Source organism: Leptodactylus fuscus, chromosome 6 (assembly GCF_031893055.1).
Source record: "Leptodactylus fuscus isolate aLepFus1 chromosome 6, aLepFus1.hap2, whole genome shotgun sequence".
Lineage (NCBI taxonomy): Eukaryota > Metazoa > Chordata > Amphibia > Anura > Leptodactylidae > Leptodactylus > Leptodactylus fuscus.
Genome location: NC_134270.1, coordinates 177,604,447 through 177,748,625, shown reverse-complemented (window position 1 = coordinate 177,748,625; position 144,179 = coordinate 177,604,447). Strand labels below are relative to the sequence as shown.

At 43.4% G+C, this 144,179-nt stretch overlaps 4 protein-coding genes across 4 annotated transcripts; 1 reads left to right on the top strand and 3 right to left on the bottom strand.

The window, feature by feature from the left end:
• The first annotated feature begins 23,248 nt into the window (after window positions 1-23,248).
• On the top strand, window positions 23,249-119,388 carry LOC142209881 (chemerin-like receptor 1). Its single transcript, XM_075278918.1, has 2 exons — window positions 23,249-23,287; window positions 118,377-119,388. The coding sequence occupies exon 2, from the start codon at window positions 118,400-118,402 to the stop codon at window positions 119,321-119,323; it is 924 nt and encodes a 307-aa protein (XP_075135019.1). The 5' UTR covers window positions 23,249-23,287; window positions 118,377-118,399; the 3' UTR covers window positions 119,324-119,388.
• On the bottom strand, window positions 101,341-102,369 carry LOC142209880 (putative G-protein coupled receptor 33). The gene has a single exon (XM_075278917.1). The coding sequence runs from the start codon at window positions 102,367-102,369 to the stop codon at window positions 101,341-101,343; it is 1,029 nt and encodes a 342-aa protein (XP_075135018.1).
• A 3,962-nt stretch (window positions 119,389-123,350) lies between the features above and the next one.
• On the bottom strand, window positions 123,351-124,373 carry LOC142209182 (putative G-protein coupled receptor 33). The gene has a single exon (XM_075278115.1). It carries the CDS (start codon window positions 124,371-124,373, stop codon window positions 123,351-123,353), a length of 1,023 nt encoding a protein of 340 aa, XP_075134216.1.
• A 16,001-nt stretch (window positions 124,374-140,374) lies between these two features.
• Window positions 140,375-141,361, bottom strand: LOC142209181 (putative G-protein coupled receptor 33). Its single transcript, XM_075278114.1, has one exon. It carries the CDS (start codon window positions 141,359-141,361, stop codon window positions 140,375-140,377), a length of 987 nt encoding a protein of 328 aa, XP_075134215.1.
• Window positions 141,362-144,179: the final 2,818 nt, after the last annotated feature.

Below are 144,179 nucleotides of genomic sequence, written 5' to 3'. Positions count from 1 at the left end.
CTTTTGCCAAATTTAATTTTTATCCCGCCATCTCAGGAGCAAAAATTAATCTTCTAACGTAAAAACACAAGAAGAAGAGAAGAAACGTCTCTTTAAGTTCAGGGGGAAGCCGATGAGCCGAGTGCGGTAATACCGAGCCCGAGCACAATGTACCGTCCTCGTACCTCTAAGAACACAGTGTGTGGGGGGGAGGGGGCGGTCAGGCCCGGCACCTGTCCTCTACTCACATATCAGATCTTACAGGTGATTGTGTTACTCGCTGTATCGGTAATCATACTCCATCCATCTGATCTGTGTCTTAATACCAGGGATTAAGAAGTGCAGGGAACAAGGAGAAGAGACAAGCCGGGGATGAATACCTGACCCTCGGAGATTTACGTTCTTAGAGTGATCTGTGTAACTGGATTATATACCCGTATCCCGCTAATCCTAGATCCAGTTACCCATCTCTGCTATATTCAGCCTCTACCACCTAGAGCTCGGATGTTGACATCTTCATAGTCATATCGTAGAGATTCTTAAAGTTTATTATTTAATAACTTGTTTCCAAAAATCTTGTACTTGTGACTGTAAGAAAACCATTGAAGGGCTGCAATTCACAATATAAACACTAGGTGGCCACACTTAGCCCTGCATATAAGATAGATATCTACTGATAGAGTATGGCAAAAATATGTTACATTGAAAAGCTGCTCATCCCGTGGCATACACAGGACAAGTGCAACCAAAGGAAAGGTAAGAAAGAATGACTCTGTTACACATTTTCCAAAAATCTTGGGGTTTTCAGACCAATAATAAGGAGAGACCCAGGGGAGGTGCAGTAAATGATTAAACCCTGACACTCACCTTTCCTGGGACCCCTCACAGTGTCTGAAGCTCCATCACAGTCGTCTTCTGGCCTCCTTGGTTAAGTCAACAGCCCCGGGACAAGTGTTATGAAGTCAATACATCCCATGTGACCACTAATGTCCAATTACAGGTCCCAGGGGTCTCTGGGGTAGTGAGATAACCCAGGAGGCTGTAACACAACCAAAGAGGACTGCAAGATAATGATGGACACTATGAGGAAGCCCAGGAAAGGTGAGTATGTATGGTTATTATTCTACCGCGTCTTTCCTGGATCTGAAGAGACCTGAAGGAACACAAGTGTGAGGTTCACAAGGGGAGGAGGGAGATGAAGCTGCAGAGCCTTTCACACAGTGTGATACTGTATGCTGTGAGAGGGGAGGAGGAGTCATGTAATTGCATCACACATTGGATTGGACATATAGAAGTTCTGGTATCATAAAGATGTGTCCTTCATGGGGCCACACGGTGGCTCAGTGGTTAGCACTGCAGCCTTGCAGCGCTGGAGACCTGGTGTTCAAATCCCACCATGGGCAAAAAACCATCTGCAATATGTTCTCCCCGTGTTTGCATGGATTTCCATCCCATATTCCAAAAAAAAAAGACATAATGATAGGGAAAAATGTACATTGTGAGCTCTATGTGGGGCTCACAATCTACATAAAAAAAAGAAAAGATGTGTCCTTCATTTTCACCTTTTCATGTCCACCTATAAACAGTATGTGATAAGATGATTAATTTATTACAACAATACTGTTTCATGATGTATCTATGTGCTGTCACCTAGTGGTTGTGTCATGTCTTACAGCCTTTTAAGGGTTCTTTGTATGGTCCAATATTGCTGAAATAATGATAACTTTATTTATATAGCACCAACATATTCCACAGCACTGTACAAATCAGAGGACATATGAACAATGGGCAATATGAGACATTACAATGTCACAAAGAAACGAACATATCAAACAATCTCATGAGACATTGGAATCCTAAATAATAATAATAATAATAATAATAATAATAATATTAGTATTTATTTTTGCATATTATTATTTGAATTTCTTAACGTTGCATTTTACAATCCGTCCAGCAGATGGCGCCAATGTACAGTCATTTCCCTTCTTCCAAGCTCCATTAACTTGTTATGTTGAATTTGGAGCCGAGCACAGTATCCCCCTCCCCCGCTCCATTTTCAGATCCAGTGGTGCTGACAATCTCATCTGTCATTATGGGATGCTGCCATAAGACTTTAATTAACCTCCTTCTATGTTTTTGGAGTGGTGAGAACAATTCCATGTCAATTTTGGGGAAAAAAAAATAACTCCAAGCAGATGTTACCCCGGTTGGATGTAAACAGTGATTCTTCCCTTTGGGCCAAAAACTGGTCACTTTCTCCGTATGATATGACTAAAGATATTATTATTGTGGAGCTGAGTTTGATGAATGAAGACTGTATCCAGGGTAGAGATGTAGCAGAGCTGTGTGTGTGCGTAGGCCTGCAGCTATGTCATAAGATGCAAACCTCAAGGGTTATATGACACATTCAGCTCTTCTCCCTCCGCCTTGCATTCTTCATATGGAGAAGTTGTATCTGTCATCACATGGGATACATCGGTGGTGTACAGATATATTTTGCAGTCAGACAAGATAAGATAAGATAAGATAGTCCTTTAATAGTCCCACCATTGGGAAGTTTGTTGTGTTGCAGCAGCATAGTAATACAATAATAATACAGAATACAAATGCAAAAGCCGGGAACCTACACCCAGCTCCAGCATTGAGCCTGACAACTTATGGAGCAAAATCATACTGGCAGGTTCCCTTGAACCATGTTCTTTCTTATTACAGTCACTTATAGGAGGTATTCCTATGTTAGACATTCAGATTAGCTTCCACCCCCATTGGCTATTGTTTCCTTCCCTATAATCAAAGCCAGAAGAATAATGAATAGGATACACTAAGTGTATCTTAGTGTATCTTATTCATTATTCTTCTGGCTGTGACTTATAGATACATATACCTTTTGAATTTCCTCCTTCCCTATAATCAAAGTTCAGTTTGTAAATGAAGCTCTTTCCCCGTCTCACAGCAGGAAGTCCCAGCAAAGTCCTAAAGGTGTTCCACATGACCATAACCATTAACAGTTAAGACATTTTTCCAAACAAATTAAAAATTTAAATATCTTGACAGTTTTTTGTCTTGATCAATTGCCAAAGGATCGGACCAAGAATGCAGCAATGTTCTATGGTCTGGGACTTGTGCAATACCCTGCCATGATTTCTTTACTGTGGACAACGCAACAAAAGCATGGTTGGGTCTCTGACAGGTCCAGACTGTAGAATGTTCTTGGATTTGTGGTCATCGATTGGCAACTGATCAATACAATAAACTGTCACCACTAAAGGATTAAAGAAAATATATTATTATTAGAGATGAGCGAGTAGTATTCGATAGAATAGTACGGTATTCAAAATACTTGTACTCAATTGAATACCACTCGCTATTCGCAGTACAAATTTGATTCAGAACCAGCGTTGATTGGCCAAATGCTTTACAGTGTACAGCATTCGGCCAATCAACGCTGGTTCTGCCGGAGGCTCGTCTGTGACGAGGCGGAGTCTAAGATTGGACCACAATGTAGACTGCTGTGGTCTGATCTTAGACTCCGCCTCCTCACAGATGAGCCTCCGGCAAAATCAGCGTTGATTGGCCAAATGCTGTACACTGGCCAATGAACGCTGGTTAATGCCTTCCTATGAGAAAAAGTCAGCTCCCTCGTAACCGCAAGCTGCCAGCTCTCCCGACTAGCAAGGATGAGCCTGCTGCAGAACCAGCGTTGATTTGCCAAATGCTATACACTGTATAGCATTGCTGGTTCTGTAGGATGAGTAGGCCGATTCACATTAGCGCTTGCCTCCCGTCCAGAAGGAGTCTGCAGGAGGACACCCCCCCCCCCCCGAACGGAATATCAGCGCAACTGCAAGCACTGTGCAGATAAAGTGCACGGACCCCATAGACTATAACAAATTGTGCAGGCAATGCACATAGACCCATTATAGTCTATGGGGTCTGTGCGCTTTACCTGCACTTCGCTCCTCCTAAACTCTCTCCTCCTGCTACTCGTGGACTTGGTGACTCTCATTTAGTCGAATAGTGGTTTCCCCTGAAACGAGCATTTTAATCCCATAGATTATAATGGGATTCAATATTTGATTGAGTAGTCAAATATTGAGGCTCTACTCGAAACGAATATTATTATTATTATTATTATATTTCCAAAAATGTACACAAAGTCATGGAGAGTCACCAGAACCCAAGATATCACCCCAGTCCTGGAGGTAGATTAGGGTTAGGGTCCCCTGAATCAAACAGTGTTTTCCCCGAGTTAGGATGGAGTGAAACCATTCAGATCAAACCCAAATTTTACCAAAGTTTAGGGATGAACCTGAATCCCAAACTTTTGGGGTTTGTCACCCACAAAAATCTACTATTTTACAGATCACCTGAGACCTCAGGCCCGGGGGAGGTGTAATGAAAGGAGCCCTACTTGTAGCTTAGTTACTTTTTGAGAACAACAGCAATATTTTGGGAGTAGAGGCCCCGATTCGCAAGGAGGGGTTGTGTTGATACGTTGAGTTCTGCTGACAGACTCTTTCTCACCATTTTGTATAGGACACATGAATAAAGTATCTGCACATCCCTTATGTGATATTTCATCTCTGTGTCTTCACTGGCTACATTGTAACATAAGGAGCCATATATGCATGGATTTACATCTGCTTAATATATGCAAATATAAAGATGAGATGTGAGAACATTAACACTAATAGGATACATTAAGCTGCATATCTGCGGGATAGTAATAAGGGAACGTAGCAGCCTCCATATCATCTAATAAACACCATAAATAAGAAATCAGGTCTGAATGAAATCAATCAACTGATAAGGCGCGTAATAACACCAGTGTATATGGGGAGCAGGGGGGGGGTATAAAAATATTCATCATTAGAGAACAGGTCATAAGAAAAACAGAATTATCTAACAAATCTCCGGCTCCAGCAAATGGCTGATATTGTGTAATGTCTGAACTGTGCCTGGCGTCAAGAGAAAAAGTCACTGACTGAATGTTACATAGAAATGTAATAGTGTACAGAAAGGAGAAAGTCAGATAGGACTGCTCCTATGTACAAGAATATAACTACTATAATAATGCCTCCTATGTACAAGAATATAACTACTATAATACTACTCCTATGTACAAGAATATAACTACTATAATACTACCTCCTATGTACAAGAATATAACTACTATAATACTGCCTCCTATGTACAAGAATATAACTACTATAATACTGCCTCCTATGTACAAGAATATAACTACTATAATACTACTCCTATGTACAAGAATATAACTACTATAATACTGCCTCCTATGTACAAGAATATAACTACTATAATACTACTCCTATGTAAAAGAATATAACTACTATAATACTGCTCCTATGTACAAAAATATAACTACTATAATACTACTCCTATGTACAGGAATATAACTACTATAATACTACTGCTATGTACAAGAATATAACTACTATAATACTACTCCTATGTACAAGAATATAACTACTATCATACTACTCCTATGTACAAGAATATAACTACTATAATACTACTCCTATGTACAAGAATATAACTACTATCATACTACTCCTATGTACAAGAATATAACTACTATAATACTGCTCCTATGTACAAGAATATAACTACTATAATACTGCCTCCTATGTACAAGAATATAACTACTATAATACTACTCCTATGTACAAGAATATAACTACTATAATACTACTCCTATGTACAAGAATATAACTACTATAATACTACTCCTATGTACAAGAATATAACTACTATAATACTACTCCTATGTACAAGAATATAACTACTATAATACTGCCTCCTATGTACAAGAATATAACTACTTTAATACTACTCCTATGTACAAGAATATAACTACTATAATACTGCCTCCTATGTACAAGAATATAACTACTATAATACTACTCCTATGTACAAGAATAAAACTACTATAATACTACCTCCTATGTACAAGAATATAACTACTATAATACTGCTCCTATGTACAAGAATATAACTACTATAATACTACCTCCTATGTACAAGAATATAACTACTATAATACTACTCCTATGTACAAGAATATAACTACTATAATACTACTCCTATGTACAAGAATATAACTACTATAATACTACTCCTATGTACAAGAATATAACTACTATAATACTACTCCTATGTACAAGAATATAACTACTATAATACTACCTCCTATGTACAAGAATATAACTACTATAATACTGCTCCTATGTACAAGAATATAACTACTATAATACTACCTCCTATGTACAAGAATATAACTACTATAATACTACTCCTATGTACAAGAATATAACTACTATAATACTACCTCCTATGTACAAGAATATAACTACTATAATACTACTACTATGTACAAGAATATAACTACTATAATACTGCTCCTATGTACAAGAATATAACTACTATAATACTACTCCTATGTACAAGAATATAACTACTATAATACTACTCCTATGTACAAGAATATAACTACTATAATACTACTCCTATGTACAAGAATATAACTACTATAATACTACTCCTATGTACAAGAATATAACTACTATAATACTACTCCTATGTACAAGAATATAACTACTATAATACTACTCCTATGTACAAGAAAATAACTACTATAATACTGCTCCTATGTACAAGAATATAACTACTATAATACTACTCCTATGTACAAGAATATAACTACTATAATACTACTCCTATGTACAAGAATATAACTACTATAATACTACTCCTATATACAAGAATATAACTACTATAATACTACCTCCTATGTACAAGAATATAACTACTATAATACTGCTCCTATGTACAAGAATATAACTACTATAATACTACCTCCTATGTACAAGACTATAACTACTATAATACTACCTCCTATGTACAAGAATATAACTACTATAATACTCCCTCCTATATACAAGAATATAACTACTATATTACTACCTCCTATGTACAAGAATATAACTACTATAATACTGCTCCTATGTACAAGAATATAACTACTATAATACTGCTCCTATGTACAAGAATATAACTACTATAATACTACCTCCTATGTACAAGAATATAACTACTATAATACTACTCCTATGTACAAGAATATAACTACTATAATACTACCTCCTATGTACAAGAATATAACTACTATAATACTACTCCTATGTACAAGAATATAACTACTATAATACTACTCCTACGTACAAGAATATAACTACTATAGTACTACTCCTATGTACAAGAAGATAACTACTATAATACTACTCCTATGTACAAGAATATAACTACTATAATACTACTACTATGTACAAGAATATAACTACTATAATACTACCTCCTATGTACAAGAATATAACTACTATAATACTACCTCCTATGTACAAGAATATAACTACTATAATACTACTCCTATGTACAAGAATATAACTACTATAATACTGCTCCTATGTACAAGAATATAACTACTATAATACTACCTCCTATGTACAAGAATATAACTACTATAATACTACTCCTATGTACAAGAATATAACTACTATAATACTACCTCTTATGTACAAGACTATAACTACTATAATACTACCTCCTATGTACAAGAATATAACTACTATAATACTCCCTCCTATATACAAGAATATAACTACTATAATACTGCTCCTATGTACAAGAATATAACTACTATAATACTACCTCCTATGTACAAGAATATAACTACTATAATACTACCTCCTATGTACAAGAATATAACTACTATAATACTACCTCCTATGTACAAGAATATAACTACTATAATACTACTCCTATGTACAAGAATATAACTACTATAATACTACCTCCTATGTACAAGAATATAACTACTATAATACTGCCCCCTATGTACAAGAATATAACTACTATAATACTACTGCTATGTACAAGAATATAACTACTATAATACTACTGCTATGTACAAGAATATAACTACTATAATACTACCTCCTATGTACAAGAATATAACTACTATAATACTACTCCTATGTACAAGGATAAAACTACTATAATACTACCTCCTATGTACAAGAAAATAACTACTATAATACTACCTACTATGTACAAGAATATAACTACTATAATACTGCTCCTATATACAAGAATATAACTACTATAATACTACCTCCTATGTACAAGAATATAACTACTATAATACTACTCCTATGTACAAGTATATAACTACTATAATACTGCTCCTATGTACAAGAATATAACTACTATAATACTGCTCCTATGTACAAGAATATAACTACTATAATACTGCTCCTATGTACAAGAATATAACTACTATAATACTACCTCCTATGTACAAGAATATAACTACTATAATACTGCCCCCTATGTACAAGAATATAACTACTATAATACTGCTCCTACGTACAAGAATATAACTACTATAATACTACTGCTATGTACAAGAATATAACTACTATAATACTACTCCTATGTACAAGAATATACCTACTATAATACTACTGCTATGTACAAGAATATAACTACTATAATACTACCTCCTATGTACAAGAATATAACTACTATAATACTACTCCTATGTACAAGGATATAACTACTATAATACTACCTCCTATGTACAAGAATATAACTACTATAATACTACCTACTATGTACAAGAATATAACTACTATAATACTGCTCCTATATACAAGAATATAACTACTATAATACTACCTCCTATGTACAAGAATATAACTACTATAATACTACTCCTATGTACAAGTATATAACTACTATAATACTGCTCCTATGTACAAGAATATAACTACTATAATACTGCTCCTATGTACAAGAATATAACTACTATAATACTACCTCCTATATACAAGAATATAACTACTATAATACTGCCCCCTATGTACAAGAATATAACTACTATAATACTGCTCCTATGTACAAGAATATAACTACTATAATACTACTGCTATGTACAAGAATATAACTACTATAATACTACCTCCTATGTACAAGAATATAACTACTATAATACTACCTACTATGTACAAGAATATAACTACTATAATACTGCTCCTATATACAAGAATATAACTACTATAATACTAACTCCTATGTACGAGAATATAACTACTATAATACTACTCCTATGTACAAGAATATAACTACTATAATACTACCTCCTATGTACAAGAATATAACTTTTATAATACTGCCCCCTATGTACAAGAATATAACTACTATAATACTGCTCCTATGTACAAGAATATAACTACTATAATACTACTGCTATGTACAAGAATATAACTACTATAATACTACTCCTATGTACAAGAATATACCTACTATAATACTACTGCTATGTACAAGAATATAACTACTATAATACTACCTCCTATGTACAAGAATATAACTACTATAATACTACTCCTATGTACAAGGATATAACTACTATAATACTACCTCCTATGTACAAGAATATAACTACTATAATACTACCTACTATGTACAAGAATATAACTACTATAATACTGCTCCTATATACAAGAATATAACTACTATAATACTACCTCCTATGTACAAGAATATAACTACTATAATACTACTCCTATGTACAAGTATATAACTACTATTATACTGCTCCTATGTACAAGAATATAACTACTATAATACTGCTCCTATGTACAAGAATATAACTACTATAATACTGCTCCTATGTACAAGAATATAACTACTATAATACTACCTCCTATGTACAAGAATATAACTACTATAATACTGCCCCCTATGTACAAGAATATAACTACTATAATACTGCTCCTATGTACAAGAATATAACTACTATAATACTACTGCTATGTACAAGAATATAACTACTATAATACTACCTCCTATGTACAAGAATATAACTACTATAATACTACCTACTATGTACAAGAATATAACTACTATAATACTGCTCCTATATACAAGAATATAACTACTATAATACTACCTACTATGTACAAGAATATAACTACTATAATACTACTCCTATGTACAAGTATATAACTACTATAATACTGCTCTTATGTACAAGAATATAACTACTATAATACTGCTCCTATGTACAAGAATATAACTACTATAATACTGCTCCTATGTACAAGAATATAACTACTATAATACTGCATCCTGTGTACAAGAATATAACTACTATAATACTACCTCCTATGTACAAGAATATAACTACTATAATAGTACTCCTATGTACAAGAATATAACTACTATAATACTGCTCCTATGTACAAGAATATAACTACTATAATACTACCTCCTATGTACAAGAATATAACTATTATAATACTACTCCTATGTACAAGAATATAACTACTATAATACTGCTCCTATGTACAAGAATATAACTACTATAATACTGCTCCTATGTACAAGAATATAACTACTATATTACTACTCCTATGTACAAGAATATGACCACTATAATACTGCTCCTATGTACAAGAATATAACTACTATAATACTGCTCCTATGTACAAGAATATAACTACTATAATACTACCTCCTATGTACAAGAATATAACTACTATAATACTGCTCCTATGTACAAGAATATAACTACTATAATACTGCTCCTATGTACAAGAATATAACTACTATAATACTACCTCCTATGTACAAGAATATAACTACTATAATACTACCTCCTAGAAAAAGAATATAACTACTATAATACTACCTCATATGTACAAGAATATAGCTACTATAATACTACTCCTATGTACAAGAATATGACTACTATAATACTACTCCTATGTACAAGAATATAACTACTATAATACTGCTCCTATGTACAAGAATATAACTACTATAATACTACCTCCTATGTACAAGAATATAACTACTATAATACTACCTCCTATATACAAGAATATAACTACTATAATACTACCTCCTATATACAAGAATATAACTACTATAATACTGCATCCTGTGTACAAGAATATAACTACTATAATACTGCTCCTATGTACAAGAATATAACTACTATAATACTACTCCTATGTACAAGAATATAACTACTATAATACTGCTCCTATGTACAAGAATATAACTACTATAATACTACCTCCTATGTACAAGAATATAACTACTATAATACTACCTCCTATGTACAAGAATATAACTACTATAATACTAATCCTATGTACAAGAATATAACTACTATAATACTACCTCCTATGTACAAGAATATAACTACTATAATACTACCTTCTATGTACAAGAATATAACTACTATAATACTGCCCCCTATGTACAAGAATATAACTACTATAATACTACTCCTATGTACAAGAATATAACTACTATAATACTACTGCTATGTACAAGAATATACCTACTATAATACTACTGCTATGTACAAGAATATAACTACTATAATACTACCTCCTATGTACAAGAATATAACTACTATAATACTACTCCTATGTACAAGGATATAACTACTATAATACTACCTAGATATAACTACTATAATACTACCTCCTATGTACAAGAATATAACTACTATAATACTACCTCCTATGTACAAGAATTTAACTACTATAATACTACTCCTATGTACAAGTATATAACTACTATAATACTGCTCCTATGTACAAGAATATAACTACTATAATACTGCATCCTGTGTACAAGAATATAACTACTATAATACTACCTCCTATTTACAAGAATATAACTACTATAATACTACTCCTATGTACAAGAATATAACTACTATAATACTACCTCCTATGTACAAGAATAAAACTACTATAATACTACTCCTATGTACAAGAATATAACTACTATAATACTGCTCCTATGTACAAGAATATAACTACCATAATACTGCTCCTATGTACAAGAATATAACTACTATAGTACTACTCCTATGTACAAGAATATGACTACTATAATACTGCTCCTATATACAAGAATATAACTACTATAATACTACCTCCTATGTACAAGAATATAACTACTATAATACTACCTCCTATGTACAAGAATATAACTACTATAATACTACTCCTATGTACAAGAATATGACTACTATAATACTACTCCTATGTACAAGAATATAACTACTATAATACTACCTCCTATGTACAAGAATATAACTACTATAATACTACCTTCTATGTACAAGAATATAACTACTATAATACTGTTCCTATGTACAAGAATATAACTACTATAATACTACTCCTATGTACAAGAATATAACTACTATAATACTACCTCCTATGTACAAGAATATAGCTACTATAATACTGCTCCTATGTACAAGAATATAACTACTATAATACTGCTCCTATGTACAAGAATATAACTACTATAATACTACCTCCTATGTACAAGAATATAACTACTATAATACTACCTCCTATATATAAGAATATAACTACTATAATACTACCTCCTATATACAAGAATATAACTACTATAATACTGCATCCTGTGTACAAGAATATAACTACTATAATACTACCTCCTATGTACAAGAATATAACTACTATAATACTGCTCCAATGTACAAGAATATAACTACTATAATACTGCTCCTATGTACAAGAATATAACTACTATAATACTACCTCCTATGTACAAGAATATAACTACTATAATACTACCTCCTATGTACAAGAATATAACTACTATAATACTACTCCTATGTACAAGAATATAACTACTATAATACTGCTCCTATGTACAAGAATATAACTACTATAATACTACCTCCTATGTACAAGAATATAACTACTATAATACTACCTCCTATGTACAAGAATATAACTACTATAATACTAATCCTATGTACAAGAATATAACTACTATAATACTACCTTCTATGTACAAGAATATAACTACTATAATACTGCCCCCTATGTACAAGAATATAACTACTATAATACTACTCCTATGTACAAGAATATAACTACTATAATACTACTCCTATGTACAAGAATATACCTACTATAATACTACTGCTATGTACAAGAATATAACTACTATAATACTACTCCTATGTACAAGAATATACCTACTATAATACTACTGCTATGTACAAGAATATAACTACTATAATACTACCTCCTATGTACAAGAATATAACTACTATAATACTACTCCTATGTACAAGGATATAACTACTATAATACTACCTCCTATGTACAAGAATATAACTACTATAATACTACCTACTATGTACAAGAATATAACTACTATAATACTACCTCCTATGTACAAGAATATAACTACTATAATACTACTCCTATGTACAAGTATATAACTACTATAATACTGCTCCTATGTACAAGAATATAACTACTATAATACTACCTTCTATGTACAAGAATATAACTACTATAATACTACTCCTATGTACAAGAATATAACTACTATAATACTACCTTCTATGTACAAGAATATAACTACTATAATACTGCCCCCTATGTACAAGAATATAACTACTATAATACTACTCCTATGTACAAGAATATAACTACTATAATACTACTGCTATGTACAAGAATATAACTACTATAATACTACTCCTATGTACAAGAATATACCTACTATAATACTACTGCTATGTACAAGAATATAACTACTATAATACTACCTCCTATGTACAAGAATATAACTACTATAATACTACTCCTATGTACAAGGATATAACTACTATAATACTACCTCCTATGTACAAGAATATAACTACTATAATACTACCTCCTATGTACAAGAATATAACTACCATAATACTGCTCCTATGTACAAGAATATAACTACTATAGTACTACTCCTATGTACAAGAATATGACTACTATAATACTGCTCCTTTATACAAGAATATAACTACTATAATACTACCTCCTATGTACAAGAATATAACTACTATAATACTACCTCCTATGTACAAGAATATAACTACTATAATACTACTCCTATGTACAAGAATATGACTACTATAATACTACTCCTATGTACAAGAATATAACTACTATAATACTACCTCCTATGTACAAGAATATAACTACTATAATACTACCTTCTATGTACAAGAATATAACTACTATAATACTGTTCCTATGTACAAGAATATAACTACTATAATACTACTCCTATGTACAAGAATATAACTACTATAATACTACCTCCTATGTACAAGAATATAGCTACTATAATACTGCTCCTATGTACAAGAATATAACTACTATAATACTGCTCCTATGTACAAGAATATAACTACTATAATACTACCTCCTATATACAAGAATATAACTACTATAATACTACCTCCTATATACAAGAATATAACTACTATAATACTGCATCCTGTGTACAAGAATATAACTACTATAATACTACCTCCTATGTACAAGAATATAACTGCTATAATACTGCTCCAATGTACAAGAATATAACTACTATAATACTGCTCCTATGTACAAGAATATAACTACTATAATACTACCTCCTATGTACAAGAATATAACTACTATAATACTACCTCCTATGTACAAGAATATAACTACTATAATACTACTCCTATGTACAAGAATATAACTACTATAATACTGCTCCTATGTACAAGAATATAACTACTATAATACTACCTCCTATGTACAAGAATATAACTACTATAATACTACCTCCTATGTACAAGAATATAACTACTATAATACTAATCCTATGTACAAGAATATAACTACTATAATACTACCTTCTATGTACAAGAATATAACTACTATAATACTGCCCCCTATGTACAAGAATATAACTACTATAATACTACTCCTATGTACAAGAATATAACTACTATAATACTACTGCTATGTACAAGAATATAACTACTATAATACTACTCCTATGTACAAGAATATACCTACTATAATACTACTGCTATGTACAAGAATATAACTACTATAATACTACCTCCTATGTACAAGAATATAACTACTATAATACTACTCCTATGTACAAGGATATAACTACTATAATACTACCTCCTATGTACAAGAATATAACTACTATAATACTACCTACTATGTACAAGAATATAACTACTATAATACTACCTCCTATGTACAAGAATATAACTACTATAATACTACTCCTATGTACAAGTATATAACTACTATAATACTGCTCCTATGTACAAGAATATAACTACTATAATACTACCTTCTATGTACAAGAATATAACTACTATAATACTACTCCTATGTACAAGAATATAACTACTATAATACTACCTTCTATGTACAAGAATATAACTACTATAATACTGCCCCCTATGTACAAGAATATAACTACTATAATACTACTCCTATGTACAAGAATATAACTACTATAATACTACTGCTATGTACAAGAATATAACTACTATAATACTACTCCTATGTACAAGAATATACCTACTATAATACTACTGCTATGTACAAGAATATAACTACTATAATACTACCTCCTATGTACAAGAATATAACTACTATAATACTACTCCTATGTACAAGGATATAACTACTATAATACTACCTCCTATGTACAAGAATGTAACTACTATAATACTACCTCCTATGTACAAGAATATAACTACTATAATACTACCTCCTATGTACAAGAATATAACTACTATAATACTGCTCCTATGTACAAGAATATAACTACTATAATACTGCTCCTATGTACAAGAATATAACTACTATAATACTACCTCCTATGTACAAGAATATAACTACTATAATACTACTCCTATGTACAAGAATATAACTACTATAATACTGCTCCTATGTACAAGAATATAACTACTATAATACTACCTCCTATGTACAAGAATATAACTACTATAATACTACCTCCTATGTACAAGAATATAACTACTATAATACTAATCCTATGTACAAGAATATAACTACTATAATACTACCTTCTATGTACAAGAATATAACTACTATAATACTGCCCCCTATGTACAAGAATATAACTACTATAATACTACTCCTATGTACAAGAATATAACTACTATAATACTACTGCTATGTACAAGAATATAACTACTATAATACTACTCCTATGTTCAAGAATATACCTACTATAATACTACTGCTATGTACAAGAATATAACTACTATAATACTACCTCCTATGTACAAGAATATAACTACTATAATACTACTCCTATGTACAAGGATATAACTACTATAATACTACCTCCTATGTACAAGAATATAACTACTATAATACTACCTCCTATGTACAAGAATATAACTACTATAATACTACTCATATGTACAAGTATATAACTACTATAATACTGCTCCTATGTACAAGAATATAACTACTATAATACTGCTCCTATGTACAAGAATATAACTACTATAATACTGCATCCTGTGTACAAGAATATAACTACTATAATACTACCTCCTATGTACAAGAATATAACTACTATAATACTACTCCTATGTACAAGAATATAACTACTATAATACTACCTCCTATGTACAAGAATATAACTACTATAATACTACTCCTATGTACAAGAATATAACTACTATAATACTGCTCCTATGTACAAGAATATAACTACCATAATACTGCTCCTATGTACAAGAATATAACTACTATAGTACTACTCCTATGTACAAGAATATGACTACTATAATACTGCTCCTATATACAAGAATATAACTACTATAATACTACCTCCTATGTACAAGAATATAACTACTATAATACTACCTCCTATGTACAAGAATATAACTACTATAATACTACTCCTATGTACAAGAATATGACTACTATAATACTACTCCTATGTACAAGAATATAACTACTATAATACTACCTCCTATGTACAAGAATATAACTACTATAATACTACCTTCTATGTACAAGAATATAACTACTATAATACTACCTCCTATATACAAGAATATAACTACTATAATACTACCTCCTATATACAACAATATAACTACTATAATACTGCATCCTGTGTACAAGAATATAACTACTATAATACTACCTCCTATGTACAAGAATATAACTACTATAATACTGCTCCAATGTACAAGAATATAACTACTATAATACTGCTCCAATGTACAAGAATATAACTACTATAATACTGCTCCTATGTACAAGAATATAACTACTATAATACTACCTCCTATGTACAAGAATATAACTACTATAATACTACTCCTATGTACAAGAATATAACTACTATAATACTGCTCCTATGTACAAGAATATAACTACTATAATACTACCTCCTATGTACAAGAATATAACTACTATAATACTACCTCCTATGTACAAGAATATAACTACTATAATACTAATCCTATGTACAAGAATATAACTACTATAATACTGCTCCTATGTACAAGAATATAACTACTATAATACTACTCCTATGTACAAGAATATAACTACTATAATACTACTGCTATGTACAAGAATATAACTACTATAATACTACTGCTATGTACAAGAATATAACTACTATAATACTGCCCCCTATGTACAAGAATATAACTACTATAATACTACTCCTATGTACAAGAATATAACTACTATAATACTACTGCTATGTACAAGAATATAACTACTATAATACTACTCCTATGTACAAGAATATACCTACTATAATACTACTGCTATGTACAAGAATATAACTACTATAATACTACCTCCTATGTACAAGAATATAACTACTATAATACTACTCCTATGTACAAGAATATAACTACTATAATACTACCTCCTATGTACAAGAATATAACTACTATAATACTACCTACTATGTACAAGAATATAACTACTATAATACTGCTCCTATGTACAAGAATATAACTACTATAATACTACTCCTATGTACAAGTATATAACTACTATAATACTGCTCCTATGTACAAGAATATAACTACTATAATACTGCCTCCAATGTACAAGAATATATCTACTATAATACTACTGCTATGCACAAGTATAGACAAGGATAAGTAATGTAGTGTATGTACACAGTGACTGCACCAGCAGAATAGTGAGCGCAGCTCTGGAGTATAATACAGGATAAGTAATGTAATGTATGTACACAGTGACTGCACCAGCAGAATAGTGAGCACAGCTCTGGAGTATAATACAGGATAAGTAATGTAATGTATGTACACAGTGACTGCACCAGCAGAATAGTGAGTGCAGCTCTGGAGTATAATACAGGATAAGTAATGTAATGTATGTACACAGTGACTGCACCAGCAGAATAGTGAGTGCAGCTCTGGAGTATAATACAGGATAAGTAATGTAATGTATGTACACAGTGACTGCACCAGCAGAATAGTGAGCGCAGCTCTGGAGTATAATACAGGATAAGTAATGTAATGTATGTACACAGTGACTGCACCAGCAGAATAGTGAGCGCAGCTCTTGAGTGTAACATTATGAATTCCCCCCAATGTATCAGTTACACTTTCTTTGTCACTATATTACACTATTACAAGCTTTTGCTCCTGTGTTATCTTGCTTGCAGATTGTCAGGTTACATTTATTAGGTATCAGTACAATTGTCAGGTTGTCGGTGACTTGAGTTATTCTCCATTATAATGTAAATGTTGGTAAATTATAAGGATTGAGCATCTTCGTGTATTCAGGATAAGAGCGACCCGAGAACGATTGTGCTGCTGTGAGGATGAGTAATGGGGATGAGTAATGTGTGCGCCCACAATTGAACAAAATAGCCGGAAAATATGGAATACAATCTGCGACCCTTGAAGACTCCATCATGGATATTGTGTCTGTGCAGAGAGGTGACCGGGTTGTGTCTTCTGTACAGAAATTCCAGGGTCATAGACAAACATCTCTGCTTGTTGCAGCCGCTCCAGTCATTGGGCAGTGTCTGGTATTATTGGAGCACAGAGGGGACGGAATGACGAAGCCAAACCCCGCGTACCTGAACTCCACTATGGACCTCCAGTCAGGGGCGCGAGTTCTAGATTATAGGTGGGCGAACCTCTCAAGAATCGAAATGTTTTGAGTTCCGGTTTCTCAAGTCATTGGTTCGTTTCGAGTTGAACAAGAGATTTTGGGGGTTTGTCATGCACAAATGATTATTATATCTTCAGGCTCCAGAATATAATAAGCAGAGGATGAGGGGACAGGCGAAAAACTAATAAATTCCGGTACTCACCTCCCCTCACCTGTCCTGGACTCTCTTGCAACGTCTAGGGCTGTTTTACAGGCAGCTTTGGTCTTCTTCTTACCTCTTCCGGCCTCCTGAGTGACGTTAGTGGCCCTCAGGGAACCTTGTGTTGATGGCTGCATGAAAGACCTTTACAGAATTGGCAAGTGTCCGTCTATTATTAGGCTTAATGGTCAGAGTTAAAATTGCAGCATATAGTACTTTTTAAATATAATAGTGACCAGGAAAATTAAAAATAAAATTATAACCAAATTTCAAATAAAATATGTTTAATGTAACAACTTGGATTATAAACGAGGTCACATCCTGGAGAGACGTCGCCTGTAATATTCGTGTTTCTACCGTCGTCTACCGTCAGGACTGTGACAATGATCCCTTTGTATTCTCCAGGTCGTGTTTCTTTCCAAAATCACCCAAATCCTGGCAGAGGCTCCTCCAGCTGAGCTGCAGACTATAATAGAGCTGTAATTGTAACAATGAGACGGATGGTAATAAATGTGGAGGAGGAGATTATCACATGTGCAAATACCAGGAGCAAATATCTCTCTGTATGCAGAACATTCCGGATCACCTACAGGTGCACAGCGCTCATGTTGTACCAAACCTCGCCTATAGAATACGTATACTCTGTATAGTCAAGGAAGACCACAGTGCACTGGGATTAAGGATGGGGGGGTGAGGATACAGTCACAGATAATCAAATAAGGTTCCAGGACTAGAATATTAATTTTGTTTATTGAGAAACAGCAACATATCCATCAGCGAAAGCCCATGGATCTATCTATCTATCTGTCTATCTATCCATCCATCCATTTCCTATCTATCTATCTATCTATCTATCTATTATCTATCTATCTATCTATCTATCTATCTATCTATCTATCTACAGTGTTGTCCAAAAGTATTGGCCCCCTGCAGTTCTGTCAGATAATCCTCGGTGTCTCCCAGATAATGATTACAAGTACAAACTCTTTGGTAATATCTTCATTTATTTTGCTTGCAAAGAAAAAACACAAAAGAGAATGAAAAAAAAGTCACATCATTGATCATTTTACCCAGAACTGGTGCGGACAGAAGTATTGGCGCCCTCAGCCTAATACTTGGTCGCACAACCTTTAGACACAATAACTGCGCACAACCGCTTCCGCTAACCAGCAATGAGTTTCTTACAAGGCTCTGCTGGAATCTTAGACCATTCTTCTTTGGCTGCTGCTCGCGGTCCCCCCTGAGATGTGAAGGGGCCTTCTCCAAACTGCCACCAAGAGATCTCTCCCCCTCCCCCACAGGTGTTCTATGGGATTCAGGGCTGGACTCATTGCTGCCACTTTACAAGTCTCCAGGGCTTTCTCTCACCACCATTTTCTAGTGCTGACCTGAAGTGTGTTTTTGGTCCTTGTCCTGCTGGAAGAGCCCTGACCTCTGAGGGAGACCCCGCTTTCTCACACTGGGCCCTACATGATGCTGCACAATGTGTTGGTCGTCTTCAGACTTCATAATGCCATGCACACGGTCAAGCAGTCCAGGGCCAGAGGCAGCAAAGCAACCCCAAACCATCAGGGACCTCCGCCATGTCTGACTGTAGGGGGCGTCTTCTTCTCTGTGAAGGCCTCTTTTTTTCCTGTAATCTCTATGTTGAGGCCTTTTCCTACTTTTGTCTCCTCTGACCAGAGAACATTCTTCCAGAACGGTTTTGGCTTTCTCAGGTAAGTTTTGGCAAAATCCAGCCTGGCTTCTGTCTGTGGGTAAGAAGTGGGGTCTTCCTGGGTCTCCTACCATACAGTCCCTTCTCATTCAGACGCTGACACTGGATAGTACGGGGTGACACTGTTGTACCCTCGGACTGCAGGGCAGCTTGGACTTGTTTGGATGTTAGTCGAGGTTCTTTATCCGCCATCCGCACAATCTTGCGGTGAAATCTCTCATCAATGTTTCTTTTCCGTCCACATCTAGGGAGGTTAGCCACAGTGCCATGGGCTTTACACTTCTTGATGACACTGCGCACGGTAGACACAGGAACATTCAGGTCTTTGGAGATGGACTTGTAGCCTTGAGATTGCTCATGCTTCCTCACAATTTTGCTTCTCAAGTCCTCAGACAGTTCTTTGGTCTTCTTTCTTTTCTCCATGCTCAATGTGGTCACACAAGGACACAGGACAGAGGTGGAGTCAACTTTAATCCGTTTCAACTGGCTGCAAGTGTGATTTAGTTATTGCCACCACCTGTTAGGTGCCTCAGGTAAGTAACAGGTGCTGTTAATTACACAAATTAGAGAAGCATCACATGATTTTTCAAACAGTGCCAATACTTTTGTCCACTCCCTTTCTTATGTTTGCTGTGGAATTATATCCAATTTGGCTTTTTGACAATTCTTTTTGTGGTTTTCCATTGAAGACAAATTAAATGAAGATAATAATACCAAAGAATTTGTGATTGCAATCATTATCTGGAAGAAAATTGCAGGGTTGCCAATACTTTTGACCAACACTCTATCATGTATCTATCTATCTATCTATCTATCTATCTATCTATCTATCTATCTATCCATCCATCTCCTATCTATCTATCTATCTATCTATCTATCTATCTATCTATCTATCTCCTATCTATCTATCTATCTATCTCCTATCTATCTATCTATCTATCTATCTATCTATCTATCTATCTATCTCCTATCTATCTATCTCCTATCTATCTATCTATCTCCTATCTATCTATCTATCTATCTATCTATCTATCTATCTATCTATCTATCTCCTATCTATCTATCTATCTATCTATCTCCTATCTATCTATCATCTATCTATCTATCTATCTATCTATCTATCTATCTATCTATATCCTATCTATATATCTATCATCTATCTATCTATCTATCTATCTATCTCCTATCTATCTATCTATCTATCTATCTATCTCCTATCTATCTATCTCCTATCTATCTATCTATCTATCTATCTATCTATCTATCTATCATCTATCTATCTATCTATCTATCTCCTATCTATCTATCTATCTATCTATCTATCTATCTATCTCCTATCTATCTATCTATCTATCTATCTATCTATCTATCTATCTCCTATCTATTTATCTATCTATCTATCTATCTATCTATCTTTCTATAGTGTGCAGCTTTGGTGGGGTTTGGTGTATTATTTCGAGCAGTCCATACCTCCTTGGCTTTCAGTATTTCACCACAGACTGTTCTATTCCAGGACTTGATCAGAACATGACTGACGGCTCGAAGCGGGCGCCGGACATGTATTAGATGTTCTCAGAATGTTCTTTCCACATCTGTTGTATCTTTCATTGTCTGTTCTCTCATTAGTAACAAAGAAACGATAATGATGGCGATACATTAGACGGCAGATACTAATGGTGCCTGGCGTACCCCAATATTGGAGATTCAGGCTGTGCAGAATGAGATGAAATCTGCATTAGATATTCCAGTGCAGGTGTGAACAGTCTAAGAAGTCATGTCTAAGGGTAGGGGGGGCCGTGCATTATAAACTGTATCTCATGGTAGCCCATGAAGATGATATCTGTCAGTACATGAGCCCCACATTACATGGCACTATGCTATATAACATGTCACTATTCATACAGATGTAGCAGAGCTGAGTTTGTGGCTTGGCATAAGGTAAGGTGAGTGGTACAATGATCGTGGTTTTCTATAGGATGGTAGGTTAGTTATTTAGAACCTGCACAATTGAATGACAAACTCAGCTCTGCTGCATCAGGACATCTGACAAGGACTGTATGTGATGGATTTTTTTCATTGCTTTTCACTGATCCAAGTCACTGACAGACTGTTCTTAGTCAGGGCTGATCTGCTGTTGCCATTGCAGACTTCCAGGCAGGAGGGGGTTAAGGGGCCGGGCGTAGTGAATGGGTGACACGGTGGAGCTGAGCTGAGTGCGCCCTGCGCTAGCGCCAGATGTTCATGTCTCACCGCGCTGATCAGACCTGGCTGCTGCTGCTGCACCCTCCTGACCCCAGTGCTGGACACCAGGTAGGAGACCCCCAGGGGGCCACAGTGACTATAAGGGATTATTTATTATTTATTTATGGATTATGGATTTCTAAAGAAATGACAAGGAAGGATCTTGTGGGAGAAATATCCTAAGGAAAGTGAACGGACACTTGTTGTCGTGTATTGAGATATATAGCCCGAATAGCAGAGCTGGGTTGGTTATTTGGCAAATTATTTTATGTATCAATGTGTAGAAACTATCTATTTTATATGGGTATGAGATAGATAGATAGATAGATAGATAGATAGGAGATAGATAGATAGATAGATAGATAGATAGATAGATAGGAGATAGATAGATAGATAGATAGATAGATAGATAGATAGATAGATAGGAGATAGATAGATAGATAGGAGATAGATAGATAGATAGATAGATAGGAGATAGATAGATAGATAGATAGATAGATAGATAGATAGGAGATAGATAGATAGATAAATAGATAGATAGGAGATAGATTGATAGATAGATAGATGATAGATAGATAGATAGATAGATAGATAGATAGATAGATAGATAGATAGATAGGAGATAGATAGATGATAGATAGATAGATAGATAGATAGATAGATAGATAGAGGAGATAGATGATAGATAGATAGATAGATAGATAGATAGATAGATAGAAGATAGATAGATAGGAGATAGATAGATTGATAGATAGGAAATAGATAGGAGATAGATAAATAGATACATAGATAGATAGATAGATAGATAGATAGATAGATAGATAGGAGATAGATAGATGAGATAGATAGATAGATAGATAGATAGATAGATAGATAGATAGATAGATAGAAGATAGATAGATAGATCGGAGATAGATAGATACATAGGAGATAGATAGATAGATAGATAGATAGATAGATAGATAGATGAGATAGATAGATAGATAGATAGATAGATAGATAGATAGATAGATAGATAGATAGGAGATAGATAGATAGATAGATAGATAGATAGATAGATAGATGATAGATAGATAGATAGATAGATAGATAGCAGATAGATAGATAGATAGATAGGAGATAGATAGATAGATAGATAGATAGATAGATAGATAGATAGATAGGAGATAGATAGATAGATAGATAGATAGGAGATAGATAGATAGATAGATAGATAGATAGATAGATTATAATTCTTGTAAATATAGTATCACATCTCACTCTGATTTCTACAACTCTGCTACATCTGTGTGAATGGAGGGAATTACTCCTGAATTAGCAGAGTGGAGTTTGTTATATTTTGCCCCCGGAGACTGCTGAGTCTAGTGTGATACAAGATGTGTGATCTTTGGATTTACATAGGACTGCAGGTAAATCACGGCCATCACCAGGTACAATCCTCATTATCCTCCCTCCAGACATTTCTTCATATCATCTGTGGCTGGGAAAGTTGGGTGACACAATCTCTGCTCACACTTTCTTTGGCAGGGTACCCTGTGATTATAATATCCACCTTTCCTCTACATAACTGGAGGCTCATTGACCCCATGTACAATGTGTAGAAGGGGCACCCCCTACAGGACACCTATAGTTCCCCTATATCCTTCCTTCACTGAACACTTAATGCACTTAAAGAGTTAATTGACTAACTCAGCTCTGCACTGCCTGTCATGGACCTGGCAGACAAGATGTGGAGTCTCTGCATAAACTGTTAATATCTTGAGATGTTTGTGTAGTATGAAGTATGCGGCTTGGATCGGAGCCCTTCTTATTGTTCCTCCGAGACAATAACTCCTCGTGTTTACAAGATGTTACTTAGTGCACAATGTGACACTGCTGGGTGTGAACGACGCACAATGAACGGCTACATGGAATCAATGCATTGTGTAATACCAAGGAGCTGAGGCTGGTGGGAACAAGCACCAAAATAAAAAGTCTCCTAAGAAAGCAAAGAGGGGCACAAAGGTTACCGAACCCACAATCCTAGGAGGAACGGTGCAAAGCCCTGAGAAAATAGAAAGGAGCAAAATCAAAGCACATGTGAGCCTGAGTTACATCCTGTATTATACTCCAGAGCTGCGCTCACTATTCTGCTGGTACAGTCACTGTGTACATACATTACATTACTTATCCTGTATTATACCCCAGAGCTGCGCTCACTATTGTGCTGGTACAGTCACTGTTGTACATACATTACATTACTTATCCTGTATTATACCCCAGAGCTGCGCTCACTAATCTGCTGGTACAGTCACTATGTACATACATTACATTACTTATCCTGTATTATATTCCAGAGCTGCGCTCACTATTCTGCTGGTACAGTCACTGTGTACATACATTACATTACTTATCCTGTATTATACTCCAGAGCTGCGCTCACTATTCTGCTGGTACAGTCACTGTGTATATACATTACATTACTTATCCTGTATTATACTCCAGAGCTGTGCTCACTATTCTGCTGGTACAGTCACTGTGTACATACATTACATTACTTATCCTGTATTATACCCCAGAGCTGCGCTCACTATTCTGCTGGTGCAGTCACTATGTACGTACATTACATTACTTATCCTGTATTATACCCCAGAGCTGCGCTCACTATTCTGCTGGTGCAGTCACTGTGTACATACATTACATTACTTATCCTGTATTATACTCCAGAGCTGCGCTCACTATTCTGCTGGTGCAGTCACTGTGTACATACATTACATTACTTATCCTGTATTATACTCCAGAGCTGCGCTCACTATTCTGCTGGTACAGTCACTGTGTACATACATTACATTACTTATCCTGTATTATACTCCGGAGCTGCGCTCACTATTCTGCTGGTGCAGTCACTGTGTACATACATTACATTACTTATCCTGTATTATACTCCAGAGCTGCGCTCACTATTCTGCTGGTACAGTCACTGTGTACATACATTACATTACTTATCCTGTATTATACTCCGGAACTGCGCTCACTATTCTGCTGGTACAGTCACTGTGTACATACATTACATTACTTATCCTGTATTATACTCCGGAGCTGCGCTCACTATTCTGCTGCTACAGTCACTGTGTACATACATTACATTACTTATCCTGTATTATACTCCAGAGCTGTGCTCACTATTCTGCTGGTATAGTCACTGTGTACATACATTACATTACTTATCCTGTATTATACTCCAGAGCTGCGCTCACTATTCTGCTGCTACAGTTACTGTATACATACATTACATTACTTATCCTGTATTATACTCCGGAGCTGCGCTCACTATTCTGCTGCTACAGTCACTGTGTACATACATTACATTACTTATCCTGTATTATACTCCAGAGCTGTGCTCACTATTCTGCTGGTATAGTCACTGTGTACATACATTACATTACTTATCCTGTATTATACTCCAGAGCTGCGCTCACTATTCTGCTGCTACAGTTACTGTATACATACATTACATTACTTATCCTGTATTATACTCCAGAGCTGCGCTCACTATTCTGCTGGTACAGTCACTGTGTACATACATTACATTACTTATCCTGTATTATACTCCAGAGCTGCGCTCACTATTCTGCTGGTACAGTCACTGTGTACATACATTACATTACTTATCCTGTATTATACCCCAGAGCTGCGCTCACTATTCTGCTGGTACAGTCACTGTGTACATACATTACATTACTTATCCTGTATTATACTCCAGAGCTGCGCTCACTATTCTGCTGGTACAGTCACTGTGTACATACATTACATTACTTATCCTGTATTATACTCCAGAGCTGCGCTCACTATTCTGCTGGTACTGTCACTGTGTACATACATTACATTACTTATCCTGTATTATACTCCAGAGCTGCACTCACTATTCTGCTGGTACAGTCACTGTGTACATACATTACATTACTTATCCTGTATTATACTCCAGAGCTGCGCTCACTATTCTGCTGGTGCAGTCACTGGGTACATACATTACATTACTTATCCTGTATTATACTGCAGAGCTGTGCTCGCTATTCTGCTGGTACAGTCACTGTGTACATACATTACATTACTTATCCTGTATTATACTCCAGAGCTGCGCTCACTATTCTGCTGGTACAATCACTGTGTACATACATTACATTACTTATTCTGTATTATACTCCAGAGCTGCGCTCACTATTCTGCTGGTGCAGTCACTGTGTACATACATTACATTACTTATCCTGTATTATACTGCAGAGCTGCGCTCACTATTCAGCTGGTGCAGTCACTATGTACGTACATTACATTACTTATCCTGTATTATACTCCAGAGCTGCGCTCACTATTCTGCTGGTACAGTCACTGTGTACATACATTACATTACTTATCCTGTATTATACTCCAGAGCTGCGCTCACTATTCTGCTTGTACAGTCACTGTGTACATACATTACATTACTTATCCTGTATTATACTCCAGAGCTGCACTCACCTGCATGTAGACATTATTATAGAGATTGTTGCTCAGTATCAGTAAAATAAATACAATACATTTACAAAGTAACAACTTTCTTTCACTATTTGTCAGTCTTTACTGTTGTCCTGGCATTATATTCATGACTAAGATGCCTCCCTGCTTATTCAGGTTTTTCATCATGTTGTGCTTGTGTTTCCTGCTGTAGTTCGGTGCCTCGGTGGGGTATAATAGTTGTATAATCTCTGCGCTGTCACCTCCTTGCTTGGACTTATCACTTATATTGTTTCTTACCGGTTTATTATTAACCTCCCTGATTCATAGACAGAGCTGTGATGTCTTTGGTGAATGTCCAGTAATGTTTAAGTCAATGGCTTAGCTAACGAGTATAGATTATTAGACTCAGTGTATTAGTGTATGAGCAATTCTTATAAACAGCCTGTAGGGCGGCGCCACATTCAGATTCTCCACCTTTGCTGCAGTAGAATAGGACCAGTAGTATTGGCAGATGGTATTGTGTCTGTAGGGCAGCAGGTACAACATTCACTGTCTGCGTTGTTAAAGTACTGGCATAGAGATATCCATTATTGTGCAAAAGTTTTAGGCATGGTGGGAAAAAGCTGTAAAGTAAAAATACTTTCAGAAATTGAAGGGTTAATAGTTTATTTTTGTGAAAGACCAAAACTGAAACGTAAATCCCATCAATATTTGGTGTGACCTTTGCCCTTCGGAGGTGGAGTCCTGGAAGGGATGATCCGGCCCCCACAGATCTAGCCCTAATCTCACCATCATCCAGTCTGCCTGGGATGACATGAAGAGACAGACTGATTGGAGCAAGCGACATCCACAGAAGATCTGGGCTTAGTTCTCCAAGATGGCGGGAACAACGTACCTGCCGGGCTCTGCCAAAACCTGTCTGCAAGTGCCGAGAAGAACTGATGGAGGGCAAAGGTCACCCCAAATATTGATGGGTTTTACATTTTTCTCATTGACAAAAAAAGAAAAAAAAAATAGACTATTAACCCTTCTATTTCTGGAAACATTCTCACTTTCCAACAATCCCTCCCCTGCTTAAAACATTTGCACTGGCGTAATTATAGGGGTCACATTGGTCCAATCTTCAACAGGGCTGAGAAGCCAGGGGGCGCCACAGGTATCCTTTCTGATCTCCTTTCATGGCTCGCCCTGTGCGGGTCATAAATATGTCTCCCCTGCCCTTTGGTGCACTGGAGTGAGAAGATTTCTGATGCTCAGCCTTCCACTGTCAGAAAGGAGACAATAATAATACTAATGGCAGAATAGTGCAGCTGTTCAGCAGGACACAGTCAGAAAGGGATTCTATGGGTGACGCCTTGGGACAAAGGGGGACAAGTTTACTATGTGTGTGTGGGGGGGGGCTTCCTGTGCTAAACCAAAGCCTCCCATCAAGAATTAAAGGGCAAAAACACATGAAAGATGTGAATATTGCTGTCCCTGGCATTCAGTACCCGGCTATCCCTTATTTATAATGAAGGTTCTGCCGCTCCGCAGGATTTCTAGTTGATACATCGGATTCCAGGCACAAATCTGTCCGGACAAGTCTCTGCTGTGACGGACTTGGCTGTGATACAATGATACGTGAGAGATTTCTAATCACAGATGTAGCAGAGCTGAGAACAACATTCGGAAGCCTATGGAGAGGTTGTCTATAACTGTAGGCTCACACGGATCTGACTATGTAGCAGAGCTGACTTTGTCAACATAAAAAGAGCCAAATCTAAAATGTACTTTATTATAGCGCCTCAAATAACAAACTCAGCTCTGCTATCTCTGTATTCACTATTGTATCTGTCACCGAAGACTCAGCTGTATATGCCAGAGCTGGGAGAAGATTCCTAAAGTCTTCTCACGACCACAGACAGCGATCCCCATGATGGAGTCATTATATCACTGAGAAAATTACATGTAATGGGAAGAGAGAAAGAGAGAAGTGCTGCGATTTATACAGGAAATAACAGAACCCCCCCCCATAGCCACAGACCCCGACCACCACCCCCGGGCTGTGCGGATTCTCCAAGAAACTCAAACATGAATATAATAAAGGGATCTGCCGCTCCAAGATGTCCTAATAAAAATCAGAATTCTAATAGATCACACAGATAATAAATTACTGCCCCCTAGAGGTCAACGGGAGAGGAAGCGATATACTGCAAAATATAGAAAAACTCCAAAAATATCTCACCTGACCTGGATACATTTCACTGATGGCTGATCTCTAGTAACAATCTCTCTCCTTACACACACTTGTCACTTCGCATTATCTGTGACATTACTATGATACATGTTCTATTCTTCCAGAACTTTCTGGCTTCGGTGTTTATTTCTCTTGGATTATGTTTCTTTCTTTTTCACATTCCTCATATAGTAGAAATAACAGGCAGTGTAGACGAGTGCTGGTGTTACATAATATCTAGAACATTCTCACTGATCTTCATGGACTGGAGGAGTCTTTGAGGAGGACAATGTGGTATTAATAAGAACAAATCTGGTTCTCATAATTAGAACCCAGAGGGCAGTTCTAGAATCGTCCAAATCAGGAGCAAGCAAAGGGCAGCGGTATAGAAGAGGAAGCCCAACTACTACCCCCAACATCAGCACCCTCACCTACATGATGACACTTGTGTGACCGTGACATCACGGGATGACTGGCTTAGGAAGGTACTAGAGATGAGCGAACAGTGTTCTATCGAACTCATGTTCGATCGGATATTAGGCTGTTCGGCATGTTCGAATCGAATCGAACACCGCGTGGTAAAGTGCGCCATTATTCGATTCCCCTCCCACCTTCCCTGGCGCCTTTTTTGCTCCAATAACAGCGCAGGGTAGGTGGGACAGGAACTACGACACCGGTGACGTTGAGAAAAGTAGGCAAAACCCATTGGCTGCCGAAAACATGTGACCTCTAATTTAAAAGAACAGCGCCGCCCAGCTTCGCGTCATTCTGAGCTTGCAATTCACCGAGGACGGAGGTTTCCGTCCAGCTAGCTAGGGCTTAGATTCTGGGTAGGCAGGGACAGGCTAGGATAGGAAGGAGAAGACAACCAACAGCTCTTATAAGAGCTAAATTCCAGGGAGAAGCTTGTCAGTGTAACGTGGCACTGACGGGCTCAATCGCCGCAACCCAGCTTTCCCAGGATCCTGAATGGAATACACTGTCAGTGTATTCCCGTATACCCGATATATACCCCGATACCCGTTCCAACGGTGTGCCCCCCCACCTTCACCCCAGAAATACCCTGCAAGTCCCCTAGCAATAGAATTGGGGCTATATACACCCACAATTTTTACTACTGGTATACAGTGCCATTGTCTGACTGGGAATTCAAAGAATATATTGGGAATACAAATACCCTCATTTCTTGCTACTGCCATATAGTGCCAGTTTCTGACTGGTAATTCAAAGAATATATTGGGGTTACGTGCACCCACAATTTTTACTACTGGTATACAGTGCCATTGTCTGACTGGGAATTCAAAGAGTATATTGGGAATACAAATACCCTCATTTCTTGCTACTGCCATATAGTGCCAGTTTCTGACTGGGAATTCAAAGAATATATTGGGGTTACGTGCACCCACAATTTTTACTACTGGTATACAGTGCCATTGTTTGACTGGGAATTCAAAGAGTATATTGGGAATACAAATACCCTCATTTCTTGCTACTGCCATATAGTGCCAGTTTCTGACTGGGAATTCAAAGAATATATTGGGGTTACGTGCACCCACAATTTTTACTACTGGTATACAGTGCCATTGTCTGACTGGGAATTCAAAGAGTATATTGGGAATACAAATACCCTCATTTCTTGCTACTGCCATATAGTGCCAGTTTCTGACTGGGAATTCAAAGAATATATTGGGGTTACGTGCACCCACAATTTTTACTACTGGTATACAGTGCCATTGTCTGACTGGGAATTCAAAGAGTATATTGGGAATACAAATACCCTCATTTCTTGCTACTGCCATATAGTGCCAGTTTCTGACTGGTAATTCAAAGAATATATTGGGGTTACGTGCACCCACAATTTTTACTACTGGTATACAGTGCCATTGTCTGACTGGGAATTCAAAGAATATATTGGGGTTATAAATACCCTCATTTCTTGCTACTGCCATATAGTGCCAGTTTCTGACTGGTAATTCAAAGAATATATTGGGGTTACGTGCACCCACAATTTTTACTACTGGTATACAGTGCCATTGTCTGACTGGGAATTCAAAGAGTATATTGGGAATACAAATACCCTCATTTCTTGCTACTGCCATATAGTGCCAGTTTCTGACTGGGAATTCAAAGAATATATTGGGGTTACGTGCACCCACAATTTTTACTACTGGTATACAGTGCCATTGTCTGACTGGGAATTCAAAGAATATATTGGGGTTATAAATACCCTCATTTCTTGCTACTGCCATATAGTGCCAGTTTCTGACTGGTAATTCAAAGAATATATTGGGGTTACGTGCACCCACAATTTTTACTACTGGTATACAGTGCCATTGTCTGACTGGGAATTCAAAGAATATATTGGGGTTATAAATACCCTCATTTCTTGCTACTGCCATATAGTGCCAGTTTCTGACTGGTAATTCAAAGAATATATTGGGGTTACGTGCACCCACAATTTTTACTACTGGTATACAGTGCCATTGTCTGACTGGGAATTCAAAGAGTATATTGGGAATACAAATACCCTCATTTCTTGCTACTGCCATATAGTGCCAGTTTCTGACTGGGAATTCAAAGAATATATTGGGGTTACGTGCACCCACAATTTTTACTACTGGTATACAGTGCCATTGTTTGACTGGGAATTCAAAGAGTATATTGGGAATACAAATACCCTCATTTCTTGCTACTGCCATATAGTGCCAGTTTCTGACTGGGAATTCAAAGAATATATTGGGGTTACGTGCACCCACAATTTTTACTACTGGTATACAGTGCCATTGTCTGACTGGGAATTCAAAGAGTATATTGGGAATACAAATACCCTCATTTCTTGCTACTGCCATATAGTGCCAGTTTCTGACTGGGAATTCAAAGAATATATTGGGGTTACGTGCACCCACAATTTTTACTACTGGTATACAGTGCCATTGTCTGACTGGGAATTCAAAGAGTATATTGGGAATACAAATACCCTCATTTCTTGCTACTGCCATATAGTGCCAGTTTCTGACTGGTAATTCAAAGAATATATTGGGGTTACGTGCACCCACAATTTTTACTACTGGTATACAGTGCCATTGTCTGACTGGGAATTCAAAGAATATATTGGGGTTATAAATACCCTCATTTCTTGCTACTGCCATATAGTGCCAGTTTCTGACTGGTAATTCAAAGAATATATTGGGGTTACGTGCACCCACAATTTTTACTACTGGTATACAGTGCCATTGTCTGACTGGGAATTCAAAGAGTATATTGGGAATACAAATACCCTCATTTCTTGCTACTGCCATATAGTGCCAGTTTCTGACTGGGAATTCAAAGAATATATTGGGGTTACGTGCACCCACAATTTTTACTACTGGTATACAGTGCCATTGTCTGACTGGGAATTCAAAGAATATATTGGGGTTATAAATACCCTCATTTCTTGCTACTGCCATATAGTGCCAGTTTCTGACTGGTAATTCAAAGAATATATTGGGGTTACGTGCACCCACAATTTTTACTACTGGTATACAGTGCCATTGTCTGACTGGGAATTCAAAGAATATATTGGGGTTATAAATACCCTCATTTCTTGCTACTGCCATATAGTGCCAGTTTCTGACTGGTAATTCAAAGAATATATTGGGGTTACGTGCACCCACAATTTTTACTACTGGTATACAGTGCCATTGTCTGACTGGGAATTCAAAGAGTATATTGGGAATACAAATACCCTCATTTCTTGCTACTGCCATATAGTGCCAGTTTCTGACTGGTAATTCAAAGAATATATTGGGGTTACGTGCACCCACAATTTTTACTACTGGTATACAGTGCCATTGTCTGACTGGGAATTCAAAGAGTATATTGGGAATACAAATACCCTCATTTCTTGCTACTGCCATATAGTGCCAGTGTCTGACTGGGAATTCAAAGAATATATTGGGGTTACGTGCACCCACAATTTTTACTACTGGTATACAGTGCCAATTTCTAACTAGGAATTCAAAATGCGCAAGGCTCCCGGAAAGGGACGTGGACGAGGCCGTGGGCGAGGTCGGGGGAATGGTTCTGGGGAGCAAGGTAGCAGTGAAGCCACAGGGCGTCCCGTGCCTACTCCTGTGGGGCAGCAAGCATTGCGCCACTCCACAGTGCCAGGGTTGCTTGCCACATTAACTAAACTGCAGGGTACAAACCTTAGTAGGCCCGAGAACCAGGAACAGGTCTTGCAATGGCTGTCAGAGAACGCTTACAGCACATTGTCCAGCAGCCAGTCAGACTCTGCCTCCTCTCCTCCTATTACCCAACAGTCTTGTCTTCCTTCCTCCCAAAATTCCGAAGCTTTACAGAACAATAACCCAAACTGTCCCTGCTCCCCAGAGCTGTTCTCCGCTCCTTTCATTGTCCCTCAACCTGCCTCTCCCCGTCACGATTCCACGAACCTAACAGAGGAGCATCTGTGTCCAGATGCTCAAACACTAGAGTCTCCTCCATCTCCGTTCGATTTGGTGGTGGATGACCAGCAACCCACCCTCATCGACGATGATGTGACGCAGTTGCCGTCAGGGCATCCAGTTGACCGGCGCATTGTGCGGGAGGAGGAGATGAGACAGGAGTTGGAAGAGGAAGTGGTGGATGATGAGGACACTGACCCGACCTGGACAGGGGGGATGTCAAGCGGGGAAAGTAGTGTGGATGTTGAGGCAGGTGCAGCACCAAAAAGGGTAGCTAGAGGCAGAGGCAGAGGTCAGCAGCTTAGGCGAAGCCAGGCCACACCCGGAATCTCCCAAGATGTTCCAGTTCGTACCCAGCCCCGAAAAACTCCCACCTCGAGGGCACGTTTCTCGAAGGTGTGGAGTTTTTTCAAGGAATGCGCCGAGGACAGATATAGTGTTGTCTGCACAATTTGCCTCTCGAAATTGATTAGGGGCTCTGAGAAGAGCAACCTGTCCACCACTTCAATGCGCCGTCATTTGGAATCCAAGCACTGGAATCAGTGGCAGGCAGCAACGGCAGGACAAAGGCCGCCTGCCGTTCACGCCACTGCCACTGCCTCTGCCACTGCCTCTGCCTCTGCCACTGCCACTGCTGACTGTGCTGGCGATGCACTCCAGAGGACGAGCCAGGACACCACTTCATCTGCCTCCGCCACTTTGTTGACTTCTACCTCATCCTCCCCTGGTCCTGTCTTATCTCCTTCTCCTGCACCATCAAAGGCACCATCAGGCGTTTCTTTACAACAACCCACCATCTCTCAGACATTGGAGCGGCGGCAGAAATACACTGCTAACCACCCACACGCGCAAGCCTTGAACGCCAACATCGCTAAACTGCTGGCCCAGGAGATGTTGGCGTTCCGGCTTGTTGAAACTCCCGCCTTCCTGGACCTGATGGCAACTGCGGCACCTCGCTATGCCGTCCCTAGCCGTCACTACTTCTCCCGGTGTGCCGTCCCCGCCTTGCACCAGCACGTGTCACTCAACATCAGGCGGGCCCTTAGTTCCGCGCTTTGCACAAAGGTCCACTTGACCACCGACGCGTGGACAAGTGCATGCGGACAGGGACGCTACATTTCACTGACGGCACACTGGGTGAATGTAGTTGAGGCTGGGACTGCTTCCCAAACTGGCCCGGTGTACCTCGTCTCCCCGCCTAACATTCCTGGCAGGGACACGAGAAGAACACCCCCCTCCTCCTCCTCCTCTACCGCCTCCTCCTCCGCCACCGCCTCCTCCTCCGCCACCGCCTCCTCCTCCGCTGTTAGATTGACCCCAGCTACGAGTTGGAAACGTTGCAGCACTGGCGTTGGTAGACGTCAGCAGGCTGTGCTGAAGCTGATCAGCTTGGGGGACAGACAGCACACTGCCTCCGAGGTGAGGGATGCCCTCCTCGATGAGACGGCAATATGGTTTGAGCCGCTGCACCTGGGCCCAGGCATGGTCGTTTGTGATAACGGCCGGAACCTGGTAGCAGCTCTGGAGCTTGCCAGACTCCAACATGTTCCATGCCTGGCCCACGTCTTCAACCTAGTGGTGCAACGTTTCCTAAAGAGCTACCCCAATGTTCCAGAGCTACTGGTGAAAGTGCGGCGCATGTGCGCCCACTTTCGCAAGTCGACAGTAGCCGCTGCTAGCTTAAAATCTCTCCAGCAACGCCTGCATGTGCCACAACACCGGCTTTTGTGCGACGTCCCCACACGCTGGAACTCAACGTTTCAGATGTTGAATAGAGTGGTTGAGCAGCAGAGACCTTTGATGGAATACCAGCTACAAAACCCTAGGGTGCCACAAAGTCAGCTGCCTCAGTTTCACATCCATGAGTGGCCATGGATGAGAGACCTTTGTGACATCCTACGGGTCTTTGAGGAGTCCACAAGGAGGGTGAGCTCTGAGGATGCGATGGTGAGCCTTACAATCCCGCTCTTGTGTGTTCTGAGAGAATCCCTGATTGACATCAGGGATAACTCAGATCACACAGAGGAGTTAGGGATAGCATCCGATCCGTCACAGCTGGAGAGTAGGTCCACACATCTGTCCGCTTCACTGCGTTTAATGGAGGAGGAGGAGGAGGAGGAGGAGGAAGAAGAGTTGTCCGATGATGTGATGGTGATACAGGAGGCTTCCGGGCAACTTCGAATCGTCCCATTGTTGCAGCGCGGATGGGTAGACATGGAGGATGAGGAGGAAATGGAGATTGAACTTTCCGGTGGGGCCAGAGGAGTCATGCCAACTAACACTGTGGCAGACATGGCTGAGTTCATGTTGGGGTGCTTTACAACCGACAAGCGTATTGTCAAAATCATGGAGGACAACCAGTACTGGATCTTTGCTATCCTTGACCCCCGGTATAAAAACAACATCTCGTCTTTTATTCCGGTAGAGGGGAGGGCCAATCGCATCAATGCTTGCCACAGGCAATTGGTGCAGAATATGATGGAGATGTTTCCAGCATGTGACGTTGGCGGCAGGGAGGGCAGTTCCTCCAGTAGGCAACCAAGTTCTCACCGGTCCACACAAACGAGGGGCACACTGTCTAAGGTCTGGGACACCTTGATGGCACCCCCTCGCCAAAGTGCCGCCACGGAGGGTCCTAGTGTCACCAGGCGTGAGAAGTATAGGCGCATGTTGCGGGAATACCTTTCCGACCACAGCCCTGTCCTCTCCGACCCCTCTGTGCCCTACACGTATTGGGTGTCGAAGTTGGACCTGTGGCTTGAACTTGCCCTATATGCCTTGGAGGTGCTGTCCTGTCCTGCCGCCAGCGTCCTATCTGAGAGGGTGTTCAGTGCAGCCGGTGGCATCATCACTGACAAGCGCACCCGTCTGTCAGCTGAGAGTGCCGACCGGCTCACTTTGATAAAAATGAACCACCACTGGATAGAGCCTTCATTTTTGTGCCCACCTGTGTAAAGCACCCCAACATGAAACTCCATGTCTGTACTCAACCTCTCCAATTCCTCCGCATCCTCATACTCATCCACCATAAGCGTTGCACAATTCTGCTAATACTAGGCTCCCTCCAACATGATTTCCCCCAACTCTGCTGGTTAGAGGCTCCCTCCACCCTGATTTCCACCAACTCTGCTGGTTAGAGGCTCCCTCCACCCTGCTTTCCCACAACTCTGCTGGTTAGAGGCTCCTTCCACCATGAATTTGCCCAAACTGGGCTGTTTAGAGGCTCCCTCCACCATGAATTGGTCCAAACTGGGGTGGTTAGAGGCTCCCTCCACCATGAATTGGTCCAAACTGGGGTTTTTAGAGGCTCCCTCCACCATGAATTGGTCCAAACTTGGCTGTTTAGAGGCTCCCTCCACCATTAATTGGTCCAAACTGGGCTGGTTAGAGGCTCCCTCCACCATGAATTGGTCCAAACTGGGTTTTTTAGAGGCTCCCTCCACCATGAATTTGCCCAAACTGGGCTGTTTAGAGGCTCCCTCCACCATGAATTGGTCCAAACTGGGTTTTTTAGAGGCTCCCTCCACCATGAATTGGTCCAAACTGGGCTGGTTAGAGGCTCCCTCCACCATGAATTGGTCCAAACTGGGGTGGTTAGAGGCTCCCTCCACCATTAATTGGTCCAAACTGGGCTGGTTAGAGGCTCCCTCCACCATTAATTGGTCCAAACTGGGCTGGTTAGAGGCTCCCTCCACCATTAATTGGTCCAAACTGGGCTGGTTAGAGGCTCCCTCCACCATGAATTTGCCCAAACTGGGCTGTTTAGAGGCTCCCTCCACCATGAATTTGCCCAAACTGGGCTGTTTAGAGGCTCCCTCCACCATGAATTGGTCCAAACTGGGTTTTTTAGAGGCTCCCTCCACCATGAATTGGTCCAAACTGGGCTGGTTAGAGGCTCCCTCCACCATGAATTGGTCCAAACTGGGGTGGTTAGAGGCTCCCTCCACCATTAATTGGTCCAAACTGGGCTGGTTAGAGGCTCCCTCCACCATTAATTGGTCCAAACTGGGCTGGTTAGAGGCTCCCTCCACCATGAATTTGCCCAAACTGGGCTGTTTAGAGGCTCCCTCCACCATGAATTGGTCCAAACTGGGTTTTTTAGAGGCTCCCTCCACCATGAATTGGTCCAAACTGGGCTGGTTAGAGGCTCCCTCCACCATGAATTGGTCCAAACTGGGGTGGTTAGAGGCTCCCTCCACCATGAATTGGTCCAAACTGGGGTTTTTAGAGGCTCCCTCCACCATGAATTGGTCCAAACTTGGCTGTTTAGAGGCTCCCTCCACCATGAATTGGTCCAAACTGGGGTGGTTAGAGGCTCCCTCCACCATTAATTGGTCCAAACTGGGCTGGTTAGAGGCTCCCTCCACCATTAATTGGTCCAAACTGGGCTGGATAGAGGCTCCCTCCACCATGAATTGGTCCAAACTGGGTTTTTTAGAGGCTCCCTCCACCATGAATTTGCCCAAACTGGGCTGTTTAGAGGCTCCCTCCACCATGAATTTGCCCAAACTGGGCTGTTTAGAGGCTCCCTCCACCATGAATTGGTCCAAACTGGGTTTTTTAGAGGCTCCCTCCACCATGAATTGGTCCAAACTGGGCTGGTTAGAGGCTCCCTCCACCATGAATTGGTCCAAACTGGGGTGGTTAGAGGCTCCCTCCACCATGAATTGGTCCAAACTGGGGTTTTTAGAGGCTCCCTCCACCATGAATTGGTCCAAACTTGGCTGTTTAGAGGCTCCCTCCACCATGAATTGGTCCAAACTGGGGTGGTTAGAGGCTCCCTCCACCATTAATTGGTCCAAACTGGGCTGGTTAGAGGCTCCCTCCACCATTAATTGGTCCAAACTGGGCTGGATAGAGGCTCCCTCCACCATGAATTGGTCCAAACTGGGTTTTTTAGAGGCTCCCTCCACCATGAATTTGCCCAAACTGGGCTGTTTAGAGGCTCCCTCCACCATGAATTGGTCCAAACTGGGCTGGTTAGAGGCTCCCTCCACCATGAATTTCCCAAAACTTGGCTGTTTAGAGGCTCCCTCCACCATTAATTGGTCCAAACTGGGCTGGTTAGAGGCTCCCTCCACCATGAATTGGTCCAAACTGGGGTTTTTAGAGGCTCCCTCCACCATGAATTGGTCCAAACTTGGCTGTTTAGAGGCTCCCTCCACCATGAATTGGTCCAAACTGGGGTGGTTAGAGGCTCCTTCCACCATTAATTGGTCCAAACTGGGCTGGTTAGAGGCTCCCTCCACCATTAATTGGTCCAAACTGGGCTGGTTAGAGGCTCCCTCCACCATGAATTTGCCCAAACTGGGCTGTTTAGAGGCTCCCTCCACCATGAATTTGCCCAAACTGGGCTGGTTAGAGGCTCCCTCCACCATGAATTGGTCCAAACGGGTTTTTAGAGGCTCCCTTCACCATGAATTGGTCCAAACTTGGCTGTTTAGAGGCTCCCTCCACCATGAATTGGTCCAAACTGGGGTGGTTAGAGGCTCCCTCCACCATTAATTGGTCCAAACTGGGCTGGTTAGAGGCTCCCTCCACCATTAATTGGTCCAAACTGGGCTGGTTAGAGGCTCCCTCCACCATGAATTGGTCCAAACTGGGGTTTTTAGAGGCTCCCTCCACCATGAATTGGTCCAAACTTGGCTGTTTAGAGGCTCCCTCCACCATTAATTGGTCCAAACTGGGCTGGTTAGAGGCTCCCTCCACCATGAATTGGTCCAAACTGGGTTTTTTAGAGGCTCCATCCACCATGAATTTACACAAACTGGGCTGTTTAGAGGCTCCCTCCACCATGAATTGGTCCAAACTGGGTTTTTTAGAGGCTCCCTCCACCATGAATTGGTCCAAACTGGGCTGGTTAGAGGCTCCCTCCACCATGAATTGGTCCAAACTGGGGTGGTTAGAGGCTCCCTCCACCATTAATTGGTCCAAACTGGGCTGGTTAGAGGCTCCCTCCACCATTAATTGGTCCAAACTGGGCTGGTTAGAGGCTCCCTCCACCATTAATTGGTCCAAACTGGGCTGGTTAGAGGCTCCCTCCACCATGAATTTGCCCAAACTGGGCTGTTTAGAGGCTCCCTCCACCATGAATTTGCCCAAACTGGGCTGGTTAGAGGCTCCCTCCACCATGAATTGGTCCAAACGGGTTTTTAGAGGCTCCCTCCACCATGAATTGGTCCAAACTGGGCTGGTTAGAGGCTCCCTCCACCATGAATTTCCCAAAACTTGGCTGTTTAGAGGCTCCCTCCACCATTAATTGGTCCAAACTGGGCTGGTTAGAGGCTCCCTCCACCATGAATTGGTCCAAACTGGGGTTTTTAGAGGCTCCCTCCACCATGAATTGGTCCAAACTTGGCTGTTTAGAGGCTCCCTCCACCATGAATTGGTCCAAACTGGGGTGGTTAGAGGCTCCCTCCACCATTAATTGGTCCAAACTGGGCTGGTTAGAGGCTCCCTCCACCATTAATTGGTCCAAACTGGGCTGGTTAGAGGCTCCCTCCACCATGAATTTGCCCAAACTGGGCTGTTTAGAGGCTCCCTCCACCATGAATTTGCCCAAACTGGGCTGGTTAGAGGCTCCCTCCACCATGAATTGGTCCAAACGGGTTTTTAGAGGCTCCCTTCACCATGAATTGGTCCAAACTTGGCTGTTTAGAGGCTCCCTCCACCATGAATTGGTCCAAACTGGGGTGGTTAGAGGCTCCCTCCACCATTAATTGGTCCAAACTGGGCTGGTTAGAGGCTCCCTCCACCATTAATTGGTCCAAACTGGGCTGGTTAGAGGCTCCCTCCACCATGAATTGGTCCAAACTGGGGTTTTTAGAGGCTCCCTCCACCATGAATTGGTCCAAACTTGGCTGTTTAGAGGCTCCCTCCACCATTAATTGGTCCAAACTGGGCTGGTTAGAGGCTCCCTCCACCATGAATTGGTCCAAACTGGGTTTTTTAGAGGCTCCCTCCACCATGAATTTGCCCAAACTGGGCTGTTTAGAGGCTCCCTCCACCATGAATTGGTCCAAACTGGGTTTTTTAGAGGCTCCCTCCACCATGAATTGGTCCAAACTGGGCTGGTTAGAGGCTCCCTCCACCATGAATTGGTCCAAACTGGGGTGGTTAGAGGCTCCCTCCACCATTAATTGGTCCAAACTGGGCTGGTTAGAGGCTCCCTCCACCATTAATTGGTCCAAACTGGGCTGGTTAGAGGCTCCCTCCACCATTAATTGGTCCAAACTGGGCTGGTTAGAGGCTCCCTCCACCATGAATTTGCCCAAACTGGGCTGTTTAGAGGCTCCCTCCACCATGAATTTGCCCAAACTGGGCTGGTTAGAGGCTCCCTCCACCATGAATTGGTCCAAACTGGGGTTTTTAGAGGCTCCCTCCACCATGAATTGGTCCAAACTTGGCTGTTTAGAGGCTCCCTCCACCATTAATTGGTCCAAACTGGGCTGGTTAGAGGCTCCCTCCACCATGAATTGGTCCAAACTGGGTTTTTTAGAGGCTCCCTCCACCATGAATTTGCCCAAACTGGGCTGTTTAGAGGCTCCCTCCACCATGAATTGGTCCAAACTGGGGTGGTTAGAGGCTCCCTCCACCATTAATTGGTCCAAACTGGGCTGGTTAGAGGCTCCCTCCACCATTAATTGGTCCAAACTGGGCTGGTTAGAGGCTCCCTCCACCATGAATTTGCCCAAACTGGGCTGGTTAGAGGCTCCCTCCACCATGAATTGGTCCAAACTGGGTTTTTTAGAGGCTCCCTCCACCATGAATTTGCCCAAACTGGGCTGGTTAGAGGCTCCCTCCACCATGAATTGGTCCAAACTGGGGTTTTTAGAGGCTCCCTCCACCATGAATTGGTCCAAACTGGGGTTTTTAGAGGCTCCCTCCACCATGAATTTGCCCAAACTCTGCTGGTTAGAGGCTCAATCCACCCTGATTTTCAAAACAAATGTTGGTGCCAACCTCAACTTACTACAAGGGCCAAATTCACTGCTGGTGACAAGCTCTCCTCACTGCAAGTGCCAAATACACATGTTTCAAGGTGTTTTCCTACTGTCAGAGAGGTGGTATTGAGTGTGTAAAGTGTGTAGTTGTTAGGCTGTGATGTTGGGGTAATAGAGGGTCTTTGGTGTGTTAGATGCCCCCAGACATGCTTCCCCTGCTGTCCCAGTGTCATTCCAGAGGTGTTGGCATCATTTCCTGGGGTGTCATAGTGGACTTGGTGACCCTCCAGACACGGATTTGGGTTTCCCCCTTAACGAGTATCTGTTCCCCATAGACTATAATGGGGTTCGAAACCCGTTCGAACACACGAACATTGAGCGGCTGTTCGAATCGAATTTCGAACCTCGAACATTTTAGTGTTCGCTCATCTCTAGAAGGTACTATATGGCATTATATGGTTGTATTATTTGAGTACAGTATGGTTGTATTATTAGGACATTGTATGGTTGTATTATTAGGACATTGTATGGTTGTATTATTAGGACATTGTATGGTTGTATTATTAGGACATTGTATGGTTGTATTATTAGGACATTGTATGGTTGTATTATTAGGACATTGTATTATTAGGACATTGTATGGTTGTATTATTAGGACATTGTATGGCTGTATTATTAGGACATTGTATGGTTGTATTATTAGGACATTGTATGGTTGCATTATTAGGAGATTGTATAGTTGTATTATTAGGACATTGTATGGTTGTATTATTAGGACATTGTATGGTTGTATCATTAGGAGATTGTATGGCTGTATTATTAGGACATCGTATGGTTGTATTAGGATATTGTATAGCTGTATTATTAGGACATTGTATGGTTGTATTATTAGGACATTGTATGGTGGTATTATTAGGACATTGTATGGTTGTATTATTAGGACATTGTATGGTGGTAGTATTAGGCCACTGTATGGTTGTATTATTAGGACATTGTATGGTGGTATTATTAGGACATTGTATGGTTGTATTATTAGGACATTGTATGGTGGTATTATTAGGACATTGTATGGTTGTATTATTAGGACATTGTATGGTTGTATTATTAGGATGTTGTATGGTGGTATTATTAGGACATTGTATGGCTGTATTATTAGGACATTGTATGATTGTATTATTAGGACATTGTATGGTTGTATTATTAGGACATTGTATGGTTGTATTATTAGGACATTGTATGGTTGTATTATTGGACGCTGCATGGTTGTAGTATTAGGACATTGTATGGTTGTATTATTAGGACATTGTATGGTTGTATTATTGGACGCTGCATGGTTGTAGTATTAGGACATTGTATGGTTGTATTATTAGGACATTGTATGATTGTATTATTAGGACATTGTATGGTTGTATTATTAGGACATTGTATGGTTGTATTATTAGGACATTGTATGATTGTATTATTAGGACATTGTATGGTTGTATTATTAGGACATTGTATGGTTGTATTATTAGGACATTGTATGATTGTATTATTAGGACATTGTATGGTTGTATTATTAGGACATTGTATGGTTGTATTATTAGGACATTGTATGGTTGTATTATTAGGACATTGTATGGTTGTATTATTAGGACATTGTATGGTTGTATTATTAGGACATTGTATGGTTGTATTATTAGGACATTGTATGGTTGTATTATTAGGACATTGTATGGTGGTATTATTTTAGTATATGGCTGTTTTAATTGGGCACTGTATGACAGTATTATTTGCGCACAATAAGGGTGTATTATTTTACTATATGACTGTGGGCACTGTATCACATTATTATTTTGGCACTTTATGATTATATTATTTGGGCAATATATGACTGTATTATAATTGTTTCTCCATTGACTCCGAATCTTCCTTTCTGTAACTTCTATAGATTTCAGTTTAGAGCGCTGTGCACATATACTGCCACCTCTCCCTATCTCTAAATGGCGCTGTCATGAGACTCCAGTACCCCAATAGACTCCCTGTTATACATGTATGACACTGGCGCTACAATGTATCAGTGTACAGTAGATAAAACCTCTCATCCCACCGCTCCATGACAAGTCACTTACATAAATACATTGTGACACACCTTTAGCTGTGTGAGAGGGACTAAGTCGAGACTAAGGGACTATGGTCAGTCTCTAAGACAAAACCTCCATTCTACATTCATTGACAGCAAGGAGAGATTTTTAACTTTGGGGAATTAAAGTCTATTAGTGAGTTGTAGAACTTTCCATGATACATTGGCTAGTTGGGCCCTTTAAGGTTTACGCTGGGCTCTGCTCCTGAGGGCCGGTGTTTCCGATTCTGGACAGAAATCGGTAACGGACAAGAGACTTTGTATCCAGGAAAAAGTAACAAAATGTCACTAATAGAGACGTGTTCATATTTACAGACAGCGCAGGGTTCAGTAAACTCCTCAGCCCTGAATGATGGGCGTTGCAATTTATTTCCTTCCTGTTTGGAGCGACTATCATTAACCCCTGTGATCTCCGTCCCATGACAAATAACAGCGAGGACGTTGTCTAATCTGCTCCGTAATTACAGATAATGGCGCAGGAAGTCGGGAGAAAAATGTAAACTTGTAGCAAAAATAGTATAGAAGTGAAAGGACTGGAAGACGGCAGGACAGTGCGAGAGTAACTACCATAGAGTCAGGTGACTGAGATAAGGACCCAACTGAGAGAGGACTATAAGATGGCAGGACAGTGCGAGAGTAACTACCATAGAGTCACGTGACTGATCTAAGGACCCTGCTGAGCAAGGACTGCAAGAAAGCAGGACAGTGTGAGAGTAACTACCATAGAGTCGCATGACTGATCTAAGGACACAACTGAGAGAGGACTATAAGAAAGCAGGACAGTGCGAGAGTAACTACCATAGAACTACCATAGAGTCAGGTGACTGATCTAAGGACCCAACTGAGCAAGGACTATAAGAAAGCAGGACAGTGTGAGAGTAACTACCATAGAGTCACATGACTGATCTAAGGACACAACTGAGAGAGGACTATAAGAAAGCAGGACAGTGCGAGAGTAACTACCATAGAACTACCATAGAGTCAGGTGACTGATCTAAGGACCCAACTGAGCAAGGACTATAAGAAAGCAGGACAGTGTGAGAGTAACTACCATAGAGTCACATGACTGATCTAAGGACACAACTGAGAGAGGACTATAAGAAAGCAGGACAGTGCGAGAGTAACTACCATAGAACTACCATAGAGTCAGGTGACTGATCTAAGGACCCAACTGAGCAAGGACTATAAGAAAGCAGGACAGTGTGAGAGTAACTACCATAGAGTCACGTGACTGAGATAAGGACCCAACTGAGAGAAGACTATAAGACAGCAAGACAGTGCGAGAGTAACTACCATAGAGTCAGGTGACTGAGATAAGGACCAACTGAGAGAGGACTACAAGATGGCAGGACAGTGCGAGAGTAACTACCATAGAGTCAGGTGACTGATCTAAGGACCCAACTGAGAGAGGACTATAAGATGGCAGGACAGTGCGAGAGTAACTACCATAGAGTCACGTGACTGATCTAAGGACCCAACTGAGAGAGGACTACAAGACAGCAGGACAGTGTGAGAGTAACTACCATAGAGTCACATGACTGATCTAAGGACACAACTGAGAGAGGACTATAAGAAAGCAGGACAGTGCGAGAGTAACTACCATAGAACTACCATAGAGTCACGTGACTGATCTAAGGACCCAACTGAGCAAGGACTATAAGAAAGCAGGACAGTGTGAGAGTAACTACCATAGAGTCTGGTGACTGAGATAAGGACCCAACTGAGAGAGGACTACAAGACAGCAGGACAGTGCGAGAGTAACTACCATAGAGTCACGTGACTGATCTAAGGACCCAACTGAGAGAGGACTACAAGACAGCAGGACAGTGCGAGAGTAACTACCATAGAGTCACGTGACTGATCTAAGGACCCTGCTGAGCAAGGACTGCAAGAAAGCAGGACAATGTGAGAATAACTACCATAGAGTCACATGACTGATCTAAGGACACAACTGAGAGAGGACTATAAGAAAGCAGGACAGTGCGAGAGTAACTACCATAGAGTCACATGACTGATCTAAGGACCCAAATGAGAGAGGACTACAAGACAGCAGGACAGTGCGAGAGTAACTACCATAGAACTACCATACAGTCACGTGACTGATCTAAGGACCCAACTGAGCAAAGACTATAAGAAAGCAGGACAGTGTGAGAGTAACTACCATAGAGTCACATGACTGATCTAAGGACACAACTGAGAGAGGACTATAAGAAAGCAGGACAGTGCGATTGTAACTACCATAGAACTACCATAGAGTCACGTGACTGATCTAAGGACCCAACTGAGCAAGGACTATAAGAAAGCAGGACAGTGTGAGAGTAACTACCATAGAGTCAGGTGACTGATCTAAGGACCCAACTGAGAGAGGACTATAAGAAAGCAGGACAGTGCGAGAGTAACTACCATAGAGTCAGGTGACTGATCTAAGGACCCTGCTGAGCAAGGACTGCAAGAAAGCAGGACACTGTGAGAGTAACTACCATAGAGTCACATGACTGATCTAAGGACACAACTGAGAGAGGACTACAAGACAGCAGGACAGTGCGAGAGTAACTACCATAGAACTACCATAGAGTCACGTGACTGATCTAAGGACCCAACTGAGCAAAGACTATAAGAAAGCAGGACAGTGTGAGAGTAACTACCATAGAGTCACATGACTGATCTAAGGACACAACTGAGAGAGGACTATAAGAAAGCAGGACAGTGCAAGAGTAACTACCATAGAACTACCATAGAGTCACGTGACTGATCTAAGGACCCAACTGAGCAAGGACTATAAGAAAGCAGGACAGTGTGAGAGTAACTACCATAGAGTCACGTGACTGAGATAAGGACCCAACTGAGAGAAGACTATAAGACAGCAAGACAGTGCGAGAGTAACTACCATAGAGTCAGGTGACTGAGATAAGGACCAACTGAGAGAGGACTACAAGATGGCAGGACAGTGCGAGAGTAACTACCATAGAGTCAGGTGACTGATCTAAGGACCCAACTGAGAGAGGACTATAAGATGGCAGGACAGTGCGAGAGTAACTACCATAGAGTCACGTGACTGATCTAAGAACCCAACTGAGAGAGGACTACAAGACAGCAGGACAGTGTGAGAGTAACTACCATAGAGTCACATGACTGATCTAAGGACACAACTGAGAGAGGACTATAAGAAAGCAGGACAGTGCGAGAGTAACTACCATAGAACTACCATAGAGTCACGTGACTGATCTAAGGACCCAACTGAGCAAGGACTATAAGAAAGCAGGACAGTGTGAGAGTAACTACCATAGAGTCTGGTGACTGAGATAAGGACCCAACTGAGAGAGGACTACAAGACAGCAGGACAGTGCGAGAGTAACTACCATAGAGTCACGTGACTGATCTAAGGACCCAACTGAGAGAGGACTACAAGACAGCAGGACAGTGCGAGAGTAACTACCATAGAGTCACGTGACTGATCTAAGGACCCTGCTGAGCAAGGACTGCAAGAAAGCAGGACAGTGTGAGAGTAACTACCATAGAGTCACATGACTGATCTAAGGACACAACTGAGAGAGGACTATAAGAAAGCAGGACAGTGCGAGAGTAACTACCATAGAGTCACATGACTGATCTAAGGACCCAAATGAGAGAGGACTACAAGACAGCAGGACAGTGCGAGAGTAACTACCATAGAACTACCATACAGTCACGTGACTGATCTAAGGACCCAACTGAGCAAAGACTATAAGAAAGCAGGACAGTGTGAGAGTAACTACCATAGAGTCACATGACTGATCTAAGGACACAACTGAGAGAGGAGTATAAGAAAGCAGGACAGTGCGAGAGTAACTACCATAGAACTACCATAGAGTCACGTGACTGATCTAAGGACCCAACTGAGCAAGGACTATAAGAAAGCAGGACAGTGTGAGAGTAACTACCATAGAGTCAGGTGACTGATCTAAGGACCCAACTGAGAGAGGACTATAAGAAAGCAGGACAGTGCGAGAGTAACTACCATAGAGTCAGGTGACTGATCTAAGGACCCTGCTGAGCAAGGACTGCAAGAAAGCAGGACACTGTGAGAGTAACTACCATAGAGTCACATGACTGATCTAAGGACACAACTGAGAGAGGCTATAAGAAAGCAGGACAGTGCGAGAGTAACTACCATAGAGTCACATGACTGATCTAAGGACCCAACTGAGAGAGGACTACAAGACAGCAGGACAGTGCGAGAGTAACTACCATAGAACTACCATAGAGTCACGTGACTGATCTAAGGACCCAACTGAGCAAAGACTATAAGAAAGCAGGACAGTGTGAGAGTAACTACCATAGAGTCACATGACTGATCTAAGGACACAACTGAGAGAGGACTATAAGAAAGCAGGACAGTGCAAGAGTAACTACCATAGAACTACCATAGAGTCACGTGACTGATCTAAGGACCCAACTGAGCAAGGACTATAAGAAAGCAGGACAGTGTGAGAGTAACTACCATAGAGTCACGTGACTGAGATAAGGACCCAACTGAGAGAAGACTATAAGACAGCAAGACAGTGCGAGAGTAACTACCATAGAGTCAGGTGACTGAGATAAGGACCAACTGAGAGAGGATTACAAGATGGCAGGACAGTGTGAGAGTAACTACCATAGAGTCACGTGACTGATCTAAGGACCCAACTGAGCAAGGACTATAAGAAAGCAGGACAGTGTGAGAGTAAATACCATAGAGTCACATGACTGATCTAAGGACCCAACTGAGAGAGGACTACAAGACAGCAGGACAGTGCGAGAGTAACTACCATAGAACTACCATAGAGTCACGTGACTGATCTAAGGACCCAACTGAGCAAAGACTATAAGAAAGCAGGACAGTGTGAGAGTAACTACCATAGAGTCACATGACTGATCTAAGGACACAACTGAGAGAGGACTATAAGAAAGCAGGACAGTGCGAGAGTAACTACCATAGAACTACCATAGAGTCACGTGACTGATCTAAGGACCCAACTGAGCAAGGACTATAAGAAAGCAGGACAGTGTGAGAGTAACTACCATAGAGTCACGTGACTGAGATAAGGACCCAACTGAGAGAAGACTATAAGACAGCAAGACAGTGCGAGAGTAACTACCATAGAGTCAGGTGACTGAGATAAGGACCAACTGAGAGAGGACTACAAGATGGCAGGACAGTGCGAGAGTAACTACCATAGAGTCAGGTGACTGATCTAAGGACCCAACTGAGAGAGGAATATAAGAAAGCAGGACAGTGCGAGAGTAACTACCATAGAGTCAGGTGACTGATCTAAGGACCCAACTGAGAGAGGACTATAAGAAAGCAGGACAGTGTGAGAGTAACTTCCATAGAGTCAGGTGACTTAGATAAGGGGTTATCCAGGAGTAGAAAGCATGGAAGAGCTTCAGAAGAGGTGAAGTTCCCATCACTAGACACACCTGTTGGTCACATGGCATTGTTACAGCTCAGTCTCATTGACATGGGATCTCGTAGCAGCGCACCCTGTGGCCTGGCATGATATTGCAATTTAAAAGTGAAATATACAAAGTCCTATATTGTTACATGACAGTTTCAGGAAGTTACATGTAAAGGTTTTATTCATCTTACTATTACATTCACTATATACTCATTGTATGAGGAAGTCGCCACAACCTCGCAGTCGCTATCCGATGTGTCGGTTTCGTTTCCTGGTCCGTGTTCCAACCATCCTGCTCAGTCAGACATACATGTAGTTAGTTATATCAAACCCAATACAGCCAAAGCTGGATATGACATGGAACAGGTTAATTCTAGAAGGAAAGAAGGAATAAGGAAACAACAACGAGACTATTTATGAGTAATGGATGTTTTGGCAACGACCTGAGACCACAAGAATACCAAAGGAAGAGTGCACGGGGAAGATAAAACCCAATAAAGAGGGCGAGACTGGCAGAATTAGCAGCGAAAACAAGAAGATGCCAGCGGAGTAATGAAGATGTGCTCGGCACAGACTAATCACCCATTAGGCCGCTCATTAGGACGTGAAGGGAATTAGCGCTCGTCTTAAGACGGTTCGGCTGTTTTTCAAGGAGTCGGATTGTAAAGGACAAAAAGTCCCTGAAAACATTAGAGAAGTGCGAGGTGCAATAAACAAAATGCACAGTATTAACACCCCCTCCCTGGGCATGAGTATAATAAGCGACCCCCATACCACAGGAGTATCTGGAGTAGACAGTCATGTGGTGCCCGCACATCAAACAATATTCTGTCCCAATGTGTCCTTAAGAGTGTGGGCCACAGCAGATGCCCCGTACAGTGACATCCCTCATAAAGGTGGCCAAGGAGCCAAAAATACCTGACACGGCTGCGAACTCTAGATTGCCACAAATGCCCCCGGGGTATCTGCCATAGACTCTTGCCACAAACTTACCACAGGTGTCCTACTAGAGTGTCTACCATAATTTCCCCGGAGAGCAGGGTTGATTTTGAGATTTCAGGATCAATTTCAAAAGCTGATTTTCGATCATTTTCCAGCCGATCCCAATCGTGAAATTTGCTCGATCGCCGATCGGGTTCTGATCTTTCCTCATCCCGATTTCTCAACGCTAACTGTATATTATATATACAGTAGGTTGAGCCGATCTTGAGATTTCAAAATCCGATTTTCGATCATTTTCCAGCCAATCCCGATCCTGATCGAGATCTTGAAATTTGCTCAATCGCCGATCGGGATCGGATCTTCCCCCATCCCGATTGCTCAACCCTACCCCAGAGTACTTGCCACAGGTGATCTACTAGACATGTATGTCCACCTAAACAACTTGCTGCAGGTGCCCCATTAAAGAGTTTGCCACAAACGTACCCTAGAGTACTTGCCACAGTTGTTCTACCATAATTGCCCCCCTCAGATACCCCACTACAGTATCTGTTGTTAATATCCCCCTGGAGTTCTTGCCACAATTGCTCCCCTAGAGTTATTCTTCAACTACTGTCCCAAACGATATTCTGTCCCAATGTGTCCTTAAGAGTGTGTGCCACAGCAGATGCCCCCGGACAGTGACATCCCTCATAGAGGTGGCCAAGGAGCCCTGCCATAGATCAACCAAAAATACCCGACAGAGATGCCAACTCTAGATTGCCACAAATGCCCCCGGGGTATCTGCCATAGACTCTTTCCACAAACTTACCACAGGTGTCCTACTAGAGTGTCTACCATAATTTCTCCTGAGAGTAGGGTTAATCTTGAGATTTCAGGATTGATTTTAAAATCTGATTTTCGATCATTTTGCAGCCGATCCCAATCGTAAAATTAACTCGATCACCGATCGGGTTCTGATCTTTCCTCATCCCGATTGCTCAACCCTAACTGTATATTATATATATAGTGGGGTTGAGCCGATCTTGAGATTTCAAATTCCGATTTTCGATCATTTTCCAGCCAATCCCGATCCTGATTGCGATCGTGAAATTTGCTTGATTGCCGATCCTGATCGCTCAACCCTACCTGAGAGTACCTGCCACAGGTGATCTACTAGACGTGTATGTCCAACCAAAAGAACTTGCTGCAGGTGCCCCATTAAAAATTCTGCAACAAACGTACCCTAGAGTACTTGCCACAATTGGTCTACCGTAATTGCCCCCCTCAGATGCCCCACTACAGTATCTGTTGGTAATATCCCCCTTGAGTTCTTGCCACAATTGCTCCCCTAGAGTTATTCTTCGACTACTGTCTTGCCCCTGAAAGTATCACAGGTGCCCCACTAGAGAGTCATTCCGACAGATGCCCCTAGTGCTTGTTCTAGATTTCGGTTAGGATTGTAGATAAGGAGTCGTCCAGTTTCTCGACCTCCCTATAATAACATTATTTATCACGCAGTCGCCCTGGCTGATATACAATACACCGCGGCTGCTGCGGGGAATACTTGTTCCTCCCTCAGGGATAGAATCCGTCTCTCTCCATCATATCTAATACACCAGATCTCCACTTGTCTCGGCCTTCCTATAATCTACGGCCTCTCACTTGACAGCCAGCCCTTCTGGATCTTGTATATCCACCGCTCTTCATTATCACATTCCCAGTAGATGAGAATTCTTGACTCGTCTTTTCAGTCGCTTTCTAAAGAAAAAAAATCTCGTCAATGTTTCCTTAGTTATATCTGTTTATGGGGATATACTCACCATTACGGCCTCCGCGGTGGAGGTCTTCTATCTTTCTCCGTAACCCTTACCTAGAATGACGACCCCCAATGGATTGTCCCAGGTCTAACATCTCTAAGCCTTGATATATTTCCTACTGCCTCTGCTGGAGAAATGTAGAATTGCATGGACCTACACAAATGTAACCGATGGTTGTGTTGGGGTTGTCAGGGATGGATCCACCCGTTATGGTACTGGTTAATGGAGATGGATGTCTTACTTCTGGATCTTTCTACCTTTCTTTTGCTCCAGGGCGGGTTCCTTTCTGACACTGGGCAGACACTAAGTTATATCTCCTTTGTCAGTCTTGACCCTCAGTCCACAGGCCCAATGGGTGATGTTTATTATATCAGGGCACACTTTCCCATACTAATGTCTACTTGCAGGTCTATGGGGTCTCCTATACCCACCTTCTAGTAGCCTTACTCCTTTAAGGAGCCGTAGTAGTTGGGAGTGAGCTCAGTCATTTTTGCACCCTTTTTCTGCACCTTGTTGACCATCGGATGGGCGCAGGAACATCTACATTTTTAGCTTTGATTGAAGAGTTGGTTGGTCCCAGTTATAGGCAGATTTCACAGGCTAACCCAATTGACCAATTATCCGCCCTCCCCTCCATCTCACACCTGTAACACCGATATAAACCCTTGTTATTAAATTTTCTTCAATCATTCTACCCTTACTTTCTCGTTGTGCCCGTATAGCATCTGTATACATTGTCTCCACTCCACCGATTCTGGCTTCTTGGCTCCATGCCATGTATAGTGGACAGGAGCTGGTACTAACACTCGGACCCCCAATCCCTCATCCTTATACCAGTCTTTTGCCCCAGCTCTGGTCCTTCCATCTATATGACACCGAGTAGCCTAACCCTACATGACTATCTCCACTTCCAGTCAGGGGTCAGTATCATATCCGGCCACATCTGCCCCTACTTGGGCCACTCTACAGATCTGAGCGGGGTCACTCCTCTACCTCCTACCATGACAGCTGGCGACCTATTATCTCCTCCCCCGTGAGAGTCCTTCTTTTTATATTCTCTATTCCCCGCCGGCTCGGAGAAGGACATTAAGTGATGGAAATGTTTTTACCTTCACGATCTGTTAATGTTCATTGCGCTACAGTACGTGGCGGATCTGATGTCCCGTTCATTTACCTGGAATATGAAGGAATTGAGCAGAACAATTTTCTAAGTGGTTAATTTAGTCATCAAACAGGTGCAGATGTGCCGAGTCCGCACGCTGTGCCAAGAACAGGCGCGAACCAACCTAAACACACCGCCATCCAACTATGAAGCCCGGGACACCCACGACGCGGACACAAACCATGTGCTATGTCTTTAACGTAAACTCAAGTGTGTTTACTGCCGAAACTTCACTTCAGTCTTAACCCTTTGTTAGCCTTTATAATGGTGCTAAGTAGTTTCCTTACATCCAAAGACAGATCCAGGGGAACAAATACGTTAGTCGTATACACCCCAAACGGTATACAGTCCAGGGAGTGAGGGGTAAACTGGATTCATTACTTACCTCTCTGTTCTGGGGTGTGATGGGACATGAACACTTGGCACCCCAGGATACCCATAATGCAGGGGCAACAAGGGCAGAACACCCTATTGGGAACGGTCATTGGCTGGTGCAGAGATCTCTCGGAGATAAACCTGCACTATATGGTCATGAGTGTGTGAAGTCATAGCTGCCTCTACCTTCCAGTAATGGTCAAAGTGGTGGCTAAAAATAGCGCCCACTTGTTTATTTTGAAGGAATTTCGGTCATGTACGTTGCTATTCTTAAGCGTTCTGGAATCCTCTTTATCTTACGATACTTTCGACAGATGTTGGAAACTTTGACTTGACTTCTTAAAGGTATTTGTCATGTTGTAACAATGTATCAAATTCACGCTAAAGACGGCGACATCTGTAGAACAGGTTAGTACGTAACTCCTGAGGGGTAAGAGGAGTCTGATCCTCATTATATCCTAGAACAGAGAGTCTACAGCTCGGAGCAGAGAGCTCTCCAGAAGGGTCGAAGGCTCCTCAGATTGTCTGATCCTTCTGAAGAACTATTGACCATGTTCATCATTACAAAGATCAATCCATACATTAGATACGGTTATTTTGGGGTTTTAATTAGTTCTAATTGGTTTGCGCTCAAATTCTTGGAATTGACGGGACTTGCAAATGGACCTCATTGGAAAGAATATTGTGTGGGGGGAACCAACAAAGGATAGGGATGATGGGAAGCCTGTGTTGCGAACAAGTCTTCGCGTGGTCTGGGTCTAGACAGTAAAGGGAAGGGAGCTATAAACGCTGCTAAGATATGTGAATTAGGGTTGTACCCAGGCTAAGTTCTGTACCAGGTCCCATGATCCTTTATTTATGCCCCTGGACTTGTATATCAGCACACTGTTATCGAAATCAGTGTTGTGTTCCCAGAACAGACGTCTATAAAATGAGTAGAGATCACGGATTCTATCAATGTGATCTTCTTACCTATATATAACACATACTATAAGACTACGTGGACTGCGTTCTACCTTGGAAGATGAGACTGACCAATGTCTATCTCAGAGTGGGACCTGCAGAAAAAGGTGACACGAGTCACCCAATATTGACTAGCATAGCTATAGGGCAAGTGGCCAAAGCTGCATCTGAGCCTAGACCCAAGGGGCTGAATGGTCAACCTCAACTGGATAAACTTCTTTGATCTTTCATATTTTCTGTGATGGCTGGCATTTTAGGTATCATACAATGTATTCTTCCTGCCCTCTGGTGCACTGAAGTGAGGATATTTGTGATGCACAGCCTTCCACTGTCAGAAAGGAGAAAATGAACCTTTTCATGGGTTACAGAAAGAGGTTTTTGCACACAGACTTGTTCTGAAGTAGTCATCATGGTGATCTGGGCTTGCATAGAGAAGGAAAGGGAAATACAACTGAAATAGATGTACGGGACACGACTGATGGTAGGGAGGATATCTTGTGCAGGGGAACCAAACTTTGCACTAGGCCCTGTGAACTTTGATTTGCGCCCTTGGCAATTTTGTTTATACGACCCTTCTGCAGCTCTAATAGTCTGTTCATATTACATTTTTCGGTGTCCATCAGGAATATGATTTCCTGACACTGCCTAGTACACGTTCCATTATCTCCAGGTGATTGCAGGGTCAGTGCCGGCAGATTACTTATCAGGAATCGGAGAAGAGAAGTGAATGAGCGCGTGAAATCCTATTATTAGAGATTATGAGACTGGAGAATGACAGAGAGCAAAGACAACTCCATATTACAAGAGATATCTCCTGCAAACTCAGCAAAGAGCAAGAGAACATCATCAACTGTGAAAGAATCCGTCAGATGCAGAGAAATCTGCTGAGAAAGGCTCCAAATGCACAAATACTATAATCGTAGTGATAGTTTATAGAAAACAGCAAGTGCAACCTAAAAATCTAGAAGAAGGTCCCAGCCCCACAATCATCATAGTTACCTAATCCTCTGACCGATTCCTGGGATACACCATGTCTTCCATATTACTTTAAATATGAACCCCGGACGGTCTAGTTGTTACTCACCTCACCCAATGCTTCTTGCTCTGTTCCTGTCTTCTGCCACAGTTGCTGATGATGTCAGGCCTAGTAGCACATTGATCGGAGGCCTGATGATTGGGGTTCATTCACTTTCCTATTTTGTTCCTTGTGCTTCTGCTTCTGACTTCCCACTTACCCAAAACTTGACTTCTGCCCCATTCCTGGATGCCACTCCTGACTTATATGTCTGGTACCTGTTTCTCTACTCCTGACTTCTCTGGCCTGGCACATCCTTACCACTCGGTGGCCTTTTTGGGAACCCGTGATGGGGGAATCTTTGCACTATCATCTAACCCAGGGGTCGGGAACCTTTTTTAGACCCCAGAATATAATAATCGGAGACCCGGGGGTGGGGGAGGAGTAAAAACATAAAAAAATACTGTTACTTTACCTCTCACTGGCTCCGCTGAACTCTCTGCCACTGTTGGGCATCTTCAATGACGTCCGGGACGTCTTGTGACCGGGGGAATTGCATATGGTCGCAGGCCCCGGTCATGTGACATCTGAGACGTTACAGAAGTAGGCCCGAAGCCCGGAGTGGTAATAGAGATGAGCGAGTAGTGTTCGATTGAGTAGGTGTTCGATCGAATACTACGGTATTCAAAATACTTGTACTCGATCGAACACTACTAGCTGTTCGAAGTTTAAGGTTCGATGCAGAACCAGCGTTGATTGGCAGAATGCTATACATTCTGCCAATCAATGCTGGTTCTTCTCTTACTTTTAGAAGTCTTCTCCGTGCAGCGCCCCGCGGCGTCTTCCGGCTGGAATTCACTCTGCCTAGGCATCGGGCCTAGGCAGAGCCGACTGCGCATGCGCGGGCATGCCCTCGCATGCGCAGTCGGCTCTGCTCAGGCGTTGGGCCCTGATGCCTAGGCAGAGTGAATTCCAGCCGGAAGAAGACGTGGGGAGACTGCGCCGGGAGAAGACTTCAAGGAGAATCCAGCCCGACCGTCACTCGTGGACTTGGTAAGTATAATTTTATCGAATGTTATCTACCCCTGAAACAAGCATTTCCCCCCATAGACTATAATGGGGTTCGAAATCCGTTCGAACAGCCGAACAGTGAGCGGCTGTTTGAATCGGATTTCGAGCCTCAGACATTTTAGTGTTCGCTCATCTCTAGTAAGTAACACTGTTTTTTATGTTCCCTTAACTCTCCTGGGCCTCCGATCATTATCCGAAAAGACCCCCGAGTATAATAGTGCTTGTAGAGCCAGATGCAGCCATCAAAAGAGCCACATCTGTCTCACGAGCCAAAGGTTCCCGACCCCTGATCTAGCCACTGCTGAATTGGCATAGAGTAGCCACATGTCCTGCAGAAGATAAAACACTACAGCTTATGGGACCATCACCGTCATCTTTCAGCCCCTTCCAGAACTTTCCATCAGCTGGTTGGGAATTTAGAACAATGTAAGAGTAATCCGAGGAGAATTATCTCATTTACCTAAAATTGGAGGGTGACTTGGTCAATAGGGGAAAATGAACCCTAACTAGATTCTTTGCCTGGGGCCTCTGCTGACCTTGATCGGATCGTGGACCCTTTCAGCCACTAGGACATAAGGCACGCATAGCTAAAAACTGGCCTCAGGGTACAGTGTAAAAATGCAACTTTTGTTTCTTGTTGGTGCAAACAAGGTCCAGGTGCTTTGCAACCTCTCTTGCCCCCTCATAGTCACAGCTGTTCTATTCATTACCTTTCCTACACAGCATGTTCCTGTCCTCGGCCTGGTCCTGCGCCTTCTCTCTTGCTGCTTTTCTGGTCTTAGAGCTATTCATAGACCAGGTACACTTCATTCCATCCCAAAACACAATCAATCTCACGGCCAGTTCCTCTCCCGCTGCCTCCGACGTTGCCAGCTCTTCGCGTCCACAAATACAAAGCAGTGAGATATTGCTTGTCGGCCAATTAATACTGAAACTTCCAGGACTGCCGCTTGGCCATGGATCAATTCCAGAGACGGAATGGCGGATGGACTGGATGTTATTACATGTTTACGTGGACTATTTATTCTCTGCAGGTTGATTCCAGCCGATAGGATTTGTCTACAAATGTGAAGGCAGCGTGTCTGGAGTGATGCTTGCCAGCGGGCCGGTGATGGATCTGTTATTGTTATAGTTTTTGGATTTACAATCAAGGCGCAGAAATGAATCTGGAGTTGCCGAATTTGGCGCAGATCTGTTTATTGTAGGGCAGGTTCAATGGAAACTGAGCCATTCCTTCCAATGACAAGTGGAACAGGCAGATTTCCTAGCGATTTTCGGTGCGTGCTGGATGGAAGGTGCCAGGTATTAGGCAGGGGAGTAGAACTGAGATCCCCTGTCTTCAATTTTCAGTAACTTTCTACAAATTTTTTACTCCTTGACCTGAACCTGAAAATATTGGGGTTCGTCAACCACTATTATACTATGAGGTCTCATCGACTGCTATGGCCAAATCCCATTCCTTAGCAGTGACCCTGGGGTTTGGGACAAATGCATCAGAGGCCAAAAGAGGATGCCGGGGACCACAAGAATGCCCAGGAGAGGTGAGGCAACCGGAGTATACAGAGAAAATTCATGCAAACACGGGGAGAATTTCCAAACTCCATGCAGATGTTGTCCTTGCTCGGATTTGAACCTAGGATTCTAGTGCTGCACCCTTGACTCCAAAGCCACAACCCTATTTATAATACTATCAATAATTTTTACTTGCAATACCATGTATGACCACATGGAATGCTGTAACAGAAAGCATGTCCATGAGCAACACTGAGCAGAACAGATTTGCTAATAACGTCAGCAGGGCCGTAGCTAGAGGTTAGCAAAGCCCAGGAACGGGAGGGTGCCCAAAGGGCTCTTTACAAAATATGAAGACCCCTGTAAGCTGTGCTACATTGAGCTGGGCACATTTCCTTACTTTGCACAGGAATTCTTCCTCCACAGTCCTTCTTCTCTCCAGTCCTCCAAAGCCGCCAACAGATATTGGAGCTATTGGGTATGCAAGGCTGTGTTTAATGCTTCAGTATGGGCCAACACATCTGTAAGTGTCTCAGGCATCTTCTCTATGGAAAATCTTTATACCCTGACCTTTGGGGTGTACGGATTTAGAAGACCTAATATAAAATACTGTATTGGAGAATGTTGTGATAATAGAGGGTTTCTCTTATTCAGGAATGAACAGAGGCATGCCTTGAAGCTTCAGGTCCCCAAACTAGATCTTAGAATAAGGCCACTATTGACCTTGTACCATTTATAATATTGGGGTCTTCTTATGTTGATGAAGGATCTTTGGGTCCTTTTGGGCATCAGGGCCAGAGCAGAGCTATGCCTCTCGAACATAGATATATATCCTCCTTTTTCTGGAAGATATAACATGTGTATTACAAAGATAGGTCATATATTTCAGCTAGAATTGTGTAATTCTTCACGTTTCCACCGGAGGCGCTGTGATTCATATCATTATAATACAATGCAATCTTATCGGACTCTCTGGATTGTTGGATGGTGAACATCTGGATCTTGTGACATATTCTGTATTATTATAATTCTATCGCCCAGATTATTATTTCTGGACATAAATGGTGCACTATAAAAGCTTTTAGATCCCTTGACCATAATTCATGCACAGAATTCCTTCTCCCGTCATTCATGTAGTGCTCATCCCTTGAATCTGTCTGTAGTACAGATGTGTCCTCGCCTGACGACCTGAAGGTCTCGCTCTTCTTAGTCATTATATTCTGCGCTTCGCTCCACCATTTCTCCATGAAGTGCTGCCGTAGAGGAGACTTGCACGACCCGGCCGCAGATACTTGACTTAAAGGAGCGTTAGATGGTTGAGTGCTGGAGCGAGTCCATTAGTACAAGGCGCGCAGGTGGTGCCGGGTGACTATTCCAGTACTGTATGATTTGTAAGACACATTTTGTGGTTTATTTCATTTTATTGTTATTTTTTATATTATTTTATATATGTTTTAATATAATTTTATCAGATTTAGTAATATTTGTCCCTATAGAGTCCTACGGGTGTTTTTCGGCCCCAACAGCATTTTGAAGATGAGGTTCTTAGCACACATGTTGCAAAATAATGTCAGTCCATCGACCAATGACTAGGGTGTCTCTTTAGACTACAAAAGACTTACCTCTCCCTTAAAGGGATTTTCTGGCCTCAACCAAATTTTTGCACAGGATACTCCATCAGTATCTGATGGTGAAGGTCCGACACCTGGACCCCGTAGTGATAAGCTACTCTAGCTTCCTCTGGATGCCAGAATTTACTGCTGAGGACAGAACTGGAAACATGTCTGCTCCTACTTATGTAATTGGACCACCCCGGCACCACTGCTATAGAGTGAAGAGATCCCGAAGTATAATAATTTCACTTCCATTTTCTATCCGAACAATTTGGACCAGAACAAACTGCAGAATCACTTCGTCCAAACACAAAACTCAACTTCAGAGGTTTGTCCACCGTTACTGATCCTGTGGATAAGTCACCGGTATAAGAATGCTGTTGGTGCCAGAGAGGTCAGGTGAGGTAGTCTAGGCTCTCATCTAAAGAAATCACCGGGACGGATGGGCTCACACAATTTGATGAACATGCGCGCTAAGAACCTCATGTATTTCCATTGTATGCTTTTCACACTAGGAGAGCTGAGTTGAATTTTTTTGTGTTTGCAGAGTCTTAAAGGGATTTTCTATGCTTCTTATCAACTATTCTTGGAAATTTGGAGTGTAACATTGTATTTAGGCTTTTGTCTCTGTAGTCACGGTCAGAGCTCTCCGCCCGGGGACAGATGTTCCTTGACATTACTAGCAGACTCTTTTGCTCTTAGACATCTGCCTACCAGACATATTTCTAGGGAGAGAAGATGATCTCCTTCTTAAGATACTATCAAATTCTATTTTTAAAAACAAGCAAATAAAGTTTTAAAGGAACCCGAAGATTTTATTGGCCTTGCCCATACACCATGATGTCCTCTTCAGTGTCTTTCTCCTGGACGGGCCAAATGTAACTGTGCCATGTGCTCCATTTCTGTCCTAGACAAGACTAAGGCCGGCTTCACACGGAGTATTCTGGCTCGTCATTTGGTACGTAGACGCCGTGGGAGGATTTGCAGGCCGTATACGCTCCCATTGTTTTCAATGGGAGCCGGTACCATACACGCGGCGCTATTTTGCGGCCGCCGCAAAATCACGGCTGCAAAATAGTGCCACGTGTGCGGTACCAGCTCCCATTGAAAACAATGGGAGCGTATACGGCCCAAAAATCCTCCCACGGCGTCTACTTACCAAATGACGAGCCAGAATACTCCGTGTGAACCCGGCCTTAGTATTTTGTTCTGGTTTTATTGACTGAGCAGTGCCTCTACAGGGGGAAAGAAGTATTACATGGTGTCCTTTAGAATGCATATTCTATTTGTTTGATGGATGGACGTATTGGATCCTCCAGGGATTGAGGCAAGTTCATTGATGTTGGTAACGATTTAGGGCCCTGGGTCACAATGCCGAAGACTTTGGCGTTGACTTACAGGCATAACATATGAAGATGGGTGAATCTCACGGGATTTGTTTGTCAAATATTTGTGAGGTTCATCCACTTATTTGGCATGAAAGTACTATTATTATAGTCTGGGGTGTTGGCGGACGAAGAAGGAGGTGGCGCTTGGAGACACTTCTCTGCCAGCAGTGAGGACGCCCTCATCGTTGTTTGAGCGCTGGGGCCCGCCCCCATCGCTGCGAGAGAACTCATTTGCATACCAGTAAAAAACGGTATTTCTAAGGAATGGCACGGCAGAGACCACGTCTAAAGGTAAGAGATAAATAGCCTTTCTTAAGGCTACTCTGACGTCTTATCCACCAAAAAATAAAAGTTTTAATGGTAGAATCCCTTTAAGATCCAACTGTATATAAATACTGCACCCTCTTCAAAAAGCTGATCTGTGGCGGTCCCGGGTGTTGCCCCCTCACGATCACCTATTTATAATCTATTGTACGGCTTGGTCACCCCTATGTAAGTCCTGGAAACAGCGTCCATAAATGAATAGTACAGGTGAGTATAAGAAACTTTGTAACTAACTTCATCTATAGAGCAACGAGTGGGAGGAATGAAGCAAATATCCAGCAGTATGTGAAGGGTTAAGCCTTACTGCTGGTGCTATAGAGGGTATATAGCGTGGATTGCTTCTAGGTTGATGTATACTCCTCCAGATAATGTAATGACTCTGTATAATAATAAGCTCTGGGCTACGACTGATACAATGACTCTGTGCATTATAAACAGTCTACTAAGAGGGATGGTCCATCTATGGAGCCGGCATTACTATGGCAGCACCGAAGAACCTAAAGTGTATTTACTCTCGGCTCCTATGGAGGAATCAATGAGCCATGTACTATTTCTGCTGCTTCTTTTCAGTCACTGTGGGGTTAATGGGCCATACTTTGCCTTTTCCTAGTAAGTCCTGATGTAATGGACCATACCATATTCTAAGCTCTTCCACTTCCCGGGCTCGGACTCTAGGTTTTCCTTTGACGTGTTGTTCGGCTTCTTCACGTTGAACTCTTAATGGAACGTTTTGATGGCTCCACCTCACTAGCAGTGAAATGGTTAAACCTTATTGTGCCGGTACCTCGCCCTATTGTCCTCTGACCTCTTGGTCTACATCGGCTTGGGTGGTCTATTCACCTCAACTCAGCTTCTGCTCCGATGCATCTTCTTAGACGTCTTGGTGAGACTAGAGTTAACTATTTCATTCCTGACACCTATTAACCCTTCAATAGGTGTCTGGAATTGAGGAAGGAGTTTGGTCTTAGTATCAAAAATATGTAACTTTTTGTTGCAAATCGCTATAAGTTAGAAGGTTTTATGCTCATGACCAACCTGGTCTATATCTCATACTGTGTTAGGTCATATGGATGTCATAGGAGAACCAAACACCCGATTCTGTTATCTTGGGTGGTCATTGACGTACAATAACCAAACCCAACTTTTGATAGGTCCTAAACAGAACCTGGATATGTCGCTGAATATGTGGTGGTGGTTCCAGTCAGTAGTAGTCCAGGTTTCTCGTTCACGACATCCCTGCAAACAAAGGTGACATTGGCTGGCTGTTAATGGCAGGACCCCAAATGGGCACCATGGCACCGAATTTGCTAAGTGCCTTGAAATGGTGCAAGTAGAGACAAGGGGTGTAATGAAGGTGTCTGAATAGTGGAGTTGCTGGTGCTTGTTGGTGGATCAAACAATCCTCTACCGGTGGTCTGTCAGGGCCTGTTCACCATGTGTACAAGCTCTCAGTTAAGGGGATATTGTCACTCCTTGGGGAGAAACTACCATATAGGTGTGTGGAGATTTATTAAGCCTTTAGCACTCCACTTCGCAAGGAACCATGGGAAGAATATGCAAATCTGTCTTCCATGATGTAATTAGGAAGTCAGAAGCTGCCTCATTGTTGCAAACCAATAGAGGGCGCTCACTGGAATGTGCAAGCCTGTCTTCCCTGATGTAGTTAGGATGACAGAATTCCAGTGAAATAACCCAATAAAGGTTTGCTCCCTTTAGCATCATGCCCGACCTTCCAAGAGGCCTTTATTGGGTTATTTCACTGGAATTCTGTCGTCCTAACTACATCAGGGAAGACAGGCTTGCACATTCCAGTGAGCACCCTCTATTGGTTTGCAACAATGAGGCAGCTTCTGACTTCCTAATTACATCATGGAAGACAGATTTGCATACAAGCTCTCAAGCTCTCATGCAAGCACTAAAGATGAGATGATGGAGAATTGGTCAAAATGACCATCCTGCTTCTCTCAGTCTTATGATGTGCCCCCTGTAAACTGGATACAATGTCTTTGGGTTCATCCAGTGAGAACCTTTTATAGAGCTGGGAGAAAGCACTTTATGTCCTTTTATGGCAAGACCCAATGTATTCTCAGACCCCACCTGTAATCACTTACATATCTCCCTGAGACAAATCCCACCCCGACATTTTTGTCTGGGGTGGGGTTTTTTTGTCAGTGAGCTCACATGCATACTCAATACAACTGAGTGTGCATGTTTTCTAAATGGGAAGTAGAGAAGACACAGATATACATCACTGGACGTGACTTCTCTCCATGACAGCAAAAAGATAGGACATGTTGGAATTCAGTAGCCTGATCTCCAATATACAGTCAGGACACCCCATGTACTGTATATTAGATGTTCACCACCGAACGCTTGGGTTTGGCCAACATTGGTCTATTCTGGAGGACTTGTCCATAGCGACCTATTAACATCTATGGACCTCACATAGTGTATTGTGATAGTAAATTCTCTTCTTTCCAGCAGTTTTCTTTCGATGTTCTTAAGACGACTTGCAACTTTTTCTAAAGTCATCTTGTCTCCTAACAGATGCTGCTTGATATACGCTAATAGCAGCCATTACAGCGCCATTACGGTTGTCAGCTCGATTTCCAAAGACTCCAAATGACTTCTCGGACTGGGCCATTATGCAGTTACTCAGTGTGCAGATACTTGTTGTCAACTTATTACATACATTAATGTCACAGTAGCTTTGTAATGCTATTCACGACACTCTATGGGGGACACAAAGGGGTGTTACACTGTATGTGGGCACTCCAGTGGCAGTATACTGTGTGTGGAGGAACTTCTGGAACAGTATACTGTGTATAGGAGACACTACGGGGCAGTATACTGTGTGTGAGGACACTCATGGGGCAGTGTATTGTATGCGGAGGAACTACTGGAACAGTATACTGTGTATAGGAGACACTACGGGGCATCATACTGTGTGTGGAGGAACTTCTGGAACAGTATACTGTGTATAGGAGACACTACGGGGCATCATACTGTGTGTGGAGGAACTTCTGGAACAGTATACTGTGTATAGGAGACACTACGGGGCATCATACTGTGTGTGGAGGAACTTCTGGAACAGTATACTGTGTATAGGAGACACTACGGGGCATCATACTGTGTGTGGAGGAACTTCTGGAACAGTATACTGTGTATAGGAGACACTACGGGGCATCATACTGTGTGTGGAGGAACTTCTGGAACAGTATACTGTCTATAGGAGACACTACGGGGCATCATACTGTGTGTGGAGGAACTTCTGGAACAGTATACTGTCTATAGGAGACACTACGGGGCATCATACTGTGTGTGGGGACACTCATGGGGCAGTGTATTGTATGCGGAGAAACTACTGGAACAGTATACTATGTATGGGAGACACTAGGGAGCATTGTAATGTATTTGGGGACACTTATGGGGTAATATACCGGGTGTGTGGAAGAACTTCTGGAGCAGTATATTATGTATGAGAGTCACTAGGGGACATAATACTGTGTGTCGGGACACTCATGGGGCAATATACTGTGTGCGAAGGAACTACTGGAGCAGTATACTGGTTGTGGGAGGAATTTTACTGTATAGAGGCTCTCTATGGGAAGGAAGGTGTGTATTGCAGAGTTATTGGAGCAGTATACTATGTGTAAGAGACACTAGTGGGTATAATACTCTATATGAGGCCACTAAAGAGGCATTATATCCTTCATAGGGGTAATACAGGGGTACTAAATGCCTAAAGGGCATTATAATATCTGTGGAGGCACTAATAGGGCAGTATAGAGGGTGTTGGAACCCTAAGGGGTAATTATATTGTGTGGGAACAATAGCATTATATTATAACATGTGGGGGACATTAAGAGAGCATTATATTGTATGAGAACACTAAGGTGATATTATATTGTGTGTAAGGCTACTATAGGGTAGTAAACCATATTTGGATGAACTAGGGGGCAATTCTAAGGGGAGAGACCCAGACATAACTTAGCTAGGGGCCCCTGTATTTCAGGTAGACATAGAGTATTTCCAATACATTATATTATTATCAGGGGCTGCAGTCCGTGCCCATTATGGTCCCCTTTGTGCTGCCCTACATGATCATGACCTATCCTCTCTATTCGAGATGCCGCTTACACTTGTAATGTACTATAAGCCTCCTCTGTATGCTTCACCAATTTATCACCAAGTCAGACTCTATCATCAGCGAAGCAAAAAAACGTAGAGGATTAATAGTCTGCAGAAAAGAAAGACTAAAAGGTCATTTCATTACCAAGGGCACCTGATGGGGAAGCTGCAGAAATGATCCAGATGGAATATTAAGTGTCTTGTATTTCAGGATTCCAGACCTGTCAACTCAAAGAAAACTTTATGATTCTGGTGAGCCGGCTTATGACTTGTCTCACATAGATCTTCCGAGGATTAGAGATGAGCAAAAGTGATTGGGATAGAACTGGACTCAACCCAAACGTTCCAAAACTTCACCACCCATGAAACGCTGGCCTCATACCCTAGAGTGTAATAAGCGGAGGAAAAGGAGCGGTGGAAACTTGGGCATCCTCGTCAGGGCTCTGGCACGCTGGGTGTATGACATCATTATACTGGGGCAGGGCCGCCATCAGGAATTTTGGGGCCCCATACAGCCTAAGTGTCTGCCCCCCCCCCCCCCCCCGGCTGCCGCCATTTTAAAACTACTTTATTTTGCGACATGTCAATTCTGTATTACATTTCCCTTTATTTAGCAGCATTACAAGGCTTAATCAGATTCTATTTGCAGGTATAATCTGCTACGTGTGACAGCGCCTATAGAGAGCCAACACCATCTATAAGAGCCTCCTAATAAATCCTCAGGGCTTATTCACATTGCGTTTTTGGCCTCCCTTGCCGGGATACGTTGGTAACCAGTCAGAATCAGCTGTCAACTTATCCCTGCACGAAGAACTGGCCATTAAAAAAAAGGGGGGCCTGCAGTTCTCCGTGCAGGGATAAGTGGGGAGCTGATTGTGACTGGTTACCAACGTATCCCGGCAAGGGAGGCCAAAAACGCAACGTGAATACTCCTTTAAAGTGAAAGTCCCACCCCCAAACAGGCTGCTATGCTAGTAACATAGCCGCCTACATCATTATTAATACAAAGCACACATACCTTTGGAGGTATTGTATGCTTTGTAGTTCTCCAGCTAAAAACTTATATATTATACATTATTGCCCCAGTTCCCTCTCCGCAGTGCCGCACACCAGATGCCCCAACAATCCCCCTCCCCCCCCCCCCCGTCCACCTTCTAACATCTTTCCACTGCCCCCTGTACCCATACCTCCCAACTTTTGAAGAACCAAAAGAGGGACAAAATGTGCGCAGCGGCAAATTTAGCCCCACCCACCGTTATGTTGACTCCACCCATTCTCATTATTTTTTCATGTGCCCGCACACAGTATAATCCTCCTACAGTCACCCGTACATTATATGTCCCCCCTCTATCTCTCCCCCAGCTTCATATACACCCTTCATCTGCACCCAGTTTCATGTCTCCCACCCAATCTCTGCCCCCAGTTTCATGTCCCCCTCCCTCCATCTCTGCCCCCAGTTTCATGTCCCCTCCATCTCTACCCCAAGATTCATGCCCTCCATCTCTGCCCCCATATTCATGTCCCCTCCATCTCTGCCCCCATATTCATGTCCCCTCCATCTCTGCCCCCATATTCATGTCCCTCCATCTCTGCCCCCATTGTCATGCCGTCCTCTCCATCTCTGCCCCCATATTCATGTCCCCCTCCATCTCTGCCCCATATTCATGTCCCTCCATCTCTGCCCCCATTGTCATGCCGTCCTCTCCATCTCTGCCCCCATATTCATGTCCCCTCCATCTCTGCCCCATATTCATGTCCCTCCATCTCTGCCCCCATTGTCATGTCGTCCTCTCCATCTCTGCCCCCAGTGTCATGCCGTCCTCTCTCTGCCCCCAGTTTCACGTTCCACATTACACTGACTGACTTACCTTCTCCTTCGTTCCCTCGCAGCTCTCTGCGCGCCTCTCTCTCACTGGCGCACAGTTATAGACGCGGTGACGTCATCACATCGCGTCTACAAGCCAGTAGCGGAGGCGGCGAAGCAAAGGAGCTGACACAGGTCAGCTCCTCGCTTCAGCCGCATATGTGACAGCGAGAGAGGCACGCAGCGGCGAAGCAAGGAGCTGACCTGTGTCAGCTCCTCGCTTCACCGCTGCCGCCGGCTACTGGCTTTTAGACGCGATGTGATCACATCGCGTCTACAAGCCAGTAGCAGCGGCGGCAGCGGCGAAGCGAGGAGATGACACATGTCAGCTCCTCGCTTCAGCTGCATATGTGTCATGGAGAGAGGCGCGCAGTGGCGAAGCGAGAAGCTGACCTGTGTCAGCTCCTTGCTTCAGCCGCGTATGTCTTCAACTCAGATCTGCGTCCTCTGGATGCAGATCTGAGTTGAAATAGGACATACACAATGACTGCTACGGGCGCCAGGGGGCCGGCACACTGTGGCGGGCCGAAACCGGGCCCCCCCTCATTTTTCAATTTGGCCGGGCCCCTGACGCCAGTACCAGTAGTACTGCCCTATCGGCGGCCCTGTACTGGGGTAAAGCATCATGTTATGCACCCCATGTGACACTATAGGCAAGTCACATGTCTCAACAGTGACACCAGGGAACCCGACGACAACCAGAGACCGGACTCTGCAACAATTCCGCGGAGAGACAAGACAGGGTGAGAGTAGAATGGTATCACTTCTGGTTGGACGTGAACCAGAATATTTGTCAAAATTAATCTGGCCCTGGTTTAGACCCCCTGCCTCATACAAAAATTAAGATTAGCCTATGGTGCAAGTATATGGGTGGGAAGGAATAGCTAAGTGAGCTATGTAAAGTTCATGGCTGACTGTGTAGTGTATGTATCTGACAGGGGCCAATTTACTGTAAGTGGGCCCCAGCGAAGCTGCCCAGAGAGTACACTGGAGCCCGGGCCAATATCCCCGACCCCGAATCCACATGTCAGTCCTAACATGGAAATTACCGTTTCTTCTCTCTAACTTTAGCATGGACTGTAATGATTCTGCAAGTAAATCCCCGACAGAAATAACTTGTCTACATAATGCTCCGCTCTGGGATATCTTACACTGGTTCTCCTCCAGTTCCCTAGAATAGACTTCCCATAATGCTTTTAGTTTCTTCTCGGGCTGCCAATTTCTGAATGTCCTAGTCCAAAATCTTACAAAATGATGTTTTTGTTTATATCTGGTATTTTTACCCAAGTCCTGTATAATCCCTTGTGAGTCTATTAGACATGAGGGAACCGGTTTGTAACGGACTGGGTTTGTTGTCAATTTTTTCAAAAATGTTGGGTTTGGTCAAAAACGGAAATTTTTGTGTTTGCCACCCACAAATCATTGTTATACTCTGGGCCTGGACTGCAGTGCACTGCTCCCTTGGAATATGTTGCACCTAAAGCTGCAGTGCTGACGTTATCCTTATCATTTTACTATATGGGTCATAGTACTATATGGGAGCATTACATGGGGGCAAAAGGAGGCCATTGACTGTATGGGGGCATAAGGAGGACATTATACTGTGGAGGTGTAAGGAGGACATTATACTGTATGGAGGCATAAGGGGGACATTATACTGTATGGGGGCATAAGGGGCCATTGTATATGTGGTGTCACGCCAATTGTGTGTAGAGTTGTGCCACAAAGGATCCCACTGAGCCTCTGTCGTCCAAGGGCCCACACAGACCTGGGGTCAGCCCTATAAGCCCCGTCCTCTAGTAGCATAGGGGATATGACGATGTTGGTCTTGATACAATCAGCTGCTTCCGCATTTCTTCTAAAACCAATATACATCAATAGATTTCAATGAATGTCGCCTGTACTGCAAATGAGGGCAATTCACGAGCAAAAGTGTTACCCCAAGTACCATAAAAAATATTAACCCCTTCTGCACTGCTTCGTGTTGTCTGTACTTGAGACTCCTGACTGCTCATCCAAAACAACACATTAATTATGAGGGCACATTTACTAATCTGCAGGGGAATCATCGATGTAAAACACGGTGATATATACAGGGCTGCACTGGTGACAGATTAACCCTCTGTATGCTGCAGCGCGCTTGTCTGTCTAAGCCTGCTCATTATCAGATGTGAAGTGGACGAGGTTACAAGGAAACTTTACACAATCAAACCGGAGAACAGTCAAGTGGTGGAGAACAATCTGTACACACTCCAAGCACGACCGCGAATCCCACAACCCCCTCCCCCAGTCCTACAAAGCGCAAGTGTAAGACGTGTGACGCAAGGCAGCACAAATCCAAGAGGTTCCCACTTAAATGTCCAGATGACGTTGAGCAATGTTGTAAATACTTTACTTTACTATTTGTTTTTGTACATTTTTATAGATTGGGAGTTTTTGTACTTTTCTCTGTTTACAACCAGTCTAAATACACTTAAAAAAAAATATGTCTTAGCCCTACCCCATGATGAGGAACTTCGCTTTGTGTCCAATCATTATACTCTGGGGTCTGAAAATAATAATTGCTCATGGGTGGTTCACAATGGGGCATAATACTGTGTGCAGGGGCCACTATGGGGTATAATACTATGTGCAGGGGCCACTATGGGACATAATACTGTGTGCAGGGGCCACTATGGGACATAATACTGTGTGCAGGGGCCACTATGGGACATAATACTGTGTGCAGGGGCCACTATGGGACATAATACTGTGTGCAGGGGCCACTATGGGACATAATACTGTGTGCAGGGGCCACTATGGGGGATAATACTGTGTGCAGGGGCCACTATGGGACATAATACTGTGTGCAGGGGCCACTATGGGGCATATTACTGTGTGCAGGGGCCACTATGGGGGATAATACTGTGTGCAGGGGCCACTATGGGACATAATACTGTGTGCAGGGGTCACTATGGGACATAATACTGTGTGCAGGGCCCCTATGGGACATAATACTGTGTGCAGGGGCCACTATGGGACATAATACTGTGTGCAGGGGCCACTATGGGGTGTAATACTGTGTGCAGGGGCCACTATGGGACATAATACTGTGTGCAGGGGCCACTATGGGACATAATAGTGTGTGCAGGGGCCACTATGGGACATAATACTGTGTGCAGGGGCCACTATGGGACATAATACTGTGTGCAGGGGCCACTATGGGGGATAAAACTGTGTACTGGGGCCACTATGGGGTATAATACTGTGTGCAGGGGCCACTATGGGGGATAATACTGTGTGCAGGGGCCACTATGGGGGATAATACTATGTGCAGGGGCCACTATGGGACATAATACTGTGTGCAGGGGCCACTATGGGACATAATACTGTGTGCAGGGGCCACTATAGGACATTATACTGTGTGCAGGGGCCACTATGGGGGATAATACTGTGTGCAGGGGCCACTATGGAGCACAATACTGTGTGCAGGGGCCACTATGGGACATAATACTGTGTGCAGGGGCCACTATGGGACATTATACTGTGTGCAGGGGCCACTATGGGACATAATACTGTGTGCAGGGGCCACTATGGGACATAATACTGTGTGCAGGGGCCACTATGGGGTATAATACTGTGTGCAGGGGCCACTATGGGACATAATACTGTGTGCAGGGGCCACTATGGGACATAATACTGTGTGCAGGGGCCACTATGGGGTATAATACTGTGTGCAGGGGCCACAATGGGGCATAATACTGTGTGCAGGGGCCACTATGGGGGATAATACTGTGTGCAGGGGCCACTATGGGACATAATACTGTGTGCAGGGGCCACTATGGGGTATAATACTGTGTACAGGGGCCACTATGGGACATAATACTGTGTGCAGGGGCCACTATGGGGCATAATACTGTGTGCAGGGGCCACTATGGGACATAATACTGTGTGCAGGAGCCACTATGGGGGATAATACTGTGTGCAGGGGCCACTATGGGGGATAATACTGTGTGCAGGGGCCACTATGGGACATAATACTGTGTGCAGGGGCCACTATGGGACATAATACTGTGTGCAGGGGCCACTATGGGGGATAATACTGTGTGCAGGGGCCACTATGGGGGATAATACTGTGTGCAGGGGCCACTATGGGGGATAATACTGTGTGCAGGGGCCACTATGGGACATAATACTGTGTGCAGGGGCCACTATGGGGTATAATACTGTGTGCAGGGGCCACTATGGGACATAATACTGTGTGCAGGGGCCACTATGGGGCATAATACTGTGTGCAGGGGCCACTATGGGACATAATACTGTGTGCAGGGGCCACTATGGGACATAATACTGTGTGCAGGGGCCACTATGGGGGATAATACTGTGTACAGGGGCCACTATGGGACATAATACTGTGTGCAGGGGCCACTATGGGGTATAATACTGTGTGCAGGGGCCACTATGGGACATAATACTGTGTGCAGGAGCCACTATGGGGGATAATACTGTGTGCAGGGGCCACTATGGGACATAATACTGTGTGCAGGGGCCACAATGGGGCATAATACTGTGTGCAGGGGCCACTATGGGACATAATACTGTGTGCAGGGGCCACTATGGGGGATAATACTGTGTGCAGGGGCCACTATGGGACATAATACTGTGTGCAGGGGCCACTATGGGGCAGGAATGCGGTTTGTGCAGGTGGGGGAGGTCACTGGAGTCGGGGTATGGCCCCATGTCAAATGTTAATCTTGGGATCCAGCCATTCCTGCTTACACCACACTTTGCATCCCTAGAGATTGTTTTGGTGGACAGTTATGCCTCGGGGCGATCATGGGAGAATTAAATTATTGGGAGTAAACAAAGAGTTAACGTCTATAACAAAGTCATTGGTGTTTTTGGTGTTACAAAAATTTCTACTAGGAGAGAAAAAAGACTCCAGGATCAGTTTCCATTTCAGAATTTTTTCATTGATTTTCTTCTACCTCATTTCGATGAGCAATAAATAATTCCCCTACAATATTGCGGCCGATCCCTTTCATCTAGACACTGGAGAGACGGAATAGCGAGCGGCCATGTCACCTCTAATGTACTCGATATGCAGAGCAGTCGCACAATATATTCAGCACTAGAGCAGATCAACTTTTTGCAAACTGCGATGCCTCCTCCCCCGGCGCTCGGCTCTGGCACAAACCTTCTCACAGATGACAGCCGAGCCCCGTCCAAAACACAATTATGGATTTTTGGAACACGATGGAGGGAGATAAATGCTAAAAACAATTGGCGATACAAGATGACAGGCTCTTAAAATAAAGTCTGACAACGTCCCTCGAGAGCTCCTCAGCTTTGCAGATTGCAAATAGAAAGTGGTCTAAGAAATGGATGAAGAAAGAGCTGTAGAATATTCGAGACCTCTTCTTATTCAATGTTATTTTGTTTCAAATTTTCTGAAAATTTTGGGTTCCTTTTATACAGTGGATTCTCTCCGGACCCCAGACTATAATAATCTGCTAAGGTCCTGCTAAGATATCCATGGGGTTGTTGAGGAAATTGGATTCTATGACCTCTCCTTAGGTTGGGCCATAAACATCTGATGGGTGGGAGGATCAACTGCCCCCCATACTGATGAGATGTATGAGCTTGGGGTTCCTCACCTGGTCAGACGTCAGTATTGCAACTCAGCTTCCATTGTAGTGGTCCATGGACCCCCCCACCATTTATGGCCTGTCCTAAGGATGAGCCATAATATCCATATTCTTGGACAACCCCTTTAAAGAGATTCTACCATTAAAATCAAATTTTTTGTCGATCACACGTAGGAATAGCCTTAAGAAAGGCTATTCTTCTCCTACCTTTAGATGTCTTCTCCTCACCGCCGTTCGGTATAAATCCTGGTTTTCGTCGGTATGCAAATGAGTTTTCTTTCAGCACTGGGGGCGGTCCCTAGCACTCAAGCAGCACTAGGGGCATCCCCAATGCTGCGAGAGAACTCTCCAGCGCCGCCTCCATCTTCTTCAGGAACGGCCTCTTCCCGCGTCTTCTTCTGGTGCTGGGGGGGTTAAACTTCTAGGCTGCGCATGCCCACAGGCCACAAGAAGATGGCTGCTTACTTACTGTGTAAGCGGCCATTCTTCTTGTGACCACGGGCATGTGCAGTCGGCTCTGCCCAAGACCTAGAAGTTTGACACCCAGCAACAGAAGGAGACCTGATGAAGATGGAGGCATCACTGGAGAGTTCTCTGGCAGCATTGGGGACGCCCCCAGTGCTGTTTGAACGCTGAGGCCCGCCCCCAGTGCTGTGAGAGAACTCATTTGCATACAGACGAAAACCGGGATTTATTCCGAACGGCGGCGTGAAGAATACATCTAAAGGTAGGAGAAGAGTAGCCTTTCTTAAGGCTATTCCTACATGTGATCGACAAAAAATTGATTTTAATGGTAGAATCCCTTTAAGTAATGGTATACGTATAAGCATTAGCTCATTGGCACAGTGAGAAGAAGAAGAGACGAATGGCTCCAGGGAAATCTAGAAACAGAATTTTAAAGACTTGGATAGAATTGTGATTGGAAACAGAGTAGTCAAAAGTAACAGGACGTCGTGTTCAGTGTCGGCCGGGTTTGGTTTTTATCTTTCACTTTAGTGTTCCTTTAGGATGAAAAATAGTCAAAGTTTATGACGAATCAATCGCAGGTTATTCTGGCACCGCAGTGAGCACAACGTTACAGATATTATCTAATTTTTAAAAGGAACGTATCACAATTTATTTAATATTATTATTTTCATCATTATTATTTATTTGTATATGTTTAACCTAAAAAGTTGGTTTAAAAATAGTTCCTTTTTAGGTGATGCATTCCCTTTAAGTGTCTTAAAGGAGGGGAGATGGCAGCAGAGCATACCTTCACCTACAACACTTGTTTGAGACAAGACGTGAACCTCAAATTAATTTTTCATCAATTTTATTGACTTTCTTTAAACATTTGGATGGGTCCGTAGAGGGACGATCACAAGGAGGGGGTTGCCAATACCTTGATTTAAGCCTTCCATCCTTTTGATTTGATAGTTGTGTTATGTAGACCATATAAATTAAGAGTACGGACAAGCAAATGGTTCCTAATGGCACAGGGTTGTTACAAAATTTCCAAAAATTTTTGGAATTCTCCACCTATAAATTACTATTATTCTCCATGGTCTCATCATTCATGCACAGATACTCACTTTCCTTCACCACTCCTGGGCCCCTCGCAGCATCTTCTGCTCTGTCGCATTCCTCTGCAGTTATCTTTAGGACTCTACTGGTCTACTTTATGACATCACAGGCTTGAGAGCCAATCACAGGACTCCGTAGGCCTGTGACATCACAAGGAAGCCAGAAGAGGCCAGAAGACCACTGAGGAGGGTGATGAAGAAACCTAGGAGAGGTGAGGGCAGTGTTCATTCTATGACATCTCTTCTGGGTCTACACTTACTATATTAGGGTCCGAGTACACTCTGGAGTATAATAGTGATTCGTGGGTGGTGAACCCAACATTTTAGGACTTTTTAGTAATGAACCAGCTCAGTCATCTCTAGATGTCACCTGTTTCTTTGTGACCACTAGAATAATCTGGAATGAACTGTCTCTAAATTTGGAACTTGGCGTTGGCTTTGTAGGTTTTTCGGTGGAACTTGATGGATCTGCGTCTCTATTTCAACTTTATTAACTACGTAACTGTTCTTGGGGTCAATGGCCGGACATCTCAAAACGCAATAAGTTTGAGATGCCTACACACCTTTCTTAGTAAATTGTACGTTTCCTTCGATTCGCCCATACCATCTATCATTGTAAACCATCTATATCATGCTGTGCCATCACACTCTTGGATTCCTTCCTACATTAGACATCTCAAGGAAGAGATTATTCCCTGAAATACTGCTTTGGCACAAGACAGTTCATGTTTATGTAGTTGTGTAAGAATTATCGAGAAACAGATGTGGAGAAATGTTTTGGAAGATGAGAAATGTGAACAGGAGTTACTAATAACACAAATCAAAGCCAAAGGGTGGAAAGAGACGCATTTCGTCACATGTAGATGGAAGTTCCGGAGAAGTTTCCTTTTTGTGAAGCCACGTGGGGATCAAAGATGGAACATTACTGAAATTCTGCTTCGGTCTTTGTTTTTCACTCTGAGTAAAGTTTATTGAAATGAATCGGCCATATGCTTTACATTATACCTTCAATAGAAACTTGGATCTTTGAGAACATCTGGAAGACATGGACAAGACGAAAGACCTATAGGCTCTTACCAGACATGAGATACACCTAGGTTCATTGCACCTAAGAGTGAAGCAAAGTGGTCGGTCCATGGCTTCAACCCTAAAATGTGGCTGGAGTCGCTGGAGGGAGATAAGTTGTATATATTATTAAAGGACGGCTGAAACTGGTATCGGAAGGTTTGGGATGCCATAAAGACATGATTGTGGTTTAGTGCCCTCAAGGGGCACAGGATTATCCAAAGGGGTGTCGATGGTGGTGGTGGGAAGTTAAGAAGAAAGGACCTCCTGGCACAGAGTATAATGCTTTCCTTGGGTCCGGGGGCAACAAAATGCCTCCTCAGTGGACAAAATCATAGTATAATGCCCCTCAGTGGTCCTCACACAGTATACCAACCCATTATACCCCCAACACCGTATAATACCCATGCTCAGTCCCAGTTTCCAAAACAATATAATACCTCAGCTCAGCCCCCCATAGTATAATAACTCCAACCCCAATACAATGTTATACCTCTAGGTCCCACATAGTATAATGCCCCATTACAACCCACAAACTGTATAATTCCCTTTAGACCACACAGTATAATGCTCCCATACAATATAATACCTTCAATCCTCACACAGTATAATGGCCCCCCACCCAGTGTAATATCTTCAGTCCCCTCACAGTCTAATGCCCAATTATATCTTCACACAGTATAATACCCAAGCTCAGTCCATAGTCCTCAGAAAGTATAATACCCCATCTTATTCCCCCCACAGCATAATGCACCAAGTTCTCACCCAGTACAATGCACCAGCTCCACACAGTATAATGGCCCCATCCCCTACACAATATAATAACTCTATACTTCTCACTATGGGCCACTCTTAGGATGCTTCGCTCCCTTCTCTGCTTCGAGTTCTAGAATCAGCAAGTACTAAAATTTGTACCATCACTGGCTCCATGGGCCCCACCAGTAAACAATCTGAACTGATAGCATCGCTTACTGGTTTCCAGTTAGACCCAGTCACCAATGTTCATAGTGATGATGATGATCTGTCAAAAAGTGGGGCCACTGACATCAAGGGGTCAGTTGTGTCTGCCACGGTTGCTGAAGAATAAGTCGTACTTATGGTGATCTCCATAGACATTGTATCTATTTATACTCAAGACTCTCTTTATTTTTGATACATTGGCGCATTGATTGAAAAAGTATTTGCTCCGTTTAATGTATTTAACCTCAATGCCACTGTCGATAACAATAGATGACTCCTCGCCATGTTTGGCCTACGTAGCGTAAATTTCCAATATCCTCGCTCCAGGGTTTCGCTCCATGAATGACTTTCGTAGTAAGACAAAATCAAATTCTCTTCGATATTTTCTCACTTATGTCACGCAGTTGCCGTTTATCCTCCTTCTGTCGATAGCTCTGATTCAGACGTCAATATTCCATCCCCAAGGATTCTATTACGCCGGTGACGTTCTCTCCGACCGAGTCAAAATCTACAACAGTCTCTTCATTGTGGCTATTAACAGTCCAACAAATGCCAAGTCAGGGTGTCCAAAATTTAGTCGTTTGTTCCTTGTTGAATGGAAAAAATTGGGGTTTCTCAACTATTTCTCCATGACAGATATTGAAGAGAAGGTTCGGACATGTTGGATTTTATGGCAACTGATTCTTTGTTGTTGCTTCGAGTCTGGTAGTGACTTCCTCTCCTCTCCTTCTCCTATTCAAAAGCCTGACAGTGAAATGTCTGTCTGTCTGTCTGTGTGTTTGTTCTTTATGCACAACCAAACGACTGGACCGATCTTCACCAAATTTGGCACCCAAGTATAACGGGTGTCCAGGAAGGTTTTAAACTGGGTCTCAGCTCTCTAGGCCGTACCATTCCTGAGATACAGTATTCCCAAAAAATGACCTGCATTAGCCAATACAAACCTGCAAGTCTTTCACTCATATACCAACTGCCATACACATGACCACATGTCCCTTATCAGCCAATAGAAGCTTGCAGGCGCTTAGTCTCCACATGCACACAGCTTTACTCCAGGTTTCCATAACAACATAGACATTTTTCTTCACTGCTGTAGGTCAGATTTAAAGGAAAGAGGCACTGAGGATGAAACTGTTACAGAAGGTCACATACACACAGCTTTACTCCAGGTTTCCATAACAACCAATCACAGCTTTTTTCACTGATATCTAAACCTAGATGCACATGATCACATGACACTTATGGACACACACAAACGACATACAAAATACACCAGTGCAAAACTGGGCAATTCTTATGAGGCCACTTCACAAACAAAAAAATGATATATACCCGTGCGAAGCCGGGTCCTTCTGCTAGTAGTATCTATCTATCTATCTATCTATCTATCTATCTATCTATCTATCTATCTACTATCTATCTATCTATCTATCTATCATCTATCTATCTATCTATCTATCTATCATCTATCTATCTATCTATCTATCTATCTCCTATCTATCTATCTATCTATCTATCTATCTATCTATCTACTATCTATCTATCTATCTCCTATCTATCTATCTATCTATCTATCTATCTATCTATCATCTATCTATCTATCTATCTATCTATCTATCTTCTATCTATCTATCTCCTATCTATCTATCTATCTATCTATCTATCTATCTCCTATCTATCTATCTATTTATCTATCATCTATCTATCTATCTATCTATCATCTATCTATCTATCTATCTATCTCCTATCTATCTATCTATCTATCTATCTATCATCTATCTATCTATCTATCTATCTCCTATCTATCTATCTATCTATCTATCTATCTATCTATCTTCTATCTAATATCTATCTATCTATCTATCTATCTATCTCATATCTATCTATCTATCTATCTATCTATCTATCTATCTCATATCTATCTATCTATCTATCTATCTATCTATCTATCTATCATCTATCTATCTATCTATCTATCTATCTATCTATCTATCTTCTATCTAATATCTATCTATCTATCTATCTATCTCATATCTATCTATCTATCTATCTATCTATCTATCTCATATCTATCTATCTATCTATCTATCTATCTATCTATCTATCTATCTATCTATCTATCTGCCTATTTGTGGCCACCCAGTGTTTGTGATGTGAATTACAGCCTGACAATGGTTTTGATAGCATGTTTCAAAATTGTATTGAATTTGGATTGTGAGAACTTGGACTCTCCACCGAATTCTAAAGACAAGTAAAGATGGACATATGTGAAGGTGGATGAGCTGGAGCCCTGTAAGGTTATTGCATTCTTACACTTGCAGTCCAAGGTTACCGTAAGGTACACAGAGAAGCCAAAAACTAAAGTGATCGAAAGAACAATAATGCAAAGGAAATTGAAAATAAAATTGCAGAGTGATTTTTCCTATCTCAAGACCAACTAAACTAATTGTTACCATGTTCTTTTCTTCTGGTCTTTGCTCATCACTTTGCAATCTGCTTTTTGATGTGCACAGACATATTCTACAGACGACCTTCCTACAGTAGACTGGCACATAATTGTGTATATATCTCATTACATGCTATACAATCAGCAAACAAGTACCAGCCTCAGGACTGGGTCACCAGGACCTTCACGAGCGGCATTGCCGTTGCTAGACACCGAGATGCTTCACAAAAAAGGAAGAAGTATTTCAATGCTAAATATTTCCTGATGTAGGAGCAGAAGAGGAAGCGAGCGAGGAATAAGGAGAAGTATCACATTGTATTAATAGTCAAACGGAAGGAACAAGTGGTGTCGATGTGTCGAGTGTGTTATGAGCTCTAGTGCATCGAAAATAAACATTAAACTTAGAAGCGAGGACATGAAGACGGCTTGTGAGATGCGTGATAAAGCAGGTTGGCAGCCCACTAAAGGCTCAACACAACAAAAACAATCATTACGGCCATTGAAAAAAGTCACCTCAAGCAGCCTGAAAGCAAAAAAGTGCAGTCAAAAGGGAAAAAGGGAACATAACACTGGAGGTCACAGTGGGCTCAGACGCCAGGGGTCTCCACAGGTCACCCACACCTGACTACGTCTAGAATAACTTCATTGATATCCTTTATGACTCCTTTTGATGGTTAGCTGCCTGTAAATGTATTACCTCTGCCCCAGATTCTCAGGAGTGAGAAGATTTATGAGGCACAGCCTTCCACTGTCAGAAAGGAGAGAATGACCAAACACTGCCATGTCTCATAACCCAATACTTCTAAGGATGGGATCTTCTGCAGCTATCAGCCATTATGATATGCTTGGAGCTCTTAAAGATTGTGCGGGGGATGTGTAGGGAGCGGCGGGGGATGTGTAGGGAGCGGCGGGGGGATGTGTATGGAGCAGCGGGGATGTGTAGGGTAGCGCGGGGGATGTGTAGGGGAGCGGCGGGGGATGTGTAGGGGAGTGGCGGGGGGATGTGTAGGGAGAGGCGGGGGATGTGTAGGGAGAGGCGGGGGATGTGTAGGGGAGCGGCGGGGGATGTGTAAGGAGCGACGGGGATGTGTAGGGAGCGGCGGGGGATGTGTAGGGAGAGGCGGGGGATGTGTAGGGAGAGGCGGGGGATGTGTAGGGGAGCGGCGGGGGATGTGTAAGGAGCGACGGTGGATGTGTAAGGAGTGACGGGGATGTGTAGGGAGCGGCGGGGATGTGTAGGGGAGCGGCGGGGGATGTGTAAGGAGCGACGGGGATGTGTAAAGAGAGGCGGGGGATGTGTAGGGAGAGGCGGGGGATGTGTAGGGGAGCGGCGGGGGATGTGTAAGGAGCGGCGGGGGATGTGTAAGGAGTGACGGGGATGTGTAGGGAGCGGCGGGGATGTGTAGGGGAGCGGCGGGGGATGTGTAGGGGAGCGGCGGGGGATGTGTAAGGAGCGGCGGGGGATATGTAAGGAGTGACGGGGATGTGTAGGGAGAGGCGGGGGATGTGTAGGGGAGCGGCGGGGGATGTGTAAGGAGCGGCGGGGGATGTGTAAGGAGTGACGGGGATGTGTAGGGAGCGGCGGGGATGTGTAGGGGAGCGGCGGGGGATGTGTAAGGAGCGACGGGGATGTGTAGGGAGAGGCGGGGGATGTGTAGGGAGAGGCGGGGGATGTGTAGGGGAGCGGCGGGGGATGTGTAAGGAGCGACGGTGGATGTGTAGGGGAGCGGCGGGGGATGTGTAAGGAGTGACGGGGATGTGTAGGGAGCGGCGGGGGATGTGTAGGGAGAGGCGGGGGATGTGTAGGGGAGCGGCGGGGGATGTGTAAGGAGCGACGGGGATGTGTATCACAACCTCCAGTTCATTATTTATAACCAGAGTTACCAAGTCGCTCTATGGGGAATGTACATATCAATATTATGGAGGAATAGGCCATAAGTCATGGAGGATATGTACAGAATGTCAGATCTTCAATCACAGCACATAAAACTAGAAAAAGATGATCTGCACATGGGCTGCAGGGATTTAGCTACTCTCTGTATTTCAGAATTAATTGTCATTTCTAGCTTTTCTGTACTTTCAAGGGGTTTAATATCGACAATCTATCTTTGAAGAGGTTTCCTATGCCTTATAATTGATGACATGTACTTAGAATAGGTTATCAACCAAAGATCAGCAGGACATCCGGGACCCCAAACCGATCAGCTGTTGAAGATGCTGCAGAATTCGCACAGCGCCATGCTTGTATCATGGCTGTGCTTGGTATTGCAGCCATATGACCAATAAATATAACGTTTACACACCTGATCTACAAGGGGCTTGGATGTCGGAGTCCATAGATCTATTGTGGCCCCATCACATTGGTCACCTCTAGGGCTCCAGGAGTTTAGACCCCCCCACTATCACACATTTATAGCCTGCCCCAGGATAAACCATAAATGTTCCAATTCCCAAAATGAGCAAATACTTTAATAAAAGCTCAGGTGTCCCCCTTACTTTTCCTTTTACTGGATATATTCAGATACGTGTGCCCTGAAGGTAACATGCCACTAGTATGGACTCACTGCGTCACCCAACTGGATAGGCCATCGCCCGGTTTTCACCCTGTTCAGTGATCTGGTTTTCGATGCAAGGACCCACCAGATTGCTTCCTCAAGGAATAGTCCGAGTTTAGGTAAAAGCTGACCCAGGTCAGTGGAGACATGCCAGGGTGGAGCATTGAGGAACAAGGCAAGAGAGAAGTTAGAGTACAGTCTAGGGTCCGGGAAGGTAGAGAGCGTTCATCATAGTAATCCAAGCAATGGCCAGGGCAGGTGGCACAGAGTCAGTGCGGTAATCCAAGCAGAGATCAGGAGAGGTGACACAGAACAAGGTACAAGGGACCTAGACTTGACAACAAGGTTTCAAGATTTTTAAAGGTCTACAGGCAAGGATGAAACATGACCAGGGAGGGCAGACGGAGGACCCTGGCAGGCACAAGTGCAATATTCTGCCATGAGATGTCTATCCTAATGGTAATTATATATGACATAGTCCCATGGTGGGACTATTAAAGGATTATCTTATGTGCGACCACCAGTGGTTGCGATGAGAACTGCAGCCTTTCATAAGAAATTGGAGTCCTTGACCAATTTTGGGCTGAGGCATTACCTGGGATGACATAACTTACATAATAACAATCACAGTCATCGTCCCCACGTGTCCCCGACCGCACAGTTTACTATTAGTCTCAGCACAATACGTTGCGCTCAGCCAAGGACTATGACTCCCAGAGTCTACTGTACTGTGGTTTTTCTTGGATCTGCATTCCGGAGATGGACCCCTTGTGTCCTTTGGCAGCAAGTCAGGAAACAGAAGATATTTTTAAGTTTCCGGTTTGCTTTATAGTGTGATTTTCATTTTACAAGCTCGTAAAGAGGTTGCAGTGACATTTACGAAAGACTGTGAGAATAATAAGAACGTTGCGTGAGCCGGGCTAGGAAAGAGGTGAGCGAAACCATCACGGGACGCCATCGAAACAGCGTACTCTCTGCCAATAGGAACCGAGCACCTACCGGCCTGCACCGGGCACTGACCCTAGTGGGGCAATAAACAAACCCAAACTCTGCCTAATCTCCTGGGAAGAACGTGAAGCTTTATTTATATTGTGACCTTTATTGTATTTATTTTATTTGAATTATTTCTTTGATTTTTTCATCTGTTAGAGCTGAATGAAAGAATTTTGGATTTGTTACAAAATTTCCAAAAATCTTAGATCTTACTGAACCTGAGAATTTTTGAGCTCGCTAGGAACAATTTATTATTATACCCTGGGGAATTTGGAATATATTAAGCCAAGGCCCAGGGGAGATGCAGAAAAATAATAGGCACTTATACTCAGCTTCACCTTCTCTCGCCTCTCGTGAGCTCCGTTGCAGTGTTGGGTCTTTGGTTCTCCTGGGCATCATCATTGGCCCCCTGGGAACCATTGAGGCCCGTGATTGAGACTCAGAGGTCACGTGTTCCACACTAATGTCATGATGTCTTGACGCAAGCGTCATGATCTTGGTGACCGTTGAGGCCCAATGACTTCCCTCAGTGCCCGTTGACATTACCCAAGAAGCCAGAAGAAGTCGAGCGAGGCTCCAGGGTATAATATAATAATATTCACTCTGCAATTAAACTGGTCCTTGCGAACATTACTGAAAAAAAAAATAAAAAATTCCTATATATCATCTCACATTTTGCTGTTGACTTGGACATTTCAAAGGGTTAAAAATCATCCTACAGAAGGAATTTTTTTCTTTTTTTTACAAAAAACTTAAAATAGCATAAAAAAATAAACAAAGCAATACTCGCCTGAACACGATGTGCTTGTGGTACGATGTTGGCCTGCCAGTCTCGACATCCTGTCCCTCTCGAAATGTTACAATTACTGCTCAGCCAATGACTGCCCAAGGCGGTGCCGCTACGATCAGGCATTTCCTGGTTGTCATTGGGGGGACCAGAAAGCAGAGACTGGTGGGGGGTCCAGGGGAGATGAAAGTGGGAGCCGTGAGGGATCTCTGAGATCGGATTCATTTATTTTTAGGCCACTCTGAACTTTGCGTAAACAAAAAGTTACCGGCTGAAAAGTCGTCTGTTTTTGTGATTTCCATCGTTGGCCCAATCAGAGCCCGGCGCTGACCTCAGTACTCTGTAGTAGGGGTAGGTAGGTAGGTAGGTAGGTTTTGTGGCTTTCCAGTTGTAGATATCAAACCTCCCCAATAATCCAGAGATATGCATGAACACCAGGATTAGGGAACCAAGCGGGAATATTTGGGAGGGACGTCTGATGTTCTATCCCTACTCTAACTAAGTTTGTGGTTTTATGTCCTGCCCCTTCCCGGGTGCTGCTTCGGTTCTGACCTCTTTCTGGGCATCGACCTGGTCTTTGACTATTGGATCTTATAGTGAAGTTACCACCAATAGATAGATAATGCGTGGACCATTACATGGAGAAATAGATAGATAGATAGATAGATAGATAGATAGATAGATAGATAGATAGATAGATGATAGAGATAGATAGATAGATAGATAGATAGATAGATAGATAGGAGATAGATAGATAGATAGATAGATAGATAGATAGATAGATAGGAGATAGATAGATAGATAGATAGATAGATAGATAGATAGATAGAAGATAGATAGATAGATAGATAGATAGATAGGAGATAGATAGATAGATAGATAGATAGATAGATAGATAGATAGAAGATAGATAGATAGATAGATAGATAGATAGATAGGAGATAGATAGATAGATAGATAGATAGATAGATAGATAGATAGGAGATAGATAGATAGATAGATAGATAGGAGATAGATAGATAGATAGATAGATAGATAGATAGATAGATAGGAGATAGATAGATAGATAGATAGATAGATAGATAGATAGGAGATAGATAGATAGATAGATAGATAGATAGATAGATAGATAGATCACAGTTTGCTATACAGATCGGCCACATGTGTAAATGATGTCTCCGCTGTAATAACACAATGCAATCCTATTAGTTAGATGAATGTGGGTAATAATTGGCCTGTGATGTAGGAAGTTTCTCCTTATAGACATTCAGGATCTCGGTGTTTACATTGACATGCCGGAGATTCTCGGAGTCTGCGGCTTCTTCTGATCTTACTACAAGGGGTTTATATAATGTCCTATTCACACAAGAAAGTCCTGAAGTCTGTGATACAAGTTGTGTGATAGGATATCAGTGGTTGTTACTTAATTCATTCACATCTGCGATCAGCGCAGTCATTCACATATACATGTCATTCATTCTTTGCAGCCATTAGTCACTCTTTCATATTTCTTGAGATTAGCGCTTCATTAACTTGTTCATTCCATCATTCATTAGCTTAGGCCGGTGATTTATGGGTCAATTCATTTATTTGTTCAGGTAATTATTCATGTACTGGGGCATCCATATAGACATTCATTTACATATCTATGTATTTAATTAACTGGTTAGTGGATTGAATTATTCATTCATTCCATCACTCAATGACATGTCTCTTAGTTTACTGATTTAGTGATTCTCTTATTCTTTTACTTTTATTAATTGGTTTATTCATATGTTGATTCATTCCCTCCTTCATTCATTTGTTTAATTGATGGATTGATAGGGTATTAATAGCAGTCATTCAGTGATTGATTCTTTGATTCCTTCATCCATGTGAACTTCTACAATTTCATATATGAATTATTCATTCATTTATTCATTTCATGCATGTCTGGATTGATTGATTCGTTAGCTCATTCCTATACGGATTCATTCATTTATCCATGTGTATAATTAGTTGATTGATTTAGTGATTTTCTTATTCTTTTACTTTTATTAATTGGTTTATTCATTTGTTAATTCATTCCCTCATTCATTCATTCCTTCATTCATTTGTCTATGTCTTATTTGATGGATTGATAGGGTATTGATAGCAGTCATTCACTGATTGATTCTTTGATTCCTTCATCCACATGAATTTCTACAATTTCATATATGAATTATTCATTCATTTATTCATTTAATGCATGTCTGGATTGATTGATTCGTTAGCTCATTCCTATACGGATTCATTCATTTATCTATGTGTATAATTAGTTGATTGATTTAGTGATTCCTTTATTCTATTACATAGAAATCTTTTAATTGATTCATTCATTTGCTCATTCATACATTAGTCCACAGATTGATACTTATGTTGCCATTATAGCGATTACGCCGTTATGGAATCCTATCCCCAATCCACAGGACAAGAGATAAGAGTCCGATCGCTGGGGAACTGCATACGGGGTCGCCCAGTGATTGGGAGTAGGGGGCCAAAAGCCCCCTAAAGCCTCCTTGTGAATGAAGCACCAAAGTGCTTGTATGATTGGTGCTCCATTCACTCTGATGGATTCTATAACACCAGGGAAGTGAATGGAGCACCGTTCACGCGATTCATTCACAAGTGGGTCTTTCAGCCCCGTTCTCCCAATCACTGGGGGACGCAGGAGTTAGAACCCCAACGATTATGGACACTTACCTCTTGTCCATTACATAGGGGATAAGTGGCCATAACGGGACAACCCCTTTAACTCCTTATCTCCCAATGACCTCTAGGGAATTGGTGTTCACTGTTTCAGGAACGTTTGACCATCTTGGAGCACCTACAAAGTAGTCGTCCCGTGCTGTGGAGGCGCCGCTCCCGCCCTAATTATAATTAGTAGAGATGAGCGAACACTAAAATGTTCGAGGTTCGAAATTCGATTCGAACAGCCGCTCACTGTTCGAGTGTTCGAATGGGTTTCGAACCCCATTATAGTCTATGGGGAACATAAACTCGTTAAGGGGGAAACCCAAATCCGTGTCTGGAGGGTCACCAAGTCCACTATGACACCCCAGGAAATGATACCAACACCTCTGGAATGACACTGGGACAGCAGGGGAAGCATGTCTGGGGGCATAAAAGTCACTTTATTTCATGGAAATCCCTGTCAGTTTGCGATTTTCGCAAGCTAACTTTTCCCCATAGAAATGCATTGGCCAGTGCTGATTGGCCAGAGTACGGAATTCGGCCAATCAGCGCTGGCTCTGCTGGAGGAGGCGGAGTCTAAGGTCGGACCTGAATGGAGACTGGTGTGGAGCGATCTTAGACTCCGCCTCCTCCAGCAGAGCCAGCGCTGATTGGCCGAATTCCGTACTCTGGCCAATCAGCGCTGGCCAATGCATTCTATTAGCTTGATGAAGCAGAGTGTGCACAAGGGTTCAAGCGCACCCTCGGCTCTGATGTAGCAGAGCTGAGGGTGCACAAGGGTTCAAGTGCACCCTCGGCTCTCCTACATCAGAGCCGAGGGTGCGCTTGAACCCTTGTGCAGCCTCGGCTCTGCTACATCAGAGCCGAGGGTGCGCTTGAACCCTTGTGCACACTCTGCTTCATCAAGCTAATAGAATGCATTGGCCAGCGCTGATTGGCCAGAGTACGGAATTCGGCCAATCAGCGCTGGCCAATGCATCCCTATGGGAAAAAGTTTATCTCACAAAAATCACAATTACACACCCGATAGAGCCCCAAAAAGTTATTTTTAATAACATTCCCCCCTAAATAAAGGTTATCCCTAGCTATCCCTGCCTGTACAGCTATCCCTGTCTCATAGTCACAAAGTTCACATTCTCATATGACCCGGATTTGAAATCCACTATCCGTCTAAAATGGAGGTCACCTAATTTCGGCAGCCAATGACTTTTTCCAATTTTTTTCAATGCCCCCAGTGTCGTAGTTCCTGTCCCACCTCCCCTGCGCTGTTATTGGTGCAAAAAAGGCGCCAGGGAAGGTGGGAGGGGAATCGAATTTTGGCGCACTTTACCACGCGGTGTTCGATTCGATTCGAACATGGCGAACACCCTGATATCCGATCGAACATGTGTTCGATAGAACACTGTTCGCTCATCTCTAATAATTAGTATTTAATTCATATTTCTATAATCGCCGGCCCCTGCCGCAATCCTCAGCTCGGCTGTAGTGTGAGGACGTTGCAGTCCCGTGTGCGCTGTGACCAGAAGACAAGAGCGCAGTGAATGAGTAAACAGCAATCTGCATATTTATCTCTCTCATTTGCGCTGACTACGCCGGTGAATGAATAATCCTTCATCTGATGATATTTGGCCTGCATGTAATATCCTCATCAACCCTCGCTTAGTAAATAACTCTTTTGCATTGCAGATACGGCAGAGCAGGTTTGGCGTTTGCAGAAGACGTTTCAGCACCTGCACTGGCTCCAGATAATTCCATCATTTAATAGTCGCCGCTCCGCAGATTCTGGAACAGTTGGAATTTTCTCTCTCGCACTCACCATTCCCAAGCAATCTGTGCAGGTAGTTTTGGTGCCTGATATGCTGTTTGGTCTCTGTACTGTCAGGTGGACGGTGTCAGGCTGGGACTGACAAGGGGGCGTAATTCTCAGCTATGATACTGTCTGCCTGCTTATTCCAAAGGAAACCCACAGAAGAAACGCTGGGAGAACAAACAAACTCCTTGAATATGCTGCCCTTGGCTGAATTCAAAACTTGCAACTCCAGCTCTGCAAGGCAACAGTGCTAACCACTGAGTCACCAACTGTGCTAACCACTGAGCCACCAACAGTCCTAACCACTGAGCCACTAACAGTCCTAACCACTGAGCCACCAACGGTCCTAAACGCTGAGCCACTAACAGTCCTAAGCACTGAGACACCAAAAGTCCTAGCCACTGAGCCAATAACAGTCCTAAGCACTGAGACACCAAAAGTCCTAGCCACTGAGCCAATAACAGTCCTAACCACTGAGCCACTATCAGTTCTAATCACTGAACCACCAGCAGTGCTGAACTCTGAGCCACCAACTGTGCTAACCTCTGAGTCACCAGAAGTCCTATCCACTGAGCCACCAACAGTTCTAACCATTGAGCCTCCAACAGTCGTAACCACTGAGCCACCAATAGTTCTAAGCACTGAGCCACCAACAGTTCTAACCACTGAGTCACTAGCAGTGCTGACCTCTGAACCACCAACTGTCCTAACCTCTGAGTCGCCAACAATCCTATCCACTGAGCCACCAACAGTGCTAAACACTCAGCCATCAACAGTCCTAACCACTGAGCCACCAACAGTTCTAACCACTGAGTCGCCAACAGTCCTATCCACTGAGCCACCAACAGTTCTAACCGCTCAGCCACCAAGAGTCCTAACCACTGAGCCACCAATAGTTCTGACCACTGAGCCACCAACAGTTTTAACCACTGAGCCACCAGCAGTGCTGACCTATGAGCCACCAACTGTGCTAACCTCTGAGTCGCCAACAGTCCTATCCACTGAGCCACCAACAGTGCTAAATTCTGAACCACCAATATTGCTAACCTCTGAGCCATCACCAGTCCTATCTACTGAGCCACCAACAGCATACCTCCCAACCGTCCTGATTTCCGCGGGATTTCCACGATTTGGGTGACATGTCCCGCGGTCCCGGTTGGAGGGAGGTATGTCCCGATTTCAACTCAGATCTGCGTCCAGAGGACGCAGATCTGAGTTGAACACATATGCGGCTGAAGCAAGGAGCTGACACAGGTCAGCTCCTCGCTTCGCCGCTGCGTGTCTCTCTCGCTGACACATGCGGATGAAGGAAGGAGCTGACACAGGTCAGCTCCTCGCTTCGCCGCTGCGTGTCTCTCTCGCTGACACATGCGGCTGAAGCGAGGAGCCGCATGTGTCAGCGAGAGAGACACGCAGCGGCGAAGCGAGGAGCTGACCTGTGTCAGCTCCATCCTTCAGCCGCTTGTGTCAGGGAAAGAGGCGGGCAGCGGCGAAGCGAGGAGCTGACCTGTGTCAGCTCCTTCCTTCAGCCGCATGTGTCAGCGAGAGAGGCGGGCAGAGAGCGGCGAGGGAGCGGAGGAGAAGGTAAGTTTAATGTGGAGGTGGAACGTGAATCTGGGGGCAGATGAAGGAGAGGACGGCATGACACTGGGGGCATAGATGGAGAGGACGGCATGACACTGGGGGCAGAGATGCGTGGACATGAATCTGGGGGCAGAGATGGAGAGGACATGAATCTGGGGGCAGAGATGGAGAGGACATGAATCTGGGGGCAGAGATGGAGGGATCATGAATCTGGGGGCAGAGATGGAGGGGACATGAATCTGTGGGCAGAGATGGGGGACATGAATCTGGGGCAGAGATGGAGGGGACATGAATCTGGGGGCAGAGATGGAGGGACATGAATCTGGGGGCAGAGATGTGGAGACATGAATCTGGGGGCAGAGATGGAGGGACATGAATCTGGGGGCAGAGATGGAGGGACATGAATCTGGGGGCAAAGATGGAGGGACATGAATCTGGGGGCAGAGATGGAGGGACATGAATCTGGGGGCAGAGATGGAGGGACATGAATCTGGGGCAGAGATGGAGAGGGCATGAATCTGGGGGCAAAGATGGAGGGGACATGAATCTGGGGGCAGAGATGGGGGGACATGAATCTGGGGGCAGAGATGGGGGGGACATGAATCTGGGGGCAGAGATGGGGGGACATGAATCTGGGGGAAGAGATGGGGGCACATGAATCTGGGGGCAGAGATGGAGAGGACATGAATCTGGGGGCAGAGATGGAGGGACGTGAATCTGGGGGCAGAGATGGAAGAGGGACATGAAACTGGGGGCAGATGAAGGGTGTATATGAAACTGGGGAAGAGATAGAAGGGGGACATATAATTTACAGGTGACTGTAGGAGGATTATATTGTGTGCGGGCACATGAAAAATTAATGAGTGGGCGGAGTCAACACAAAAGTGGGCAGGGCTAAATTTGCCATGGCGCGCTATGCGCGCCACACATTTTGTCCCTCTTTCAATTCTTCAAAAGTTGGGAGGTATGCAACAGTTCTAACCACTGAGCAACAACAGTTCTAACTACTGAGGCACTCTGCTTATAAGCATATCAGGCACCAAAGCTAACTGCACTGCCTGCTCAGAAACTAGAGGGAGGAGCGCCAGAGGGAAAACTCCAACTGTGCCAGAAGCACCGAGGCAGTGCATATTAAAGGGTGCAAATAGCTGGAGTTGGTGCAGGTGGTGAAAAGTCCCCTTTAAGGCCGCTGCAGATTTTGGAGCCAAAGTCCAAGTGGATTTAGCAGGAATAAGTAGAAGAACTCCCTGTATATTTCATGTTCCTTTTGAAGTTACTTTTGATTTTGGCTGAAACAAACAAAAAAAAAACCCCAGGAAAACAGCAACAAATAACACAACTATACCGCAATGTGTGACCTCAGCCGAAGGGTGCGCATCACAATAACGGGTCAGTGTCAGCGATTACAGGAGACTTTTTCCTAATTGATTTTTATTTTCTGACTGCAGATTTTTTTAAATTCTATTTTCTGTACACGATTATGGGGGCGGCCATCTTTCTTGAGCTTTTCCCCTGCTCTGTTGACACAGCATTTAGTGATCTGCTTTACAGCACAGTCATGGCCATAAAGTGGAGCCAACTCACTGAGGTCTATAGGAGAGTTTTCTAGACAGATTTTGTGTGGGGGAGGGGAGTAGATAAGATGTGACATCATCCATTGTCAGCAATGATTGTATTGATGGTTCAGTGGTGTTATCTATGGAGGTGTTACCTTCTATTGTAATCCTCTATGCGATACAAATGATGTGGAATGATGATGAATAACATGTGATGTGTGTGGCATACATGTGCATGTAGTGATGTGGCTCTCTGATTCTCAGAATATCTTACCAGCTGCTGAAACATTTAGTATAAACCGCATGAGCAAAGGAAATGGGTAGGGGGGCCGGGCCTGAGGCTGATCATACCAGGTCCCATATGTTTATGATCTGCTGTTTACATTCACCAGCCACAGGGGGCCCCGCTCCTAAAAAGAACAAATTCAATGCTCTTTAATCTCCGACAGCCATAAATATGAGCACATGTCCTGAGACATATATAGTCCAGAACATCAATGTCTGGAGCCTCGGAGGAAGATTTACAGACATTCAGAAGAAAACTCAATCTGTAGTTTAAAGCACAACTTAATGAATGATCTACCACCCCCTCCTCCCTCCCCTATCACAGCATGTGTGTCCTACATAGGCTCCTCCTCCCCTATCACAGCATGTGTGTCCTACATAGGCTCCTCCTCCCCTATCACAGCATGTGTCCTACATAGGCTCCTCCTCCATTATCACAGCATGTGTCCTACATAGGCTCCTCCTCCCCTATCACAGCATGTGTCCTACATAGGCTCCTCCTCCCCTATCACAGCATGTGTCCTACATAGGCTCCTCCTCCCCTATCACAGCATGTGTGTCCTACATAGGCTCCTCCTCCTCCCCTATCACAGCATGTGTCCTACATAGGCTCCTCCTCCCCTATCACAGCATGTGTGTCCTACATAGGCTCCTCCTCCCCTATCACAGCATGTGTCCTACATAGGCTCCTCCTCCCCTATCACAGCATGTGTCCTATATAGGCTCCTCCTCCCCTATCACAGCATGTGTCCTACATAGGCTCCTCCTCCCCCTATACCAGCATGTGTGTCCTACACAGGCTCCTCCCCCATCACAGCATGTGTGTCCTACACAGGCTCCTCCCCCATCACAGCATGTGTGTCCTACACAGGCTCCTCCCCTATCACAGTATGTGTGTCCTACACAGGCTCCTCCCCCATCACAGCATGTGCTTCCTACACAGGCTCCTCCCCCATCACAGCATGTGTGTCCTACACAGGCTCCTCCCCTATCACAGTATGTGTGTCCTACACAGGCTCCTCCCCCCATCACAGCATGTGCTTCCTACACAGGCTCCTCCTCCCTCCCCTATCACAGCATGTGTGTCCTACATAGGCTCCTCCTCCTTCCCCTATCACAGCATGTGTGTCCTACATAGGCTCCTCCTCCTTCCCCTATCACAGCATATGTGTCCTACATAGGCTCCTCCTCCATCCCTTATCACAGCATGTATGTTATACACAGGCTCCTCCTCCCTCCCCTATCACAGCATGTGTGTCCTACACAGGCTCCTCCTCCCTCCCCTATCACAGCATGTGTGTCCTACATAGGCTCCTCCTCCTTCCCCTATCACAGCATATGTGTCCTACATAGGCTCCTCCTCCATCCCTTATCACAGCATGTATGTTATACACAGGCTCCTACCCCTACTCTAGCTCAGCCTGTGTGTCATATATAGGCTCCTCCCCCTTCCTTTGGACAACTTGCTTTGCTCACACAAGTACAATTTCAGAAGTACCGACTCCCCCTCCCCTCTCCTTGCACGTTTCTCATACACAGAATTCTCCCTCCTGAAACTAAGAAACACAGGCCCCTCCCCCTCTCACAACATGTGTGTCATACACAGATGCCTCCCCTTCCCTACTCACAGCATCTTTCTCCTGCAGAGATACAGACTCATCCCCTCTCACAGCTTATGTCTCATACACAGACTCCTCCCCCTTTCACAGCATATGCCTTCCATGTAAGTACAACCTAAGACTCACCCTCCTGACCCCTCTTGCAACATGTTCCACATACTCCTCCCTATCATATATTTCATACACAGGCTCCTCCCTTTCCCTCTTACACCATATGTCTTATGCACAGACTCCTCCCCCTTCCACCCCTCCAACAGTACAGGCTCCCATAGTTTATGTCTGAAATAGACCCCTGGAGGAAAAAACTGCAGCTGCATCCCCCTCCTCTGGCTACAAGCTGTAAAGGCCTGGACATTATAATTTCTTTTTCAACACTACAACATCCAGTAGCTATCTCAGCATGCTGGGAGTTGTAGTTTGGTTACAGCAGGAGGAGTACAAGTTAGAGCCGTATACTTTCAGGGAACATTTCCACCTCTCAAATCTCATGAAGGTTGTAACTGACTAATGGAGTATGAGCCCTGGACACTACCTTAATGTGTCATGGACCCCTCACCCTGCCCCAGGCTAAGAAGTTTTGAGGAAATTTACAGAGATAGCAAAGTACAAAGGAATGTGAACTACAGAGGTAGCAGAGCTGAATCTGTCACTAAACTGAGTCACTGCTGGACATCTAGATATCTGCTATCAGCTCTGGATGTGACTAGAGTATACACTCACCGGCCACTTTATTAGGTACACCTGTCCAACTGCTCGTTAACACTTCATTTCTAATCAGCCAATCACATGGCGGCAACTCAGTGCATTTAGGCATGTAGACATGGTCAAGACAATCTCCTGCAGTTCAAACCGAGCATCAGTATGGGGAAGAAAGGTGATTTGAGTGCCTTTGAACGTGGCATGGTTGTTGGTGCCAGAAGGGCTGGTCTGAGTATTTCAGAAACTGCTGATCTACTGGGATTTTCACGCACAACCATCTCTAGGGTTTACAGAGAATGGTCCGAAAAAGAAAAAACATCCAGTGAGCGGCAGTTCTGTGGGGGGCGGAAATGCGTTGTTGATGCCAGAGGTCAGAGGAGAATGGCCAGACTGGTTCGAGCTGATAGAAAGGCAACAGTGACTCAAATAGCCACCCGTTACAACCAAGGTAGCCAGAAGAGCATCTCTGAACGCCGCACAGTACGTCCAACTTTGAGGCTACAGATGGGCTACAGCAGCAGAAGACCACACCGGGTGCCACTCCTTTCAGCTAAGAACAGGAAACTGAGGCTACAATTTGCACAAGCTCATCGAAATTGGACAATTGAAGATTGGAAAAACGTTGCCTGGTCTGATGAGTCTCGATTTCTGCTGCGACATTCGGATGGTAGGGTCAGAATTTGGCGTCAACAACATGAAAGCATGGATCCATCCTGCCTTGTATCGGTAACGGTTCAGGCTGGTGGTGGTGGTGTCATGGTGTGGGGAATATTTTCTTGGCACTCTTTGGGCCCCTTGGTACCAATTGAGCATCGTTGCAACGCCAAAGCCTTCCTGAGTATTGTTGCTGACCATGTCCATCCCTTTATGACCACAATGTACCCAACATCTGATGGCTACTTTCAGCAGGATAATGCAATGCCATGTCATAAAGCTGGAATCATCTCAGACTGGTTTCTTGAACATGACAATGAGTTCACTGTACTCCAATGGCCTCCACAGTCACCAGATCTCAATCCAATAGAGGAGCATCTTTGGGATGTGGTGGAACGGGAGATTCGCATCATGGATGTGCAGCCGACAAATCTGCGGCAACTGTGTGATGCCATCATGTCAATATGGACCAAAATCTCTGAGGAATGCTTCCAGCACCTTGTTGTATCTATGCCACGAAGAATTGAGGCAGTTCTGAAGGCAAAAGGGGGTCCAACCCGTTACTAGCATGGTGTACCTAATAAAGTGGCCGGTGAGTGTATAACATGATGCAATGTAAGATAAATAGATTAGTAAGCCATTAATAAAATAAGAATTAAAAAAAAAAAAAAAAAAAAGTAAACCAAAAACATCTCCAGTTTGTAAAAAAAAAAACAACAAAAAAACACCTGTGGGATCTTCAATGGTCTTGGATCTGAAGTTCCCAAACACAAGACGGAAACATCACCAGGAGCAAATGTAAGAATAACATGAAGATAATCCAAGATAATCCGGCAGAAGAGAAGGGTCAGAGAGAGGAAGTGACGGAACAAGAGAAGAAAGAAAAAGCAGAAAAGAGGGAATAATAATAATAATAATAATAATAGCAATAATAATAATAATAATAAAAGTAATAATAATAATTAATAACAACAATAATAATAATAATAATAAATATAATAATAATAATAATAATAATAAATATAATAATAATAATAACTATAATAATAATAATAATAGAGTAGAAGTAGAATATTATATAGAGAGGGTGTGAGGAATATATCTGTATCTGATAATACAAGTTTATTACTATATAGGAAAGATGTTAGGTACGAAAATAAGACAAAAAATATAAAATAGTGTGATAGAATCAAAATCAAATGATGAGTTTCTACTAAGACTATTATTTCGGTGTTTTCTGGTTGGGTACTATTACTGACCAGTCTTTGGTGGGGGTCTGACTCCTGGCGCCCCCATTGATCAGATGATTACAGACACAGCCCAGTAGACAGCGCCATAACTGTGCAGAGGCCGTGCCTAGTTACTGCAGTCCATCTATCTCCTACATAGGTGAATGTCATGTATGTATCATGTATGTATCATGTATGACACGCCTCCGATACACGGCAATAAGCTATAATAGTTGTCTTGTGGTAATCTTGCAGTCATCACTACAGACAGAACAAGAGAGCATTGACCGCTGACAGTAAAAGATGCTTCATCTCCTCTTCTGATACTTTCTTAAAGGGATAGCCATCATGAGTATTTTTTTTTTTTTTTTTTTTTTTTTAATCAAAAATAGCTTCATTTCTGTCTATGGTTTATGTCTGGTAACCGGTCACTACACAAACAAAAAACTGAAATATACCCGTGTGAAGCTGCGTCCTCCTGCTAGTTACTATATACAGTATATACATACGGTTTGTAGATTCTAAGGGGATCTAAGGGATTAAAGAAAGTTTCCTTCCATTTTCATGGGAATGACTATGGAGGGAGAAAAGTAAGTCTCCTCAGGATCACTAATGAGCGGAACGTTGTAAACAACACAAACAGATTCAGAGAATTTAATTAAAAACAATATATAGACTACTGTATATACCCTATATAGGGGGCCGGGGCTGATTACTCTATAATTGCAGGGAGTCAAATACTTTACATTGTTTATTATTACATTGGAACTCAATGTCAGAAATTCCAAAATTCTCCAAATAGAAACACCAAGAAGGCAGAAGTTACTTCTCACAGCACTGTATATAACTGGTAGTACAGCCAGATGTAGCAGAGCTGAGCGTGTCATATACAGCCGACAGCACTGTACATTATAACAGGTAGTATAGTCAGATGTAGCAGAGCTGAGTGTGTCAGATACAGCCCACAGCACTGTACACTATAGCCAGATGTAGCAGAGCTGAGCGTGTCATATACAGCCGACAGCACTGTACATTATAACAGGTAGTATAGTCAGATGTAGCAAAGCTGAGTGTGTCAGATACAGATCACAGCACTGTATACTAACTGGTAGCATAGTCAGATGTAGCAGAGCTGAGTGTGTCATATACAGCCCACAGAACTGTATACTATAACTGGTAGTATAGTCAGATGTAGCAGAGCTGAGTGTGTCATATACAGCCCACAGAACTGTATACTATAACTGGTAGTATAGTCAGACATAGCAGAGCTGAGTGTGTCATATACAGCCCACAGCACTGTATACTATAACTGGTAGTATAGTCAGATGTAGCAGAGCTGAGTGTGTCAGATACAGCCCACAGAACTGTATACTATAACTGGTAGTATAGTCAGATGTAGTAGAGCTGAGTGTGTCAGATACAGCCCACAGAACTGTATACTATAACTGGTGGTATAGTCAGACATAGCAGAGCTGAGTGTGTCAGATACAGCCCACAGAACTGTATACTATAACTGGTAGTATAGACAGATGTAGTAGTGCTGAGTGTGTCAGATACAGCCCACAGAACTGTATACTATAACTGGTAGTATAGTCAGATGTAGCAGAGCTGAGTGTGTCAGATACAGCCCACAGAACTGTATACTATAACTGGTAGTATAGTCAGATGTAGTAGAGCTGAGTGTGTCAGATACAGCCCACAGCACTGTATACTATAACTGGTAGTATAGTCAGATGTAGTAGAGCTGAGTGTGTCAGATACAGCCCACAGCACTGTATACTATAACTGGTAGTATAGTCAGATGTAGTAGAGCTGAGTGTGTCAGATACAGCCCACAGCACTGTATACTATAACTGGTAGTATAGTCAGATGTAGTAGAGCTGAGTGTGTCAGATACAGCCCACAGAACTGTATACTATAACTGGTAGTATAGTCAGATGTAGTAGAGCTGAGTGTGTCAGATACAGCCCACAGAACTGTATACTATAACTGGTAGTATAGTCAGATGTAGTAGAGCTGAGTGTGTCACATACAGCCCACAGCACTGTATACTATAACTGGTAGTATAGTCAGACATAGCAGAGCTGAGTGTGTCACATACAGCCCACAGCATTGTATATTATAACTGGTATTATAGTCAGATGTAGCAGAGCTGAGTGTGTCAGATACAGCTCACAATCAAGCTTCTTATCCCCGTGTTGTTATACCCTATATACAGTATAATCTGTGGTTTTTACATAGAACTACATCTACTGGAACTATCTTGACCCAAAATGAGTCTAAAGATAAGATATGTAAATTTGAAGATGAGATTGGCTTTGAGGTCATGCAGCGCAGCGTAGGGGTATGGGCTTCTGCTGTACACCACTATATACGTAGCATGTGGGACATTTCAGAAGAATTCTGTGGCCTCCTGATACCAGGTAGGAGGATGCCCAATAATAGTCCAGAGCTCACGTCGCCTCCTGTAACTGGAAAGATCCCGGGGGTGGATCACATGTGAGCTCCAGTCCATAGAAAGAGATTGCCCAATGGGAATATAACTATATCCACATGATGACATCACTAAACCTCTATGAGATCTGTCAGTTCATCCTGTCCTACCGTAAAGGTGTGAAAACATTGATGGCCTATTCTTAGGACCACCAAAGAGTCCAATAAAAAAAAAAAAAAAAGATTTCAGGATTATTTTGGGTTGAGCTGCAATACCAGGCATGGCCATATATATAGATGTGGCGCTGTACCTACATAAATATTAAGGCTAAGGCTACATGGCAACTATGGCTGTGACTTCCTTGGATTACACAGAGATTTCAGTCACATACATTGGTGAAGGAGTTGCGTGAAGACATGGCGATCCTTGATGACGAGAGTTGCCATATAACCCCAGCCTAAAGGGGCAGCAGTGAGATAGATCTCCAGTGATCACACACCGATTGCCTATCCTAATCACAATGATATATCCCCTCCCCCACCATGAGCCGCCTCATCTTCTCAGGATTCTTAGCTCACCTTTGCTCACGCTGGATCGTAATGACAAATAATGGAGATTATTTGATTTTTCTTTTCGAGGCATTGCGCAATTGTTATGGCCGATAGATCAGCGATAGTTCAGCGCTCTGCGAGTATTAATATTCATGCAGCGCGGGGGTTTATTAGGGATAGTTACTGTTCATCTGAACACCCGGAGCTTACGAAGCAGCTTACTGACATTAGTTACAGAACACGCGAACCAGATAGAATCGGCAGCTGGTTGGCTACAATGTAGATTGTCACATTCTGATCTATAGATGTAGCAGAGCTGAGTTTGTCCTGGAATGTTTGCACTGTAATACAGTTCTATGTTATAAAAAACAAACAAAAAAAAAACACATTTATTAACTAAGAAAATCCCAATATATATTAAAGAGAGTCATATTAGATTTTACAGCATCATGTGGTGGGGTGGGGGTTACAGTACCCTATACATTATATACAATGTATACCCAAATCTTTGGCGCCTCTCAGTGTATCTCACAGACAATATATACTCTGCTAAAGACTCTGGGAAAATAATATGCAAATATCTCTACCGTCACCTTTCCATAGGTCAATGTTTGGTTTTCAAGAAGCCTAGTGATGTGATCTGGGATTAAGGCCAAACCAGACCATCTCCTCCAAAACAAAGAAGAACCTACAGCTCTACGCTGTTTCCGTTTCCCCCATTGAGGTCAACAGGAGTTGTGGAAATGGCATAGCCAAGAAAGCTACACTGACTCTGTAACTGTAGGAGTTAGAATCAGAATTTCTCACTGTGCTACACTGTTTCCGTAACTCCCATTTACCTCAATGGGATTTATAGAAACAGAATAGAAGAGCCATGGTCGGCTGTCTCCGTAACTTTCAATCCAGGGATAGGGTGAAGGGGCGCTGTCTGAGATGGGAATACCACCTTTTTTATTTCCTAATATACTTTTGTAATCATCTTCCTGGTAAGGAATTCCAAACCTTCTGCACAATATAGGACGTACCTCCCAACCGTCCTGATTTCCGTGGGGCACTCACAATTTCGGTGTCCTGTGCTGTGGTCCCGGTCGGTGGGAGGTATGTCCTGATTTCAACTCATCAGCATCCTACGAATACATAGGCATTTATAGCAAGAGCTGTCACAAATGCTGCGCTCCGGCATTTGTAGCCGCGATGTGATGATGTCACATCGCGCCTACATCTATGTATATAGTGAGAGAGCGGAGAGAGTGGATGGGAAGAGATGGAAGGTGAGTGTAAGTGTTTGTGTTAAAAATTAAGGTGAAACATAATGAAGGGGGCCCATGAAACTGGGGGCAGATGAGGGGGGGGGGGAGAAATGCATAACACAGTGGTAGATAAAGGGGGGAGAACATCATGACACTGGGGCAGATGAAGGGGGGAGAACAGCATGACACTGGGGCAGCTGAAGTGGGGGAGAACGGCATGACATTGGGGCAGATGAAGGGGGGGAGAACAGCATGACACTGGGGCAGATGAAGTGGGGGAGAATGGTATGACACTGGGGCAGATGAAGGGGGGGAGAACAGCATGGCACTGGGGCAAATGAAGGGGGGGAGAACGGCATGACACTGGGGCATATGAAGGGGGGAGAACAGCATGACACTGTGGCAAATGAAGGGGGGGAAATGGCATGACATTGGGGCAGATTAAGGGGGGAGAACAGCATGACACTGTGGCAAATGAAGGGGGGGGATATGGCATGACACTGGGGCAGATGAAGGAGCAAAGAATGGTATGACACTGGGGTAGAGACGGGGGGGCATGAAACTGTGGGCAGATGAAGGGGGGGAGAACGGCATGAAACTGGGCAAAGACGGGGGGACATGAAACTGGGGGGATATGAAAGTGGGGCAGAGGTGGAGGGGGGGACATGAAACTGGGGACAGAGATGGATGGGGACATGAAACTAGGGGCAGATGAAGGGTGTATATGAAACTGGGGTAGAGATGGAGGGGGACATAGTTTACGGGTGACTGTAGGAGGATTGTACTGTGTGGGGGCACATGAAAAATGAATGAGAATGGGCGGAGTCAAATCTGCCACGCGGCGCACATTTTGTCCCTCTTTCTACTCTTCAAAAGTTGGGAGGTATGCATAGAATTATATTCTAAAAACGATCTATCTACAGTCATCCACCACTGGCCTCCGGTCTTCTAACCTAGACTTGCCTCCTTAGATGGTATTGTCTTGAGAGTTACACCTTCTAACCGACATAGAGTGCGGCTCCAAACCATTGTCTGTGCTCCGGAGGAAAGCGTCATTGAGCGCTGTCTGCACGATGGACAGGATAGACTTCTTGAAGATATCTTTAAATTTTTCCACAATGAAAAGATATAAGACGGGAGTGAAGCAGGCGTTGAAGCAAGCTGTTACGACGGCCAAGACCTTCAGGGCTTGTAGGGTTGTCTCTCGGAAGAATTTTGTGTGGATGCTCATTCCATACCAGACGTGATAAGGCGCCCAAGAGATAAAGAAGGATATGATGGCAATGGATATTATCTTATAAGGCTTCTTGGACTTTGTGAAGTTTTCAATTTTTATCTTGAAGGCAATTTTGAGATAGCAGATAGTGATAATAACCAGCGGGATGAAGAAACCTACCAGTAGGCGGATGGACAATATGGCCCACTTGACTTTGACTTCTTGTTCCGTGGCCGGTTTACCAGTCAGACTGTAGTCATTGTAACAAATAGTCACGTTCGTTTCCCGGCGGACCTTGCGAAAGACCAAATACGGGGAACCACACAAAAAGGCTAAACCCCAAATGACGAGGCAGATGATAGAAGATTGTCGAGCGTGTATGTGCTTCCGGTAAAAATGAGGGTGGAAGACCAACCAGTAGCGGTCAACGCTGATGACGGTGAGGAAGAACACGGCTCCGAACATACTGAAGGACAGAAGGAAATTTAAAAACTTACACATGAACTCACCCAAGACCCAGTGAGGGTAGAACAAAATCATAACAGCCAAAAAAGGTATGACCAGAATGAAGATTAGATTGCAGAGGGTGAGGTGGGAAAACCAGAAGATGTTGGGGTTTCTTCTCATCCTGAAGCACAAGATCCAGAGATACAGAGTGTTGATGACCAATCCGAAGAGGAACGTGATCAGCAGAATCGGGAGACAGATTATCTTTGACGTTGCAATGGCTGTGAAGGTTTCCGCCTGGGATGTGTTGTTATTGGACAGATTTGTCAGCATTGTAAATCATAACCTAAGGGCAAAAGAAGGGGAAACATAGTTACATTTTTATTATAACCTCAGAATAAAGAAGACAATAAGACGATCAAAACGAGTCTCGATAATGGAACCAGTTCACGATTGGCTGAGGAACTTGGCAGCACCTCTTCAGGAGAGTTAAAGCATTACATGTTGTCCATTGATCCAATATATGGATGTACTGGGATCTTCATGAATACCAAATTTATGAAGGTCCAACACCCGGTAACCTCACAATCTACTAATCATACTTTCATATATCGTTGACTTCTTTTTCTTCATGTCTTTCGATATAGTGGACCCTGAAATTGGGGCAATTGGCAGGAGCCTCATGGGGTTTTTTGCCTTCCCCTGGATCAACACTGTAGGGATTGTAGGATTATAGGTTGGACTTGATGGACTGATATCTTCATCCAACCTCATCTACTATGTAACTATGTAACTATTACTAAACCATTAGGGTTGAGCAATTGGGATCGGAAAAGTAAATTTCACGATCGCCATCGGAATTCTGAACTGATCTTTTCCAGCAGGATCGAGGTCGGAGATTATTTCAAGATTGGCTAAACCCTCAAGTGTCTTCCCATGGAGAAGCATTGACTAGGGTTGAGGATCGGGATCAGAAAGATCGCATCCTGATCAGTGATCAAGCAGGATCGTGATCAGGATCGGCTCGAAAATGATCGGAAATCGGATTTTGAAATCGTTTCTGAAATCTCAAGATCGGCTCAACCCTATAAACCATCTTACAAAGCACCTACCCTGCAATGGTTATAGAGTCGGCCACTGCTGAAGATAAATCTTACTGTGGTTATATCATCGACAGGAAATCTCATCTGCAAACTTCTTATATTTGTGCAACGTCATTCTGTCTCCGAGGCGGTAATGAATCAAGTCAGTACTTGTGGTTGCAGAGTAGTCATGCTAGTTTATCACGAAGATTGAAGAAAAAACAAAAACATGAGACTCCAGAGAGGAAGATTCTCTACAATACTTCTAGATACTAAAACGGGCCCATTTCCACCCATTGGGGTAGGCACTGTAGTGAAAGGACTGCAGAACTCCCACAAGGGCCTTCCAAACTGCTGCTTGGTTGGGGTTCCAGGTATTGGATTCCCATGGACCAAAAATCGATGGTCTGTAAAACTCCTTGAGGCTGAGGCCCTGCGTTGCGATAATGCACCTTTTTTTGTTGCAGATTTTGCTTCGTTTTTTTTGAGCCAAAGCCAAGAATGGCCATAGAAGGAACAGGAAATATCTAAGAAGCTTCTTCTTCTTCTCCCTTCTGCTCAATCCGCTCCTGGCTTTGACTCTAAAAACACAACTTTATCTTTAGATAGGAAAAAATACATATTTTCAGTGTTATGTAACATTTTATGTAGATAACTCCGCACATTCTATTGCATTTTTCCTTCTGTTTCTGAGACTGGATGCTAGGGTATTATGTAGAACCTCAAGGACGGCAGAGATCCTATAATGCACGAGATGCGTCTGGTGACCTTGTTGCATCCGTACAAAGACTTCTCGCTCTTCTGTTATAATTGTGTCTGCCTTTGAATATAGAGCAATGTCTTCATCTTATATTATAGGGATGTCTGTATGCTTGTATACTGACAGCACATCGCCGCTCCAGTATTTATGTGCACCTTAAAAATTGCATAACCAATTTTGGCGTGCGTTTCTGTTTCGTTTACTCTTCGTTGGCAACCCCTCACAGAACGTGAACCCATCACCCCCTGACGACCTGTGTGCTGCCTATAGATATCCTGTGGCACGATCTTCTCATCCTCCGATGGGCCAATTTTATCCATCTTGTCATAGGTGACATAATTTTGCTAATCCCTCCCTTTGTCTATGCCAGTGATGCCCAACAGGGCTAGTGTGGTGCCCAGGAATGTCTTGGAGACCTGCCAAGGGGCCACAACAATCTAGTTGGGAAGAAGACCGCATGCCTTCACCCAAAATGATCTCATTAGAAAGTTTTTTTGTCTTTTGGTAAAAATGAGGTGCTAGGGTCGTCCCCATAAATTCTTTTTTTTTTGTTTTTTGTCTGAAAAGTTTGGCAACTATTGGTTTATGCTAATCACAGTATCCATAGAGTTAAGTTGGATCTGAGCTTTCTTCGGTTCTGATTCTTCATTCTCTAGCAGATAACATGATAAGTGATGTGATATGAGACGCACAGGGCCCCCTGGAGGGCAGAAGGGAAAGCGGGGTTGGTTGTGAGCAGGAGTGGGGATCAGTCAGTAAGGCTGACATTTTTTGGATGAACTCCACAAAGTTCATGGCAGTTCCCTGTCGTCCTCAACAGCGGCACAATGTGGGGTATTTCTGCCCCTGTGTGCTGGTAGGACAGGCGGATATTTAATTAGCCAATAAGATGCGTGGCAGGCCCTATAAGAGGGCACAAGAACCTCCCCTCTGCGTGTTTTTTTCTGTCCTGTGTGGACAGAGGACAGGTGTGAGGACTTGTGTCCTCTTGCAGGGCTCAGCTGTTGAGCTTGATGTTTTTGTCAAGCACCCTCTTTCCTATGGAGAGGGTGCTGGTTAGCCTGCGTTGGCTTTTTCCCCTGAATCCTCCTTCTCCTCCCCCGCTCCCTCCCCTCTCCTCCCTACCCTTTCAGCTCTGTTGAGCGCTGATCCTCAGAGCCGCACCACGCCCCTGCGTGGTTACGGCGGGTCCGTGCGGCAGCCGGAACTCGCTCTGTATGGCTGCATTCGCGGCGGCCGCACTTTGCTTGCGCGCACTTCCGGTTTTGACCGGAAGTTCGCGGCGCGGGTTAGCAGGCCGGCCGCCGGGCCAGCTGAACTATCGTTCTCTACACTTCAGGCTCCACTCCAGTGTTCGGAGCCCCAGCGGAGGAGAGGGTGAGTGTTCCCCTGGCTTGGGGATTGCTGGGGAGGGGAGACAGTAGCCTTATTAACCCCTGTTTTGGGGTAGTGGATGGGAGCGGTTAGCTCCTCCCATTTCCGGCCGGCCAGGTTAAAGGTCAGGCCGGCCGTGTCACTTGTACCTTCCTGCTGCATCTGGAAGGCTGTGCTATTGTGAGTCTGCTTATTAGTCTCACTGGCATTGCGTTTTGCGTTGTTAACCCGAGTCTGGTTATTGTCTGTCACCTTTACTCATCCGGTCTTCTGAACCTGGTAAGATCTACCCCTTTTTTTTTTAAAAAAAAAAAAAAAGGTGCAATGTATGATGTATGGTGACAGTTTGCATGGTCTATTATCTCTTTATTGCAGGATATGTCATCCTCTACTACCCCTCCTGGGGATGGTAGGAGGAAATCCTCTGCCAAGAGGAAACACCTTTCCTGTTTTAATTGCGACACACCGCTCCCTGATGGTAGGTAGCGGCTTAAGGGGTTGGTCCCTTTCATGTAGTGTGGTCCTATAACTTGCCTATTATTTTTAGGCTATGAATGGGCCCGTTGTCGCGGGTGTAGAGGTCCTCCACCTGAGGAGCCCTCTCCCAGAGATATGATGGCCTGGGTCAAGGAGATGGTGAGTTTGGACATCGCTTGGGTAAATAGGTTTTCCCTTGCTTGTTTTCTCCTTTTGTTTTGCAGGACGATTCCCTCAAAGGAATTCATGCCACCTTGTCTCAGCTTACCAAAAGACCATGCCCTGAGCACCGTTCCTCCTCCCTGCCACCTTTGGAACTGTTGCGGGTGGCAGAGGATGATTCTTCTGAGGACGACTCAGTAATTTCCGGCAGACCTGTGTTCCACTATGAACAAACAGGCAGGCTGCTGAAGTCCATCCGGTCTACAGTGGGCCGAGATGTTGACGGGGAAGCCTCCACGTCTGCCTCTGGGGGACATATTGCCTTCCATGCGGACGCCACGCTGTCCGACCTTATGGCACAGCAGTGGAAACAGCCAGAGAAGGGACATACTCTCTCCAGGATTTTCAAGACCTTGTTTCCTGTTGACACTGCCCAGTGGGATTCCTGGGGGCCTCCCCCGAAGGTGGATTTGGCAGTTGCCAAGCTGTCCCGCAGAACCCTGGTGCCCCTAGAAGATGGTTCCAATCTTCAAGACCCTCTGGATCGCAGGGCGGACTCTGCTCTAAAGAAGATCTACTCCGCTTCCTCTGCACAAGCCTCTGTGGCCATAGCCTCCTCCACGGTTGGCGACTTTCTGCGCAACCGTTTAGCCGCCTTGGAGCGGGATATAGATGCGGGCGTGGATAGAGACGAAATTCTGTCCTCTATGAAGAGAGTTCATAGGGCCGCAGATTATCTGGCGGAAGCTTCCCGCCATCAATTGAAGATCTCCGCCAAATCTATGGCGTTATCCACCGCTGCCCGTAGACCCCTGTGGCTAAAGCCTTGGCGTGCAGATTTTGCATCTAAGGCAGCTCTCTGCGCTCTCCCCTTTGAACCGGGAAGAGTGTTTGGCCAAAGTTTGGATGCCATTATGGAGGGTTTAGCTGAAGGTAGGGGAAGGTCCCTACCTCAAGCATCCAGGGGCAGACGTGCTCCCTCTAGAGGCAGAGGTTCTTCCTCTAATTATAGACGCCCGGCTCAGCAGCGGCGTTCTAGATACCGCCCTAGGGGTGCCGGACGTGGCGCTCCCAAGGAGGATGCCAAGAGGAAGCCTGAGTTTTGACGTGGGGCAGCTCCCTGTGGCCCCTCTTCCTGTGGGAGGACGTCTCGCCTCCTTTTTCAAAGCATGGTCCACCCACATTCAAGACCCTTGGGTGTTGAAGATTATACAGCACGGGTATCACATCGATTTTCACCTTCCTCCTCCAGATCGGTTCGTCATCACCCGAATCCTTCCACCTTCTCAGCAGTCCAGTCTGGAAGCCTCGGTCGCCGATTATGTTACCAAGGGCGCCCTGGAGAAGGTACCAACCTCAAATCACGGCCTGGGAGTTTACTCCCCCGTCTTTCTGGTCCCCAAAGCCACCGGGGGCTGGAGAATGATAATAGACCTGAGGTACCTCAACCAGTTTATCAGGAAGAGGTCATTTCGTATGGAGACCGTGGATTCCGTAGCTGTTTTTCTTCAACCAGGAGAGGTGATGGTTACCCTCGACTTGAAGGACGCTTATCTACATGTCCCTATTGCTCCTTCCCACAGGAAGTTCCTCAGGATTACCGTTTCTATGGCCGGCCACAGGGAGCACTATCAGTTCACAGCTCTGCCTTTCGGCATCACATCCGCCCCACTGGTATTCACCAAGGTGATCGCTCCGGTCGCTGCGACCCTCAGACTTCAGGGTCTTTTCATCGTCCCTTATCTAGACGACTGGCTATTGAAAGCTCAGTCTCCTGCTGCCCTCCTCCAGCAGCTCAATCTTGCCATCAACTTCCTACAAGAATTAGGATGGATTATCAATTGGGAGAAGTCCGAAGTCGTTCCATCCACCCGAAGGAAATTCCTCGGTTTTTTAGTGGATTCAGAAGCGATGCAGATCTTCCTCTCCCGTCCAAGAAAGGAAAGGATCCAAGCCAGTGCACGATTCCTATTGCGCACTCGGCAGGTAACTATCCGCACCGCCATGAGAGTTCTGGGCCTAATGTCATCCTCGGCCAGGGCGGTCCCTTGGGCTTTATGGCATTTGCGTCCCCTACAGATGGAAGTGTTGAGAACCTAGAACAGGTCTCCACGGGGACTGCACAAGAAGATCTGCCTTTCTCCCGCTACCCGTCTTTCCCTCAGATGGTGGATACACCTGAAAGACGGAAGGTCCACGGTCCCGACAGTGTGGACCCTGTTGACAACAGATGCATCCCAGTGGGGATGGGGAGCCCATTGTCAAGACAAAACTGTACAAGGACGATGGAGATGTCCGGAGCTGGGGTCATCCAATCTCAAGGAACTCAGAGCAGTGTACCTGGCCCTAGTACACTTTGCCCCGGAATTGAAAGGCAAGTCAGTCAAGATCCGGTCAGACAATACGACGGTGGTTGTTTATATAAACAAACAAGGGGGCATAAGGTCACCAACCTTGCTGAGAGAGACGAATCTCATATTCACCTGGGCAGAGAAGAATTTGGTCCAGTTGTCCGCTGTTCACATAAAGGGCTCCCTGAACATAGTAGCGGATCAGCTGAGTCGGGGTATTACCGTATCAGGAGAATGGTCTCTCAATCCAGACGTATTTCAACAGATCGTCCAGAGATGGGGTCTCCCGGAGGTCGATCTTATGGCTACCCGACTCAACGCCAAGGTAGGGACCTTCTGCTCCCTGTACCAGGAGGACAATCCTTTGGCAGTGGATGCCCTGTCCATCCCTTGGAGGTTCAGGCTGTTTTACATTTTCCCTCCAATTCCAATCATACCGAAGGTATTGATAAAAATAAGACAGGACCAAGCCTCGGGAATAGCCATAATCCCGTTCTGGCCAAAAAGGGCTTGGTTTGCTCAGCTCATACAAATGAGTCAGGGCATATATTGGAGGCTTCCCCCACTCCCAGACCTGGTAACCCAAGGAGAGCTGAGATGCCAGGATCTGAGGAGACTCAACCTGACAGCCTGGAGGTTGACCAGTCCCTATTGAGAAATAGAGGACTGTCACAAGCCGTCTTGAAGACCCTATCCAGCGCCAGAGCAGATTCGACTAACAAGAACTACCGTCGAATAAGTAACATCTTTAATGCCTGGTGTCTACAGCATCAAGTGGACTCCACCGATCCCCCTACGGAGGCGATCCTGGACTTCCTTCAAGACGGACTAGACAGAGGTCTCGCTGTGGCCACACTCAAAGTACACGTTGTGGCCCTGTCCGCCTATCTGGGGAGGCGTTTGTCTCAAGATTCCTTAGTGAGCACCTTTATTAAAGGGGCAACTAGGCTGAGACCGGTGGTAAACACCCCTGTCCACCAATGGGACCTTATTCCGGTCCTAAACGCTTTATGTGTTCATCCATTTGAACCTTTGGAGGAAAGCTCCCTCAAGTCATTAACCGGCAAGATGGCGCTACTATTGGCAGTAACAACTGCCAAACGGGTTGGTGAACTACAAGCCTTGTCCGCTGAGGAGCCATATACCACCTTTTTCTCTGACCATGTGCAGCTTAGGTTCCTCCCGGGTTTTCGTCCCAAGGTTCCATCCGCTGTAAACAGAAACCAGATAATCTCCCTTCCGGTATTTTTTCCTTTCCCTTCTTTTGCTGAAGAAGAGAGATGGCATAAACTGGACGTGGTCAGATGCCTACAGATTTACTTACAGCGCACTCGCCCTTTTAGGCGAACTGAAAACTTGTTGGTCAGCTACACGGGGAGAAACAAGGGCGCCAAAGCCGCTAAAGCCACAATATCCCGGTGGGTGACCGAGACTATTAAAATCGCCTATACCACCCAAGGTTTGTCGGCTCCAGCATTTCTTCATGCCCACTCAACCAGGGCAGTGTCTACCTCTCAGGCAGAGAAGAGTGCCTTGCCGGTGGATCAAATCTGTGCAGCGGCCTCCTGGGCGTCGGAATCCACCTTCATCCGGCATTATCGCCTGAAGGACCAAGTGGCAGGTTCCACTGCTTTTGCCCATACCGTTTTAAGTTCGGTTATGAGTTAATCCCACCCATCCTGGGGACCTGCTTGCTATATCCCCACATTGTGCCGCTGTTGAGGACGACAGGGAGCGAGTGATTATGAAGATAATCTTGTTTCCCTAAGTCCTAACAGCGGCACAAGATTTCCCACCCTGGGAATCATATCTTATGTCTAAAAGCTGTATATAAATATTATGGAGGTACTTTTGTATTTACACGCAGAGGGGAGGTTCTTGTGCCCTCTTATAGGGCCTGCCACGCATCTTATTGGCTAATTAAATATCCGCCTGTCCTACCAGCACACAGGGGCAGAAATACCCCACATTGTGCCGCTGTTAGGACTTAGGGAAACAAGATTATCTTCATAATCACTCGTTCCATTCAGACCAAATAGGTTCGAACTGAAACTGCTATTATTAATCTCAGGGGTCTCTCCAGCCCTGGAATCAAACATAAAAAACAGTGTTACTCACCTCTCCTGGGCTCCACGCGTCCCTGCTGGTCTTCAGACTTTTTTAGTGACATCACAGACACCATGTTGGTCAGGCGGGTGACACCAATGTCTGTGATGTCATTGAATAGGGCTGAAGATAGCAGGGAGTCATGACAGAGCTCAGTAGAGGTGAGTAGCACTGTTGTTTTATTGTTTGTCACCTCCCCTGGGCCTCCAATCATTATAGTCTAGGGTCTGGAAATACTCAAGAGTATAATAATGGCTTGTGGGTGAGGAAAATTAAAAAAATGGGGTTCTGCCATTGTTGCTATATTTGTAACGAACACGGTAGGGGCCACTGTGGGACATTATACTGTATGAAGGCTGCGATGGGACGTTATATTCTATGGAGGGGTCACTATGGGACATTATACTATGTGGGGGCCAGGAAAGGGGGCACTGTATTATAGTTTGCTATGGGGTCCATTCTTTGCTCTTTATGCCCCTGGCTCAGAACATTCCTTGTTGGAACAGAAGTTTGTCCTCCAGCTTAGGGAAAGAATAAGACAAGCATCTATGTGGAAGCCTAAGGAGAACTATTTTTGGTCACCTGGTCATCCCCTTGAACGTTCCTTATAATTGTCACCTAAGTTGCTAAAATATAGGGCAAATGTATTTATCTTAAGACAGAAAGAAAACCCGCAATGTTACAGAAATGACTCACAAAGTTACATCCTATCAGATACTTCAAGCCGATCTCCAGGAACGAGGCTAGATTGTTGTTGGACGGTTGGAGAGTCATTTGGGTGTGTGCCGGCATTGAGACTGGATCTCTGAGCGTGTCCTTAGCAGCCCCTGAGGGAGAAGGCTACAATCTACAGACTAAGACAGCCCTGAGACAAGGAAGATCCATCTGCCTACTCCATAGAGGCTGAGAGTGTTCGCATGAGGACCATAGGAGCAAGGCATCGTAAGAAAGGGGTGAGTGGGCACCAGCTAGGAGCGGTAGCGAACTATTGAAATCCTCCCCCCCCCCCCGACCGACACCGACGCCGAACCCCTCCTACACATTCCTGTGCGCTCTATTATGCCCCATAGTGCCCCCTGCACACAGTATTATCCCCCATAGTGACCCCTGTACACAGTATTATCCCCCATAGTGGCCCCTGCACACAGTATTACGTCCCATAGTGGCCCCTGCACACAGTATTATCCCCCATAGTGGCCCCTGCAAACAGTATTATGTCCCATAGGGGCCCCTGCACACAGTATTATGTCCCATAGTGGCCCCTGCACACAGTATTATACCCCATAGTGGCCTCTGCACACAGTATTATCCCCCATAGTGGCCCCTGCACACAGTATTATGTCCCATAGGGGCCCCTGCACACAGTATTATGTCCCATAGTGGCCCCTGCACACAGTATTATGTCCCATAGTGGCCCCTGCACACAGTATTATCCCCCATAGTGGCCCCTGCAAACAGTATTATGTCCCATAGGGGCCCCTGCACACAGTATTATGTCCCATAGTGGCCCCTGCACACAGTATTATACCCCATAGTGGCCTCTGCACACAGTATTATCCCCCATAGTGGCCCCTGCACACAGTATTATGTCCCATAGGGACCCCTGCACACAGTATTATGTCCCATAGTGGCCCCTGCACACAGTATTATACCCCATAGTGGCCCCTGCACACAGTATTATCCCCCATAGTGGCCCCTACACACAGTATTATGTCCCATAGTGGCCCCTGCACACAGTATTATGCCTCATAGGGGCCCCTGCACACAGTATTATGTCCCATAGTGGCCCCTGCACACAGTATTATGTCCCATAGTGGCCCCTGCACACAGTATTATCCCCCATAGTGGCCCCTGCAAACAGTATTATGTCCCATAGGGGCCCCTGCACACAGTATTATGTCCCATAGTGGCCCCTACACACAGTATTATGTCCCATAGTGGCCCCTGCACACAGTATTATGTCCCATAGGGGCCCCTGCACACAGTATTATGTCCCATAGTGGCCCCTGCACACAGTATTATACCCCATAGTGGCCCCTGCACACAGTATTATGCCTCATAGGGGCCCCTGCACACAGTATTATGTCCCATAGTGGCCCCTGCACACAGTATTATGTCCCATAGGGGCCCCTGCACACAGTATTATGCCCCATAGTGGCCCCTGCACACAGTATTATCCCCCATAGTGGCCCCTACACACAGTATTATCCCTAATAGTGGCCCCTGCACACAGTATTATGCCTCATAGTGGCCCCTGCACACAGTATTATCCCTAATAGTGGCCCCTGCACACAGTATTATCCCCCATAGTGGACCCTGCACACAGTATTATGTCCCATAGTGGCCCCTGCACACAGTATTATGTCCCATAGTGGCCCCTACACACAGTATTATGTCCCATAGTGGCCCCTACACACAGTATTATGTCCCATAGTGGCCCCTGCACACAGTATTATCCCCCATAGTGGCCCCTGCACACAGTATTATCCCCCATAGTGGCCCCTGCACACAGTATTATGTCCCATAGTGGCCCCTGCACACAGTATTATCCCCCATAGTGGCCCCTGCACACAGTATTATGTCCCATAGTGGCTCCTGCACACAGTATTATGTCCCATAGTGGCCCCTGCACACAGTATTATGTCCCATAGTGGCCCCTGCACACAGTATTATGTCCCATAGTGGCCCCTGCACACAGTATTATGTCCCACTGTGGACACTCATAAACAATTATTATATTCTGGGGTCTTTTCAGACCCCAGAGTATAAAAATCAGAGACCCAGTTGGAGAAACCATAAAAAATCCTCTGTTACTCACCTATCTCCTGTCTCCTACGCTGTCGGCCTCCGCTGTAGTCCTTCTTCAACGTCACATGACCTGGGACACAGGCCGGGGTCATGAGACATCAGACGACTAGGCTGAAGCCTGCCTGGATAGTGGAGAGGTAAGTAACAGTGTTTTTTATGTTTCTTACCTCTCCCGGGCCACCGATCATTATACTCGAGGGTCCGAAAAGACCCCCGAGTATAATGATAGCAGCGGTAGCGGCTGTCACCGGGCCCCTAATGTCCCGGGCCCTGTGGCAGTTGCCTCTGCTGCTATGGCGGTAGTTACACCACTGCCTAGGAGTATTGGGGCCCTGGGACTGTGCTTATTACTATAAGAGACTACTAACCCCATCGGGCAGCTGCACAAGTTTGATAAGCGTTCTTAGGGTTCTGTTCACTTTGATTCAACGGCAACAACTACGTCCTGAGTCGTTCGGCCCTTCTGAACACTGTCACACCGTCTCAGGGAGAGAGAGGACCCCCATAAGTATCACCACCATCAGGTACCACACAGACCCCCCTTGGGCTGAAGGAGTTCAGTTTAGTGTACTCGGTCACTATTACTCCCATCCTCTGGTTTCCTCTATGGGGTTGCGGCACTATGCAGATGAAGCAGAGTTGAATATTCTGTAATTTTCAACATTGAAATAATAACCCAAATTTGCAGAAAATGGAATTTCCCTTGACGTATTGCTAAATAATATGACCCCGGCCTTTACCTTACAGATGCCAGTCGTTGTCTTGGACCCGTCCAGTGTCCTCGGAATATCCTTCTTATTATTCAGCTGCTGAGCTTCATCCCTACATGAAATACTATCAGTGATGTGACGGCTGCGGCGCTCATTGTTATATCCTTATCTTTAGGCTGGCGTGTTATAGATGTGGTTTGTAGCACCTAAAACCACAGGACATGTACATAAGAAGAAGTGAGTAAACACGAAAGTGACAAGTGTACAGCAAATATCACCTAATAACACGCAGGGTATACAGGAACAAGGAGAGGTGTCATCCATTGTCATCTTTACTCTTTTCTAGGTCTTCAGGACATTCATCTCCTGTTTATACTCCAGAGCTAGTTCGTTTAATGTCTACAAACAGCGCCACACTTATCCACAGATTATACGTGGTATTACATTTCAGCCACATTCTGTTTAATAATGCCAATACTACATACAAACCATATACCAGGGTGGCGCCATTATACAGATATGACCGTGAAGGAACAATGAAAGGAACAATAGAAACAACATAGAGTGACATAAGGGGGAGATTGTACTGGACATTGTAAGGAAACCTGAATAGTGGCGTTATAAAGAGATGACCATGAACCTGAAAAGAACGGCAGCAGCAGCACCATATATATAACCACAGGAAGTCGTGAAGCTTTATGTAACTGTATTTTTGGAAGCAGGAAACATCGTAACACTCAGTGTCCCTATTTAAGATTAAAAGTCAAATCTACTTTAGAACTTATACATAGAAAGTACAAAAACATATAAAGGCATGTGTCGCTTTTCTTTATTCTCCAAAATGTGCTGAATAAAACTCTATCTTTAAATAAATATTGACAGCATCTGTAACCATTGCTGTACTCCAGAGCTGCGCTCACTATTCTGCTGGTGCAGTCACTGTGTACATACATTACATTACTTATCCTGTATTATACTCCAGAGCTGCACTCACTATTCTGCAGTCACTGTGTACATACATTACATTACTTATCCTGTATTATACTCCAGAGCTGCACTCACTATTCTGCTGGTACAGTCACTATGTACATACATTACATTACTTATCCTGTATTATACTCCAGAGCTGCGCTCACTATTCTGCTGGTGCAGTCACTGTGTACATACATTACATTACTTATCCTGTATTATACTCCAGAGCTGCGCTCACTATTCTGCAGGTGCAGTCACTGTGTACATACATTACATTACTTATCCTGTATTATACTCCAGAGCTGCGCTCACTATTCTGCTGGTACAGTCACTGTGTACATACATTACATTACTTATCCTGTATTATACTCCAGAGCTGCGCTCACTATTCTGCAGTCACTGTGTACATACATTACATTACTTATCCTGTATTATACTCCAGAGCTGCGCTCACTATTCTGCTGGTACAGTCACTGTGTACATACATTACATTACTTATCCTGTATTATACTCCAGAGCTGCGCTCACTATTCTGCCAGTGCAGTCACTGTGTACATACATTACATTACTTATCCTGTATTATACCCCAGAGCTGCGCTCACTATTCTGCTGGTACAGTCACTATGTACGTACATTACATTACTTATCCTGTATTATACTCCAGAGCTGCGCTCACTATTCTGCTGGTGCAGTCACTATGTACGTACATTACATTACTTATCCTGTATTATACTCCAGAGCTGCACTCACTATTCTGCTGGTACAGTCACCGTGTACATACATTACATTACTTATCCTGTATTATACTCCAGAGCTGCGCTCACTATTCTGCTGGTGCAGTCGCTGTGTACCTACATTACATTACTTACCCTGTATTATACTGCAGAGCTGCGCTCACTATTCTGCTGGTACAGTCACTGTGTACATACATTACATTACTTATCCTGTATTATACTCCAGAGCTGCGCTCACTATTTTGCTGGTACAGTCACTGTGTACATACATTACATTACTTATCCTGTATTATACTCCAGAGCTGCGCTCACTATTCTGCTGGTACAGTCACTGTGTACATACATTACATTACTTATCCTGTATTATACTCCAGAGCTGCGCTCACTATTCTGCTGGTACAGTCACTGTGTACATACATTACATTACTTATCCTGTATTATACTCCAAAGCTGCGCTCACTATTCTGCTGGTACAGTCACTGTGTACATACATTACATTACTTATCCTGTATTATACTCCAGAGCTGCGCTCACTATTCTGCTGGTACAGTCACTGTGTACATACATTACATTACTTATCCTGTATTATACTCCAGAGCTGCGCTCACTATTCTGCTGGTACAGTCACTGTGTACATACATTACATTACTTATCCTGTATTATACTCCAGAGCTGCGCTCACTATTCTGCAGTCACTGTGTACATACATTACATTACTTATCCTGTATTATACTCCAGAGCTGCGCTCACTATTCTGCTGGTACAGTCACTGTGTACATACATTACATTACTTATCCTGTATTATACTCCAGAGCTGCGCTCACTATTCTGCCAGTGCAGTCACTGTGTACATACATTACATTACTTATCCTGTATTATACTCCAGAGCTGCGCTCACTATTCTGCTGGTACAGTCACTATGTACGTACATTACATTACTTATCCTGTATTATACTCCAGAGCTGCGCTCACTATTCTGCTGGTGCAGTCACTATGTACGTACATTACATTACTTATCCTGTATTATACTCCAGAGCTGCGCTCACTATTCTGCTGGTGCAGTCACTGTGTACATACATTACATTACTTATCCTGTATTATACCCCAGAGCTGCGCTCACTATTCTGCTGGTACAGTCACTATGTACGTACATTACATTACTTATCCTGTATTATACTCCAGAGCTGCGCTCACTATTCTGCTGGTGCAGTCACTATGTACGTACATTACATTACTTATCCTGTATTATACTCCAGAGCTGCACTCACTATTCTGCTGGTACAGTCACCGTGTACATACATTACATTACTTATCCTGTATTATACTCCAGAGCTGCGCTCACTATTCTGCTGGTGCAGTCGCTGTGTACCTACATTACATTACTTACCCTGTATTATACTGCAGAGCTGCGCTCACTATTCTGCTGGTACAGTCACTGTGTACATACATTACATTACTTATCCTGTATTATACTCCAGAGCTGCGCTCACTATTTTGCTGGTACAGTCACTGTGTACATACATTACATTACTTATCCTGTATTATACTCCAGAGCTGCGCTCACTATTCTGCTGGTACAGTCACTGTGTACATACATTACATTACTTATCCTGTATTATACTCCAGAGCTGCGCTCACTATTCTGCTGGTACAGTCACTGTGTACATACATTACATTACTTATCCTGTATTATATTCCAAAGCTGCGCTCACTATTCTGCTGGTACAGTCACTGTGTACATACATTACATTACTTATCCTGTATTATACTCCAGAGCTGCGCTCACTATTCTGCTGGTACAGTCACTGTGTACATACATTACATTACTTATCCTGTATTATACTCCAGAGCTGCGCTCACTATTCTGCTGGTACAGTCACTGTGTACATACATTACATTACTTATCCTGTATTATACTCCAAAGCTGCGCTCACTATTCTGCTGGTACAGTCACTGTGTACATACATTACATTACTTATCCTGTATTATACTCCAGAGCTGCGCTCACTATTCTGCTGGTACAGTCACTGTGTACATACATTACATTACTTATCCTGTATTATACTCCAGAGCTGCGCTCACTATTCTGCTGGTACAGTCACTGTGTACATACATTACATTACTTATCCTGTATTATACTCCAGAGCTGCGCTCACTATTCTGCTGGTACAGTCACTGTGTACATACATTACATTACTTATCCTGTATTATACTCCAGAGCTGCGCTCACTATTCTGCTGGTACAGTCACTGTGTACATACATTACATTACTTATCCTGTATTATACTCCAGAGCTGCGCTCACTATTCTGCTGGTGCAGTCACTGTGTACATACATTACATTACTTATCCTTTATTATACTCCAGAGCCGCGCTCACTATTCTGCTGGTGCAGTCACTGTGTACATACATTACATTACTTATCATGTATTATACTCCAGAGCTGCGCTCACTATTCTGCTGGTACAGTCACTGTGTACATACATTACATTACTTATCCTGTATTATACCCCAGAGCTGCGCTCACTATTCTGCTGGTGCAGTCACTGTGTACATACATTACATTACTTATCCTTTATTATACTCCAGAGCTGCGCTCACTATTCTGCTGGTACAGTCACTGTGTACATACATTACATTACTTATCCTGTATTATACTTCAGAGCTGCGCTCACTATTCAGCAGGTAGACAGATTCTGATAAGCCCATTGTGACTAAGCAGTAGTTTCTGTGGAGTGCTCCTTTATATTAGTATACATTAAGTGTTGTGCTGTAATAACTGAATGTTCTTTTCTATTCTTACAGGTGTAACATCAGGGGACATTAAGATGAACTCCACCACATATGCAGAAACTGCAGAACTACGCCATGCTGTCCAAGTTGTGGCCACTGTGATTTTTAGCTTAATTTTTGTCCTAGGCATGATGGGTAACGGCACAGTCATCTGGATAACAGGTTGCCGCCTTAAAAGAAATATCAACACCGTATGGTTTTTCAACCTGGCGTTGGCGGATTTCGTCTCCACCTTCTTGGTTCTCGTCACAGTTCTTTATCTGTTACTTGACCTCCATTGGCCATTTGGACCCATCTTTTGCAAACTTGTGAACTGCTTCTTTGGCCTTAGCATCTACGCCAGCATCCTCTTACTAAGTGCCATCAGCATTGATCGCTGCGTTCTCGTCCTCTTCCCAGTATGGTGCCAAAATTATCGAAACCCCAGGTTGGTTACCATTGTTTGTCTGGTCATATGGATCCTTTCTATTGCCCTGGTACCGGGTTCTTACACTCTTTCGGAAATGTCTACGGAAAGCAACCGAAGTTCTTGCAAGAACCTAGACGTTTTTGAAGACTGGGAGAGGAGAGAGGCTGATATCTTCACCGTCTGTATCTTCCTCTACCAGTTCTTAGTCCCTTTGATCATTATACTTATCTCTTACGCCATTCTCCTCCTTACGCTTCGTAAGAAGAAACTCAACCGGAGCAGTAAGCCGTTGCTGGTGGTCACTGGGGTGGTCTTCTCCTTCTTTTTATGTTGGCTCCCTTATCACGCCCTAGCCCTCTCCCGAGTATGCCTTGGCGGGTTGCCACTTTTGGTTAGTCTAGTGGCGGTACCGCTCTCCAAATGTTTAGCCATGTTCAACAGTTGTATCAACCCGATACTTTATGTTTTCATTGGCCGAGAATTTAAGGATGCCGTCAAGAGGTCGCTGACTCAGGTGTTTAAGACTATTTTTGATGAAGTCCCAAACTAAGGACCATCTTTGGACAGTATTAAGACAACTGGAGAAGATGCTCTCTTTGACTTGTATGGTGGTGTTCTAGATGCTTCTCTACAAACGTCGTGGTAAAGAGCCGGGACATTTGACCGGACGGTTCAATACCAATTATAGCTAATGGACAGTTATTCACTCAAGAGGGGAAGCCAACAGAGCCCGCTCGCTCCGGGAGGAATCATCTTACGATGAAACTGGAGACAATGGCGCAACGTTACATTGTGATGGACGAGGAGAGATGACAAAGCAGACAGATCCATTTATCTTAGGATGGGAGATAAATCATTGGATGGGAAATTTTTTTTTTTTTTTTTGGCATGTTTTTTTTTCCATCTCCACTGCCTTTGGTTCCGGTGTTTGTAAATGGTCTCTGGTGTATTTGTAATTTAATAGACAGACACATTAGACGGAGAGACTTTTATGGGCATGCAATAAATGTTACTGGAAAAGTGACAATAAGTATGTGACCCCCATTAGTGAAGATATTTCTAATTAAAAGGGGCATATTGTTTTATACAAAAATAAAATCTGCACCCCTAATGATCCATTGCTGGGTGCTATTGAAGTATATTGTTACTTTTGGGATATCTCTACTTAGTACTCTGAGTGCCAAAGCAGACCTGGGCAATGTGCGGCCCACGGGCCACATCCGGCCCCTCTGACTACTTCTATCTGGCCCACATAGCTAGTGGAAGTTTTTTCAAGGACCTGTGATGATGTCATCACAGCCTATCACCAGGATAGGCTATGACTCGTTAGTGGGTGGAGCCACACGGGACTGTGCTTACTGCAAGCTGCCGGCAATGGAGGCTGCTGGATGATAGAGAGAAGAGGCAGCATGTGTGAGCAAGACGGGGGAACTAGGGGCAAATGTAGGGGGGCAGTTAAACTGAATGCACATGGAGGGGGGCATTAAACTAGAGGGCGGATGTTCAAGGACCTGTGATGATGTCATCACAGCCTATCACCAGGATAGGCTATGATTCGTTAGTGGGCAGAGCCACACGGGACTGTGCTTACTGCAAGCTGCCGGCAGTGGGGGCTGCTGGATGATAAAGAGAGAAGACACAGCAGATGTGAGCAAGAGGGGGGACTAGGGGCAGATGTAGGGGGGCAGTTAAACTGAATGCACATGGAGGGGGGACATTAAACTAGGGGGCAGATGGAGGGTGACATTAAACTGGGGCAGCTGGAGGAGGATATTAAACCATGGGGGGTAGCTGGAGGGGGACATGTCTGCCTCTAGTTGCCCCCTGTTTAATGTCCCCCTCTAGTTTCTGCTATTTTATACTGGGACACCAGGAGAGAGACTTAATACTGCGGGACATTTGGAGGAAAACGTTATAATGTAGGGGGAGGGGGTATAATCTTAGGGTGACTGTAGGAGGATTTTACTTTGTGGGACACATGGAAAAATGATTGAGAATGGGCGGAGTAGGCGGAGAAGTGGGTGGAGCTAAATTTGCCATTTCTCATGTGGCCCCATGGGAAAATTAATTGCCCACCCCTGTGCCAAAGGGTGTAATCTTCTAAACAAATTTTTATTGAAATTGTTGTCAGATATATTAGCTTTAATAAACCCCAATATTTTGATTCACTGACAATAGAAACATTTTAAAAAGTTGTGCATAGAAAGTAAGGTTGAGCGATCGGGATCAGAAAAGATCGGATTCCGATCGGCAATCGAGTAAATTTCACGATCACGATTGGAATTCCGATCCCAATCTCTTCCGGAGGGATTGAGGTCGGAGGTTATCTCAAGATCGGCTCAACCCTACTCATGTGTTTATCATGAATAGGGTTGAGCGATCGGGAGCAATTGGATCCCGATCAGTGATCGAGCAAATTTCACGATCGGGATCGGCTGGAAAATGATCGGAAATCAAATTTTAATATCGATCCTGAAATCTCAACCCTAATAGAAAGTCATAATATATCAGAAAATTAGAGAAGATACAATACATTCACCCTAACGCCCTCAAAGTACTAAGTAGAAGAGACTCCTAAGACTATCAGATCTGTCAAAAACAGCTTGTTGATGGTTTCCAGTTGACTGCAGAAGACTCCATTGAACGAAATGGAAAACAGAAAATCAAATTCATGTGACTATTCAGGGCAGTGGTATGTAAAACATCTCAAATTTCGCAACAGAGAACAGCCACTTTTTCTTCTTTTTGGAAACTTGATATTTCCAAAAAAATGACATCTTCCAGTAATAAGTTATCCACATTTTGGTTCTAACTGAGTTATGATTGCAGGAAATTCAATTCTTAATTGTAAATTCCATTAAAACCCCCCAAAAAACTTTACCCTTCAACGCCATCTGGTTTCCATTTGGCCTTCAGGATGCCTTACAATGACTATGTCAAATTCCACCAAGACAATTTGTCTAAAAAATATTTAGAATTTAATAAAGATTTTTATCTGTAAAGAACATAAGATATTTGATATAATGTTTCCATGTAGCCATCAATTTGGACTGAAATGACACGTATAAAAGGTGACATTGTTTTTTAATTGTATTTTTCATGGAAAAAATTCCAGTTAAAAATGCAAAAAGAAAAAAAAAAAAAAAAAAAAAAAAAGAAGCTTTGGTGAATCCATAAGAATAGGAAAAATAGAAAAACACCAAAATTTGAAAAGTAAAAATGTTATGTAAAGTAACAAAAACTCTGCGGGAGGACAACACTCCGAAAAGCAGTAAAAAGCGCTTGTGAGAGTCCAGACTCGAAGGGAACAAGCTCGTGTGTTCTTTTATGTACTTCATGTTTTATTCGGTTGTAATTGCTTGTGTCCTTTGCGGACTGGCTTGGCCATATGTGAATGTTCGTTCTTCTCGTATGTGCTGTTTTGTGTCTCAAAAATAAAAAAAAATATTTTTGTCATCTGTTGTATTATAGAAATGCAGGTAGAGGTCTATTCATGTAGATGCCACTGGGGGCGCTTTCTACATTCATATTCACATTGAAGTCGTAGTACCGAGATGTTCACAATAGAGATGAGCGAGTAGTGTTCAATCGAGTAGGTGTTTGATCGAATACTACGGTATTCGAGATACTCGTACTTGATTGAACACTACTAGCTGTTTGAAATTTAAGGTTCGATGCAGACCCAGCGTTGATTGGCAGAATGCTATACATTCTGCCAATCAATGCTGGTTCTTCTCTTACCTTTAGAAGTCTTCTTCGTGCAGCGTCCCCGCGGCGTCTTCCGGCTGGAATTCACTCTGCCTAGGCATCCGGCCTAGGCAGAGCCGACTGCGCATGCGCGGGCATGCCCTCGCATGCGCAGTCGGCTCTGCCTAGGCCCCGATGCCTAGGCAGAGTGAATTCCAGCCGGAATATGCCGCGGGGACCCTACGCCGGGAGAAGATGTCAAGGAGAATCCAGCCCGACCGTCACTTGTGGACTTGGTAAGTATAATTTTATTGAATTTTGCGTACCCCTGAAATGAGCATTTCCCCCCATAGACTATAATGCGGTTCGAAATCCATTCGAACAGTCGAACAGTGAGTGGCTGTTCGAATCAGATATCATAAAGTAATATGCTATAGGGGTCTATGTGGGGCCACTCAGTCGTTGTGTTGTGATTTGTATCCTTTCAAAGGTTTGTTAGAATGTTGCAATATTGTAATATATGGGATTCCATCGAAACTGAGGTCCATAGCCAAATTTTAGCTAAGTGAAGGGTGGGCACATCTCTAGCTACCTATAGGAGGCACTAGAGAGACAAATATCTTCCATCTGGAGAAGAGCTAGTTTGCACAGTGTAAAATAGTCCCATGGGCCTGGTTCACATCTGCGTTCGGTATTCTGCTTGGGGTGTTCGCTTGGGGATCCCCCAAATGGAAGTCTATACGCATTATAAGCAGCACTCCGGAAACCACATTGACCACATTATAGTTTATGAGGTTCTTGTGGTTTTAGCTAACCTCTTTTTAATGCGTATAGGTTTCTTTTTTGGGGGGGTCCCCAAGCGGACCCCCCAAACAGAAAACGAACCAGGCCTAAGACTTCATACACAAGTTGGATCTCCTCAATGAAGTCCAACCCCCCCCCGGAGAATTTGTTGAGGTGAATGTTTCATCGACCACTGCCTCAATGACGGCCAGGATAGACTTCTTGAACATGTTTTTGAAACTCTCCACAATAAACAAGTAGAGAACCGGGGTAAGGCAACTGTTCATACAGATCAGACATGTTGATAATGCTTGCAGTGACGTCAGGATGCTTTGCTGAAACTTGTCCTTCTCAACGTTCATTCCATACCAGATATGGTAAGGTGTGCAGGAGATGAAGAAAGATAGAATAGCTATGAAGATTATTCGGTAAGGTCTACTAGACCTAGCGAGACTTTCTCTCTTCATCTTGATGAATATTTTTAAATAGCAAAATGTAATAATGGAAAAAGGAATGACAAAGGCCATGAGCAAGCGGGTGCTGAACAAGACCCATTTCACTTTCTTTTGGTCCCACTTCCCCGAGAGAGTGTAGTCATTGTAGCATATCGTAACATTGTCCTCATATCTCACTTGACGGAATACCAAGTATGGCGTCGTAAGACCAAAAGCCAAAACCCAACATAGAAGGCATGTGATGGAAGCAGAACGGGGGTTCATATACTTTTTGTATGGATGTGGGTGAAAGACCAAGCAGTACCGATCCACGCTAATAACGGTCAGGAAAAAGACGGCCACGTACATGGCTAGGGACAGAAATGAGTTGATGAGTTTGCAGAGGAAGAGGCCAAACACCCAATGTGGTTCCATGATTAAATAGACTCCCGCGAAGGGGAACACAAAGGTACACATGAGGTAGGCCAAAATTAGGTGGAAGAACAAGGTGGTGTTGACAGTTCTGTTCATCTTGAACCAAAGCACCCAGAGGTACAAGGTGTTGACCACAAGCCCAAAAGCAAAGGTTAAAAATAAGAGTGTGGCCGATGCTAAGTTGAGGGACGATGAGGGCATTTGGATGGTTGTTCCATGAGTTGCACTGACGTTAAAGATGGAGGTTGGCTGAGTTGTCATCTCCTGTGAAGCAGAAACAGGTCTTAAAATGTAACAATCATGAAACATCAAGATCTCATTGGATAAGACGACTACTAGATCCCACCATTCATGAAATATAATGTTACTAGTAGAATACCCACGGAAAATATGTGAAATTGTTCGTTATGCTAAAATGAAAATTTACTAAAATTTACATTCTCAAATCTTTTTTTTCCACGTTAAATTTTTATTATTTTGTCATTTTGCTAATTTGTCGTGAAGCCCTTTCCCCCACCCTCCAGTGTCATCTATCAGTAGCTCACAGACAAAAGAGTAACATTGGTTTCCGGTTACACAACTATCTATTGTGGGGCTTTTTGGTAACAATGTTTCTTGTTTTACCTTCAGGTGCATACCTGTATACAAAAAGATTTTTGGGGTTACCCACTCTAGAGCAAGCAACGTACAACAGTCCATGTGAAAAACGTGGGCTCTCCAAATTAATGCCGGCTACTTTTTGATTGACCTTGTGCTTTGTTTATAGTCATAGCAAATGCTAGTCGGATTGGGAACTGCAGACGCTTAAAATTGAAGGGCCTGTCGCTTGGTAGCAAAGGAATACGCGGAATAAAAACATTTGCTCCCTTAGAGTTTCCCATAAGAACAGAGGCTTTAAAACATTGGGCAGGAGACTCTTAAAGGGATCCTATAATTAAAACTCAATTTTTTGTCCCTAACACATAGGAATAGCCTTAAGAAAGATGTTTTCTCCGCGCTGCCGTTCCGTAGAAATCCCGTTTTTTATCGATATGCAAATGAGTTCTCTCGCAGCACTGGAAGCAGGCCCCAGCGCTCAAACAGCGCCGGAAGAAGACGCGAAGAGAGCCCGTTCCTGAAAAAGATGGAGGCGGCGCTGGAAAGTTCTTTTGTAGCATTGGGGACGCCCACAGTGCTGTTTAAGCGCTGGGGCCCGCCTCCAGTGCTGCGAGAGAACTCATTTGCATACCGATGGAAATTTCACCCAAAATCTGGCGAGAACTGTGGGTTTGTATAGAGCAGACTACTACAGGATTTGAGTTTTATATATATAGATATTACTTTAAAACACATATCTTAACCATGTAGGGTAAGGCTGGGTTCACTTCTGCGCACGTCTTGTATCACTTAAGCAGACCCTATAGACTATCATGGGGCAAGTCTTCACCAAGTCTCCAGCGGTGCGGATGTGAGCTTAGCCTAAGCTTCCTATAATCTGAGCTGGTGCTAGGTTTTCCTTCACCCGGAGCTAAGGTTCATCTACATAAATAAAAGTATCTCACCCTGACCCAACCAACCACAAGGCAAATACCCTAGTTACCCCTTCAGCTATACCCCTGTAATAATGAATCATCTTTTGGATTAAATGGATTCTGAGTTATTGGAAATTATGAAACATCAAAATAATATGAATCATCCTGACGTGTTTCTTGCTATCACTTATGCAGAATAAGGAACAACCACTGACTATAAGTCTTATTAAAGGGATTGGAGCTCATAGAGAGGTGGGGTCGGATGGGCCAAGTTAGTGTCCAATCTAAAAGAGATCATTTCGATGAATCAACCTCTTTGTCTACTGGAACCATCAAAGACCACCTATAGAACACCCTCACGTTTCGATGTCCTTGCTAGGTCTCCCATTAACTACTGTCTATCAAAGTCACATGAATAGTCTTAAATCATAGTGAATACAATAAGTCTAAAGGCCGGTATATATATATATATATATATATATATATATATGTTCTATGTCCTACCTGGAGATATTTCGATCCTGCTTCTTCTGTCCCCAGTAATTTCAGTATCGGAGGCTTTTCTTATAATTTCCTGCGTAGCGTTCGATGTACAAAATGTGTGAACTCCGGAAATGACGGAACGTTAAAGCTTAAAGTCTGATCTACAAACTAGATTTTTCTTAGTTGTAAGAAGTTTTATCTATCTATCTATCTATCTATCTATCTATCTATCTATCTACCAGATACGTCCAGGTGGTCCACTCTTAACTATGATAAGCCATACAAGTTAGCGGTACAGCCCTAAGCAGCTAATGTATCACACGCTATAAGGATTCCGTGACTAACAGAAGAATGACCTGTGGCATCTACATCAAATAGTTTCATGTGGTTTAAGACACTTCCGGTTCCTGCAGAGAGAGATAGTGTATCAAAAGAATGATCTACCAGTATGTCGTATCTTCTACAGCTTTGTCATGACTTTGTAAATTTAACGACTTGGAGGAGTGGCTAAACCTTAAAGTGCTACATAAAAAAAAAAGAGTTGGGAAAAATTTATATCCAAGTTTTAAGAACCTTGCTTATTCCTACTACTAAGAAAATGAGTCCATCATGTTTGCAGAGGTATCTCAGGAGCTCGAAGAAGTGCTAAAGATGGATAACCTATTTCTGTGCTCGCTGATACACAGAGAATGGAGCAGGAAGCAGACAGCTCCATTCTCTGAGTTGTGGCCAAACCAGGGAACTGCAGATCAGCGTACATTCACTTGAATGGGACATACGCTGCAGGTATGAAGTTGCACTACACAGAAAACAGAGCTGTCTGCTTCCTGCTCCATTATCTGTATGTCATCTGATTGGTAGGGGTGTCAGACATCTATAGATATGATATTAGTGACGTTTCTTTGGCCCTTTAGACACATCTATTCAGATCTGTATAATTAATAGAGTTTATTACATTCTCTCTAGACTACTTACATTGGATTTGCAAGTAGGTCATAACATACTTGCCAGCACTAAAAATTGAGGAGGATGGATGTTTTTTTTAGGGGTTCTTTGGGAGTGTGACTTTAATTGGGCGCGGCTTCACAAGATATACCCTTAAGAAACATAAGAAATAGAGCGACATGTGCTGTAAAATATTTGCCCCCCTGTTGACGAATCACAAAATCTGGACAATATAGTGCAGAATGCCTCACTACTTTGTTTGGTAAAATGCCAGACTCCCTAATGTCTTATTCCACTGTATTATAGACAGGGCTGTTGCAAACAGTATAATGCCTCCATAGTGCCCCCACACAGTATAATGCCTCCATAGTACCCCCACACAGTATAATGCCTCCATAGTGCCCCCACACAGTATAATGCCTCCATAGTGCTCCCACACAGTATAATGCCTCCATAGTGCCCCCACACAGTATAATGCCTCCATAGTGCCCCCACATAGTATAATGCCTCCATAGTGCCCCCACACAGTATAATGCCTCCAAAGTGCCCCCACACAGTATAATGCCTCCATAGTGTCCCCAGACAGTATAATGCCTCCATAGTGCCCCCACACAGTATAATGCCTCCATAGTGTTCCCAAACAGTATAATGCCTCCATAGTGTCCCCAGACAGTATAATGCCTCCATAGTGCCCCCACACAGTATAATGCCTCCAAAGTGCCCCACACAGTATAATGCCTCCATAGTGCCCCCACACAGTATAATGCCTCCATAGTGCCCCCACACAGTATAATGCCTCCATAGTGCCCCCACAAAGTATAATGCCTCCATAGTGCTCCCACACAGTATAATGCCTCCATAGTGCCCCCACACAGTATAATGCCTCCATAGTGCCCCCACCACACAGTATAATGCCTCCATAGTGCTCCCACACAGTACAATGCCTCCATAGTGCCCCCACACAGTATAATGCCTCCATAGTGCTCCCACACAGTATAATGCCTCCATAGTGCCCCCACACAGTATAATGCCTCCATAGTGCCCCCACACAGTATAATGCCTCCATAGTGCCCCCACACAGTATAATGCCTCCATAGTGCTCCCACACAGTATAATGCCTCCATAGTGCCCCCACACAGTATAATGCCTCCATAGTGCCCCCACACAGTATAATGCCTCCATAGTGCCCCCACACAGTATAATGCCTCCAAAGTGCCCCCACCACACAGTATAATGCCTCCATAGTGCTCCCACACAGTATAATGCCTCCATAGTGCCCCCACAGAGTATAATGCCTCCATAGTGCTCCCACACAGTATAATGCCTCCATAGTGCCCCCACACAGTATAATGCCTCCATAGTGCTCCCACACAGTATAATGCCTCCATAGTGCCCCCACACAGTATAATGCCTCCATAGTGCTCCCACACAGTATAATGCCTCCATAGTGCCCCCACACAGTATAATGCCTCCATAGTGCTCCCACACAGTATAATGCCTCCATAGTGCCCCCAAACAGTATAATGCCTCCATAGTGCTCCCACACAGTATAATGCCTCCATAGTGCCCCCACACAGTATAATGCCTCCATAGTGCTCCCACACAGTATAATGCCTCCATAGTGCCCCCACACAGTATAATGCCTCCATAGTGCCTCCACACAGTATAATGCCTCCATAGTGCCCCCACACAGTATAATGCCTCCATAGTGTCCCCAGACAGTATAATGCCTCCATAGTGCCCACACACAGTATAATGCCTCCATAGTGTTCCCACACAGTATAATGCCTCCATAATGCCCCCACAAAGTATAATGCCTCCATAGTGTCCCCACACAGTATAATGCCTCCATAATGCCCCCACAAAGTATAATGCCTCCATAGTGCCCCCACACAGTATAATGCCTCCATAGTGCTCCCACACAGTATAATGCCTCCATAGTGTCCCCAGACAGTATAATGCCATCATAGTGCCCCCACACAGTATAATGCCTCCATAGTGTCCCCACACAGTATAATGCCTCCAAAGTGCCTCCACACAGTAATGTCTCCATAGTGCCCCCACACAGTATAATGCCTCCATAGTGCCCCCACACAGTATAATGCCTCCATAGTGCCTCCACACAGTATAATGCCTCCATAGTGCCCCCACACAGTATAATGCCTCCATAGTGTCCCCAGACAGTATAATGCCTCCATAGTGCCCACACACAGTATAATGCCTCCATAGTGTTCCCACACAGTATAATGCCTCCATAATGCCCCCACAAAGTATAATGCCTCCATAGTGTCCCCACACAGTATAATGCCTCCATAATGCCCCCACAAAGTATAATGCCTCCATAGTGCTCCCACACAGTATAATGCCTCCAAAGTGCCCCCACACAGTAATGTCTCCATAGTGCTCCCACACAGTATAATGCCTCCATAGTGTCCCCAGACAGTATAATGCCTCCATAGTGCCCCCACACAGTATAATGCCTCCATAGTGTCCCCAGACAGTATAATGCCTCCATAGTGCCCCCACACAGTATAATGCCTCCATAGTGCCCCCACAAAGTATAATGCCTCCATAGTGCCCCCACACAGTATAATGCCTCCATAGTGCCCCCACACAGTATAATGCCTCCATAGTGCTCCCACACAGTATAATGCCTCCATAGTGCTCCCACACAGTATAATGCCTCCATAGTGCCCCCACACAGTATAATGCCTCCATAGTGCCCCCACACAGTATAATGCCTCCATAGTGCCCCCACACAGTAAAATGCCTCCATAGTGTTCACACACAGTATAATGCCTCCATAATGCCCCCACAAAGTATAATGCCTCCATAATGCCCCCACACAGTATAATGCCTCCATAGTGCCCCCACACAGTATAATGCATCCATAGTGTTCCCACACAGTATAATGCCTCCATAATGCCCCCACAAAGTATAATGCCTTCAAAGTGTCCCCACACAGTATAATGCCTCCATAGTGCTCCCACACAGTATAATGCCTCCATAGTGTCCCCACACAGTATAATGCCTCCAAAGTGCCTCCACACAGTAATGTCTCCATAGTGCCCCCACACAGTATAATGCCTCCATAGTACCTCCACATAGTATAATGTCTCCATAGTGCCCCCAGACAGTATAGTGCCTCCAAAGTGTCCCCACACAGTATAATGCCTCCATAGTGCCCCTACATAGTATAATGTCTCCATAGTGCCCCCACACAGTATAATGCCTCCATAGTGCCCCCACATAGTATAATGCCTCCATAGTGCTCCCACACAGTATAATGCCTCCATAGTGCCCCCACACAGTATAATGCCTCCATAGTGCCCCCACACAGTATAATGCCTCCATAGTGCCCCCACACAGTATAATGTCTCCATAGTGTCCCCAGACAGTATAATGCCTCCATAGTGCCCCCACACAGTATAATGCCTCCATAGTGTTCCCACACAGTATAATGCCTCCATAATGCCCCCACAAAGTATAATGCCTTCAAAGTGTCCCCACACAGTATAATGCCTCCATAGTGCTCCTACACAGTATAATGCCTCCATAGTGTCCCCACACAGTATAATGCCTCCAAAGTGCCTCCACACAGTAATGTCTCCATAGTGCCCCCACACAGTATAATGCCTCCATAGTGTCCCCACACAGTATAATGCCTCCAAAGTGCCTCCACACAGTAATGTCTCCATAGTGCCCCCACACAGTATAATGCCTCCATAGTGCCCCCACACAGTATAATGCCTCCATAGTACCCCCACATAGTATAATGCCTCCATAGTGTCCCCACACAATATAATTCCTCCATAGTGCTCCCACACAGTATAATGCCTCCATAGTGCCCCCAGACAGTATAATGCCTCCAAAGTGTCCCCACACAGTATAATGCCTCCATAGTGCCCCCACACAGTATAATGCCTCCATAGTGCCCCTACATAGTATAATGCCTCCATAGTGTCCCCAGACAGTATAATGCCTCCATAGTGCCCCCACACAGTATAATGCCTCCATAGTGCCCCCACAGAGTATAATGCCTCCATAGTGCCCCCACACAGTATAATGCCTCCATAGTGCTCCCACACAGTATAATGCCTCCATAGTGCTCCCACACAGTATAATGCCTCCATAGTGCCCCCACACAGTATAATGCCTCCATAGTGCTCCCACACAGTATAATGCCTCCATAGTGCTCCCACACAGTATAATGCCTCCATAGTGCCCCCACACAGTATAATGCCTCCATAGTGCCCCCACACAGTATAATGCCTCCATAGTGCCCCCACACAGTATAATGCATCCATAGTGTTCCCACACAGTATAATGCCTCCATAATGCCCCCACAAAGTATAATGCCTTCAAAGTGTCCCCACACAGTATAATGCCTCCATAGTGCTCCCACACAGTATAATGCCTCCATAGTGTCCCCACACAGTATAATGCCTCCAAAGTGCCTCCACACAGTAATGTCTCCATAGTGCCCCCACACAGTATAATGCCTCCATAGTACCTCCACATAGTATAATGTCTCCATAGTGCCCCCAGACAGTATAGTGCCTCCAAAGTGTCCCCACACAGTATAATGCCTCCATAGTGCCCCTACATAGTATAATGTCTCCATAGTGCCCCCACACAGTATAATGCCTCCATAGTGCCCCCACATAGTATAATGCCTCCATAGTGCCCCCACACAGTATAATGCCTCCATAGTGCCCCCACACAGTATAATGTCTCCATAGTGTCCCCAGACAGTATAATGCCTCCATAGTGCCCCCACACAGTATAATGCCTCCATAGTGTTCCCACACAGTATAATGCCTCCATAATGCCCCCACAAAGTATAATGCCTTCAAAGTGTCCCCACACAGTATAATGCCTCCATAGTGCTCCTACACAGTATAATGCCTCCATAGTGTCCCCACACAGTATAATGCCTCCAAAGTGCCTCCACACAGTATAATGTCTCCATAGTGCCCCCACACAGTATAATGCCTCCATAGTGCCCCCACACAGTATAATGCCTCCATAGTACCCCCACATAGTATAATGCCTCCATAGTGTCCCCACACAATATAATTCCTCCATAGTGCTCCCACACAGTATAATGCCTCCATAGTGCCCCCAGACAGTATAATGCCTCCAAAGTGTCCCCACACAGTATAATGCCTCCATAGTGCCCCCACACAGTATAATGCCTCCATAGTGCCCCTACATAGTATAATGCCTCCATAGTGTCCCCAGACAGTATAATGCCTCCATAGTGCCCCCACACAGTATAATGCCTCCATAGTGCCCCCACACAGTATAATGCCTCCATAGTGTTCCCACACAGTATAATGCCTCCATAATGCCCCCACAAAGTATAATGCCTTCAAAGTGTCCCCACACAGTATAATGCCTCCATAGTGCTCCCACACAGTATAATGCCTCCATAGTGTCCCCACACAGTATAAAGCCTCCAAAGTGCCTCCACACAGTAATGTCTCCATAGTGCCCCCACACAGTATAATGCCTCCATAGTGCCCCCACACAGTATAATGCCTCCATAGTACCCCCACATAGTATAATGCCTCCATAGTACCCCCACATAGTATAATGCCTCCATAGTGCCCCCACACAATATAATTCCTCCATAGTGCTCCCACACAGTATAATGCCTCCATAGTGCCCCCAGACAGTATAATGCCTCCAAAGTGTCCCCACACAGTATAATGCCTCCATAGTGCCCCTACATAGTATAATGTCTCCATAGTGCCCCCATACAGTATAATGCCTCCATAGTGCCCCCACATAGTATAATGCCTCCATAGTGCCCCCACACAGTATAATGCCTCCATAATGCCCCCACACAGTATAATGCCTCCATAGTGCCCCCACACAGTATAATGCCTCCATAGTGCTCCCACACAGCATAATGCCTCCATAGTGCCCCCACACAGTATAATGCCTCCATAGTGCTCCCACACAGTATAATGCCTCCATAGTGCCCCCACACAGTATAATGCCTCCATAGTGCCCCCACACAGTATAATGCCTCCATAGTGCCCCCACACAGTAAAATGTCTCCATAGTGTCCCCAGACAGTATAATGCCTCCATAGTGCCCCCACACAGTATAATGCCTCCATAGTGTTCCCACACAGTATAATGCCTCCATAATGCCCCCACAAAGTATAATGCCTTCAAAGTGTCCCCACACAGTATAATGCCTCCATAGTGCTCCCACACAGTATAATGCCTCCATAGTGTCCCCACACAGTATAATGCCTCCAAAGTGCCTCCACACAGTAATGTCTCCATAGTGCCCCCACACAGTATAATGCCTCCATAGTGTCCCCACACAGTATAATGCCTCCAAAGTGCCTCCACACAGTAATGTCTCCATAGTGCCCCCACACAGTATAATGCCTCCATAGTGCCCCCACACAGTATAATGCCTCCATAGTACCCCCACATAGTATAATGCCTCCATAGTGCCCCCACACAATATAATTCCTCCATTGTGCTCCCACACAGTATAATGCCTCCATAGTGCCCCAGACAGTATAATGCCTCCAAAGTGTCCCCACACAGTATAATGCCTCCATAGTGCCCCCACACAGTATAATGCCTCCATAGTGCCCCTACATAGTATAATGCCTCCATAGTGTCCCCAGACAGTATAATGCCTCCATAGTGCTCCCACACAGTATAATGCCTCCATAGTGTTCCCACACAGTATAATGCCTCCATAATGCCCCCACAAAGTATAATGCCTTCAAAGTGTCCCCACACAGTATAATGCCTCCATAGTGCTCCCACACAGTATAATGCCTCCATAGTGTCCCCACACAGTATAATGCCTCCAAAGTGCCTCCACACAGTAATGTCTCCATAGTGCCCCCACACAGTATAATGCCTCCATAGTGCCCCCACACAGTATAATGCCTCCGTAGTACCCCCACATAGTATAATGCCTTCATAGTGCCCCCACACAATATTATTCCTCCATAGTGCTCCCACACAGTATAATGCCTCCATAGTGTCCCCACACAGTATAATGCCTCCATAGTGCTCCCACACAGTATAATGCCTCCATAGTGTCCCCACACAGTATAATGCCTCCAAAGTGCCTCCACACAGTAATGTCTCCATAGTGCCCCCACACAGTATAATGCCTCCATAGTGTCCCCACACAGTATAATGCCTCCAAAGTGCCTCCACACAGTAATGTCTCCATAGTGCCCCCACACAGTATAATGCCTCCATAGTGCCCCCACACAGTATAATGCCTCCATAGTACCCCCACATAGTATAATGCCTCCATAGTGCCCCCACACAATATAATTCCTCCATTGTGCTCCCACACAGTATAATGCCTCCATAGTGCCCCCAGACAGTATAATGCCTCCAAAGTGTCCCCACACAGTATAATGCCTCCATAGTGCCCCCACACAGTATAATGCCTCCATAGTGCCCCTACATAGTATAATGCCTCCATAGTGTCCCCAGACAGTATAATGCCTCCATAGTGCTCCCACACAGTATAATGCCTCCATAGTGTTCCCACACAGTATAATGCCTCCATAATGCCCCCACAAAGTATAATGCCTTCAAAGTGTCCCCACACAGTATAATGCCTCCATAGTGCTCCCACACAGTATAATGCCTCCATAGTGTCCCCACACAGTATAATGCCTCCAAAGTGCCTCCACACAGTAATGTCTCCATAGTGCCCCCACACAGTATAATGCCTCCATAGTGCCCCCACACAGTATAATGCCTCCGTAGTACCCCCACATAGTATAATGCCTTCATAGTGCCCCCACACAATATAATTCCTCCATAGTGCTCCCACACAGTATAATGCCTCCATAGTGCCCCCAGACAGTATAATGCCTCCAAAGTGTCCCCACACAGTATAATGCCTCCATAGTGCCCCTACATATTATAATGTCTCCATAGTGCCCCCACACAGTATAATGCCTCCATAGTGCCCCCACATAGTATAATGCCTCCATAGTGCTCCCACACAGTATAATGCCTCCATAGTGCCCCCACACAGTATAATGCCTCCATAGTGCTCCCACACAGTATAATGCCTCCATAGTGCCCCCACACAGTATAATGCCTTCATAGTGCCCCCACACAGTATAATGTCTCCATAGTGCCCCCACACAGTATAATGCCTCCATAGTGTTCCCACACAGTATAATGCCTCCATAGTGTTCCCACACAGTATAATGCCTCCATAATGCCCCCACAAAGTATAATGCCTTCAAAGTGTCCCCACACAGTATAATGCCTCCATAGTGCTCCCACACAGTATAATGTCTCCATAGTGCCCCCACACAGTATAATGCCTCCATAGTGTCCCCACACAGTATAATGCCTCCAAAGTGCCCCCACACAGTATAATGCCTCCATAGTGCCCCCACACAGTATAATGCCTCCATAGTGTCCCCACACAGTATAATGCCTCCATAGTGTCCCCACACAGTATAATGCCTCCATAGTGCCCCCACACAGTATAATGCCTCCATAGTACCCCCACATAGTATAATGCTTCCATAGTGCCCCCACACAATATAATTCCTCCATAGTGCCCCCACACAGTATAATGCCTCCATAGTGCCCCCACACAGTATAATGCCTCCATAGTGCCCCTACATAGTATAATGTCTCCATAGTGCCCCCACACAGTATAATGCCTCCATAGTGCCCCCACACAGTATAATGCCTCCATAGTGCCCCCACACAGTATAATGCCTCCATAGTGCCCCTACATAGTATAATGCCTCCATAGTGCCCCCACACAGTATAATGCCTCCATAGTGCCCCCACACAGTATAATGTCTCTATAGTGCCCCCACACAGTATAATGTCTCCATAGTGCCCCTACATAGTATAATGTCTCCATAGTGCCCCCACACAGTATAATGCCTCCATAGTGCCCCCACACAGTATAATGCCTCCATAGTGCTCCCACACAGTATAATGCCTCCATAGTGCCCCCAGACAGTATAATGCCTCCATAGTGCCCCCACACAGTATAATGCCTCCATAGTGCCCCCACACAGTATAATGCCTCCATAGTGCCCCTACATAGTATAATGTCTCCATAGTGCCCCCACACAGTATAATGCCTCCATAGTGCTCCCACACAGTATAATGCCTCCATAGTGCCCCCACACAGTATAATGCCTCCATAGTGCCCCCACACAGTATAATGTCTCTATAGTGCCCCCACACAGTATAATGTCTCCATAGTGCCCCTACATAGTATAATGTCTCCATAGTGCCCCCACACAGTATAATGCCTCCATAGTGCCCCCACACAGTATAATGCCTCCATAGTGCCCCTACATGGTATAATGCCTCCATAGTGCCCCCACACAGTATAATGCCTCCATAGTGCCCCCACACAGTATAATGTCTCTATAGTGCCCCTACATAGTATAATGCCTCCATAGTGCCATCACAAAGTATAATGCCTCCATACTGCCCCCACACAGTATAATGCCTCCATAGTGCCCCTACATAGTATAATGTCTCCATAGTGCCCCCACACAGTATAATGCCTCCATAGTGCTCCCACACAGTATAATGCCTCCATAGTGCCCCCACACAGTATAATGCCTCCATAGTGCCCCCACACAGTATAATGTCTCTGTAGTGCCCCCACACAGTATAATGTCTCCATAGTGCCCCCACACAGTATAATGCCTCCATAGTGCCCCTACATAGTATAATGTCTCCATAGTGCCCCCACACAGTATAATGCCTCCATAGTGCCCCCACACAGTATAATGCCTCCATAGTGCCCCTACATGGTATAATGCCTCCATACTGCCCCCACACAGTATAATGCCTCCATAGTGCCCCTACATGGTATAATGCCTCCATAGTGCCCCCACACAGTATAATGCCTCCATAGTGCCCCCACACAGTATAATGTCTCTATAGTGCCCCTACATAGTATAATGCCTCCATAGTGTCCCCACACAGTATAATGCCCCATTAGCGTCCCCACCAAGTAAACTGACACCCAGTATCCCTACACAGTATAATGCCCACCTTAGCATGCCCACACATTATAATGGCCCCAGAGTGACTTCCACACAATACAATGTGCTCCTGAATACCCCCACATTGTATAATACCCCTATCAGTGACAGTACAGAGACTTTATAGCATATCAGACACCAAAGCTAACAGCATTGACTGCTCGGGAATGGAGAGGGCTAGAGAAAAAAATCCAACTGTGCTGGAATCGGTGGAGCAGCAGCTATAGAAAGATGTAAGGAGCTGAAAGCCATGCTGGAGGGGGTGAAAGGTTTCTTTAACTGCAAAACATTTCCTTTTTAGGTTTTCTGTGGTTTCAAAACTAATTTCTGCTTTTGAATAAATGTCTCCAGTATTACAATTATAGTGCACAGCTAGTAAGCGCACACTGCGGCCGCCGCTTCCTTCTCTTTATATATAGAAATGGTTCTCAATCATTTCAAAACTAAATTCCGCTTTTGTACAAACAGTTTTCTCAGGAATCCTCAGCAGCGTCAGTGTCCGAAACCCCCCGAGAAGTGAAAGTGTCTTTATTGTAAGAAGCGAAGCCTTAATGTATCATCTTATATCAATGGAAGGATGGCACGAAAATAGATGCAAAGCAGTGGCCCCCATTTATTAGCCTTCTATCCCAGTCTTCTGCTGTACCAGGCATAAAAAGTAGCAACTTTTTGTGCAAAATGTAACTTTACCCCCCAAAATTGTGACTTTTTTGACTCTGTACTGCCTTTGCCATTCCGGTGTAAATAAGGGGGAAACATACAGCAAGTACGAGCTGCCTAACATTCCACCCCGGGCACACAGCCCAATAGAGGGCGCATATCATTATTGTCATATATACAGTGCACCCCCCGCCGTAGTGTTTCCAAGAGCAAAATCAATATCTATCTCCTATCTATCTATCTATCTATCTATCTATCTATCTATCTCCTATCTATCTATCTATCTATCTATCTATCTATCTATCTATCTCCTATCTATCTATCTATCTATCTATCTATCTATCTATCTATCTATCTTCTATCTATCTATCTATCTATCTATCTCCTATCTATCTATCTATCTATCTATCTATCTATCTATCTATCTATCTCCTATCTATCTATCTATCTATCTATCTCCTATCTATCTATCTATCTATCTATCTATCTCCTATCTATCTATCTATCTATCTATCTATCTATCTATCTATCTCCTATCTATCTATCTATCTATCTATCTATCTATCTATCTCCTATCTATCTATCTTCTATCTATCTATCTATCTATCTATCTATCTCCTATCTATCTATCTATCTATCTATCTCCTATCTATCTATCTATCTATCTATCTATCTATCTATCTCCTATCTATCTATCTATCTATCTATCTATCTATCTATCTCCTATCTATCTATCTATCTATCTATCTATCTATCTATCTATCATCTATCTATATCCTATCTATCTATCTATCTATCTATCTATCTATCTATCTCCTATCTATCTATCTATCTATCTATCTATCTATCTATCTATCTATCTATCTCCTATCTATCTATCTATCTATCTATCTATCTATCATCTATCTATATCCTATCTATCTATCTATCTATCTATCTATCTATCTATCTATCTATCTATCTCCTATCTATCTATCTATCTATCTATCTATCTATCTCCTATCTATCTATCTATCATCTATCTATCTATCTATCTATCTATCTATCTATCTATCTATCTCCTATCTATCTATCTATCTATCATCTATCTATCTATCTATCTATCTATCTATCTATCTATCTCTTATCTATCTATCTATCTATCTATCTATCTATCTATCTCTTATCTGTCTATCTATCTCTTATCTATCTATCTATCTATCTATCTATCTATCTATCTATCTATCTCCTATCTATCTATCTATCTATCTATCTATCTATCTCCTATCTATCTATCTATCTATCTATCTATCTATCTATCTATCTATCACAAAAAAACAGGCAGCATGTGAAAAAGTGTGGGTTCTTTATTGCACATAACATAACTTTTTAGTTTACACGCTGTAGCCCTTTTTGAGCAATGTGATGGTGATGATCGAAGATATTTAAGGGAACCCCAGCACGAACAGTGAACACAATATACAGTTACATAATATACAGTGACTAAGGTTGAGCGATAGGGATCATAAAACATAGTAACATAGTAGATAAAGATCGGATACCGATCGGCGATTGAATAAATTTCACTATCGCGATCGGGTTACGATCCTGCATAAAAAAGATTGGGAACGGAATTCCGATCCCAATCGCTCAACCGACTTACCTGCACAGAACCGCTGCCACTCCCCAGAGCTCCGGCCATTGTTCTCTCCTCTCCTCTCTCTCTTTGCATGCCGGCAGAGCGCTGTGCGCGCCCCCGCCTCCCTAGGTTAGTGCTGGGAGTAGGCAGGACTTTTTGTGTCTTAGGAGAGTGTGGGCGGGTACAGGAGGGGAGACGTGAGTGATGCACTCACATCTCCCTTCTCTGTACCTGCCCACACTCTCCTAAGCCACAACCCTATCTCTATCAACAAATATGTATTTATTGAAGCAAAATGCATCTAAATAATGCTGCTACATGGTGCCCACAAAAGTGAAAGCACACTACACGATTATACTAGTATGCTGGTGAGTAAATAATACCGTAATATTATATAATATCATACAGTATATGTCCAAACAATGTTACCATACAGTACCCTTATAGTAATAACATCATGTGAGCCTCAATAATCCAGTACAATTCAATAATGATAATACTACAATGAAATGTTCTACACAGTTCAGTCCCATTAATGTGACCACCTGTCAAAATCCAGAATAACCACCTTTGGCAGAGCGGACCGCTGCGAGACGTCCAGGAAGAGAGGGGATGTTGTGATTATGATCACTGGGATGTTGAGCCATGCCGACTCCAGTGCCGTGGCCAGCTGTGCTAGGTTACGCGGTTGAGCATCCATGGCGCGAACAACCCAATCGAGGTGGTCCCACAGATTCTCGATTGGGTTGAAGTTCTGGGGAATTTGCTGGCCAAGGGAGTACGGTAAACTCATCCTGGTGCTCCTCGAACCACACACGTACCCATGGTGGACAAGGGTGTGGAGGAGGTTATTGTTCATTGTTGATGGATTGCAATTTCTGAATAATGATAACGCCAACAGATTTGGACAAATGATCTGGGACAACTGTATATGAAGATCTTCTCAGGGTCTTCCATGTTAGATTGACCATCTACAGTCCTATCTTACCGGAATGAATCAAGACTCATCGAGACTCCGGCTGGCTGAAGTGAAGGCTTCATTAACAACTAACTCAATAAGGTCCAAGAGTGACTTTCTGAACATAAGCTTGAAGTTCTCCACAATGAATAGATACATTATAGGGGTGAAACAACTATTGATACAAGATAAAGAAATTGCTAAGACTTGCAACGTATTTAGGAGACTCTCTGGGAACCGCCCTTGTTCCACACTCATTCCATACCATGCGTGGTAGGGTGTCCAGGAGACAAGGAACGACACAACGGCAATGCAGATTATCCGGTAGGGTTTGGTGGACTTTACCAGTTTTTCTTTGCTTATTTTGAGGATGATTTTGAGATAAGTTATTGCAATAATTGCAAAAGGAATGATCAAACCCAAAAATAACCGGGTCGTGAACATAATCCACTTTACTTGTTGCTCATCCCACCGTCCCGAAAGGCCATAGTCATTGTAACAGATGGTAATATTATTGTCATATTTGATTTGTCGGAAGGCAAGATAAGGGGAGGTGAACAAAAGAGCCAAAATCCACAAGAAGAGGCAGATGAGAGAAGCCTTTTTTGGGTTCATGTAACTTCGGTACCAGATGGGGTAATAAACCAGGCAGTAGCGGTCGATGCTGATCACCGTGAGGGCAAATACAACCAAATACATGCTCAGCGAGATCAAGGAATTGATCACTTTGCACATAAATAGTCCAAATATCCAATATGGCTTCATGATAACATATGCAGTTAAAAACGGGATGGAGAGGGTGAACATGAGATTGCCGGAAATAAGATGAAAAAACCAAGTCGTGTTTATAGTTTTTCTCATCCTGAAGCCGAGAACCCAGAGATATAAAGTATTCATGACCAATCCAAAGACGAAGGTGAAGAGCAAAAACACCGCTGAGGTCAGCTTGAAGGCTGAGAAGGTCTGGTGGAAGAGTCCATCACTTGTGTTGAGATGTAAACTTGCCGAAACGTTGGGGGGCGCCATTTCCTAAAAGGCAAATGAGACATCGATTAATATACGTTTTGTTAAGTATGATATAAGGATCATATTACAGACAAGATTGAGCCTTTCTTGAGATTTCAGGATCGGGATCGGAATTGTGATCGTGAAATTTGCTCGATCGCTGATCGGGATCCGATCTTTCCCAATCCCGATCACTCAACCCTAATTGTATATCATATATACGGTAGGGTTGAGCCAATCTTGATATTTCAAAATCCAATTTTCGACCATTTTCCAGCCGATCCCAATCGTGAAATTTGCTCGATCGCTGATCGGGAACCGATATTTCCCGATCCCGACCGCTCAATCCTAATTGCAGATTTTCTTTGCTTTGTGAACATTGTATCCAAAGCCAAGGGATTGTCCGTATCACAAAAATATGTCTAGTTTCTTCCAGTGCAACACCTGACTGCTTCAATGAAGGGAATGGGAATGAGTTGCTATACAATACAAAACCCGTGGACAGATGTGGTGCTGTTTTTGGAGTATGGTAGCCATGTTTTTTTTATAATCTTGGACAACTTTTTTTAGCTGCTTTCCTGGTGTAGAGCCAAAACAGTTTGGCTGATCTTTTACACCTCCGGTGGTACAGCTGACATAGATAGACTGGAAACCTGTGACCTGTTTTTAAGTGGATTGGGTTTTACGTTTTTTTGGGGTATTCAAGTGGACCCGAAGAACGGAAACCTAAGCTCAGGTGTGAGCCTAGCGTTAGATCTTTTCCTCATGCAATGTTTTTGAAACTACTTCCATCTTTCAGGTTTTCTGCAAAGACTTTGCATCTCGACTGCCTTGCAGATATCTCTTCCTTGGACGTTCCTTTTGAGACTACTTACATCTCTTTGGTCTCAGGCTTTGTTTCCTAAGAGACTATTGACGTTTCTTAGGATTTAGGCTCAGACTTTACTTTACAAAGTTCTCAGGACTCTTCAGGCAGACATTTCAAAATTGCTGAAGTCTTGATCTCTTTCTTGTGCATTAATTTCGGGACTACTTATTTTGGACTTATTCTTTAGGCAATGTTTTTGAAACTACATACACAGGTACATACATTCATACATACATATACATGCACATACACAGCAGCCATTATTGGGTTATTTCACTGGAATCCTGTCATAAGACAGGCTTGCACATTCCAGTGAGCGCCCTCTATTGGTTTGCAATACTGAGGCAGCAAACTGTCTTCCCAATTACATCATGGAAGGCAGATTTGCATATTCTTCTCACAGTTACATACAGACATACATACATATACATGCACACATACACTGTTACATACATACATACATACATACACACATATATACATTCATACATATACATACACACATACACACTTACATACAGACATATACATACACATGTACATACATTCTTACATATACATACACATATACATGCACACATACACAGTTACATCCTATTAATATTATAAATGTGAAAGTTTGTGAGTTTGGATGTTTGTGGGTTTGTGTGTTTGGATGTTCGGATGTTTGTTCCTCAATCACGCAAAACCCGCTCGACCGATTTGGCTGAAATTTTCCACAAACATAGTTAATACACCCGATTGAGCAATAGGCTACTTTTCATCACAATAGCGCACATACGTTTGTGCCAGGACCCCCACAAAACCCAAACTCACACCACCATCTCTGCAATCTCACACACTTTGGACCATAGCAAGCCCCAAAATTCATATTGCCCTCTACAGCCTCGCCCCTAACCCCACACAATCACATATACAGATACTTTACCACTTTGCCCCTCACCTTAACGATACTCCAGGAGGCTCTCTTTAATGCTCCGGAGCAGCCATGTTTGCCGACCCCCACCGCTCTGACAATCCGCGACACCGCCCACCCATGTCAATACCCCTAGGAAGTCTAATAAATGAAAAAAAAAAAGTTTAAAAAAAAGTAAAAAAAAATATAAAAACAAATAAAAAGGATTAAAAATTCAAATCACCCCCCTTTCCCTAGAACACATATAAAAGTAGTTAAAAACTGTGAAACATATACATGTTAGGTATATCCACGTCCGAAATCGCTCGCTCTACAAAGCTATACAAATATTTTTCCTGTTCGGTAAACGCCGTAGCGGGAAAAATGGTCAAAAGTGCCAAACCGCCGTTTTTTCACTCTTTTGATTCTGATAAAAATTTGAATAAAAAGTGATCAAAGCAATAACATTTCCCGAAAATGGTAGAACTAAAAAGTACACCCAACCCCGCAAAAAAAGACGCCCTATACATCCCCGTACACGGACGTATAAAAAAGTTACGGCTGTCGGAATATGACGACTTTTCCCAAAAAAATGTTTTAGCAGAGTTTTGGATTTTTTAAAGGGGTCAAAATGTAAATAAAACCATATAAATTTGGTATCCCCGGAATCGTAACTAAACACAGAATACAGGGGACATGTCATTTTGGTTGCACAGTGAACGCCGTAAAACCAAAGCCCCTAAGAATGTCGCAGAAATGCATTTTTTTGTCAAATCCACCCCATTCAGAATTTTTTCCCTGCTTCCCAGTACATTATATAGAATAAATAATGGTGGCATCATGAAGAAAAATTTGTCCCAGAACAATTAAGACCTCATATGGCTCTGGGAGCGGAGAAATAAAAAGGTTATGGGGTTTAGAAGGAGGGGAGTCAAAAATGAAAAACCAAAATCAAAAATGCCATCGACGGGAAAGGGTTAACTTCAAATACTTCTGTCCCAAAGTCACTATGTAAAGTTTCTCACAACACCGTATATATAGCGGCTCAAATACAAAGTAACTGCAACACAAAAGTC

Coding starts and splice junctions, on each gene's coding strand:
- LOC142209880 (XM_075278917.1), bottom strand. CDS start 102,369: ATGCTGACAAATCTGTCCAATAACAACACATCCCAGGCGGAAACCTTC.
- LOC142209881 (XM_075278918.1), top strand. CDS start 118,400: ATGAACTCCACCACATATGCAGAAACTGCAGAACTACGCCATGCTGTC.
- LOC142209182 (XM_075278115.1), bottom strand. CDS start 124,373: ATGACAACTCAGCCAACCTCCATCTTTAACGTCAGTGCAACTCATGGA.
- LOC142209181 (XM_075278114.1), bottom strand. CDS start 141,361: ATGGCGCCCCCCAACGTTTCGGCAAGTTTACATCTCAACACAAGTGAT.